Below are 139228 nucleotides of genomic sequence, written 5' to 3'. Positions count from 1 at the left end.
GAGAGAGAGAGAGAGAGAGAGAGAGAGAGAGAGGGGGGGGGGGTAGAGAAGTACAGGCCATCCATGGCCACGTGGAAAGAGGGGAAAAGGGAGGGAGAGAGGGCCTCTTTTATAGTGGGCTGGGCTACCTTGCAGTTGCAGAGTAACTGTGGGGAGGAGCATACCTGGCTTTTGTCAGGTTAACTGTGGGGGGTGGAGAAGCCAGAGAGGGAGGAGGGAGCCAAGCAGCCTCTTTTATAGTGGGCTGGGCTACCTTGCTGTTGCAGAGTAACTGTGGGGAGGAGCATACCTGGCTATTGTCAGGTTAACTGTGGGGGGTGGAGTCTAGCCAGAATGCCTGGAGCTTGGGACATTGTCTACATGAATGATAGTCACAGGATTATGTTGTTGAGGACTCGAGGTGTCAGGCGCCTGTGTCTGGAAACGTGGCTCACTGTTGAGTCTCTTGTAGAGTTTTCTAATGGGTCTCTGGAGTAAGCCTTGCTTGAGCAGAACACAGACTGCCTTTTGTGGTCCCACAATACAGGATAAGTGATGCCTGGGAAGATGGGAGTCTATCATCATACAGGAGGAATGGGGAAGGTTAGAAGGATCAGGATGCTAGCTTTGAGATGTTTAACAAGTACCTATAAATAAGGGTTGGAGGAGTCTGGTAGCTAGTTTAGGCTTTAATATGTTGATAGACACCACAGGTATGTCAATAGAGAGCTGTCTTAGTTTGGGTTTCTATGGCTATGAAGAGACACCAGGACCACAGCAATCCTTATAAAGGAAAACATTTCATTGGAGCTGGCTTACAGTTTCTGATGTTGAGCCGGGCATGGTGGCACACGCCTTTAATCCCAGCACTTGGGAGGCAGAGGCAGGCGAATTTCTGAGTTTGAGGTCAGCCTGGTCTACAAAATGATTTCCAGGACAGCCAGGGCTACACAGAGAAACCCTGCCTTGAAAAACCAAAAAAAAAAAAAAAGAAAGAAAGAAAGTTTTTGATGTTGGGCCGGAGTGATGGCTTAGTGGTTGGGAGCACTGACTGCTTTTCTGGAAGACCCGGGTTCAATACTCAGCACGCACATATCATCTCACAGCTGTCTGTAACTCCAAGGTCTGACTCCCTCATACAGACTTACATGTGGGCAAAACACCAATGCACATTAAAAAGGAGTAACTTTCAGGGGTTTAGTCCATTATCATTGTGAAGAAGCATGGGGCACACAGGCAGACATGGTGCTGGAAGATCTACATCTTGACTATAACCCATAGTGGGCATGCCTCCACAGTGACACACTTCCTCCATAAGGCCACACCTACTCCAACAAGACCACACCCCCTAATAGTGCCACTCTCTTGGCCAAGCATTCAAATACATAAGTCTATGGGGGTGGGGGGTGTTATACCTGTTCAAACCACCACAAGGAGCCATATGTCCCTTCTGCCAGCAAGGGAAAAAGATGCCTGTTGCTGAAGAGATTCCCAAGGGATGCTGGCTTTTATCTAACTGCCAGAAATCCTTCCGTCTTCCAGCTTGAGCTGAGTCTATAAATTCAGTTTTGGATCAAGTCAATGTCAGTGGACATGACATAATTGTTTGTTTTTTAAGTCGGGGTCTTCTATCTCAGCTTTGCAAGCAAAGATGACCTTGAAGGTCTCATCTTCCTGCCTCTGCCTCCCAACTGCTAGAATTACAGGCGTGTGCCACCATGCCTGTCTTGTGTGGTGCTGAGAATGGATGGAATCCTGAACTGTCTGTGTGCTAGGCCAGCACTCTACCACGTGAACTGCTTTTACAGCCCAGCCCCTGGGTGGGACTTTATCCATTCTTCAGGCATGTAGTATCCCTGGAAGCAAAGTGGAATGGGAACCCTCTTTCCTTTGCCCTGGGTGAGCCCCTGCCCTGGGCCTCCTACAGCTCCCTGGAGCCTGGGGGCCAATGAGATAGACTTTAAAGTACAGGCGAGGAACCCGAGGCTCAGCGAGGTGACTGGTCTTGTGGCATGTGTCCTGTACACAGCCCTCCTGGGAAGGGATATTGAAGTGGACAGGGGGACTCCGGGATACCTTAGTCTTTGTCTAAGCAGGGGAGAAGGCAATGGGAAAAGGACCTGACTGGACTGAACTGGAAGCAGCTGAAACCATAGAGTTGGAATTGTATCCTGACCAATCACTCTTGAGAACTGGGAGGATAATATTAAAAAAGAGGGCTAGTCCTGATCAATGGCATACTGCTCAACTTGGAAATCCCTAACCTTAGAGACTGCCCTAGTAGCTCTCCTTTCTCAGCCCTCCCACCTGTCACTGTAGTCTGTGAGACCTGTCTATCTGTCTGTACTTCTTTTTTAAAGAATTATTAGGGGCTGGTGAGATGGCTCAGCAGGTAAGAGCACCCGACTGCTCTTCCGAAGGTCCTGAGTTCAAATCCCAGCAACCACATGGTGGCTTACAACCATCCGTAACAAGATCTGACTCCCTCTTCTGGTGTGTCTGAAGACAGCTACAGTGTACTTACATATAATAAATAAATAAATAAATCTTTTTTTTTTTTAAAAGAATTATTTATTTTATGTATGGGTATGAGAGTGCACTGTCACTGTCTTCAGACACACCTGAAGAGGGCATCAGATTCCGTTGTGAGCCACCATGTGGTTGCTGGGAATTAAACTCAGGACCTCTGGAAGAGCAGTCAGTGCTCTTAATCGCTGAGCCATCTCTCCAGCCGGAGACCTGTCTTTCTGGCAGGGCTCTAGACACATACCATGTTCCCCAAGCCGGTAAGGCTCAGAGCCTCCACCCAAACTGGGGCTTTGTCTTCCTGGGTCCCATGTCATATGCCATCAGAACTCACCCCATCCAAGCCTGAGTTCCTCTGGTGGCCTGAAAACCCCAGCAGACTTGCCCATGGCTCACTAATGGCTCACTAATGAGGCTACCACCACCACCAGTCCCTCTTTGCAAGGATCTCCTGGGACTCCCACTGTACAGCCCCTGCTCAGCTACTCAGGCTCCATATCCCTGGTTCTCCTAGGTGTGTCCCACGAAACCCTGTTTGGTTGTTGAATAGAGTCTTATGCGTTTTTCTTGCACCTTATGAGAGGACCCCTGGTTGGGGCTGCATATCATGTCTGCAGAGGTCTGGGGAGGGAACAGGTGGGGTACCACACATAGGAAGCCTGGGTGGGGATCTTGCCTGAGTGACCACCTCTCTTCTTGTGCCTGTATCCCCATCAGATCGCCTGACTCTCCCTTGGCTCATTCTGTTGGCACTCAGCCCAGAGGTGAGATCTATGGGGTTCAATGTGGGCTGCATCTGACCATCCCCATGACACCATCTTGGCTCCCAGTCAGCCAGGGAAACAGATGGAGGTACATCCATTAAGAGTGTTGCACTTGAGTTGGAAAACAGTGCTGGACCTGGTGCCAAGTTCTGTCTCTGCCAGCCTGTATTTCTGCCCAGTCTCACTGCCTACAGTGAATCATAGAGAGTCCTGATAACAGGGAGCCGGGGTAAGGCTTAGAGCAGCACTATGACCAGTTAACACACTACCTGAAAATAGCTCCCTGCCCTAGGGAAGGAAGCCTAGGGGTACCGGGGAGGTAACAGGGACAGCCCAGGCTCTTCTGACAAGGGCTAGGACTTGGGGGTGCAGCTGCAAGGCCCACCCAGTGGGGGATGGGACCATGCTTTGAGTCTAAAGTCACATGGGTATTGAGTTGTGGCCAACTTGGCTGGGTACATAACTTCTATTCCTGGATCTTCAGCTGGGGGCCAATGATACCAAATATGGCCTGATTCTAGCACCTTCTAGTTGTGGTCAGGCACACCTTACCCCACCTCAGGCCTGGTGGTCGGTCTCCACCCTATGCCATGGTCTTAAATACTCAGGGGTACACTCTGCTGATGGCTGTCCATACATCCATCTACCTGTAGTCCTACTGGGTTCCCAGCACCCAGGGAATATAGGAGGCAGATCTCTGAGCTCCAGGACAGCCAGGGCTACACAGAGAAACCCTGTCTTTCTAAAAAAAAAAAAAATCAAAATGCTTATGACCAAAATAGCCTCATTCCCCAAAGGAGGAGGACAGAGCTGGTGACTTCCCAGGGTCTGTCTCGCTGTGGGCTCAGCCACACATACGACTCTGGTTGGGCTCCCAAGGAGCTCACTGACCTTGGTTCCAGCCTCACTGGCTCCCTGGTGCTCTTGGTCATTTAGCACCCCCCACCCTGCTCAGCCACTGATCTGCTGGCTCCCAGACTTCCTCACGTCTTGCTTCATTCACTGCCTCTCCTACCTGTCCAACAGGTTGACAACACCTATCGAGCTGGATAGGATTCCAGATGCTAAACAAGTACAACAAAATACAAATCCCTGAATGAGCTTCTCATCCCAGCAGGAAGGGAAGTTGGGAGCAAGATCCTGAGTTCGAGGCTAGCCTGAGCCACTGCCTCAAAGACAACAAAAAAACACAAGGCTGAGATATCAGCTGAGTTGGTAGAACGTTTGCCTTGCTCACGTGAAGCATTGTGGAAGGAGGATCAGAAGTTCAGGGTCATCTTTGGGCTATATAGTAAATTGGAAACTAGGAAACTAGTCTGTTCTACATGAGTTGCTCAATAAAACAACATATCTACCCTTGTTGGGTGTCTTAGGGTTTCATTGTGACCATGATGACTTTTTTTTTAAACGAATTAGTGCTCTGTCTGCACGTATACCTGCGTGCCAAAAGAGGGCATCAGACCCCATTATCGATGGTTGAGCCACCATGTGGTTGCTGGGAATTGAATTCTGAACCTTTGGAAGAGCAGCAGGCTTAACCACTGAGCCATGTCTCCAGCCTGAACATGGTATACTCTTATAAAGGAAAGCATTTAACTGGGGTTGGCTTAGAGTTTCAGAGGTTTAGTCCCTTATAGTCATGGTGGGAAGCATGATGGCACACAGACAGACATGATGCTAAAGAAGGAGCTGAGAGTTCTACATCTTGATATGCAGGCAGGCAGGGAGAGAAAGACACTGGGTGTGGCCTGAGCAGCTGACCTCTACCCCATCCCCAAGTGACACAATCCAACAAGTCCACACCTCCTAATATTGCCACTCCCTATGTGGCCAAGGGAGCCATTTTCATTCAAATTACCATATTGGGCTATTTCTAAATAATTTACCTGTACAGTAAGCACAGTGTTTTGGGATAAGTGCTAGGGAGAATAAACCAAAGTGGAAGGCAGGGGGGAGCTCTAGAGTGAAGTATTCGAGGCTTGAGAGCAAGTTAGGAGTGGAGAGTGAGCCACCCAAGCAGAGAGGGTGGCTAGTCCTGAGGCAGCATATTGAGTTCTGAGACACTGGAAAGACAGATGGCTTAGATAGATAAGGAGCCAGGGAGAGGGTGGTATGACAGAAGACACAGGTATAAGGCATATACAGGGCCGGGGGACCAGAGTGTCTTAAGGTCTGTTCAAGGCCATTTGAACTTACTATAATAGCCTAGGCTAGTCTTGATCCTCTTGTCTCATCTTTGTAGTGATGAAAACATAGTTTGGTTGGTTTGGTTTGATTTTTCAAGACACAGTTTCTCTATGTAGTCCTGGCTGTCCTGGAACTTTAAGACCTCTCTTTAAGACCAGGTTAATTTGGAACTCAGATTCACCTGCCTTGCCCTCTTAAGTGCTGAGATTAAAGTCAGATTAAAACATTTTTAAAAGATGTGCCAGCCGGGCAGTGGTGGTGCACGCCTTTAATCCCAGTACTTGGGAGGTAGAGGCAGGAGGATTTCTGAGTTCGAGGCCAGCCTGGTCTACAGAGTGAGTTCCAGGACAGCTAGGGATACACAGAAAAACCCTGTCTCTCGAAAAGCCAACAACAACAAAAAAAGTGTCTATTTATTATTTATGAGCACACTATGACTGTCTTCAGGCACATCAGAAGAGGGCACCAGATCCCATTACAGATGGTTATGAGCCACCATGAGGTTGCTGAGAATTGAACTCAGGACCTCTGAAAGGGCAGCTGGTGCTCTTAACCACTGAGCCATCCCTCCAACCCCCCCAGATTAAAACATTTTTAAGAGTCATTTCATGTATATGTATTTATCTCTCTGTGTGTATGTATGCATGTGATTGTAAACAGGGCCAGAAAGGGAGGGGGTACTGTGTGTCTTAGAGGTGGAGTTGTAGGCATTTGTAAGCCACTAGTTGTGGGATCTGAACTCCGGTCTGACACAGCCACCTTCCTTGGTACCTCCCATTGTCCCTTCCAGCCTATGGTGCCAACAAAGGTGCAGGCTCCTACTGACCAGTGCCTCCACCATCTGACTGTTCTTCCCTTCTCTTCCCGATCGATGCCCAGCCCAAGTGTCACTTCACCCAGTGAGTTCTAGTCAATTGGACTGACCCTGTTTCTAGACAGTGTTCCCACAGGGCTGAGCATAGGCAAATGTGCTCAGTTTGACAACAGGGCGGGCCTCTAAAAGCCAGAGCTGAGTGGCTTGCCCTTCTGGATGGAAGGGAGTGGTTGCTGATGGCCTCTAGCTGTCTTGGACTTTTTTGCCTTCTATCTTTTGCAGGTGGGTGTGACAGGCCTGAGCATGAGAGGACAAGCTATATACTCCGGTTGGCACAGAAGACTAGTTCCTAACCCAGTGTGCATGTCCAGGATGCCTGCAGGCTGCTAGGACCCCTCACCTCCTTGTTATGGACTGCCCAGGCTGGTCAGTAGCTCTTTATCCTGGACGGAGTTCAGTATGTTGGCTCAAACCCCATCCCTGTGAGATGATAATTCCAAGAGTCCTGGAGGGACTCAGTTCTCAGTTCCCAGTAGCATCTACCTGACTGGGTCTAGTCCTGTGACCTCTTTCCACTCAAAATTTCTGGTTTCTAATGTCCAAATAATGCGCAATTGGCCAGGTGGTAGTGGTGCATGCTTTTAATCTCAGCACTTGGGAGGCAGAAGCAGGTGGATCTCTGAGCTCAAGGTTAACCTGATCTCTGGTTTATAGAGCGAGTACCAGAACATCACATCCAGGGCTATACAGAGAAATCCTGTCTCCCAAAACAAAACAAAGCAAAACAAAACACACACACACAAACCAAGCAAACCAAAAAAGCCCACAAAACAGATGCAACTGTCCTCTGGAGTGGCCGAGGGTCTGAGGGGTGTGACTGCAGCCCAGAACATGCAGCAGGTATGGTGTTAAAGTTCAGGTCATAGGGCAGAGTTCATCCAGCAAACCAGACACACCCTTAGCTACTGTCTTCCAGGACCAGCTATTGCTCCAGAGAGCCCACCCTGCCCACTCCTCCCATGCACATCCTGTCACTGTCTGCCTGGGGACAGCTTGATGACTATAGACTGTCTATTTCCTCATCCTTAAGGCAGAGGCGAGGAGAGGCAAGGATTAACCTGGTCAGGTTGCCTGTAAGGGTTTAACAGGTTTGGATGTGTGAAATGCTAAATTTATTGAAAGAGCAAATGTAAGAAGCAGTAGAGCATGGAGGCTGAGGCGGGAGGATCACGAGTGAAAAACCAGCCAGGTCTATATAGTGAACTCCCATCCTCACCAACTTAGAAAGTCCGCCAGGTGTAGTAGCACACGCTGCCAATCCTGTAGGAGACCTGAGTTTGGTCCCTAAGACCTATGTTGGGCAGCTCACATCCACCTGTAACTCTAGCTGCAGGGGCTCCAATGCTCTCTTTTGGTCTCTGCACGCATCTACAGGTGTGCACGATACTCACCCCACCCCACCCCAATAATTAAAAATGAAATAATTTGAGTCTAAAGAGCTGGTCCAGTGGTTACAAGCACTGGCTCTCTTCCAGAAGGCTCGAGTTTGATTTCTGCAACTCACTTGACGCCACTCAAAACCTTCTGTTTCCAGTCCCAGGGGATCCAGTGCCCTCCTTTGGTCTTCAAGGGTGCTCATGCCTGTGGTACACCAATAGACACACAGGAAAAACACCCATACACCTAAAATAAATAGTATATAATAAATAAATCCTTAGTGAAAAAGAAGCGCATGGCCCAAGTATCCTTCCGTCTCTATCCCCCCGGGGTTGGGGTTCTAGGCGTGCACTGCTGTTTCTGTCTTTTCCACGGGTTCCCTGGATCCGAACCCAGGTACTCGTACTAGACATGTTACCCACTGAGACATCTCTGCCACCCTAAGCCCAGGTCTTCATGCCAAATGTGTGTGAGGCATTTAGTGGCCTGTCTTTGAGTAAGCCAAAGCCTGTTCATGGAGCGAAGGGTCAAAGGACAAGCTACCGCCCCAATACCAAGAGGAGGCAGACTAGGTCAGGCAGAGGGTGTTATGTGGCAAAGTCATTGCTTCTGACTGCCCTTTCACATGCTAGACATTGGCTGTACACTCTGAGACACATCGCTTCTGGTCCCTACGTTCACGGGTTTATGATACAAGGGGCAAAAAGGACCTTGCCCAGACCCTGCCTACGGTTCCCATGTCACAGATGAGCAGCCAGCCTGCCAGGGTACAACTCATGCCTCATGTGTCCCAGAGACCCTGGGCTTTGGAATATTATCTTTCCCTGGCGTCAGTAGGAAACGTGTTTCTTGAGGGTCACAGATGCCTACGTCTGGCCTACCTGAATGCTGGTGCTCATGTTTTACAGACAAGTCAATCTTTATGGGCATCTCCTGTTCCCATCTGGAGGAGACCATGTCCAAGCCCCCCGACTGCCTGCTGCGGATGCTCAGGGGCACCCCCAGACAGCGGGTCTTCACCTTCTTCATCATCAGCTTCAAGTTCATGTTCTTGATCTCCATCCTGATCTACTGGCACACTGTGGGTGCACCCAAGGACCAAAGAGAGTATAGCCTGCCAGTAGACTTCTCCTGCCCCCAGCTGGCCTTTCCTAGAGTCTCTGCCCCAGGCAACATCTTCTTCCTAGAGACATCGGACAGGACCAGTCCCAACTTTCTATTTATGTGTTCTGTGGAATCAGCTGCCAGGGCACACCCTGAATCCCAGGTGGTTGTGCTGATGAAAGGGCTGCCTAGGGACACCACAGCTCAGCCCCGGAACCTCGGCATCTCTCTTCTGAGCTGTTTTCCTAATGTCTGGATACGACCTCTGGACTTGCAAGAACTGTTTGAGGACACACCACTGGCAGCCTGGTACTCGGAGGCACGGCACAGATGGGAGCCCTACCAGTTGCCCGTACTGTCTGATGCTTCCAGGATCGCACTCCTCTGGAAGTTTGGTGGGATCTACCTGGACACAGACTTCATCGTCCTCAAGAACCTGCTCAACCTGACCAACACGCTGGGCATCCAATCCCGCTATGTCCTCAACGGTGCCTTCCTAGCCTTCGAGCGCAAGCATGAGTTCTTGGCACTGTGTCTACATGACTTCGTGGCCAACTACAATGGTTGGATTTGGGGTCACCAGGGCCCCCAACTGCTTACCCGAGTCTTCAAGAAGTGGTGTTCCATCCAAAGCCTGGAAAAGAGCCATGCTTGCCGTGGGGTCACTGCCCTGCCCCCCGAGGCCTTCTACCCCATCCCCTGGCAGAACTGGAAGAAATACTTTGAAGACATCAGCCCCGAGGAGCTGACCCAGCTGCTCAATGCCACCTATGCTGTTCATGTGTGGAACAAGAAAAGTCAGGGTACACACCTAGAGGCCACATCCAAGGCTCTGCTGGCCCAGCTACATGCCCGCTATTGCCCTACGACACATAGAGCCATGAAGATGTACTTGTGACAGCCCTTCAGGCTGCAGTCATATCATATCAACATTGTTACCGCCTTTCCAGGGAGACAAGATGAGCAGACAGGGAAAAAGGGGCCTTTGAGATGCTGCTGTTGACTTTAGAGGAGACCAAGCTGGCCTGGGGAACACTTGCCAGTTCTACACCTGCCCCTCTAAGCCAAAGGGAGACCGATGGAGAACACTTTGTCCGGTGTTCTAGGCTGACCAGTGATTACAGAATTACTAACATCTGGGGCCTTAATGGGCTAGATCACAAGAACACTAAAGAGCATTCTAAGGTAGCTGGAAGACAGCTGGTTAGAGGTGGGGTCAGGAGCGGAGCTCTGAAAACCTGTGTAGAAATGCTGAGGGAGAAGGACCTGGCTCTCTCAGCCTCATGAGCCCAAGGGGAGGGGCAGGGCTCCCTGGGAACACCATCTTTCCTCCCCTGGGACAGTGCTCTGAAGATCTATCACAGCCTGTTCCAGTGTTCGGGGATGTGGACTTTTTTTTTTTTTTTCCGAGACAGGGTTTCTCTGTGTAGCCCTGGCTGTCCTGGAACTCACTCTGTAGACCAGGCTGGCCTCGAACTCAGAAGCCCTCCCAGTGCTGGGATTAAAGGCGTATGCCACCACTGCCTGGCTTTTTTTTTTTTTTTAATTTTTTAATTTTTTATTTTTATTTTTATTTTGGTTTGTGGAAATTCTTTAGGTTTTAAAAAAGGAAAAAGAGTTTTAAACTCCCTCCCTGTTGTAGACACTGGGGGCTCTAATAAAAGTGACTCACCAACATGTAATGCCTCATGGTCACATCGTGCACTTGTGAACGTAGACTTCTGCACACACTGTTCCACAGATGGGAACAGGCTGGAGAGTGGCCATTTCATTGGGGTCACAAAATTCACTTGGAGAGGCTGTGCTCAGAACTGGGTGGCTGGCTGACGTGGTGTGGGAGCAGCCTGCGGTCCTACCTCACTTCTCAAGGCTCACAAATAGCCAAAGTGGAGTTTTAGCCTGCTTGGAACCCTCAATAAGCCTAGATTTATTTTAGCCTAAGTGGGGCTTCGTATAAACACCAAGGCGTGCGAATAGGTGCTAGCCACAGCCAAGCCTGGAAGGGAGGGGACCCTGGCCTCACCTTGGAAGTCTGGCCAGGCTACTGGTAACTTCTGGAAGTGTCCTGCTATGCAGTACTAGGAACAACATCTCTGTAGCCAATACTGATTCTTCTCTTGGATGGCTGGGCAGCCCCATGGGGTGGGAAGCCAGGAGGCTGCTGGCAGCTCTGGACTTCTCTCCAGCCTCTGTGTTCTGCCTGCGCTCAGGCAGATGAGTTGTCTGGTTCCAAAGGCATTCAAGAGCAGATGAGAGGTTTTTGGTAAAGACAACGAATTGTAAGCCAATTATTTCCCTAGTCAATCATTTGAAAAGGTCTCAACTGTAGAGGCTGGGGAGACAGCGCATCCATTAAGAGTGCCTTTGGCACTTTCCCAGAAGACCCAAGATTGGCTGCCTAAGTTTGGTCAGACATTCTGTAGGGCAGCTCACAACTGTGCTGTAACTCCAGCTCCAAGAGATCTGACGTCTTCTGGATTCCACTAGCTCCTGAACACACATGTGCACATACACACATATACACACACACGAATCTCTATAGTCCAGGCTGTCTGGTGTGAAGTTTACCATTAAGTCTCCTGTTTCGTTCTCCCAAGAGGGGACTATAGGCATGAGCCACTTTGCCCAGTGTCACCTATCTGTAATTTCTTTCTGTTTTAGAGTGACAGGCATTACTCTTAACAACACAAGCACTCTTTGTGATTGTACATGTATATGGAAAAAGTGAGATGATCCCTTAGGGATGGGGGATGTTCAGCCTCATGATGGTGGTAGATAGAGTGACACCCTGAACGTGCTTGCACATGGGAGGGAAATACATCACTCCCTCGCCATAATCTCTTCCTTAGCTCCCTGTTTGCAAAACAAAACACTTAGGCCCTGCATTCAAGGCCTTCCATAACTTGGCCCCGCCCCCTGACTCCATCCACACTAAAGTCATATATTCTTGGCTCCTGTCTTGGGGTTTCTATTCCTGCACAAAACAACATGACCAAGAAGCAAGTTGGAGAGGAAAGGGTTTATTCAGCTTACACTTCCACATTGTTGTTCACCACCAAAGAAAGGACAGGAATTCAAGCAGGTCAGGAAGCAGGAGCTGATGCAGAGGCCATGGAGGGATGTTACTTACTGGCTTGCTTCCCCTGGCTTGCTCAGCTTGCTTTCTTCTAGAACCCAAGACGACCAGCCCAGGGATGGCACCACCCACAAGGGGCCCTCTCCGCTTGATCACTAAACGAGAAAATGCCTTACAGCTGGATCTCATGGAGGCATTTCCTGTGATAACTCCAGCTGTGTCAAGTTGACACACAAAACCAGCCAGTACAGCCTCTTAGAACTCTTTCTCATAGTAGCATCTTGACACCACACTCCTGCCATGTTGCCTGCAGAACCTCTCCCAACCATCATTACCACCTACGATGCAGACAGCCTCTTAGGAAGCCTTCTGGGACTGAGCCTCCTCCAGCTCCTCAGCACCTGGGGGTAATCCCAGCTTAGCCGACTCTCAGCCGGTCTCAGTAAAGGGCCTAGAAAGTGAGACTGGGCTAAGTGCATCTCTGGGTTCTTCCCAGGATCAGACTCAGAATGCCATGTAGCTGGGTGAGGGTCTCAAAATCTTATCCCCAGCAGAGCTGAGAGCTCAGAAGGGCTGGTCTTAGTCTACTGCTTGCTCCTTTGGGTGCATCGGTCTGAGACTTGGCCACATGGCCCCTCCGCACAGTGGATAGAGCAGTTGCAGAGTCCTCTCTGAGGTCCTGTGGGCAGGCCTTCCTGACGGATGCAGGAGGCAGCCCTGGTCCCAGACCTTCCTCAAGTCATGCCTAGCTGGGCCATATCTAGAAGCAGAGATCCAAATTAGCAAGTGAACAGAGAGGTTCTTCATCTTCTTCCACCCTTCATCCAAACAGCCTGTGTCTTGCCCAGCCACTCCACTCTGGACCTTATTCCAGCTGCCATAAACTGCCAACCAAAATACAGCACAGCAGAAATAGCAGTGTACCCTGGAGAACTGGCAGAAAGGCAGACGGGGCCTGGGTGACAGGAGTGAAGGGCTGACTCATTCCTAGATGAGAGAGACGCTTTGAGGCCCGGTGAGGGGAATCTCGGCATCCACCATCACTGGCCGCTTTCATGCACTTCCTGGGCTGGGATGTCTTGGTTAGTGTCCAGCTTAAAAGCCCTCTGCCAGCTGCCAGCCTCTGAGTTGGGGCCAGTTTTGACTTGTTCCTGTTTTTTTTTCGAAAAACAGGAGCTGAGCTATGCTGGTTCCCAGCATGGATGCCACTAGCAAAGGAGCCACACTGTGTGCACCCAAATCCTTCATTTTAACATCCCATCTCCCACATCAGGGAGTGGAGGTTCGGGCTAGACCCTATGTGATTTTAGAGATAAGTGCAGGCTTGTGGGGCTGTGTGGGCTGGGAGCTGGCCATTCGTATAAACTTCAATGCACCCACAGACCCACAGACTAGACCCTCAGCTCCTGCCTCACACACAACTCCCTGCGGGACCCCTCACCCTACTCTCTGCTAGGGCCTGATTCTAGATACCCTGCCAGCATTTTCCCCTGCCCTGGCCCAACCCTCCAGAGTGCGGTTACCCTGGCAACCTCCAGCTGCTGCTTTCTGGGGGAGAGGTCAGAGCTGCTACACAGCTGGATTCTGAGAATGGGAAAGGGAGGGGTTGCCTGGGTGGAACCAGTCCCGGGGACAGGACGTGAAATCAGATCCTCAGCCCTGTGGTTTCTCACTGGCTAGTTGGCTTATAGATATTTTTGTTCATGGCTGAGGGAGACAGAACCCATAAGGGGCCCAAGGCAAGCTATGGATCTGTCACCTAGTGAAGATTCCAGGCTGGCCAGCCAGGCACTGGCCAGCAGGAAAGTCTTTCCCAGCAGCTCAGGGCTAGCTAGGGAACTAATTTCCCCTGACTGCTATATCAACATTAAGCCTCTTGTTTAAATATTAAATCGGACCGCCCTCCCTCTGACTGCCTAAACAGAGGCCAAGGGTTGATGAGCACCGAGGGCCCCGTTCCTGGAAGTCTGCTTTCTTGCTGGACATCTTACAAATCTCTGCTTAGGCCCAGTTGGGCGCTAGGCATGCTGGGAATTTTGTGAGGGTGGAGGTCTGGAGTGGGCAACAATGATTCAAGTGTGATCTCTCCGGGAGCAGGGTGGCAGAGGGAGCGAGCAGGAGCTACTTAGGGTCTCTTGCTGTGATAAACACCATGACCAAAAGTGACCTGGGGAGGACAGGGTCTATTTCATCTTTCAGTTTGTAGTCCATCATCCAGAGAAGTCAGGGCAAGAATTCAAACAAGGCAGGAACCACCTGGAGGCAAGAACTGATGCAGAGGCCATGGAAAGTGTGATGCTTACTGGCTTGCTCCTCATGGCTAGCTCGACATGCTCTCTTATGGAACCAGTGACCGCCTGCCCAGGGATGGCCCCACCCCTAACAGGCTGAGCCCTTTAATAGCATTAATTAAGAAAATACACCCAGGCTGGCTCACAGGCCAATCTGGTAGAGGCATTTTCTCAATTGAAGGGTTTTTTTCTTCCAAAATGATGTTCCTTTTGTGTTCAGTTATCATAAAGCCAGCCAGCATAAAGCACTTCAGTAGAGCCTGGGCAGGAGAAAGCCATTTGGTGGTGACAGTGAAGTAAAGACCAGAAGCCGTTCCTGATGTCCTTGTGTGTGTGTGTGTGTGTGTGTGTGTGTGTGTTGTTTTTTGAGACAGGGTTTCTCTGTATAGCTCTGACTGTGCTGGAACTCTGTAGACCAGGCTGGCCTCGAACTCAGAAATCCGCCTGCCTCTGCCTCCCGAGTGCTGGGATTAAAGGCATGCGCCACCACGCCCGGCCTGATGTCCTTAATTCACCAACAAAACACAAACTCCATCAGCTTCCAACACCCAAAGAGAAGTAAGCGAGACCCCAGAGGCATCCAGCTGCCACTGCACCAGATGAGAATCTAATGTACATCCGTGACAGATTGGGGACAGTATTCAGGAAGCTGCAGTAACAAAAAGCCCAGTGGTTTGAGAAAGACCATGTCTGCCTCACACAGTCCAGAGCCAGCTATGTCTCAGCCCTCCCTGGGCTGTGGTTTGTAGAGGACTCAGCTATGACCACTTTCCAGTCAACCAAAAAGGTGACACTAGAGTCCAAGGCAGATATCTAAAAGAAAAAAAAAAAGATTTATTTATTTATCTATTTGTTTATTATGTATGCAACATTCTGCCTGCATGTATGCCTGCAGGCCAGAAAAGGGTATCAGGTCCCATTACAGATGGTTGTGAGCCACCATGTGGTTGGTGGGAATTGAACTCAGGACCTCTGAAGAACAGACAGTGCTCTTAACCTCTGAGCACTTCATTTCTCCAGCCTCAAGGCAGATGCCTTTAAGGACATAATCCAGTTGCATGACCCAAATTTGCTCACATCCTGTCTGGGTGATTTAACATGACCACGTCCTATACAGGGACTGAAGAAAAAGGAACCGAGAACCTCAGGCTGAATGACCTAAGGCTGATTCCCTCGCATGTTGACTGCCTCTACCATCAGACTGTGAGCTCTGCTCTCAAGTCTGATATATCTGTGATCTCTCATGCCTGAGCCCTGACTTGGGAAGACCCATGACTGCTTGCTAAATGAGTAGAAGAGGCCCCGTTAACTGAATAAATAAAACAGAGTCCCTGGTATCATTCACTGTTGAATGCCCTTAAAGGTCTATTACTGGAAAATGGTGGAACCTCAGGGCTTCGGCCTGATGGGAGAATTTTAGGTCAGGGGAGGCATGCCCTCAAAGGGGATTGTGGGACCCAGCCCCTTCCTGTTTTGCTCACTGGGATGAAATAAACAGTGTGCTCTCTCCCTTGCCATTCAGCACCCCACCAGAGGTCTAACACCTACCTAGCAATGGATTGTAATATCTACCGTTCTGAGGCAAAACAAACCTTTCTCTTTCTCAAGCTGACTAGCCAGCCTGGGGCTTCTCTTACTGTCGCAGAAGACAAGCAGCATGCCTAGTGAGGAACCTGGCCAATTATTTTATCACAAAGAATTTAATGCACAAAGCACAGAGGTAGGCCCAGTAAAAGCTCAGCGCTTGTGAGGGAGAGGCAGAAGGATCTCAAGTTCGTGGCCAGCTTCAGCTGTGTATTAAGTTTGAGGCTAGCCTGTGCTACATGAGATCCTGTCTCAAAAAAAAAAATCAGAAAAGGAAGAGAGAATTTAATATGGGACTTAGTAAAAAGAAGTAAGACAAGCCATTAGAAAGGGGCAGAGCTGAAGAAAAAGAAGTGGTCTCTCCCAAGAAGCAACTGCCACACCTGGAGAAGAGGGAGAGCCCTTGGGCCAGTGTTTAGAACAGCTGCAAAGTGGGAACAATGATAAAACATTATTTGGGGTAAACCTGGGAAGTTAGCAACTGGTAGCAAAGGCCTGCCTTCAGGGCCAGAAGGATGACCTGGTTCCTGTGGTAAGGAGGAGCAGGGTGAGACGGTCTCTTCGGTCTCTTCCGGCAGGGCTGGGCCACATTCTTCCACCCTGGCTGTTATCCTCTTTAGGCTCAAGCTGGGACTGCAAACAGCAGGACTCGCTCCAGTGTCCCCGGTTTTCAGGCTAGCAGCTTCAGGCTACGGTGACACCATCAGCTTCCCAGGCATCCGGAACTGGAAAGGGCATTTCTGTGGCCCTGGCAGGGTGTCTCCCTGTAGGGGACACAGAGGCCTCTGTGCTTACAGGCACAGAGAAGTGTTCCTTCAAGGAAGGGAATGCAAAACTTATTTTCTGTCCAGAAAGCTGGATCAAATGTGCTTTCTAGCCAGGTGACCTTTACACAGTCCCTGTGGCCGGAGCATACCAGACCCCTCTCTGGGCCCTTCTTGTAAACTTGTTTTTCTCAGCCTATCTGAAGGACCCATCTTTGTGGTAGGTATCACGTGTACTATTCAAAGAGTTCTGATGGATTTACTTTGTTCCTCAAAGAGATCTAGATATGCTCTGTTGTTTGAGTTAATCATCACAAGGGTAGTCTGTCACCAAGTTGTGCTGTGTTTAGATATGCCTAAACTAAACAGCTCAGAGCCTGCTCCAAAAGTTTGAACTCACTGGCTACTGAGTTGTGGGATTCTGAACTGCCTCCCATGACGCCTTCCTCTGTTATCCATTAAAGTCACAGAGATCCTCAAATTTCCCTACTCCCCTACCATTGCAGGATATTTGATCACACTGTGAACCCGAGATTTTGTTATTTACTGGGGAAAAAAAAACAAAAACTGTTTCTAGCTGTGGTGTGGTTCATCCTTAGTGTACACCTTTAATCCCTCTGGCTGGAATACAGACATGCCCTTAGTACACACCTGTAGAAGGAAGCAGCCATGTTTGAAAGTGATGTCTAATTGAGTGGCAGACAAAGTGATGAATCAGAGAAAGATTTGACATAATCGGATATGCCCAACTCTCAAGAGAAGAGGCAGGAAAGGGAAGCTACTTGAGGGGCAGCACGTAGGAAAGGAGAGAGGCAGTTTTATCAAGAGTTTTAGTGAGGCAGATTGAAGAGAGAACAAATTAGACACAGGTGAAGACAGAATGGGCCAGAGAACCAGAAAGAACCAGAAAATTAGAATAGATTGCCAGAGTAAGTGTAAGGCTAAGCAGAGCATTTCAGTCAGAGGCTGAGAGAGAAGCCAGATTGAGTCAGTCATCATGGAGAAGAGTTTTGAGCCAGAACAGCTGAGTTGAATCAGCCAGCCAGAGTTCAGAAAGAACTAGAAAGGGTGAGCTTATTCAGCACTAAGTCTCAGAGGCTGGAAACATTCTAGGCCTGGATAAGATTGTACAGAGGCTAGAAGTTTCCAGGACTAGGCCCAGGTTGCCAGACTGAGGCAGTAAGCCTCAGAGACAGTTACTACAGGAGAATGGAAGTTACATATATACCCTACAGGCTGTGTGACACTGGCTCAGCCAACTTTACTGTACCTGTGAGCCAGAATCAGCGTGCTTATGTCCTGCCCACCAGCTGGGGTCATAACTTCTACCTTATCATCAGTCTGCCATTCTTGGGTCATATCTGGCTGGTGTCACAGAGACAACAGCCTACTAACCACCTACTCTAGCTTAGAACACTACCTCTAGGTTTTGGGTGACAGCAGCATATTTGTACACACTGTGTTGTGTTGCTGAGCCAATGTAGGGACAAAGTTGGGTGTGTCATCTTGACTCCAGAGGGCCGTCCCCAAGTTCCATCACTATAGAGAGAATGTCTTGTGTACTGTATAGATACATCACCTGTCAATTGAAAAGCCTATGGCCTGTAGCTTAGGCTGGAAATTGGAGGTGAGACATCTGGGAGACAGAGAGAATTCTGGGATAGAGCCAGGCAAATGATTTGCCTGGGAAGATGTGATGAGACAGATGCTTGGTACCTGAGCATAGGTAAGCAGCCACATATGGGTTATAATAAATGGGATGTCTTAAGTTATAGCTAGTGAGAGAAGCGTTTAGCTGTATATATATTTATAAATATATTTTGAGTCTGAGTCTTATTTCTGGAAGCATGCGGATGGGTGGAAGAACTGGCCATAACTTCCACACATTGCCCTTCACCCCAGGGCAAAACCAGGTGGGTGGAGCTAAAAAGCAAAGATACAGTTGAGCGCATGGTACTTACCTAGCCTGCACGAAGTCCTGGGTTTGATATGACCTAATCCATTACACATATACCCAACGTGTTGGTGAATGCCTGTAATCCCAGGATTTGAGGAATGAAAGCAAATAAGACAGGCTGTAGCTTGGTTGGTAGAGCACCTGCCTAGCATGTACATAGAGTTCAGTTCCCGACACCGCACAAACTGAGCCTGCTGACCCACATCTACAGAACCTGTAATTCCCAGCACTTAAGAGGTGGAGGCAGGGAAGGGAGATCAGGAGTCTGAGCTCATCCTTGGCTATACAACGCGTTTGAGGCCAACGTAGGCTGCATGAGTCCCTGTATCAATACAGAATCCAGAATCTTTTATGTGTATGAATATTTTGCCTGCGTGTATATATGTATCTGTGTATATGTGTGTGTGTATGTGTGTGTGTGTGTACCTGTGTACTACATGTGTTTCTGGTGCCCTCTAAGACCAAAAGAAGCATATTCCCCAAGAACTGAAGTTACAGGCACCACAGGGTGCTGAGAATCAAACCTGGGACCTCTGCAAGAGGAACTAGTAGCTCTTAACCACTAACCCATCCCTCTAGCCCCAGCATGGTTCATAGTTTAATCCCAGCACTTGGGAAGCAGAGGCAGGTGGATCTCTGAGATCAAGGCCAGCCTGGTCCACATAGCAAGTTCCAGGCTAGCCAGGGCTATGCAGAGACCCTTTCCTTTCTCAATAGCAACACAATGGTATGCAGTGATGTCACAGGGGCTGTGGGCCTCAGTGACTGAACCTGAGGTTCACCTGCAGATGTGTGGTGTCAACATTGTGTGTATCAACCTAGACCTCCATTCTGGAACTCCCTCAACCTCTCTCAGTCAAAAGAAACCCTGGACTACTAACTGTCTATTTAAAGAGACAAACCAGCCCTTGTGGTGTCATTGTCTGGGGATGATAGCAGGATAGTTAGGTAGGCTACATCCGTTTTTCTATTTTTCTATTTAAAATAATTTTTATATCACATTTATTTATTTTATTTATTTATTTCTCTGAGTGTGTGCATGTTTGTGTGTGTGTCATGGTATGAATGAATGACTTTAGGGAGTCACTGTTCTCTTCCACCTCAGGATACTAGGCTACGTGGATTGACAGAGTGAGTGTGTGTGTGTGTGTGTGTGAGAGAGATTGTATATATGTGACTGTGTGTAAGATCCTATGTGTATGTGACTATGTATGAGTGAGTGTGTGGGAGTATGTGTAGCATTGTATGAGTGTATGTGAATGTTTGAGTGTGTGTGTGTGAACGTGTGTGTGCGTGTCTGTGAGTACATGTGTGTGAGGGTGTGAATGTGTGTGAGTGCATGTGTTTATGTGTGTGTGAGTGCATGCGTGTATATTTGTGTGAGTTTTGTGTGTTAGTGAGTGTGTATTTGAGTGTGCGTGTGATTGTGTATGTGAGACTGTATGTGTATGTGACTGCGTATGAGTGAATGTGTGGGAGTATGTGTGGCATTGTGTGAGTGTGTATGAATATTTGAGTGTGTGTATATGTGTGTATGTATATGTGTGTCTGAGTGCATGTGTGTGTGAGGGGTGTGAATGTGTGAGAGTACGCGTGTTTATGTGTGTGTGAGTGTTGTGTGTGAGTATGTATATGAATATATATGTGTGTGTGTGGTGTGTATATATGTGTAGAGGTGGACACTACCTGTTTTCTTATGTCCCTAAATCATGCTCCACTTTCTTTTTTTCTCCCCTTTATTTTCACTTTATCTGTATGGGTGTTTTGCTAGCATGTATGTGTCACATGTATGCAGTGCCTTCAGAGGCTGGAAAAACATGTCAGATCCCCTGGACTAGAGTTGCAGGTGGTTACGAGCCTCCATGTGTGTACTCGAGACTGAACCAGGGTCTGCTGCGAGAGCAGTCAGGGCTATCTCTCCAGTCCCCTGAACCTGGAGCTCACTAATTAGCTAGGTTGGCTGGTCAGTGAGCCCCTGAGACCCGCCTGTGTGTATTTCCTCAGCACAGGGATGACAGAAGTGGTCCACTCCCAGCAGCCTTTGCCCCAATGGGTTCTTATAAATCTTTCTTTTCTTTTTAAAAGATTTTTTTATTTATGTATGTGAGTACACTGTAGCTGTACGGATGGTTGTGAGCCTTCATGTGGTTGTCTTTTTTAGGACCTCTGTTCTCTCTGGTCAACCCCGCTCATTCCGGCCCAAAGATTTATTAGTATACGTACATACACTATAGCTGACTTAAGACGCACCAGAAGAGGGTGTCAGATCTCCATGTGGTTGCTGGGATTTGAACTTAGGACCTCTGAAGAGCAGACAGTGCTCTTTACCCACTGAGCCATCCTGCCAGCCTGGGTTCTGAGTATCCAACTCAGATCTTCATTCTTGTATTCCACACGCTTCACTCCTGAGCCTTCTCCCTAGGTCTTTTCCTGGCTTTCTGCTTCTCCTCAGGTGGTCCAGTCTGACTAGGCACTGACGCCTATAGCATTGCTCATCCCAGAGAGGGCTACAACTGAGGCTGTGCTCCTGGAACCAACCAGCAGCATCCTGTCTTTTCGACAGTAAACCTCTGTGTCTCACAGGCCCAGCACTGGCCTGCTTCCTTTCTGCTGTGCTAGAGGCTCCGACCATCCCCTCCCCCATTTCTGTCTTGCTATACCCCAACCCTTTCCTTTATTAGCCTTCCCATTCTGTCCCCTACCCCCCAGGGAAATCCCCAGCTGTCCACCAGACTTCAGAGAAACCACATGAGCCTAAATATTTCTTCGCTGGGAAGTGCTATATCCTAGGCATGCTGGGAAATCAGGCTTAAAGGGAAAACTCAGAGTCAATTAAAAAAATGACTCATGTTTTGGTAAAAGGGGGTAAAAGGAATAATATTTCATAAGCTTTCTCCTGGATACTGTACAACAGCTATAAACTCTCTGGCCTCTCAGAGAGACTGCAAGAAACCCTGTCTCCAAGCAGAGGCTCATTTTTTCCATTTGGACTCTTTTTATTTTTTCCATTTCAGTTTTAAATGTAGTCTAACCCACAGATCCATCATGAAAGGTCAGGACTGGGGTTAAGGGAAAGCATATCTGAGGGAATGAGAGAAGATGGGTGAGCATACAGCCCAGCCCTGCTGCCCCCGGCAACCACAGGACTGGCAGGGACCAGAGATAGCCTGGGCTGGCTGCTGGACTCCCAGCCAGGCAGCATCTTCCGGAACATGAGAGTTTCAGGCATGAAACAGACAGATAGAGTTAATAGCAACTCAGACAACAAAGGCTTGGCTTTTCTGAGATGAGAGGCTAGAACATGGAGAGTGGGGGTTCAATTAGTGATGTCCCCTAAGTCATCTGAACTTTCCAGGCTTCTGAAATCTCTCTCTGCCTCTGGATGTCCAGCTTTTGTTTCATGATTCCCCAGTGGCTGTTCCAGCTACTGTCATTGCATCCACATTTACCCTGCAGAGCTCACCTGGAGATCGCCACTTCCTTGCCACTCCTGTGTTTTACTTCTTCTTCTTCTTCTTCTTCTTCTTCTTCTTCTTCTTCTTCTTCTTCTTCTTCTTCTTCTTCTTCTTCTTCTTCTTTTTGTTTTTTTTTGTTTTTTTTTGTTTGTTTGTTTGTTTGTTTGTTTTGTTTTTTTTCGAGACAGGGTTTCTCTGTATAGTCCTGGCTGTCCTGGAACTCACTTTGTAGACCAGGCTGGCCTCCAACTCAGAAATCCGCCTGCCTCTGCCTCCGGAGTTCTGGGATTAAAAGCGTGCGCCACCACACCCAGCTGTGTTTTACTTCTTATTTGTTTTTATGTTATAAGTACAAGTGCTTCCCTGCATGTGTGTGTGTGTACCATATGCTTGCCTGGTGCCCATGGATACCAGAAGGGGGAATCAGATCTCCTGCACCTTGAGTTACAGGTGATTATGAGTCACTATGTAGGTACTGGGAACTAAACCCCATTCTCTAGAAGAAAAGCAAGTACTCTTAACCACTAAGCCATCTCTCCAGCCCTGAATGAATAAATGAGTGAATGAGTGAGTTTGAGGCAAGGTATCACTATGTAGCCTGGAGCTCAGATTTAGACCAGGCTGGCCTCAAACTCAGAGAGATCTGCCTGCCTCTGTCACCTGAGTGCTCGGATTAAAGGTGTCTGCCACCAGGACTGGCCACATTTCTGCCATTATTGACTAGGCTATACTCGCCGTAGCTGCAAGAGGAGCTGGGAAAAATAGTTGTTAGTTAAGAAAACAAGTACTAAGTTAACTGTCTAGTGCAAGGCTGTAGAGATGGCTTGGTGGTTTAAAGCACTTGTTGCTCTTGCAGAAGACCTAGGTTCAGTTCCCAGGACCCACATGGTGGCTCACAACCATTTATAACTCTAGTTTCATGGGATCATGGGGAGCCTTCTTCTGACCTCTACAAGTACCAGGCACTCATGTGATGCACATACATACATGTAGACAAAATACTCATACACATAAAAATAAATACGAAAAATTATTAAAAAATTAAATAGATTTAAGCATCTATTGTTCTATAAGAGAGAAGTCAGCCATGCCTGTCACAAGAACTTTCTGTCAGTTGCAGGCCAGGGGCTGTGACAATGGCTCAGTGGGTGCTGCACAAGTTTGAGGAACCAAGTTTGGGTCCCTAGCACTAGAAGCTAGGCATGGCAGCTTGCACCAGAAACCCTGTGCTGAAGAGGCAGAGACAGGAGTGTCCTTGGGACTTGCTGGCCAAATCCAGGAACTCTGGCTTCAGCCTTGTCTAAAACACACGATAGGTTGGTAATTGAGAATACCCAGTGTCCACCTCAGGCCTCTACCTGTGCACACAGATACGTGAACACACACACCCTTCAAAGGAAGGGAGGAAATAAATGCAGTCCATTGTGTGGCGTGACTTCCCAGAATGCACTGATAAAACATAAAGACAGCGAGGAGATAGACAAATGATGGAGCCAGGAGGCCTGAGGACCATCTAAGCCCTCCTTCTGTGTGTGCAGCTTAACAAGATATTGTCAGACTTAAGCCTTCAATGGAGCTGGGCAGCGGTAGTGCATGCCTTTAATCCCAGCACTCAGGAGGTAGAGACAGGCAGATTTCTGAATTCGAGGCCAGCCTGGTCTACAAAATACTTCCAGGACAGCCAGGGCTACCCAGAGAAACCCTGTCTCAAAAAAAAAAAAAAAAACCAAAAGAACAAACACAAAAACAAAAATCCTTCAGTGGGAAGCCTCAATTCTAAAAATAGCATGTTATAACCAACAGTCATGACGTTAGTCATGAGGTAGTGAGCCATCTCAACAAGTGAGATATGAGCAGACCAAGCAGACACATGTGGATTTTGGCAGCTGAGTCTCATGCCAGCCACAGCACCCTCTGGGGTTACAGTTCCCTCAGGCTGTGCAGGGCATGGGGGCTACACACCTTTCTAATTCTAGTACTCAGGGGGCAGAGGCAGGCAGATCTCTATGAGTACAAGGCCAGCCTGGTCAATGAATTTAAATTCCAGCAGCACTTGGGAGAGCAGATCCACACCTGGCTTGGGCAGCACAGTGAGCTGGCCCTGGTGGCCCTGGGCTCAGAGAGCTGCCCTAAGGGTGTAGGAGCAGGAAATCTGGCTCATCTCCTTGCTGGCTTCGGTCTTAGGTGAGCTAGCTGGGGCATGTCAGGAGAGCTGGCCCTGGTGGTGTGGATGCTGGAGAGCTGTTGGGCAAACCAACTCAGCTCCCAACCAGATCCGGAGCCAGGGCTCTGAGCTGTCCCGTTCCAGCATCCCTCCTATCTGCGAACCGCTGGGGCTTGTGAAGGGGCTGATCCTGGTCCTGCAGAACCAAAGCTGCAGGATCCCCACGACACAGGTGAGGATCCAGTACTGATAGTGGAGCAGATCGCTTCCCAGCCTTTTGATTAAGATCAAGGGTGGATAGTGGAGCAGAACCCAGAGGCCTCGGACCAGACCGATGACTCAATTGCAATAAACATTTGCAAGTGAACCTGTTTGGTATACCGTGTGACACACCACAGCCTCCTCAGTGAGATGTTTTTTTTAAAGATGTATTTATTTTATACATATGAGTACACCACCACTGCTCTCTTCAGGCACACCAGAAGAGGGTACCAGACTCCATTACAGATGGTTGTGAGCCACCATGTGGTTGTTGGGAATTGAACTCAGGACCTCTGGAAGAGCAGTTGGTATTCTTAACCACTGAGCCATCTCTCCAGCCTGAGATGTTTATTTTTATTGGGGGGGGGGCACGGAGAGAGGTTGCAAGAGTGGAGGGCTGATATAAAGGGGTGGGAGAAGAGTGTGACTGGGGTATATGATATGAGCCTTTAATCCCAGCACATGGGAGGCAGAGGCAGGTGGATTTCTAAGTTCAAGGTCAGCTTGGTCTACAGAATGAGTTCCAGGACAACCAGGGTTATACAGAGAAACCCTGTCTCGAAACCTCCCCAACCCCCACCCCACCCCAAATATCAGAACAAACAAAAAAATTCATCTATCTTTGAACTGCCTATAAGAAGAAGCAAAGGAGTCTTATAAGCCAAGAAAGGAATCACTCAGACACTTGGATTTGAGGTAAAATTAAGGAGGTTAGAGTTGGCCATGGTGGCACTCAGCTTCAGTCTCTGCTCAGGCAGGAAGATTGCAAGTTTAAGGTCAGCAGGAAGGGAAGTGGGCAGGGATAAAAAGGAACAGCCAGGCATGGTGGTGTACTCCTGAAATCGCAGCACTTGCGAGATGAAGGCCGACGAGAGGTTTAAGTAGACACCCAGCGTGGATGTAGAAACTGTATCGTTTCACTGTTTGCTCTGTTTAGCAAAGAGGCTGACTTCTATCACAGTGACAGTAACCTCCTCTCCCACCTCCCTTCCCCAGGGGCAGATGCCCATCTCCACGAAGAGACAGTCATGCATGCGTGCTTGCGTGTGTCCGTGGTTCATTCTGTTGTGCCATGGTCTTGCCCATTTGGCCAGTTTCCTCTTTCTTTGTGTTTTCCTCCCATTCTGACAAGTTCTTTATCTGCAAACGGAACTACTTCCCATGAAAAGCTTGACTACCCAGAGCAACTGACCCGAGCAGGAGCTGCGCACCCTGGAGCTGGGTACGCTTACAGTTGGCTTTGTAGTAGTTTTGTTTTTGTGGCTCAGGGTGGCCTCAAGCTTATTGTATAGTCAAAGATGTCTGGTTTCCTTATTCCCCTGCCTCTCCCACATCCCCAAGTGCTAGGATTCCAGGCACGCACCAACTATACCTATTTTATGGAGGAATAAGGTTCAAACCCAGAGCTTCATGCATGCTAGGCAAACATTCTACAAACTGGCCCACATGCCTGGATCTACTGTTGGCCTTTGTAACCAAAGATTCCTCGTTTATGGGTTCAGCCAAACCCATATCAAAAACATACAAGGCAGGGCTGTTGAGATCGTAATAAAGATTTCAACTCTGACCTCTCTGATGATAACATAAGACTTGTGCGTTCTCAGCTGCATCAGGGACCCAAAATCCCAACCTGGAACTACCACCAAGAAGTCCTAGGTCTCAACTGGGTATGGTGACATAGACCTGTAATCCTGTAATCTTAGCACCCAGAAAGTGAAGGCAGGAGAACCCTAAATTCAAAGTCATTCTCAGATACATATCAAGGCTGAGACCAGCCCAGAATACACAAGACCCTTTCTCAGAAGGGGCCGACAAGAGGGGTCCCAGGACTCATGGAGGGGATGAAACTACACAGCATCATTTTGCATGTTGCAAATGTCTACAACTTGCAATGGTTTCAACGAGCAGAGCAGGCATGGACATCATAGACTTGTGTCTACCTGGGTATGTCAGAGAAGTTGGGCTGGATTCTTCCCCTAAGGAGGTGGGATTTCGCTGTGTAGCCCTGGCTGTCCTCGAACTCAGGTATCTGTCTCTACCTCCCCAGTGCTGGGATTAAAGGGGTGCGGCACCACTTCCGGCTGCAACTTTAGTGTTCTAAGACTAATTTACAGAGAATTGCATGTGGGGTCTGTTAGTCCATACTGGAGACAGATGAGAACCTGGGGTGTTCTAGGCCTAGTCAGAAATCAGGTTGCCAGCGGAGCTATCCAATGCCACTCCCAGCTGCGGCAGTCTATGAAGACCTGGCTTTCACCACAAACCTCAGAGCACCCAGGGAGAGCATGGGAGAGACAGGGTCACGGCTTTGTGCCAAAATTCCCCCCTCACCCCCGAGCTAGATAGACTTACACCCTCTGGGCAGTGCTTTCAGACATCCCGGGGACGTCTTGTTTGTAGAAGCGACATAGGAGATCAGAAATAGAGGCTGTTCTAGTAAAATGGACTGGGCAGCGCCACCTGTTGCCAGTCTAAGCGTATAACTGAAAAGAGAAGGAACTGTGGAGATCGTCTAGGATTTAATTGAACCAGGCTGATGATCTCCATGGCTCCTTTTTACTTCTGGTTCGTAATACTTATTTTCAGTTTGTGATGACCCGAAACACAGCTATCTGGACGCCCACTGCTGCCGCTATTCATGGGGTGTAAAGCGCCGGCGCGTCCCACCCCCCAAAGTAGGGAGTCTCACCCTTAGCCCTCCTAAATTCCCCCTACCTGGGAACCACAGCTAAACTGTAGCTCTGGGTTCCATCACCCTTTGAACACGCCAGGGACTATTTCCTACAGAGAAGGATGCTCAGAGGTAATATTGTCCAGTCGCTGCTGTTTTGGACTGAGATTCTACAGGAAGCTTCAACAAACCAAACCAAAGCGCAAACCTCTCAAGATAAATGCCTCTTAATCCAAGGTTCGTAGCACCCAAACGGAGGGTCCAGTTCCTTGGGGCTCCGAGGCTGCGGGGGATGTGATAGGACGTCCCCACCCCCACCCTGTTTTAACTCCGCTAGGAAAACCACCTTGAAAATAGCAATTTGCTTTTGCTCCTCCTTCTGCTTCCTTTGGCTCTTTCCTGCCTGTAGAGTCCACCTCCTCTGCCCAGCCAGTCTCTTCGTATGTTCTGTTTTACAGAACGAGATGCTGCCCAACTCGTGGATATCACAGTCTTCAAAGCATCCTAGCAGGCAGCACACAGCTGCCAAAGCTACACAGCAAAGACGGAATGGTGGAAAGTAAAGAAGGGAATAGAAGGCAGGGAAGTAGTAAGGGAGGGAGGGGAGGAAAGACAGGGAGAACAGCCGCAGACTGTAATCTGAGATATCTGTGACACAGGCACCCCTCCTCCCACCATTCTGGATGTGATAACCCATTGCAGAAGTGGTCCTGATGTTGCACCTCATTACTAGGGTTGTAGTAGTCTACAGTGTCCAGACAGCTTTCTTGAGCTCAGCACAAAATGAAGGACTCCTGGGCTGGAGAGATGATGGCTCAGGGGTTAAAAGCACTGACTGCTCTTCCCAGCAACCACATGGTGGCTCATAACCATCTGTAATGGGGATCTGATGCCCTCTTCTGGTGTGTCTGAAGACAGTGACAGTGTACTCGCATACATGAAATAAATAAATCTTAAAACAAAACAAAACAAGGACTCCCTTTTCTTTGCTGGACTTCTTCTCTGCCTGATCTGGAGAGCCCAATCTACACTCTACCTGGGGAATGTAACTGTAATTACGGGGAAATTACAGGTTCAACTCCCTGGAACCCCTCTCCATGAAAATGAGAAACCTTAAGCCTCAGCCAGTGAAACTTCACCCTAAGAAGAAGCCCTTCCCACTCTTTAAGGTTCATATCGCCCTGGTTTACCCCAAATAAAGTATAGGAGTACAAGCTCACCCATTGGTTTGTGCACAAGCTAAAACTGTTTCAAGAGCTGTTTCATTGAAGACTGTAAGAGAAGGCCTACACACACACACACACACACACACACACACAAAACACACATACACACACACACTCCCAGCTGGACCAGGATCCTGCAGAGCCCACCTGGTGTACAGTGACATCTGGACATCCTGAAAAAGAGAAAACAGAGGAGATGAACCACAGCTGGACCCCAACATATATACCACACCCTCTGGCGTATCTGTCTGGAAAGTAAAGGAACTCATTAAAACCTACCAATTCCTGAGCTGGAAAACCATAAATCCCTGGGCTTGCCTTTAAAGCCCCACTCTGGAAATTTCCACCCTGGAAAACTCTACCCCCGAGAAACCCTGTATACATCTGTCTCTTGCTCAGCTCTTTGGGGCTTTTCATGTAAGCAGAGGCAGCCACCCTCTGGGTCTTTTCTGATAAATCTCTGTATAAGGTTCCTTGTATGGTGTGACCATATGATATTCCTTGGCTCTGGAATGCCAGGATACATTCCCCCATCAGAGCTTCAGTCTTTCCACTGGGGAAGCCTTTCCCCTCAGAGCTGTAACACACTGTCCTCCTTACACAGGCCCAGACCCTCTTCCCCAACACAGAAGAAAATAAATAAATGTCATTTTTAAAAAGTTTGCTTGGGGGAAGAGGAGGGGCTAGTGAGATGGCTCAGTAGTTAAGAGTACTGACTGCTCTTCTGGAGGTCCTAAGTTCAAATTCCAGCAACCACATGGTGGCTCACAACCACCCATCATGAGATCTGACACCCTCTTCTGGTGTGTCTGAAGACAGCTACAGTGTACTTAGATATAATAAATAAATAGACCTTTTTAAAAAAAAGTTTGCTGGAGGTTGGTGACTCATGCCTTTTAAAAATCCCAGCACTGGGAAGGCAGAGGCAGATGGGTCTCTGAGTTCTAGGCCAGCCTGGTCTACTGTGTAAGTTCTAGGCCAGCCTGGTCTACAAAGTAAATTCCAGGACAGACTACACAGAGAAACCCTGTCTGAAAAAAATAAAATAACTTTCTGTGTCTGTGGGGTGAAACCCACAAAGATGATAACAATTTTTCAGACAGAGCAACTCTTTCATGCATGAAGGAGTGGACATCTGGGCTGGAGTAGGGAATTATCAGGAGGAGGACTCACTTGAGGGCAGGGTTGGAAGCTGGGGGCAGATATGGACTCCCAGGAGCTCCTTATTCAAGCCTTGAGCAACCACTGCAGCCAAGGCTCTAGTCCAGCCCAATGCACAAAGGACAGGCTTCTTGGAAGGATGCTCACTGGGCAGTGGTGGTGCACGCCTTTCATCCCAGCACTTGGGAGGCAGAAGCAGGTGGATTTCTGAGTTTGAGACCAGCTTGGTCTACAGAGTGAGTTCCAGGACAGCCAGGGCTATACAGAGACACCTTGTCTTGAAATAAACCAAAAAAGAAAGAAAGGAAGAAAAGAAAAGAAAGGAAGAAAAGAATCACGGGTGTTTTCTGAAGAGCTCCAGCTTGAGTCCCCAGTGCATCAGCTCAGCATATGCTGAGGTGGCTCATCTAGCTCCTTTCATGAGCAGCCTTCTGGGCTGTTGGGATCTCTTCGTTTTGGAAATATCACTGCTTCCAGGAGTTCTGACTACCTGTGTAAGTGTGTTTCAAGAGGTGGGGCCAGAGCAGTGCCCTTAGCATCTAGGTGGTAAATCTGGCTGCCCTGGATACACAGAATGGCCAGCAATGGAGTGGGGGTGGGGATAGGTGAGTGTACTGGTTTGTGTGTCAACTGGACACAAGCTGGAGTCATCAGCAAAAGGAGCCTTGGTTGAATAAATGCCTCCATGAGATCCAGCTGTGAGGCATTTTCTCAATTAGTGATCAATGCAGGAGGGCCCAGCCCATAGTGGGCGGGGCCATCCCTAAGCTAGTAGTAATCCTATAAGAGTTCTATAAGAAAGCAGGCTGATCAAACCACAGGAAGCAAGCCAGTAAGCAGCACCCTCCATGGCCTCTGCATCAGCTCCTGTCACCAGGATCCTGCCCTGTGTGAGTTCCTATTCTGACTTCCTTCAATAACGAACAGCAATATGGAAGCGTACGCCAAACCCTTTCCTCCCTAACTTGCTTTTTGGTCTCAGTGTTTCAGCGCAGCAATAGAAATCCACTGACTGCCGGTTGTGGTGGCGCACACCTTTAATCCCAGCACACAGGAGGCAGAGGCAGGCAGATTTCTGAGTTCGAGGCCAGCCTGGTCTACAAAGTGAGTTCCAGGACAGCCAGGGCTATACAGAGAAACCCTGTCTCAAAAAAACCAACCAACCAACCAACAACAACAACAAAGAAATCCACTGACTAAGACAGTGGACACCAGAAGCAACCCCAATAATTTTGGGACCAATCTCATTCTATTCTATCCTGTTACTAAATTTTTTTTGTTTTGTTTTTTGTTTTGTTTGTTTGTTTGCTTTTTCGAGACAGGGTTTCTCTGTGTAGCCCTGACTGTCCTGGAACTCACTCTGTAGACCAGGCTGGCCTCGAACTCAAAAATCCACCTGCCTCTGCCTCCCAAGTGCTGGGATTAAAGGCGTGCGCCACCACTGCCCAGTTGTTCTTAATTTTTTGAGACAAGGTCTTATGTAGCCCAGGTTGGCTTCAATACACACTAAAAGTAGCTAAGAATCACCTTAAACTTCATTTAATTTTTTTTTTCTAATTTTAAGTTTGGAGAAATAGCTGGGTGGTGAAGAGCACCTTCCTGCTCTTGCAGAAGACGTTCCCAACACCCACATGATGGCTCACAACCATTCATAACTCCAATTAGAGGGGATCCGAGCCCTCTTCTAACCTCTGGTGGGCACCATGCATGCATGTGGTGCACATACCTACATGCAGGCAAAACACTCAAACAGTAAAAATAAAACAAATCTAAAATAAAGAATGCACTTAAAAGTTCTTGTTGCGAGGTGGGGGGTGGAGGGTCCAACGTGTCGAAGTGCCCATGTGGAGGTCAGAGGATAATTCTCTCCACTGAGTCGATTGGAGAGATGGAACTCTGGTTCTCAGGCTTGGTGGTCCTTTTTTTGTTTTTTGTTTTGGTTTTTGTCGAGACAGGGTTTCTCTGTGTATCCCTGGCTGTCCTGGAACTCACTTTTTAGACCAGGCTGGTTTCAAACTCAGAAATCCACCTGCCTCTGCCTCCCAAGTGCTGGGATTAAAGGCCTGCGCCACCACCGCCTGGCAGGCTTGGTGGTCTTTATCTGCTCTCTCAGTTCACAGGCCAGAGTTTGAATTTCTGACCCTCTGTCCTCCCCTCCCCAGTGCTGGGATTACAGGTGTGCACCTCCACATTATAGGCGATGCTTCAGGATCAAACCTAGGAGCTGGTGGCCTGTTGCACAGCACGACTGAGCTACATCACTGGCCCCTTGGATCTCACCTTTCAATATAATAAAACTGAGAGTTGCATGAGCTAGCTGGGGCGCCAGAGCACTGGAGGGGCACTGGGATAGGGTGGCAGCGGTTGCTCTTGCCCATCTATTGTATTACAATTGGTTGGCCAAATTGTAACCTATTTTTCAATTCTCCACATGGGGGCACTGTTGTCTTCAGGCTGTTCTTAGCGAGGCTGCCTTAATGAAGCTGAGATAATGAAGAGGTGGTGGCGGTGTCACATACCTTTAATTCCGCCCCGCTCCTCCTCCCCACCCCCCCACCCCCCTGCACTCAGAAGGCAGAGGCAAGCAGATCTCTGATTTCAAGGCCAACTTGGTCTAGAGAGTGAATTTCAGGCCTGCTAGGGCTACACAGAGAAATCCTGTCGCAGGGGTGGGGGAGGGGGAGGGGGAGGGGAAGCTTTGTAGAGAAATCTCTGACCCAGCCAATCCAAATGCCTTCCTTCAGGAATCCACAACCCCTCCAGCTTCCCAGAGCAAAATTTACACATAATCCACTGGGCTTCGGGAGATAGTTCACCAAGGCAGGAGCCATGCAGACTGCAGGTACCTCCAGAGGTTAGTGTCAGCCCCACCCTCACCCATGACCAGCCTTGTCAGCCTTGTGTTATCCAGGATTGGCCTGAGAGCAGAAGTGTAGCCATGCTTGGGTTAGTAGAGAGCCCTCACACCTCTGTGACCCAGAGCGTGGCTGAGCAGTCTGCACTTCAAATTTATTGCCCTCCAGAGACAGCCCGACTCTCGGTCCAGACCCTCTCACTTCTTCCACCTCCTAAATATCTCCTTGTGTTTTGGCTGCAGTCTGCAGTTGGCTTGTGACCCCACAGGACTGCTCACTCTCCTCTGTCTGGAACTCTAGGACACTCCTGCACCTTCCCGACCCATGACAGCCAGGGCAAGCCCCAGGACAGAAGGAACCGTGGTAGGAAGGGGGTGTGGGTGTTTCTAGATAGGACAGGATCAGCGGCAGGAGGGGAACGGGTCCTGATGGGGCCAGAGCCAGAGGTTGCCACAGAACTGGCTTTCCTCTAACCAGACTGCAAGAATTCAGCAAGGTGCCAGTTTACGGGATCGATGAATTTGAGCACATTGAAGAGAAGGTGGAACCCCCAAGGCTGCAGCTGGGCTATCAGGGTTCACAGAGCAAGCATTTTCCCACTCAGTCTAGGTGGGACTGTCCTTGGGGGCTTTGGTTCTATTTGGATATGGTGTTATGTGGACTCCCCCAGAGAGTCACAGGTCCCCAGGAGGCCTCTGTAATCTGAAGAGGATGAGAAGGAGAAAGCCTTTGGCCACAGTAATCCAAAGGCAACAGCTATTTAGGATCTTTTCTTTTCTCTCTTTCTTTTTTTTTTTTTTTTTAAGATTCATTTTATTTTGGTCTAGGCACTCAGGAGCTAGAAGCAAGTAGGTCTCTGAACTTGAGACCACCCTGGTCTACAGAGCAAGTTCCAGGTCAGCCAAGACTGCATAGTTGTCGCGTCCGCTCTCGACCAGCAAGAACGACGCGACCACCAGTCCTTCTAACAGCAGTTTATTCAGTCCTGATTCTTCTTGTTTATATCTCCCCCGAACCCTGGGCCTCTCACTCCTTTTATACTCTCTCTCATCCACGCACCGCAGGCCACGCCCCCTCGCCAGTCACGAGGCTTCAGCTAATCAGGGCAGCAGGGGCAAATCTCCACCAAATTGGATTCACCTGTATCCTGGTACACCTGCGCAGTACTCAAGATGTTTGTGTCTTATATGAGGAAGTCAGGTGCAAGTCATATGACTTAGCTGCAGTCCCTGGCGCCTTTGGGACTGCCGCCACACCTAGTGAGATCTATTTAATCTCTATTTAATCCTGGCTGGACTTGAACTCTGAGTTCTGTCTCCTTGAGAGACTACCCTGTCTCAAAGAGAAAGAAAAAAATGTGTTTTGATTTTATAAGCATTTGCCCATATGTACGTCTATCCACCACATGCATGCCTGGTGCCTTTAGAGGCAGGTAGAGGTTTGTACCTCCCCTGGAAGAGGAGTTACAGGCTATCTTCCCTGACTATCTTCAGTGGTGATCTGGGATATGAAAGTATACACCAAATAAGAGAAAGAGAGAGAAAGCATGTGAACAGAGAGAGAAGAGATTAAAGAAGCAGCGAGGAGGGAGGAAAGGAGAGAGAGAGAGAGAGAGAGAGAGAGGGAGAGGTAGAGGGAGGGAAGGGAGGAAGGGGGAGAAGGGGAGGAGGGAAGAGCCCTTCTGAAGGAGGAAGCCTGGCCCCTGGGCTGGAAAGTTCAGGGCAGAGTGTGAGGTATGCCAGCCAGGCCCTGTAACAGGTAGGGACTGAGGGATGCTGGGAGAACCTGGAAGCCAGGTCCACTTTGATATGTTAAATATGCACCAAAGCCCTTTGTCCTGGATCTGAATCCCAACCCCACCAACCTGGATTTTGGGATAAGGTCTCACTAAAATTGCCTGGGCTGGCCTTGAACTTGAGACCCTCCTACCCTCAGCCTCCTTTGTAGCTTGGATTGTGGCCCTATGCCAACCAGGTCTGAGCATGTCTTAGCTTGCTTTAACTTGTGGAAATGAACAAATGCTCTTCATGACTGTTGGGGAGGACCCCAGGGTCTCAAGAATGACTAGGCCCCTCTGTTGCCTCATCATGTGGTGGGAAAAGACTAACGGCAGCTGCACTAAGGAAGGCGTAACAAAGTGAAAGAAGCTCAAATGTGCAATTTCTTTCTGTAAAAATGGCATGCCACACTGTGCCAGTGACTTTTAATAATTATCCCTAACTCAAGGGGAAGCTGGGCTGTTCCTCACTGAGGTTCAATGTTACAGTCTATGTCCAATTGGCTAATTTAGAAATCCAGACAAGAGAGAGAACAGAAAAGGGCAATTTTAGCAATGTCAGCTGTTTAACCATTTCAGGAATTCCAAGAAGCTGATTTCGCCTGGTTGGACAAGCTTATCTAACAAAGGACTGGCTGGGGTTGGGGTGGGGGTGGGAGGGCTCTCCTGTTTAACCGCTGCAAAGGGTGACTTGCTGCCTTTTTCTGGGAGCCCCGGAATGGACCTGGCCTGAGTCCTTCATCCTGGCCAGTATTTAATTAAAGCTTGCTTCAAACTGGCTTAAAAATTGTAGAACTGGTCTTTGTAGAACTCAGGCTTATTAGTAGCACCTGTAGCTTTCCGCCTTGGCTCCCCAAATAGGAGCTCAAATTCATGCTTTAAGAAGACCCCAAACACAGAAACTTTTGAGTTGTGACTCTTAACCAATCATTTCGATCATTTGATCTTCAAAATTTTGTTTTGAGATTTATTTTATTTGCTGTTGAAAGAACTCAGTGGGGAAACCCCCACTCAGCTCCCGATTCGGCGTGCACCCAAGAATCGCGAATAGAACACAACACCTTGATGTAACAACAAGAGGTTTTTTAATGGCGGAGCTCCGGGTCGAAACGTATCTCACACAACAGGAGACAGTGGATTCGACCACGAGGCTTGGAAGCTAGGGGGTTTTATAGAAAAGGAGTGGGGCTGGGGGAGGAATTGGCGCGGTTTCACATGATTGGTCCATTTAAACATCAGCAGCCTGTAACATTTAACTTAGGTCAGAGGGGTGGGAGCTAGGGAGGCGATGGGCTTGCCCGGGCATGTCCTGGTCTGTTCTGCTATGTTCTCAGCCCCAGGTTTCAAAGCTCAGAAACAACTCTTTGGGCTATTTAACATACATTACATGAATTACAGTTTTATTTCCTTTCATTCCCCTCTTCTTCTGTTTAGACTAATTCTAATCATAGAATTTTAGAGGTCGGTGTCCCTTAACTCTTCATCTACCTGAACTATAGGTTGATATTGCCTTTGAAGAACCATGAGTTTTACTGTATCAATTTTACTCTGGATGAAAGCCATTCCTCTATTTATTATACAAGGGCCGAAAACTAAAGCTAAGCATATCATAAGGATTGGTCCGGCTACAGCGGAAATTAAAGAAGTTATCCAAGATGGTCGTGATTCAAACCACGACTCAAACCACCCCCGTTGAGCATCCCGTTCCCGTTTCCTTCGCTCTAATCTTTCTCTCAGTTTCTGCATAGAGTCTCTAACTATTCCTGTATGATCTGCATAGAAGCAGCACTCTTCTTTAAGGGCAGCACACAGTCCTCCTTCCTTTAGGAACAACAAATCAAGACCTCTCCTGTTCTGTAAAACTACCTCAGACAGGGAGGTCAAAGATTTTTCTAAAGCGTCTATGGACTTCTCTATTGCCGCTAGGTCTTCATTGACAGCATCCCTCAAAGACTGAATTCCCTGTCTTCCTTCTATCAAAGCTGACACTCCCGTCCCCACTCCTACTGCCATACCTATTCCCATGAATGCAGCCAGGGTTAAAGTAATTGGTTCTCTTTTTGACCGCCGGCCCGCATAGCTTTCTTCTAAACTGGATGCAGGGTGATAATATACACGGGGTAACAGCTGGATCATGACACAAAAATCATGAGATGAATTAAAAACCTTAGTTGATACACAGGGAGTAAGTCCTGTATTGCAAGCCCACCATCCAACCGGGGAAGGTACAAGATAGTAATCAGCTTCCGTTCTGGACACGGACTGAATTTGTCCGCATAGGTGTTTGTGAGTGGAAGGTGGGGTACCTATACAGAGACCTGGATTCCTCGCGGATACTTCAGTCAGGGTCAGTTTTTGTCCTGTACCCCAAGAGCAGGAAGTATGGCTGCTGGTTCTGTTGAAATCTCCATTGAAGGCGATTCCTTCATAATAAGGCGGACCCGAGGACAGGCATAGCCAGCAGTCCTCAGTAGCGCTTGGATCAGTTCTGTTAAGGGCATAAAAGGCTCCTCTCACTAGGTTAAACATCCTCTGTCTTGAAGGAATCTCGGGGGTAATAGTTAGAGGTACCTGAGGAGTGGGAGGTTGGGTGATAGCGGCCATATTAAGGGGGTCCGCAATCACTGGAGTAGGCTGAGTAATTGTATGGGTGAGGGGTGTGAACTTGGTTGGGGGGCCTAAAGGATTGTAGGGGGTCTCTATTTTTAATCTGATAGTGAACAATAATCCCTCATCATATCTTTCCTTGTAAATCCTAAGACCCCAGGTATACCCTTTTGTCCATCCCAGAGCTCTCTTCCCTGGTTCAGTGAAGGTGACACGGAGCGGATGGCACCAGTCAGTACACTCGTCTAGGTCAAATCCTCCAGGTACATAAGACGCTAGGGAATAGTTGGCTGTTACTCTAATATAGTCCCAGCTCGAGGAGGGCTTCCAGCGGGCTGTACCTGAAGTCTCGCAACCCCAGCTCTTACAAAAGAAGTCAGCCTTACCTCCACACGTTGGATTGAGGGACTGACTTCGGTGGGGCCCGGGGCAGACATAGAAGGGATGGGTTCGAAGCATACTTCTATCCCTTTGGTTAGAGCAACCACCCCATGGGTCTCTCGAATGTTTTTCTACGTACGGAGGGGGTGTTAAAGGTGCCCTCTGAATGTCAGAGTACCCCTCCAAGTCCCATCCAGGAGGGGCTCCTATAGCCAACTTACAGATGTCAGGGAAAAGATCAGGCCACCAAGTCCACAGAGGGTGTACCTCAGCGATTGTCCATACAGCCCTACCCCCCTCATTGAGTACCTCCCACGTTTGTCGAACAGGACTGTGGGGGTTGAAGTCTTTTGGGATCGCTCCTACGAAGCAGGCGCAACTTAAAAGGATTAGTAGTCTTCTCCAAAGTCCACTCATCATGGCTGACTCCAGGGGGTGCTCTCTTAACGTGGGATGCGTGGACCCAAGTGGGGATTCCTTCCACTTTGACCGCGGTGGGCATTGTCAGTAGCACCAAGTAGGGTCCCTTCCACCTCGGTTCTAGGTTTCCCGCTCGGTGTCTCCTCACCAGGACTGCGTCTCCTACTTCAAACTGATGCGGCACCTGTGTGTCACCAGCAACATAGGTTTCTTTTAGCTGTTCCCAGACCTCTTTTCTTACTATTTCGAGAGCTTTTAATCGAGCCAAAAGACTAGAAGAAGGAGAGAAAGACACATCCGGGCGATTCTTATCCCCTACGGTCATAAAAATGGGTGGGGGCGCCCCATACATTAATTCAAATGGAGTTAGGCCAAGGGGTCCAGGTGTATTCCGAACCCTGAACAAGGCATAAGGGAGAACGGCTGTCCAATCGCTTCCGCCGGATTCTAAGGCTATTTTAGTCAGAGTCTCCTTTAGCGTTCTGTTCATCCTTTCTACCTGTCCTGAACTCTGGGGTCTGTATGCACAATGTAATTTCCAATTTGTCCCCAGTTGTCTGGCCAATCCCTGACTTACCTGGGAGACGAAGGCAGGTCCGTTGTCTGACCCCATTACCTTAGGTATCCCAAAGCGGGGAAGGATTTCTTCAAGTATCTTCTTGACCACTACATTAGCCGTTTCTTTCTTGGTGGGGAACGCTTCGACCCATCCTGAAAAGGTGTCTATAAAAACTAGGAGATATTTATTTCCATACCTAGCCGGTTTCACCTCAGTGAAGTCAGTTTCCCAGTAGGCTCCAGGTCTGTCTCCTCGCAGTCGTTTTCCTTCCTGGAGCCTGCTAGACCCAGCGTTGGTAAGTGCACAAGCACGGCAGTTTTTTACTATCTCTTCCACAATTCCTTTTAATCCAGGAATGTAATAGGGGGACTTACTAACCAATTTTAGTAATTTTTTAGTTCCTAAATGAGTCAGATGGTGTATGTTAGCTAAGTAATCTCGCCCCTCTTCTTCTGTGAGGGTTCTTTTATTTATTTCCTCAGCAGCGGGCTGTTGGGTTCTCACCACCAGAGTCATTGGCCCTTGGGCTGCTTTTTTAGCTTCTTGGTCTGCCATTTGATTTCCCTTTTCAACGGGCCCAGTTCCCTTCTGGTGTCCTGGGCAATGGATAATTGCCACCCTACGGGGCAAATGAACAGCTTCTAATAAGCTGAGAATTTCTTCTTTATTTTTGATATCTTTGCCGGCAGACGTCAGCAGTCCACGGTGTCGGTATATTGCTCCGTGTACATGAGCCGTGGCAAAAGCGTACCGGCTGTCGGTATAGACATTAAGAGCCCTTCCTTCTGCCAGCCTTAAGGCTTGAATTAATGCGATTAGTTCCGCTTTTTGAGCTGATGTACCCTCCGGCAGACTGCTGGCCCATATGACAGCCTTTCCATCCACTACTGCCGCCCCAGCCTTCCGCTTACCTTCTACCACAAAGCTGCTTCCGTCCGTGAACCAAGTCATCGCCCCTGGCCAAGGTTGGTCTGTGAGGTCTGGCCGGATTCCAGTCTCTTCTGCCAGTATTTCTTCACACTTATGTGCAGGGGCCTCGTCAGCCTCAGGTAGTAAGGAGGCGGGGTTGAGAATGGCTGGGGGTGCAAAACTTACTCGCTCTGTCAGCAATAGGCTCTGGTAGTGCGTCATTCGGGCGTTGGTCATCCAGCGGTCCGGTGGTTGCCTGATGATGCTCTCAAGAGAGTGTGGGGCCACTATAGTAACATTCTGGCCCATAGTCAGTTTGTCAGCATCTTTTACTAGCACAGCCGTGGCTGCTATCGCTCGCAGGCAGGAGGGCCATCCACTGGCCACAGCGTCCAGTTTCTTTGATAAGTAGGCTACCGGGCGCTTCCATGGTCCCAAAACCTGGGTAAGGACTCCCCTTGCCACTCCATTTCTTTCATCAATGTATAGGGTGAAAGGTTTGTTTAAATCTGGCAGGGCCAATGCCGGAGCCTGCAGCAGTGCCTTTTTGAGAGTTTCAAAGGCTAGCTGATGTTCTCTGGTCCAGGTGAATTCCCCTTTCTCTTTGGTTAGTGGATATAAGGGAGCTGCCAGTGTGGCAAATCCGGGAATCCAGAGTCTGCAAAACCCGGCGGTCCCCAGGAACTCTCTTACCTGGCGAGCAGTGGTTGGGGCCGGGATCTGCATAACAGCTTGTTTTCTGGCTTCTGTGAGCCACCGTTGTCCATCTCTCAAGACATATCCTAGGTAGGTCACTTCTATCTGGCATAACTGAGCCTTTTTAGCAGAGGCCCGATACCCCAGCTTACCTAACTCGCCCAGGAGGTTTTGGGTCCCAATTTCACAGTCCTCGCGTGTTTCTGCAGCTAGGAGCAGATCATCTACATATTGCAGAAGAGTCACCTGTGGGTTATTGGCTCGGAAAAGAGCAAGATCTCGGTGTAGGGCTTCATCGAACAAAGTGGGCGAGTTCTTGAATCCCTGAGGCAGCCTCGTCCATGTGAGCTGTCCGGCTTGTCCACTCTCGGAGTCTCGCCATTCGAAAGCCAACAAGGGCTGGCTGTTGGGGTGTAACCTCAAACAGAAAAAAGCATCTTTGAGATCCAGGACTGTGTACCATGTCCGACCAGGTGGCAAGGTGCTGAGGAGGTTATAAGGATTTGGCACCGTGGGATGTATGTCCTGAACTCTCTTGTTGACTTCTCTAAGGTCCTGTACTGGACGGAAGTCCCTGGTCCCTGGTTTTTTTACTGGAAGTAGAGGAGTGTTCCAAGGGGATTTGCATGGGACCAAAATCCCTTGTTGGAGCAGTTTGTTAATTTGGGGGCGTATACCCTCTTGAGCTTCTCTGCTCATGGGATATTGTCGGACCCCTATAGGGGTGGCCCCGGACTTAAGTTCAATCACCACGGGGGGACCAGTTTTGCCATCCCCACTCCTCCCGTCTCTGCCCACGCCTGGGGGTATCGATTCAACCAGTCCTGTAATCCCTCAGGGGGCTTTACTTTATTTTGGTAAAGTCGATATTCCTCCCCTAGTTGTAAAGACAGCTCTAGAGTCTGGGGCGCTTTTATTCCCCAGAAAACCTCCGGTCGATGAGAGGTGAAAGTTATTTGTGCTTTTAACTTGGTTAGTAAGTCTCTCCCCAATAAAGGCATAGGACACTCTGGAATGACTAGAAACGAATGAGTTACTCGATTTCGCCCTATGTCTACTACTCGGGATGTGGTCCATGGATACGATTTTTGTCCCGTGGCCCCGATCACCAAGGTTTTTTCATTTTTCTTTACTTTTCCTAGAGGTGTTTTGAGTACTGAAAATTCGGCTCCCGTGTCAACTAGAAAGTCCACAGGGGTCCCCTCCACTTCTAAAGTTACCCTAGGCTCGGGGAGGGGGGCCGAGCCCCGTTCCCCCTAGTCTTCATCTTCTCCAAGAGAAAGCACCTTTACCTCTTGTTTTTTTTTCGGACAGTCGCTCTTCCAGTGGCCCATTTCCTTGCAATACGCGCATTGGTTCCTCTCCAGGCGCTGCCCGCCTTCTCTGGGTCTCCTTGGTCCCTGCTGCCTTTTGTCTCCCAGGTTCCCTGACTGTCTACCTCTTCTTCCATTATCTCTTTCTCCTACTGCGGCCAGGATCCTAGTCAAAACCTTTTCTTGCCTCCTGTCTCTCCTATCCTCCTCTTCTCTTTTCTCTCTTTTCTCTCTCTCTAACTTTTCATCTTCTGTTTCTCTCCTATGATACACTTTCTCTGCCTCTCTAACTACATCCCTTATGGTGTAATCCTGCAAGCCCTCAATTCGCTGTAACTTCTTCCTAATGTCAGGAGCTGACTGGCCAATGAAGGCCATAATTACTGAGGCCCTTTGACCCTCAGACGTGGGGTCGAATGGGGTATATCTCCTATAAGCCTCCATGAGCCTTTCAAGGAAGACTGAGGGGGGCTCAGTCGCTCCCTGCATAACCTCTCTTACCTTGGCCAGATTCGTGGGCTGCCGGGCAGCACCTCTGAGACCCGCCACTAGGACCCGGCGATAATTGGACAGTCGTTCCCTACCTGATGCCGTATTATAATCCCATCGGGGCCGGGTTAGCGGAAATCCTTCATCTATCTCAGCTGGAGTTTGGACAGGGCGCCCAGCCTCGTCTCGGACATTTTTCCGAGCCTCGAGGAGAATCCTCTCTCTCTCCTCGGTTGTGAATAGAGTCTGCAGAAGCTGCTGGCAGTCATCCCAGGTCGGCTGGTGTGAATACATTAATGATTCAACCAACCCAGTGAGTCCTGCAGGGTTTTCTGAAAAAAGGGGGGTGATGAGCTTTCCAGTTGTAAAGGTCAGAAGAGGAAAAAGGCCAATACTGTAGGGGCTGTAGACTATTTGGATCGGCAGGGGGAGCCCCAATAGCCCTGAGGGGGAGCGCCACAGTTGAATCCGCAGGCCCCTCAGGGGTGACTCCTCGCCGGCTCCTTGTTCCTGTGGAGGGACCCCCTCCTCCGGCCGGGGCCTGAGGCAGGGGTCCCGAGGGAGCTGAAGGTTGGTGCTGGGGAGCATAAGGTGGGGGTTGAGGGGTATCGGGCCACTCAGGGGGTTCTTCAATCTCTGAATAGATCTTGGGGGGTTTCGTCACTGGTGTGCTGCGATCATCATCTCTCCCGAGCGGTGGTTTCGGTTTCTCTTTCTCACCATTTTCTTGGATGGCTAGAATCTTGGTGCCAGGGCGGAGAGGCGGGAGGAATGGGCGAACCCACGGGGGTGGGTAGCGTGCCAAGTCCTCCCATACCATGATGTACGGTTGTTGGTCTGGATGCGACCCTGGTCCTTCCTGAAAAACAATGGCCTTCACAGCCCTTATGGTGGGTAAGTAAAAAGTTCCTTCTGCTGGCCAACCTACTCCAAAAACAGGCCATTCTGAGGAACAGAAAGTCATCCATGGCTTTTTCTTCACTTTTACTGACAAATTTTGTCCTCTAGCCCTAACGTCCGTCCAATGGTCCTTAGTCAAAGATAAAGGAGTAGACACGGTCTGTCCCATAGTGAAGAATAAGAGTAAACACAACACAATGACAGAGACGGAAAACACTAAGACATCCAAGCACACTCGTCTGCGTCTGGACGTACACAACCAGCCAAACGCTACCTCTGATGGAGTGGGATTCCGCTCCACTCCTCTGGCAGGAAGAGCACTCACTCTTCTTCACTCTGCCAGACAACAGCCAGGTCCTCCTGACTGTTCCGTACCCCGGGCACTCCAGGGTCTCCCTCGGAATGTCTTCCAAGGGTGCAGCCTGTGGGGAAATAGACCGTCGTCTTCCCACAGCCACTAGGGTCCTTACGGTCCGCAGTGGCAGCTGCCAGAATACAGAATACCAGAACTGGTAACACAGGTGGGGCTCAAACCCACAATCTCAGAACTGAAAAACTAAGACACAAATTCAGCAGTGCCACACTTAGACACTTAGACAACAGACAACATAACAAGACTCACACAAACAAACGCACCTCCAAGGGGTCCTTCAGGGTTCCTGGGTGTCACGCAGATCTCGGTGGGACCTCCAAATGAAAGAACTCAGTGGGGAAACCCCCACTCAGCTCCCGATTCGGCGTGCACCCAAGAATCGCGAATAGAACACAACACCTTGATGTAACAACAAGAGGTTTTTTAATGGCGGAGCTCCGGGTCGAAACGTATCTCACACAACAGGAGACAGTGGATTCGACCACGAGGCTTGGAAGCTAGGGGGTTTTATAGAAAAGGAGTGGGGCTGGGGGAGGAATTGGCGCGGTTTCACATGATTGGTCCATTTAAACATCAGCAGCCTGTAACATTTAACTTAGGTCAGAGGGGTGGGAGCTAGGGAGGCGATGGGCTTGCCCGGGCATGTCCTGGTCTGTTCTGCTATGTTCTCAGCCCCAGGTTTCAAAGCTCAGAAACAACTCTTTGGGCTATTTAACATACATTACATGAATTACAGTTTTATTTCCTTTCACTGTGTGTTGTTAACCTCAGTCAATTTTACCGATGAAGACTTGGGAGCCAGATTCTGGGGTGAAAGCCTGCTAGCTCAGAGAGGCAGAGAAAGCACCCAGCTGACCTTTCTCCTCAGCTGACCAAATCATCCACAATGTCCATTAAGTGCCAGAGGGCATTTATATTTCACTCCCCCAAACTCCCAGATGTGCTTGACTGGATGTAGGCGGGACATAACGAAGGTAGAAAAATACCTCAGGTTACAGGCTTGCCCCTGATTGGACCTGATGGGAAGTATGGTGGCCTTATGTTTTCCCTGTTTAACCTCTACAAGCTGCGACTTGTTGCCATTTCCCTATGTTCACTCTTTGTCAACTGGTTGCTTGCTCTGCCTCTTGACATATGGTGGACTTTAATTTTGTTTACAATGAACAGAAGGCTCTTGAATTGAAGGTGTGAGCCGCACCACAACTAGAAACCAGTTCTCCCAGATCTCATCACCGCAGAGTGTGATCAAATATCGTGCAGCACTCTTTTTTTCTGTTTGTTTGTTTTGTTTTGTTTTGTTTTGTTTTTTGAGACAGGGTTTCTCTGTGTAGCTCTTGCTGTCCTGGAACTCACTTTGTAGACCAGGCTGGCCTGGAACTCAGAAATTTGCCTGCCTCTGCCTCCTGAGTGCTAGGATTAAAGGCGTGTGCCACCATGCCCAGCTCACCTGCAGCACTCTTAAGGGTATGTACTAGGGCTATGCCACACAACTAGAGACGGGATTTTCTGGTATACAGTCTTGGGGTTCACAGTGTGACTAAATGTTCTGCAACTTATGTGTGTGAACATTTTGCCTGCAAAGATGGTTGTAAGACAGTACGTAGTTGCTAGAAACTGAACCCAGACCCTCTTCAAGAACTACGGTTTTGTTTTGTTTTTTTTCAAGACAGGGTTTCTCTGTATAGCCCTGGCTGACCTGGAACTCACTTTGTAGACCAGGCTGGCCTCGAACTCAGAAATCCGCCTACCTCTGCCTCCTGAGTGCTGGGATTAAAAGCATGCACCATCACACCTGGCTAGAACTACGGTTTTAACTGCTCAATCATCTCTCCAGTTCCAACTTGTGAGTGTCTTTCCTTGTTATTGTTTTGAGGCATGGTCTAACCATGAAGCTCTGCTTATCCTGGAATTCACTATATAAGCCAGGCTGGCCACAGAGAACAGCCTGCCTCTGCCTTCCCAGTGCCGAGATTAAAGGTTGTGCACCACCACACCTGGCCTTGTAAGTTTGTTTGTTTATGTATTTGTGTATTTATGTATTATTTATGTATTTACTTACTTACATGTATGAGCTCGTGCCTGTGGAGGCCAGCTGAAGAAGAAGAAGCCAGATACCTGTCTCGGAAGTTTGGAACAGAACTCAGGCCTTCTAGAACTGCAGCAAGTGATCTTAACCACACAGCTCTCTCTCTGCTGCCCAACTTGCCTACGGGAAGGTTTTCCTACAGGACTCAGATCCCTCCATTCAGTTACAAGTTTTCCTTATGTTCTATTTCCCAGCTTGGAGAATGCTTGATGTTTCAGTTGCATGAGAGGATTTGGCAAGCACCAACTGGCTTGGGAACAAAAGCCCTTGCTACTGTGAGGCAGAGGAGAGGAGGGATGGTCTGGAGAAGGACGGGGGTCCAGGTTCCCTCTGGGCACAGAGCAAGGCACCAGACCCAGAACAGACATGCCCAGCTTCTGTCTCCTGCAGGGGTGCTGGCAATACCCGCAGGGCTGGAAATGGTGTGGTACCTTCCTACCTTCTCCAAAGCTTAAGTAAAACCAGGAGTCCCTGGTGGCCCCACTATTGGCACTTGCATGGCAGCGTGCTCTCTGCCCCCCTTTCTTTACTCCAGGGCACTTCTATCCCCAGATTGCTGTAGAACATGATGACCCTCTGAGCAAAGCAGCCACCATGTTTATCAGACCAACTGTGCTTGTTTGTGAGCATCCATGGTCATAGGGCTTGTTGGCTGTTGGCATTCTCTTATAAAGGAGTGGTGGGGGAGGGTTACTGGACCTTCACCTGTGACTCAGCCACCCCCACCTCCCAGCCATCTGTATACAGTTGTACCCTGAATGCACATGGTTTCAGAGTCTTGGAAGTTGGGAGGTTATAAAGTATATTATATAATATATATGATATATATTGCATATATTATATTACATATACATATACATTATATTATATATACATATATATTTTATACACACATATATGTAGTATATATGTATATGATGTATATTTATATGTATATGGTGGTGGTTTGAATATGCTTGGCCCATGGGAAGTGACTCTATTAGGGGGTGTGGCCTTATTGGAAGAAGTGTGTCAATGTGTAGGTAGACAATAAGGTCTCCTCCTATGCTCAGGGTCTGCCCAGTATACAAAGAAAGCCTCCTCCTGGCTACCTGCAGAAGAGAGTCTCTTCCTGGCAGCCTTTGGATCAAGATGTAGAACTCTCTGTTCCTCCAGCGGCAGACTAACCCCTTTTTTGGGGTCTCCTATCTGCGCGGAACAGGCTTCTGGTTGCAGGTGGGCTGACAAACAGATGCGACACAAGAGAGTGTGTTGAATCTGAGTGTATTGTCACAAAGTGAATACCAGTCTTTTTTTTTTTTTTTTTTTTTTTTTGGTTTGGTTTTTTCGAGACAGGGTTTCTCTGTATAGCCCTGGCTGTCCTGAAACTCACTTTGTAGACCAGGCTGGCCTCGAACTCAGAAATCCGCCTGCCTCTGCCTCCCAAGTGCTGGGATTAAAGGCGTGCGCCACCACCGCCCGGCGAATACCAGTCTTATATAATACAGAAAACAAAGGGGGAGGATGCCATAGCAGGCAATGTATACTGAAGTTACCTGACACAAAACCAAAGAATGACTTCAAAGGAACTTACAGGAAACAGGTAATATTTACAGTAAAGATAGAACAGCCCTGCCTAGGGTCAGCTAGTGACAGGTAAGGATTTCACACCCTAGTCACAATTTGTGCTACTCCTTTGAGCCTTGTGAAAGCTAGCACCAGGGGGTTCTGCTCTAGCAGACCTTCTCATGAATAATGCAATACCACTATCCCCCTATTTCCTAGGCCTTGGTAAATTCTTGCATATGAAGGTAACTTGGCTGTTCTTTTAAGTATCTGTAGGGAATCTCCATTTGTCAGAAGGATTCACCAACTTGCTTTTATTATGCAATGTAGTATGCTATACCTGACTGTAATGAAGATTCTAAGTATACTTTGCTAAGCTTGCCCTGAGATTTCTAACTCTTATCCAGTAAAATACTGTAAGAAAGCATACAAGACCCTTCACGATATTGCAGGGACAAATCTGGGGCATTCTAGCTATGGGAATGCCAAGGTTCCAGGAGGCTGAGTTTCCTTGAAACTCTTTGCCTCAGGACTGCTTCCAGGTTTCCAAACCTGTAATGAAAGTCACTACTGGAATGGATGTAGCACTGAACCTCTGAAACTGTAAGCCAGACCCAATTAAATGCTTTCTTTTATAAGAGTTGCCTTGGTCATGGTGTCCCTTCACAGCAATGGAAACCCTAAGACACACATACTATCACACACACACACACAATCATACACACATGTGATTTTGTGTGTGTGTTAATTGAAGCAGAACTCTGCTGTTCTATGGAGCTATCGGGAAGCTTTCATCTATGCTTTGAGGTCACCCAAAATCTATAAGTGAACCTCATGAGCTTGTTTCCTCAGGGTGAACCCTGGTGGCCTTGAACTTAGTTTATCAGTGGGAAATTCTGAGGAGAGAGTAGGTGGGGTGAGGATGATAAAGAGAAATGGGCTGAGTAAGGGGAGGAGCCATGAGGGAGGGTCCAATCGTCCATGCTGAGGTAGGACTTGCTCAGCACTGGTCCTGAGGGTATAGGTATCTCTAGGGGCCAAAGTCAGGAGGTCTAGACCTCTTGGATTTTGGAGTACCAAGCTGATCTTGAATTGTCTTGAACTAATCTGAAATTTCTTTGAGGCTTTCTGATAAATGCCTGAATTGGGAATCGAATCCAGTCTCTTCATTAGAGTTCCTATTGCTATGATGAAACTCCATGACCACAAGCAAATTGAGAAAGAAGGGTTTACTTGGCTCACACATCCATATCACTGCTCATCATAGAAGTCAGGACAGGAACTCAAGCAGAGCAGGAACCCGGAGACAGGAACCGAAGCAGAGGTCCGGGAGAGTTCTGCTTGCTCATCTACCTTACAACACTCAATGGTTTTTCTCACCAAAAAGTCCCAACGTTTTTCCATAATCATCCCCAAAACATACCATTAGATTGACCTGGTAATTTCCCATGATCCTGGTACCAGTTAGAGTCACTGTTGATGCAATAAAACATTATGATGAAAGCAACTTTATTTAGTCTATGCTTCCACTTTATTTTCATCATGGAAGGAAGATAGGGCAGAAACTCAAACAGGGCAGTGAAGTGGAAATGGCTGGTTTCTCTGAAGAGTCACCTGTATCCAGTGATATTTTTCTGGAAGCTGTCTTATGAGAGGATGTTTTGCTGTAATTTTAGTTTTTTCAAACTGTATTTTTTTTTTTTTTTTTGATTTTTTGAGACAGGGTTTCTCTGTGTAGTCCTGGCTGTCCTGGAACTCACTCTGTAGACCAAGCTGGCCTCGAACTCAGAAATTCACCTGCCTCTGCCTCCCAAGTGCTGGGATTAAAGGCGTGTGCCACCACGCCCGGCTCAAACCGTATTTTTTTTTTTTTAAAGATTTATTTATTTATTATATGTAAGTACATTGTAGCTGTCTTCAGACACTCCAGAAGAGGGAGTCAGATCTCATTACGGATGGTTGTGAGCCACCATGTGGTTGCTGGGATTTGAACTCTGGACCTTCGGAAGAGCAGTCGGGTGCTCTTACCCACTGAGCCATCTCACCAGCCCTCAAACCGTATTTTTAATGATGGGTTCTTTAATGCTTTAACTTCCCTTAGAGCTTACCAGAGGTAGTGAAAAAGAAAGAAGATGGGGAAGTGGACCTGTCTAGAAAGGTTCTTTGGGGGAACTCCCATCTGTGTTGTCTGGAAATCAGCAGTTCAGGTCATAGGTTAGCAGCTTGATCCACTAGCAAACACTTCATGGATACAGCAGGAGTCCAGTTTGGTAGACTTGGGTTAGCAACAGTGATGACAGGACCTAGCAGAGACAGCCAGGCCTCAGCCTTGGCTTGAGTCAGCTGGAGGGACACAGAGGGACCCCCAGGAGAAGTTCTCAGCTCTGCCTCTCTCAGAAAAGGAAGATCAGCCAAGATTGGAAACCCACAAGCGTTGCACAGCTAGCTGAACCAGCAAGCCAAGCTCCCTTCTCTGTCACTCCATGGAGTCCTATTTATACCCTCCAAACATCACGAATCCTCCACATGTTTTGACTCAGCACGTGCATCCAATGAGCCCAACTTCGGAGTCCTGACGAATACAGCTCAATGTAAGGCCAATACATGCATGATGTTAGCAAAGAATCTTTCATCATGTGTCCTTTCACGTGTTTGCTTTAGCAGAACATCCTCTCTCCTGTGTCTGCTTCAGTGAAATGTTCCTTCATGAAGTCTGCCTTAGTCTTTCACCTGTGTTCCGGAAAACACTCCCTCACGGGTTTCCCCCAGGAAACACCATCCAACACAACTGACTTTCATTTTGCTGAAGCAGACACATGAGAGGATGTTTTGCTGAGAGCAAGCATGTGGTGTTTTTCTGGAAGCTCTCTTGTGAAAGGACATGTGAAATTTCGCTGGAATGGATGCTTGAGAGGGTGTGTGACATTTAGAAAGAAAATAAATATAACCCTGCAGACAGTGAGAGGATACTCTTGCATTGGTTCACCTCGCAACGCTTTGCTGGTCTTTGTTGATCTTCTTGTCTTGACTTCAGAGAGAGAAAGGCACCAAAGAACTTCTGGTGGTATTCCAGCTGTGTCTCGCTGCTTCTGCAGATTGGTGCTAATTTGGAGGAACCTTGTGTGACTCTAGCCACTATAACTGATCCCTGTTTGATGTTTGCTTTTGGACTGGACTGCCAGTACTGATTTGTATTTGGTATTTTGCTAGTTGACTGGACTCCTGACAATGTAGACTGGAATCGCCCCAAAGAACTATTTCTCAACAGACCTACAAACCCCCATTTCCACCACCTCTGGTGGTGGTCTAGAAAGGAAATTGAAGCTTTTAAGAACCCTAATTGAAGTAGGTTTTGAAAAACCTAAGCCTACAGGGCAGCAACCTGGAGGAGGAATGTTGTGGAGCAGCTACCAGAGAAGGCTGCTCAGACATGAGATTAAGCCAGAGAAAGTCTTTATTAGCCAACAGGTGACAATACTGGGTGTTTGGTACATCCTCAGGGTGAGCTTTTAAACACAAAAAATATGTTCTGGGTTGACATAGTTCAGTTAACAAGAACAGTTACCCAGAAGCTGAACTACAGAAGCGGAAAAAATCAAGGTTAGTTCATTTAGAAACTTTTCCAGAACTATGGACATTGATGGATTAAGCCTTTGTTTTAGCTTTGGCCAGTGATGCTTTCTATGTGCTGGGTTTTACAGCCTGAATGGTATTTCCATCGTGCAGTCAGTTGTACTAAAGTCTGGGGGGAGGGCCTACTAAGATCTGGAGGTCTGTTGTAGGAGCTGATGCCGAGGCCATGGAAGGATGCTGCTTTCTGCCTTGCTCCTTATGGCCTGCTCAGTCTTCTCTCTCTCTCTCTCTCTCTCTCTCTCTCTCTCTCTCTCTCTTAAGGATTTATTTATTTTATGTATATGAGTACACTGTCGCTGTCTTCAGACACACCAGAAAAGGGCATCAGATCTCATTACAGACAGTTGTGAGCCACCACGTGGTTGCTAGGAATTGAACTCAGGACCTCTAGAAGAGCAGTCAGTGCTCTTAACCGCAGAACCATCTCTCCAGCCCTCAGTCTGCTTTCTTATAGAACTCAGGACCATTTGCTCAGTGTTGGCATCACCCACAATGTGGTATGCTTTCCCTTGTCAATCACTAATTTTAAAAAAATGCCCTACAGGTTTGCTACAGCCTCATCGTATGCCTCATTTTCCCTCCTCTCGAGTGACCCTAGCTTGTGCCAAGTTGACACAAAACTTGCTTAGTTGCTGACCATGTAACCTGAAGTTGGAACCTAAAAGACATTTACAATGGCAGCTTATGTGAAATGCTATAGCTCATTGTCTAAGCTGCCAAGATCTGTGGTAAGGTTTGTCTTTGGGCATCGGCCAGAATGGGATGTGTGCTACTGATGCACTTTCTCCTTATTCCCCCAGGTGTTAGAAGTAAATTCTCACTTAACCTGATGCTTCCCAATTACCAGTGACACATATTTAGTCGTTAGATACACAGACCCAGCACAGCCCTTTGCTGTAGAAGAGGCGTGGAATGAGGTTAAGGCTGGCTAACTGATGTAGTTCCCATTTCTAGGGTGTCTTGAGGTTTGTTGCGTATATCATAGATGGGCGGTTTTCAGTGGAGTTGGGTTTAAATTGGGAGGGGCAGTGTGATGGTTTGTATATGCTTGGCCCATGGGAAGTGGCAGAAACCCCTAGGTTGGGTTACTAGCCCTGTGCAAGCCACGCAGGGTGATGTATACTTGGACTACAGCACTTGGAAGATGGAGGTGGGGGGCTCAGAAATTCAAGGTCATCCTCTGATGCTTAGCAAGTTCAAGGCCTGCCTGGGAAGACCCTGCTGTAGGCTAGCTGGGTGGCTCAGCAGTGAAGTCAGATGAAGTGTTTGCTTTGCTAGCTGCAATTACAAGTTTGATCCCTGGAGCTGACACAGAGGTGAAAGGACCGGTCCAGCTTCACAGTTCCCCTCTGATCTTCATGTGCAAAATAATAGTAAATATTTTTAAAACTCTTTAAAATTAATGAATTTTTTATGCCAGGTATAATGGTGCACACCTTTGATCCCAGTAGTTGAAAAGCAGGCAGATCTCTATGAAAGCCAGCCTGGTCTACAGAGTGAGTTCCAGGACAGCCAAAGCTATATTATTAAGAAAAAAATCACACATATATACATACATTTTTTTTTAATTCAAAGAAGAGATCCTATCTCAAAACAATAAAAAGTCCAAACAATGCCTGGTTCATGTTCTTAGGTGTGGCTGCACCCACTAGCTTCTTCCACAGCACACCAAACTGGACCCTATGGAGTCAAGAACTCACTACCATCATTCCCATTTTACAGATGGGAAAACTGAATCACAGAGAGGTCAGTTGCTCCAGGACACACAGTTAGCAAAAGGTACCTTTCCAAGTTAGTCCTGTCCTGTTGTGTCTGGCCAGTAACCTGCTGTGAGTCTGTCTTAGACTCTCACTGGGCTGTGAGGAGTGTATCAGGCACTTAGTAACATGGGAGAAATGGTGAGGGGGAGGCCGGGAAGGTGGTGCTGAGGTTAAGAGCACTGACTGCTCTTCCCACAGGATTTGGGTTTGATTCCCAGCACCTACATGTTGGCTCACAAGTTTCTATAGAACTCTAGTTTCAGGGAATCCATTGGCCTCTTCTGGTCTCTGGTAGACATCAGGCATGTCCATGATGCACAGACCTGCATTCAGGCAGAGCATTTGTACATGTTTGATTAAATTAAGTTTTAAAAAAGAGTGAGAGATCCGGGCGGTGGTGGCACACGCCTTTAATCCCAGCACTTGGGAGGCAGAGGCAGGTGGATTTCTAAGTTCGAGGCCAGCCTGGTCTACAAAGTAAGTTCCAGGACAGTCAGGGCTACACAGAGAAACCCTGTCTCGAAAAAAAAAAAACAAAACAAAACAAAAAACAAAACCAAAAAATGAGTGAGAGAATGGAGGGCAAAAAAGAGTGGGGAATGCAATACTGATTAAGAAATGGGGTGTTGGGAGCTAAAGAGATGGCTCAGCAGTTAAGAACACTGCTCTTCCAGAGGTCATGAGTTCAATTCCCAGCAACTACATGGTGGCTCACAACCAACTGTAATGGGATCTGATGCCCTCTTCTGATGTGTCTGAAGACAGCTACAGTGTAATCATGTACATAAAATAAATAAATATTTTTTAAAAGGAAGAAATGGGGTGTCATCGTAGCACCTGACCTCTCCTTGACTCAGTTTTCCTGCCTGTAAATGGGAATGATTATGTGAGTTTGTGACTTCATAGGCTCTAGTTTGGTGTGCTGTGGAAGAAGCTAGTATGTGTTGCTACAACTAAAACTATGAGATAGGAAGTATGGTGGCGCACACCTTTAATCCCAGCACTTGGGAGGCAGAGGCAGGCAGATTTCTGAGTTCGAGGCCAGCCTGGTCTACAAAGTGAGTTCCAGGACAGCCAGAGCTACACAGAGAAACCCTATCTCGAAAAACCAAAAAAAAAAAAAAAAAAAAAAAAAAAAAAAAAAAAAAAAAAAGAAAGAAAGAAAGAAAGAAAGAAAGAAAAACCAAGAAGGAAAAGGAAAACGAGGAGGAGGAGGAGGGGCAGAGGAAGGGAGGGAGGGAATGAATGAATGAATGAATGAATGGGGTGTCAGTTGGTGGTGCTTCTGTGAAGCTGTGTAAACTGAGCAGGCTCCTAGACCCTCCCCACCCCCCAAGTCCTCTCACCCTAACCCTATAAGGCAGAGATGGCTCCACTCTAGGCTTTCCCATGACCTCCTAGAGTTGGTGTGAGAGCTGCAGGAGGCTTTATGTGTGTGCTGGACACGTTGTTTGGTTGGTTGGTTGGTTGGTTGGTTGGTTGTTTTTTTTCAAGACAGTGTTTCTCTGTGTATCCCTGGCTGTCCTGGAACTCACTTTGTAGACCAGGCTGGCCTCGAACTCAGAAATCCACTCAGAAATGCCTCCCAAGTGCTGGGATTAAAGGCATGCGCCACCACTGTCCGGCTGGACATGGATTTTACACGAAGAAACAGCCCCTGTTTTCTAAATGGCAGCCTCCAGTGTCAGGCCGATCGCAGTGGGGTTCAGTTCTGTGTGAGGAGTTTCGACGTGAGGAGTGGGTAGCTCTGGCAATGGCTCACTCATCCTCTACAGTTTCTGTGGGGACTCACATCTTCATAAACATGTATGCAAATTAGAGAGGAGAATGCTTAAAATTAAGCAATTCCCAGCCATCCTTTGTCTGGGTCCTAGTCATGGGGTTTAACTGGAAAGTCCCTTTCAGGCAATGTGTCCCCTTACCCTGCTGCTGAGCCCTGTACAGTCATTAAACTCAGGACTGTGTCCACTCCTAGTGTCCTCTTCTCTAGCTGCCCAAAGGCCTCCTATGTGGGTGAGGGGTCTCCCAGACCGGCAAGCCTTTCCTGGGTGAAGGCGGTGCCGAGCGCTAAGAGCCCTTCCGAGGGTGCGCAAGGGGTCTGCTCCCGGCTCAGCTGTTCAGAAGTTTGCCAGTGCAAGCAGAGAAAAAAGGGCGGGAGAAAATCAGGGCAAGCACAGACCGCAGACTGAAGATCAGCATCTGAGATCATGGCTGTGCACCTGAGCCAAAGCCGCCACAGTCAGCTGTACAGGGCAGCTCTTTCCGGGTCTCTATTCGCAGAAAATCAAAGCTACCCCCCCCCCCCCCCCCGCCGTCTGTGTCTCTCTTTCTTCCCTCCGTCCCTTCCGCCCTCTCCCTCTCTCTCTTTCTCAGGCTCCTGAGCCCCTGCCCATCTCTCCATGACTCAAAGTCATGCGGCAAGCTAATGGAGAACCCTTTCCCAGCTCCAGAACCCAGAAGCAATTCGCATTCACAGGAATCTTTTTCCAGCCTTTTACCCTCCCGCGAGGCCATGGGTATGCAGAGCCTTCTGCGGACATTCCAGGCCCACAGGCCCACAGGCCCACAGGCCCTTGGTTCCAGGGAGAGTTTCTCGATTTCCTACTTAACTCCACACCCATTAGTTAGTTATGACTGGGTAAAGAATGATCACTTGACCTAAACTGAGCCAGTTAAGGATGCCAACTTCTTGGCACCATTGATGGGGCTCAAGGTGGGCACGTGACAAAACAAACCAATCAGAGTTTTTCCTGCAGATTTTTTTTTTCCTTATCTGCTTCTCTGGACCAAAATATGGTAGGAGCCAGGAAGATGCCCATGTTGGTGGGAGAGCTGGGGCTTCCTACTCAGAGAGCGAGAGGTGAAAGGAATCCTGGCCCTCTCCCACGGATTCTCGTTCCAGTTGATGAGCCATCCCAGGACCTTCCTACACAGCTAGTTTGAATTAGGGTTCTGTCTACCAGAGCCACACCCTGTTAAGAATGTGGCTAGGAGCCCAGCATGGTTGAGCACGCCTTTAGTCCCAGCACTTGGGAAGCAGAGGCAGATCTCTGAGAGTTGCAGGATAGCCTGACTCTATAGGAAGACCCTGTCTCAGAAAGAGGGGAGGAGGGAGGGAGGGAAAGACAGAGACGGAGAAAGGCACAGAAACTGGGGTTTTAGGGTCCTGGGAGCTGTAACAAACTAGTCTTAGTCATATGTCCCCAATTAAAGTGGCAAAGAATAGTGGAAAGCAGAGAAAGGCGACTATTTCCCTGCGGTCACTCTGAGAGGAGGAACTGACAAAGAGGTCCAGTTGCTACAGTAGCTCCAGAACCTCCTGTTTCCCTGGCAACACCAGAAATGTAAACATCAGCTTGGCCAACCCTGGACATTTACATTGCCTTGTAGTCTGAGGCTTTGTGTGGGGCTTACACAACGGTGGAAGGATCTGCACTTTGTTCTAAGTTCCATCTCTATCTCTGGTGGAGACCTGGCCTTCTAAGCCACCCAAGCGGAGCTGATAGGGCTAACAATTCCCCTCAAGGAGATAATGCACTCCCCCACCCCACCCTACCCCCTTCTCTTAGGCAGCTGCTTCCAGCCATGGGTGGGATTTCTGCCTGTTTCTTTCCCACTTTCTGAGTTACCAGAAAGTCAGAAACTTTCCTTTTTTTCTTCTTTTTATTTACTTCTCTTTCTTCTGGATACTGGCCGGAGTGTGTTTTCTTTCCAAGGTGCTCTGGACTCTTCTGCCCTTTCTCTGAAGCCTCCTTTCTCTTTTGCTTTGAGACTGCTTGTCAATCTCCATCAAAATCGGCATGGGTGTTGTCCATTTCCCTTCCAGTACCTGCTGAGGCTTACATGCCTGCCTTGTTTTTCTCTTAACCTCTAATAAAATCGTCCTTGAGCTTCCTGTTGCTAAATTGTTTTATCAATGAGACTAAGAGCCCCCCCCCCAAAAAAAGAAGGACTTTGGTTTTTCCCAGCAGTACACCTTCCATGCCCACCGCACCATCACTTAACCCATCTTCTTGTCCTCATGTGAGATTTGGCCCGAACAAGCAGGTAGAGGTGTGGCCCTGTCCATCAGACTCTCCTGGGAGGTGGTCGGACTATCAGAACTGCAGAATTTCTTCCTGGGAGACAAGTTCCTCCCCTGGCTGGTACCAGGCCTCAGGCTTTCCCTCCCCTACCAGGAGAATTCTGGGGGAAATTCCAATTCCTTGTAACCCTGTCTCAAAAAACAAGACAACAACAACAACGAGAGAGAGAGAGAGACAGAGAGAGACAGAGAGAGACAGAGAGAGACAGAGAGAGACAGAGACAGAGAGACTGAGTCCAATGTCTTCTGAGCATTTTTTTTTTTAACTTTTCAAGACAGGGCTTCTCTATGGAGCTGTCCTGGAACTTGCTCTGTAGACCAGGCTGGCCTCAAACTCAGAGATCTGCCTGCATCTGCCTCCCAAGTGCTGGAATTAAAGGCGTGCGCCACCACTACCTTGCTATACCTTTGGTGACCTTTGGCATCTTCCCCTAAGAGTAAGAGTGCTTTCTGGGAGCATAAGAACTTTTCAAATATAAAATTTCAAGGTGCAAACATCCCAGATTGTTTTTTGTTTTGTTATTTTTTGTTTTTGTTTTGTTTTGTTTTTCAAGACAGGGTTTCTCTGTCCTGGAACTCACTCTGTAGACCAGGCTGGCCTCGAACTCAGAAATCTGCCTGCCTCTGCCTCCCAAGTGCTGGGATTAAAGTCCTATGCCACTACTGCCTGACTGTTTTTGTTTTGCTTTAAGATTTATTTATGTATATAAGTACACTGTAGCTGTCTTCAGACACACCAGAAGAGGGCATTGGATCCCATTACAGATGGTTATAAGCCACCATGTTGTTGCTGGGAATTGAACTCAGGACCTCTGGAATAGCAGTCAGTGCTCTTACCCACTGAGCCATCTCTCCAGCTCCAAATGATCTCTCCTTATGGCCAGGAATGCTCTTCCCCAGCTATCTGCAAGACTTGATCCCACACCTCCATCGGGCCTGTGTTTCAGTACACACCTTAGAAAGCCCTCCTGCTTACCCTAGCCCCTAGCCCCACTCTTCCTTCCCTCTTCCATCTGACCTCAGTCGCCATGCCTTCCTTCTCCTTCCTTCATCTTCTTGTCTTCTTTCTTGTTTTTTTCCCCCATTAATTTATTTATTATTCACTAAGCCTCCTTCTCTTCCTGGTCCCGCCCTCACATGGCCCCTCCCCATTCCTCCTTCCCCTTCAACCCAGACTGGGTGTCATATAGTTCAGGGCTGGGCTCCAACTTGCTTCCCTTTGAGAGACCAAACTACTCCGTCTTGGGACCAGCCTCCATCTTAAGAGAAACTTGACCTATAGCTGAACCCAAGCTACACCTTAGTACTGGGAAGGACCCCATGGCTTGTCCTTGTCCCATACCCCTAGCTACTTCCTAACAATTCGGTCCGAGATCAGTCTGATTGTTTGCGATGTACTTGCAGACCATTTGTGATTGCTCAGGGTTTTGCTTCAGAGCACCCACCCGTCGGCTTACAGTAGTCATGCAGCTAGATGCTTGCCAGGCTGAAGCCCCCTTACCTGCTTGCCTTTTCCTATAAAGCCTTGTCCCACTGAGAGCTTGGGGGAGGGTAAACCTCCCGTTCTGCTGCAGCAGACATGGCAGTGTCGTCTAAGCTCAAGCTTAAATAAAGACCCTCGTTCGATTGCATCTTTGGTGGTCTTTTGGGGTTAATGAACGATTCTTGGCACAAAACTTCCCCGACCTCTTGCCAAAGATGATGTTGTATGTCTGTGTCCCCCATGTTTTCGGTGCCCTCAGAGGTCAGAAGAAGGTGTCTGACCTCTGGAACTGGAGTTAAAGATGGCTGTGAACTTCCATGTGGTTGCTGGGAATTGAACCTGGGACCTCTGGAAGAGCAGCCATTACTTTTTGTTTTTGTTTTTGTTTTTGTTTTTGTTTTTTTGTTTTTTGGGTTTGTTTGTTTGTTTGTTTTTTGAGACAGGGTTTCTCTATGTAGCCCTGGCTGTCCTGGAACTCACTTTGTAGACCAGGCTGGCCTCGAACTCAGAAATCTGCCTGTTTCTGCCTCCTGAGTGCTGGGATTAAAGGCGTGCGCCCCCATGCCTGGCTGAGCAGTCATTACTTAACCACTGAGCCATCTCTCCAGCCCCTCATACTTGCTTTTTTTTGAACTGATATTCTCTCTCTTTTTTTAATTTTTAAAATTTATTTATAGAAGAGAGCATCAGTTCCCATTACAGATGGTTATGAGCCACTATGTGGTTGCTGGGATTTGAACTCAGGACCTCTGAAAGAGCAGTCAATGTTCTTAACCACTGAGCCATTTCTCCAGCCACCTTGAACTGATATTCTTGCCTCTACCTCCCAAGTGCATGTATGAGCAGACCCAGCTAAAGATAACCCCTCATTTACTGCTAAAGAAACTGAGGCTGGGAGAGAGGAATGATTTATTCTAGGTCAAGATTTTGGTCATAGTCAACAACCAAGATATGGACATTTCTGGCATTATGGGTGGAGTGACAGAGTATCCCTCACATCACTTCAACTACTCTGGCCACCCTGACATTCCAGAGGGAAAGACAGACACCTCATTCCAAAGGCAAGAGGTGGGGGGGGGGGGGAGCCAGTCCCCGAAGGAAGTAGATCACAGGTAAGGACTCTAGCTTCACTCTTGTCTGGCTGTATGGCCTTAGGCAAAATTCTATATCTCTGAAGCTTGGCCTTGTTTCTGTAAGATGAGAGAGAAAGCTCTGGGTAAGGGGTTTAGTTGCTCTCTGGGGGACTGGGCCAGGTTCTTCTTGCCCCCTAGGTAATGAATCCTCCTGGCTGGGAGGTATTCTGTAGACTTCAGCAACATCCCGAGAGGATTACCATACCATGCATGGGCGCCAATGCTTGTTTCAACAGGACCAGCCCTGCTTGCTTAGAGACTGCTCAAGGATGGCTCTAGATTGTGCGCTCATCATCCCAGCACCACCTCCCTAGTAAGGGTTCCTTATAGCTCAGCACCCTAACCCACCACAGCCTCTCCAGGGCTACCCTCACCTTCCCTCTTTGGGCCCACCCGATCTTTTTTTTTTTAAATGTATTTATTCATTTTATACAAGTATACTGTCACAGTCTTCAGACATACCAGAAGAGGGTGTTAGATCCTATTACAGATGGTTGTGAGCCACCATGTGGTTGCTAGGATTTGAACTCAGGACCTCTGGAAGAGCAGTCAGTGCTCTTAACCTCTGAGCCATCTCTCCAGCCCCACCCGATCTTTTCATTCCACAGCTAGACTCAAGTGTTTCTCGGGCTTTCTGTAGCCTCTCTTACAGTCCCTGTGATCCTGACTGTCTCTCACACCAGGCTATCATCCAGCACCTTGCTCAATTCTGTGCCTCTGGGCCTAGTCTTCCTAGCTGGTGATCCCCAAACCTAAGTGTTCAGATGTTCTCTTATTCTCTGACCAAGGGTCTGAGCCCTTGTGTCTAGCTAGTCACTGAAGGTGCTTTCTCGTTGGTCCCTGGCCCCTTTACCCCTTACTTAGCTTTCCCTGGAGTCACAAGAATTCTTATGCTTTCTTGTGGAATGGATTTGGGAGGGTGTGTGTGTGTGTGTGTGTGTGTGTGTGTGTGTGCCTGAGAGAGATAGGGTCTTATGTATTTCAGGCTGGTCTTGGACTTATTATGTAGCCAAAGATGATCTTGAACTCCTGATTCTCCATTATCTACATCCTGGGTGCCAAGTTCTAAGGTGTGCACCCTATGCCTGGTTCACAGAGTGCTTCATTGTATGGTCTGTCAGTGACCCTCCAAGTTCAAGTCCCCCCTGCCCGAGGCTAGTAGCTACTCTTAGAATGCCTTGGGGTTCAAGGCCCCACTAACTTCCAGCACTAACTCTTGCCTGTCTCATTGTCCTGGCAACCCTTGCCCCATGTCCTACATCCAACAGTACCCATATATTTAACTCAGCACATTTGAGTAGAAAGATATTCATTGCTTGCCTGAAATTTCTATTTAATTTAATTTTACCTGGTACCAGGCAAACAACTGAGACATCTGAAGGCCCAGGGGTTCAGGCATGGAGTGCACACTTTAGAACTCAGCACCCAGGAGGTATGAAACAATATGTGAGACATACTTATACATACTTATACTAAAATGTGAGGCAAGGCTGGGCGGTGGTGGTGCATACCTTTAATCCCAGAGTTTGGGAGGCAGAGGCAGGTGAATCTCTGAGTTCAAGGCCAGCCTGGTCTACAAAATGAGTTGTAGGACAGCCAGGACCACACAGACAAATTGTTTTCAAAAAACCAAAAACAAATCAAAACAAACAAACAAACAAAAAAAGGGGGAAACTGTGAGGTTAGAGTTTAATCATCTGTTCTCTACTTATTTACACTTAATCTGATAACGTAACTCCTGAACCTCTAAGCAGTACCTGGGATACGGCCAGGGTTCAGGTAACTCCAGCTCAGGCCCTCAGATCTGCCCTTGAAGTTACCTGGGAGCCTTTATCCAAACCCTCAGCAATCCCAGGAAGGACTAGAGCCAGAGGCCCCAGGAAAGTGGTGTTTCACTGTGGATTCCGTTCCTCACCTTGGCTAGTCAGGTGACTCAGCAGGGAAAGCCACTCCCCTGCAAGTCTGATGCCCTGAGTTTGCTCCCTGGGTCCCACAAGATGGAAGCAGCTGACAGGTTCTCATGGCTTGTCTTCTGACCTCCACATGTCCGGTGACTCGTGGGCACCCACCCCCATGTAAACAAACAAACAAACAAACAAACAAACACAAAATATCAATTCTTTGTTCTCTCTGGACCATGACTCATTCCTATATCAAAAACTGAAGGACCTTCAGCCTTTTCTGTGGATCAAGGGTCTGGGTCGGGCTGAGGTTTCTCTGCCAATGCCTGAAGGAAAGGGAGTGATAAGGAAATTCTGGTCTTAGGTCATAGCAGGGCCTTGAGGGATTAGGTCATATGTCTTTTTCCTTCTACTTATGCGGTTCCTAAACCACTTCAGTGACCATCATTCCAGGCCAGGATCACTGAGGACTGTGAAACCCAGCATGGAGTCAATGGGGATTGGGATACTCATGGGATTCAAAGCAAGGGACTGCCTTTCCCTGGGAAGATCTGCCCAAGATCTGCCCAGTGCCGGGTGCCATGAGGGATGGAGCAAGCTGACATCGAATACCTACTGATTTTATCTGTCACCAGATGAAAGGAGACCTGCCTGTTAAGTGCCTGGAAGAAGAGTGGGCAGGAACACCTGGCTCTGGATGCAGAAGCAAGTTTGCCATCCGTGCACTCAGGAGGCTGAGCCTGGGGTAGTGCTGAGGTGAGCATTCAGAGCCAGCTTGGGCTATAAGTGAGTTCCAGGCCAGCTGGGAGTTATCCAGTGAGACCCTAAAAAGGGTGGGGAAGGAAGGAAAAGGGGAGGGTAGGGGAAGGAGAGAAGAGAAGAGAAGAGAAGAGAAGAGAAGAGAAGAGAAGAGAAGAGAAGAGAAGAGAAAAAAAGAAAAGGGTGGGGGCTGGAGATGGCTCAGTGGTTAAGAGTACTGACTGCTCTTCCTAGGGTCCTGAGTTCAAATTCCAGCACCCACATGGTGGCTCACAACCATCTGTAATGAGATCTGACTCCCTCTTCTGGAGTGTCAGAAGACAGCTACAGTTACTACATATAATAAATAAATAAATCTTAAAAAAAAAAAGAAAGAAAAAACAAAAAGGGCTGGAGAGATGGCTTAGTGGTTAAGAGCACTGACTGCTCTTCCGAAGGTCCTGAGTTCAATTCCCAGCACCCACACGGTAGCTCACAACCATCTGTAATGGGATCTGATGCCCTCTTCTGGTGTGTCTGAAGATAGTTACAGTGTACTTAAGTACATAAAATAAATATATAATTCTTTTTTAAAAAGGAATTAAAATTTGTAACAATCAAAACACACCAAAGAACAAGAATGCTGGTAGTCATCAGGGGATGAAAGTCTGGGAGAGAGAGGAGAGCGATGTGTGTAGAAAGAAAAACAACAGCTTTACTGCTAACTGCTCCCAATGTCACCCACTCCCTTTTCTTGATGCCCTGGTAAGGCCTAGTGTCAGCCCTTGGAGGAGCCTGGGAAGAAATCTATCTCCTTCACTCCAAAGAAAATGGACCATAGGCTCCCTCAGCTTGCTTTGTCTGCCATCCTCGAAGCCACATCCCTATCTGAGCTAAAGTCTGGATCAGCCAGGGTGGGGAGGAGGCCAGGATTGTCAGGGGTTGGGGGGAGAGAGTGACAGGAAGAGAGACAGTGTCCCCCTGGGAAGCAAGGACTTGTGGGTAGCACTCAACCACTCTATAGATCAGAGATCTGGGAAGAGAGTTTGTGGAGAGTTGAGACCCAGTTCAGTAATCAAACAGAACAAGGCAGGCATAGTGAGAGAAGCTTGTGAGCCAGAACTCAGGAGGCAGAGGCAGGAGGATCACTGGGAGGTGGAAGCTAGCTTGGCCTACATAGTGAGAGAGACACAGTCTTCAAACAGACACCAAAATCAGACAACTTTGGATACACATTTTGCTGGAGTTCAGTTCTCACCAGGGCTGGAGGCAGCTAAGCACCGGGTGCTCTGGCTCCAAGGGCTGGAGAGTGGGAACAGCAGAGTCTCAGGTGGCTTGCGTTTTTTTAGATTTATTTTATTTATGGCTGTGTAAGAGCATATTTGTACAAGGTATTCATGGAGGGCAGGCAAGGGTGTTGGTTCCCCTAGACCAGCGGTTCTCACACTTCCTAATGATGCAATCTTTAATACAGTTCTACATGTAATGGTGTCTCCCAACCGTAAAGTTGTTTTGTGTAATTCTGCTACTGTTATGAATCATAATGTAAATAACCTGTGTTTTCCGATGGTCTTTTTGTCCTAGGGCTGGAGCTGACATGGTTGGAAGTGCTGGGATCTAAACTCTAGTCCTCTGAGAGTAGCAAGTGCTCTTAACCTCTGAGTCATCTCTCCAACCTGTGACTCTTCCTCTGGACAGTTCAGTAGTCATAGCAACTCTCCTGACCCCATGACTCTTCCCTAAGATGACAAGATCTGTCTGGATTTTGGAATGAGCTTCAACTGTTTTCCACTTTGATATCAGTTCTGCTTTTCCAGGTCGTGAGTCAGCATGGCCTGGAGGTCATATATGACCAGTCAGGGGGCCATGCTAGTGTGACGCCTGCTGTGACAGCCAGTCTTCTTTCTGTGGAAGTGTCCGTCAAAATCTCAAGAGTGAAGTCTCCTCTCTGGCTTTACGTTTGACATCTTGCCGGTCGCTTGAAGTATGAGTGCAGACAGGATCTGAAGTAGCAGGGAGGTGCCTCAGTGAGGCCTTTGACCCCTGACCGATGCTATCTTTAGGAAGAGAAGCAACTGTGAGGAGGTTCAGCCAGAGAGAAAGGAGATGGCCAGTCAGTAAGGACCCTAAGGAAGGCAACAGGGAAGGCTGGGAAGATGGCTCTGATGGTAACAGGAGCTGTGCTCTCTGCGCAAGCGTGAAGACCACAGTTCAGACCTCTGGTACACATTGCATAGGTTCCTTACTTCTAGACACAAGAGGAGCCCCCATATCCACCCTCACCCCTTTTGAAACAAAGGTCTTACTCTGTAGAACAGACTGGCTTGTGTCTGTGATCCTCCTGTCTCAGCCTCCCAAGTGCTGAGATTAAAAGCAGAATAATACTTAACTGATATTAGATCCAGCCTCATATCCCAGGGTAGTAGGTGCCCTTCCACAGCCTAGCTCCTGATTTTTTTTTTTTTTCACTTGTTTGTTTCTTTGAGACGGAGACTCATGTAGCATAGGCTGACCTCAAGTCAATCTGTAGCCAGGGTCAGATAACCTTGAACCCTTGCCTCCACTATCCAAATTCTGGAATCACAGATGTGCTGACCATTGCTCCTTATTTATTTATTTGAGACAGGGTCTCTGTGGTGGTTTGAATAAGAAATGGCCCTCATAGGCACGTGTATTTGAACGTTTAGTCCCCAATTTGTGATGGTTTGTGGGGAGGTACGGAGGTGTGTGGTCTTGCTGGATGAAGAAATGTGCCTGGGGTGGCTTTGAGAGCCTATAGCCTGGCCCCACTTCCAGCTCTCTCTCAGGTTCCCACTTAAGGTACAGTGTTATCTCTCAGCATCCTTCTCCCCGAGCCAGGTTTTCCTGCTGCTTGTGGCCGGCCATGCCTTCCAGCTATAATGGGCTCTTATCCTCCTGGAACTGTGAGACACAATAAACTCCATCTTCCCTAAAGTTGCCTTCGGTCATGGTGTTTTACCACAGCAACAGAAAAGTAACTAGCAGTCTCACCGTGTAGCCTGGAACACTCACAGATCCACCTGCCTCTTCCGGTATTGAACGCTTGGGTCATCAAGTGTTCCGGTATTGAAGAGTTTGGTTAATAGTTCTCAATTTTTAGGCAGCAAGTCTCTTCCTCACTCTGCCGCTCTCAGAGCAGTCTTCCATTCCCTATCTGGCCAGGACCAGGTTGAAGAAAACTCCGGAATGCCAGGGACATACGAGTGTTTATAGAGTATGTGATAGGCTCTGTTCTGAGGTCCGGGTACACAGAGAACTGACTGCAGACTCCTGGCTTGGGGAAGCCCCACCATCTAGTGGAATGGGTACGTGGGCGCAGAGCATCGTGAATAAACAGGCAGGATAACTGAAGCGCTACAAAGACCGTTCTGCACTAGTGGCGTCCCTTGGAGGGAGCACAGGGCCAGAGCTGGCCTAGCTAAAGAGGTGACACCTGAACTTTAATCCGGAACTGGCCTCAGTACGTTTGGAGATTTGTTCAGGAAGGAACGACTGGTTCGCAGGCTTGAAAATGGGGCAGGGCAGGGCTGTAGCCTGAACTCTGTAGCCAGCGGTGTTGGCAACACGCCCCGTGAGCGGGTAGAGCCCTGGCCAGCACAATCAGCTCCGGCAGGCTCCCAGGACCGAAGGCTCAGGATTTGAGAGCCCATCACGGGGGCGACATCTTGTTCTCTTCACCAGGACAAAACAGGCCCAGAAGCCACAAGCTACCTCCCGAAGCCACACAGAGGCGCCACAGTAGCCAGTCTCTCGCCGAGCCTCTTCCGTGCAGCGCCGTCAGCCACTCAGCGCGCACTCCCGTCTTCACAAGCGGAAGTGGGCGGGGACACTGGGAGTCTCCGCCCCCTATCCGCCCACCTCCGCGCTCCTGACTGGCTCCGCAGGGCGTCCCCGCCTCCGAGGTGTTGAGACCGAGGCGGGTTGTTGGGGGAGCGGCCGGCTGAGTAGCGGGTGTAGAACCGTGCGTGAGGCCACCGTCTCTTCTTCGCCACCATGGGGGCCCAGCTGAGCACGGTAGGCGGCATGGGTCTGGGGTCCCCAGGCTTGCACCGTGGGGATACCGTACGATCCGGGGCGCCCAGCACCGGTTCACGAGCCCCGCGCCCCACCCGGCCCCTTGCAGACCGTGACTCACGCCCTGGCTAGTGGCCGCGCCACTCTGGCCCGGCCTCAGGCCAAGGGGGAGCCCCGAGCGCGGGGTGGACATTGAGGACCCTGTTGGGTGTGCGCGAATGAGAATAGGGAATGAGTGACGTGCGCGCCCGCCTGAGTGGGCGTGACTTGTGAGTGTGAGAAAGTTGAAGTGCCTGCGCCCGTGGGGGATGTGAAAGGTGCGAGGGTTTTTGTAAATGGGAACGTGAAGTGTGAACCGTAGGTGCACTGGTGTGTGCGTGGAGGAACCGACAGCGGCGTGTGTGAGAAATGAGAGTGTGGGTGTGAAGACATGCAGGCCTGAATAGTGGACACGAGTGAGCTGGCAGGAAGAGTACTTTGGGGTGCGTGTGTGTATGGGAGAAATGTGTAGGGTGTCCCTACAGGGGTTGGGTGCATCTTCTTGCCATAAACAAGGCAGTAGTTGGCCAGGATCTTTCCAGCTGTCACCTAGAAAAGCCCTGGCCATTCTTGTTACTCACAGAGCTGCACTGTCACTAAAGAAGTGTCACTTAGACTTGGCCATCAGCCCAGGGCACTGAGGATGCTGGGACCGTCTAACGTCTATAAATCTGCTCTCTCACTGTTACTGGATCGACCAAGGCCCCTTCCACAATCCTAGAGCTCACTCTCCTCATTTCCTTTTTTTTCTTTTTTTTTTTCTTTTTTGAGACAGGGTTTCTCAATGTAGCCCTGGAATGCACTGTAGACCAGGCTGCCCTCAAACTCACAGAGATCCACTTGCCTCTGCCTCTCCAGTGCCAGATTAAAGGTGTGGGCCACCACCGTCCAGCTCCTCCCTGATTTCTTAAGAGCATCCATGTGAACTGTGACCAGTCTCAGTTACACAAACATACCCTTGAGGTGTCCAGCTCTTTGGGTATGACAAGAATAGGCCAGCGCCTGTCTTGGAGGGTGCCCTCTCTCCTCTCTGCAAGATTCAGGGCTCCTAGTGAAGACAGCCTTCTTGCCATGGCATTTGCTCTTGCGAGAGTGACCAGTCCAGTATGGACCATCTAAGGAGCATTCTGGCCCAAGGCAAAAAAAAACAAAACAAACCCCAGAGTGACAACACCCCATAATGACATTCTGACCAGTTTTCCCAGAGACTGCCCATGATCCCTTATCTTCCCCCTGATTCCCAGGTTCTCCTTACCTTTTGGACCATGTTGGTGGTACCCCAGCACCTGGCTTTTCCATCAATTCATGTTAAGTCAACAGTAGTTCCTTCCAGGCAGTAGAGCTCTGTTTAATTATCAGAAGGCCCCACCATGGCCTCATCTGTCCAAGGGTTGCTTGGTATTGTCTTTGACTTAAGGGGCTGACACCTCAGTGCCCACGGTATACATTAGGCCTGGAGGCCTGTGTGGCTGCTGGGTATTGGGTGTACCAGATGTCTTATCTGGGCTATGCAGGCCCTGTGGGAGGCCTCCTGCATATATTGGGGGCCCCAACCCAGAGGATGGCACTGGAGTCTGCTGTCTACCAGGAGAACATTGCAGGCTTGGCCCGCCGCTCTGGACTGCCTCTCTGCCTGTTTGTGAGTTCCAGAAAGCCCTTGACAGACCCGTTCCCTTTGTGGAGTACATATAAGGCCTTTCCAATAGCTTCTGGTATCTCTGGGCCTGGTTGGTGGCTTAGATTCCACAGAGGGTGGCTCAGTTATCCACCTGTTTCTCCTCCTGAGTTCCCTTCCCCCATTGTCTGGAGTCCAGCCCAGAGCTCCCCGTTTCAGGACTTCCTCCATATCCTCCCACTTCCTCCCACTTAGGACAAGATTGGGAGGGCTGTGGTCACTTGATCCTGGCAGGACAGCAGGAGAGTGGGTGGTGGGCAGGTAAGCGAGCCTATGACTGGCGCTTGTCTAAGCCCCAGGTCAGGGAGCTGGTACCTGGAGGGAGGCGATGACTGAGCTCTCTACCAACCTTCCCTATCCAGCCTGGGCAGAGTGGATTCCAGGGTTTTAGAGGGGAAAGGACAGAGTGAGAAGTCCAGGCAGGGTTTCCCATGGGTAAGGAACAGGCTATGCATCCCTTAGCTGCAGTGAGTGAGCTCAGGGCTCCCTCCTGGGACCCTGGGACCCAGTTTCTCTACCTCTTTTTGCTGTCAGAGCAAGGATAAGAAGGGGGCAGGTTCCTTGGTACAGTGGGATGTGGCCTGCAGGGTCAGAATATGGGGAGCAGCTGCTCTCAAGGACTTAAAACTGGTTGGGGTAAGGGTGCGTGTGTGTGTGTGTGTGTGTGTGTGTGTGTGTATTTACACAGCTGAGGAGGAGCTGGGGCAGGGATGCAGGGACTTGGCCTCGGCCATCTGCCTCCTGTTTACTTGACCCTGTTGCTGGGACTAGGGAGGTGCTATGGAAGGATGGGGGGGCACCCGGTTTACCCCATGCCAGTGAGGACAGAATACATCTAGTCCCCTGGTGAGTAAGTCTAGTTGGGCCTCTAACTTTTGGAGACCCAAGCTTTGCCCTGCTGATCCTGGCCTTGGTGCAGCTCCCCTGAGACTGGGTCTGTCCCCCCTCTAGTTTGAGCTCCTTGGATGTAGGGTTTAGGCCTGGGCTACACACACACACACCTACTTTGGACACAGGAGCTCCTGCTAAGGTTGTTGACTGACTGAATGACAGCTAGGATGGCTTGTCACAGCTGTCATTCCTTTCTAGATAGGAATTTTTATTTAGAAAAGGTTCACCTCTCCCCTCACGGTGTCCAGACATGTCCCTGGGCTCAGGCTTGTCCCCAAAGCCTCTGTTTTCTTACCTGCATTGGGAGTGACAACAGCACCTCCCAGATGCAGCCTGAGGGTTGAGGTTAGGCCACGAGCCAGTTCTTGGCTCATTAAGCCTGTCCTTTGCCAGGGACAGGTGGCATGACACCCTCTGCAGCCTGTGCTGTGCCTCAGGAAAATAGGATGGGCTGAACCCTTCCCTCAGTGGGGAGCAGTCTTGACTTTTGTCCTGTTTTTGGAAACTTGCACACATCGTAAGAAGTCAGAGGGTCGTGAGGGGTCAGAAGAGAGAGATGTTGTTGTCCTTGTGGCAAGTCCACAAATATTTACAGAGTACCTTCTGCACCAAGTGCTGGCATAGTGGTGACTGGGCAACCCTAAGCTACCCAGAGATGCCGGGCAGTGGGCAGTGGTGGCGCACGCTTTTGATCCCAGTCCTTGGGAGGCAGAGGCAGGCGGATTTCTGAGTTCAAGGCCAGCCTGGTCTACAGAGTGAGTTCCAGGACAGCCAGGGCTACACAGAGAAACCCTGTCTTGACACCCCCCCCAAAGTTACCCAGAGACAGGAGAGGGGGCCCTACTCTGAGTCTAGGGCTGGTATGGGGACCCTAGTTGATGTTCAAGCTGCAGGCTCAGGGGACTCCAGCTAGTGAGCCTGACAGTGTACTCAAACAGTCCTGCTGGGAGCCATAAACCAGGGTTCACCGAGCATGGGCCCAGTTGGTTGGAGTCATTGATGCCCATTCCTAGGTCTCCCAACAGTGGTGGTTTCTGGATGTGGTTTTGCTCCTTGCCATGGAATTTTCTGTAGCAGAAAAATCGCCAGAATGACCCTCAGGCCCAGAAAGCTTACAGAGAGGCCCAGGCTGTGAAAAGTCGCCAAGGACCTGGTTAGCTAGGCATGGCTCTGCAGGGAAGAGTTAACATTTGGGTTGGGTTCTGAAGGATTCATAGACATCTGCTGGCTAGATGCGTCTCGAGGCAGGGCATGGGGGGCAGAAAGAAAAGCATGCAAAGGCCAAAGCAGGGTAAGTTGTTGTGGAGGGAGCAGGGAGAGGAGTCTGTGTTGGAGCCACACATCGGGTGCGTTGAAGGCTGGTGGGTGGGTTCCTTGTGCGTGTTGGAGGTGGTGGAACAGCTCATTGGTTTGGGATGCTGGACTCGGGAATATGCCTTCCAAGGGGGAATAGTATCTGGCTACAGACTCTGATGGGGACACAGTGGGACTTGTCCCCAGAAGTGGCTCAGAAACAGCAAGATGGGACTGAGGAGTCCTGAATTCAAATCGCAGTCACATTCGTGTTTGGTTTTGTCACCTTGGCCAGCCACTTGTTTACCCTGAGATGGCACGTGAGAATCTGGTGGCATGAATGTGGTCCTGGGACTGTGGTATGACTTGGGGCAGGGCAATTACCTCAAGCCTGTTTCCCCTCTGTGGCTTGGGGTAAACGATACACTCTCAGTCAAAAGCTGAAATGGGGTGGTCCCAGGGACGCAAGGCCCTGTCCTTGGAGTGGTACCAGCTCAGGGATTATGACTGGTGTTTGCCCTGTGCATGGCCTTTGGAAGCCCCATCACTTCTGGCTCCAGAGCCCTAGGGAACCCTTTCTGAGTTCTGGGCCGGGCCTCCAACTTGGGTGTCCTTGAGCTTATACTCCCTGGCGTCAGCTTGGTCTGTCCGTGAGCCTCAGAACAGTGCTAACAAGGTGCTGGGTACAGTGGTGTGCATTGAATGGGCATGGTCCCGATGGAAGTATTATGGACCCAGGAACTGACTCTTTTTAAACTCACAGGTAACATACCAGGGGCCTATGTGGTGAGGCCTTGGCTGGGAGAGAGGCAGTTTGTTCTGGGCCCAACAAAGGGCCCTTGGCTGCTGGGGCTGCTTGAACCTGCAGGGCCGGTTTGGGGGTGAGGAGTGTGTGTGGATGATTGATGGTCCCCTCCACTTCTCCGGTTGCACACCCCTCTGGGGACCGTAGGGGGGAGGCTCCCAGCTTAGCCTACTGCTCCCTGGGAAGAGTTCCTCATGATGAGCCTCACATTCCTTTTTGCAGATGGGACAAGAGGCTCAGACAGAGTACCCTCGGAAGCTACTGGAAAGTTGGGAGTCCTGGCAGGGCTTTGAGAGAGGGGGACAGTGGGGCCGAGCAGTCGGCTCAGTGAGTGAGAGCACATCTTCACTCTTGTCTCCTGACAGAAGTAACCAGAAAGGAAAGATGGTTTCTTGTGATGTCAGTCTGTCATGGCAGAGGAAGGAGGAGCCTGTTGCTGAGGCTGTTCATATCCCTGCTAACCAGGGAGCAGAGAAGGGCAGGAGCCAGATCCAGTGACTCACTTCTTTCAGCTCAGTGCAGCTTCCCAAAGCAGTTGCCCAGGGCTACTCAGCCAGTGAGGAGCAGTGCCCAGCCAGTGCTGAAGGCCGCCCGGCACCCAGAGAGAGACTCAGGCTCATTATGGGAAGTGACTCAACTTATCCAACCTCACTGGCTTGTTGCCATGGCTCTGGGTAGAAACAGGGAGGAAAAAGTATGGAAGCCCTAAGAACTGGTGCATACATGCTGGGGCCCTGTGCCCAGGGCAGTGGCCCAGAGGAAGCCGGTGCATTAGACTCTTGGAGCTCTGTGGTCAGTGAAGGGCTCTTAGGTAGATTCTGAGCAGGGCTGAGAACTAGAACTTGGGCCTGGGATTTGACTCCATAGAGTCCTTGCTTGGCGTGTATGGCACACATGCCTGGCGTGTATGGCACACATGCCTGTAATGTCCACACTTAGGAGCAGGAGGATCAGAAGTTTAAGGTTTTTCAAAACTTTCCTCATGGTGCTAGGCACACAGGACTGAATGGCGTGACAAGTGTCGTGAATCTGGTTTTGGTAGTTTCTCCTGGTGGGCTGCTCAGTGGAGTTCTCTGGTCAAGGCTGGAGGGGAAAGGTCACAGGAGGAAAGGCCCAGGGATGCTGGTGAAGTGGTACTCATAAGGAAGGGGCAGGACCACCCCGAGCTGACCTTGGGCTCCGCTCTGGCTCTGTCGTTGCAGTTGAGCCACGTGGTGCTCTCGCCCGTCTGGTTCATCTACAGTCTCTTCATGAAGCTGTTTCAGCGCTCCACACCGGCCATCACCCTCGAGAACCCCGACATCAAGTACCCTCTGAGGCTCATCGACAAGGAGGTGAGTGCCCTGCTCCACCCCTAACTTCCCCATGGCTCCCAGATACCTCTGTTGCCACTCCATGTCCCTCCTCCCCCCATGTTGCAACCTACCCATGTTCAGATGGAGAGAGCAAGGCCATAGAGAAGTGACAGGGATTCATTCAGACCCTGCTCTCTGTGGTGGGAACTCTCCCTGGGGAGATAGAAACAGATATGGCTCCTTCAGGCACAATGACAGCCAAAGTACCATTTCACCAAAAGCCACACTGGGGACCCAGTGGTTTTATTGAGCTTACTTAGAAAGCATGGATGACTATGGGTGACCCCAAAGCTGCCATGCCACCCAAAAGCCTCACCCTGACATGGAGGATGGACTTCCCCACATGGCATAGGTTGGCGTGCCCCCTGAGTTAGCCCTCTCTTGTCTGTACACTGTAGTACCTTCAGAGACACCACCCACCCACCCACCCACCCCCCCACCCCCCCCCACCCCCCCGTCAGGTCAATTAGGGCAGAATCACATAGCTGTCTGGGAGGCACAGGAGGGAGTGGCTAGAACCTCAGGTGACCCTCCCCAGACCATCCTTCTATGAGAGAAAGCAACTACAGGCCCAGTCTGGGGGTAGGGCGTGTCTCTCAAGTTGTCGAAGCTGCTTGATGAAAATGATATGGTATACCAAAGGGTAACGTAATATCTATGACAATCTCCCACAGTGCTCTCTGTTCCATGGGATATCAGAATGGGAGAGGCCCTTTGGGACTTTGGAGTACATACCCCCTACTTAGCCTAGGGAGCAGAGTAAGAGGTTGAGCACCCTGCCACTTGGAGATAAGAGTTTATCCCTTCCCCTGCCCACTGTGGTAGACACAGCCATGCCTTTGTTAGCCTGGATGTCTGCCTCTGCTTGCCTCTGTGAAGTATGTCTGCCCCAGGCCAGTTCTGGCCAGGACCAGGTCTTCCCTCCGGCTCAGCTGCCCTCCCTCCCTTTCCTCGGGGCCCTCCCTGCTCTATTCCTGGCTTCCCCTTGTTGCTTCCAGAGGGGTGTGGCAGGAAGAGGGAGGCAGGGAGCAGAGAGTCAGAGCTCAGAGGAGTGGAGGAGCCTTGGCTTCAGGCCCCAGGTCTCCATCCACTCTGCATGTGTAGCCATGGGATTATCCTTCTCATAGGGAGCTGATGAGACTCATGTGTGTGTCTGTGATGTTCTCAGAGCCGTAGAGGAGACAGAAGTGGGAAATTCAAAATAAAACAATAAGCCCTCTCCTAATGAGACCCCTGTAGCTTCTCAGTAAACCTTACACATATGTAGACATGTATGTAATGAGACCCCTGTAGCTTCTCAGTAAACCTTACACATATGTAGACATGTATGTAATGAGACCCCTGTAGCTTCTCAGTAAACCTTACACATATGTAGACATGTATGTAATGAGACCCCTGTAGCTTCTCAGTAAACCTTACACATATGTAGACATGTATGTAATGAGACCCCTGTAGCTTCTCAGTAAACCTTACACATATGTAGACATGTATGTAATGAGACCCCTGTAGCTTCTCAGTAAACCTTACACATATGTAGACATGTATGTAATGAGACCCCTGTAGCTTCTCAGTAAACCTTACACATATGTAGACATGTATGTAATGAGACCCCTGTAGCTTCTCAGTAAACCTTACACATATGTAGACATGTAAAGTGTGGTTTTTTTTTCTTACCAAAATGGAGTTCTCGTGTTTTTGTTTTTTGAGTTTTTTTGGTCTCTTCTCTTCTCTTCTCTTCTCTTCTCTTCTCTTCTCTTCTCTTCTCTTCTCTCTTCTCTTCTCTTCTCTTCTCTTCTCTTCTCTTCTCTTCTCTTCTCTTCTCTTCTCTTCTCTTCCTCCCCTCCCCTCCCCTCCCTTCCCCTCCCCTCCCCTCCTCTTCTCTTTCTCCCTGGCCGTTGTGGAACTCACTCTTGCAGACCAGGCTGCCCTTGAACTCAGAGATTCTCAGTGCTGGGATTAGGGGCTCGAGCCACCAGCATGTTTTTAAATCTTATTGTTTGTCAGGTTTCTGGCTTGTGTTACGGAGGATGGGACCTAGGGCCTTGAGCAAGAAGCTCAGGGCTACGCCCCTCATCCTCATCACCTGGTTTTGTTTTTAATTTTTCTATTTTCTCCCTTCTCTATACTGCCACTTCATTCTTAAAGTGGCGTGACTTGTGTGTCACTGTAAAGGTTCTGCTTGTGTGGTGGAGACTCCCCCCCACCCCCACCCGTGGCTGGCCCAGCCCTGCAGCATGTTGTTTTGGAAACTTGAAGCCAGCTTCCGGTTTACTTATACAATGCAGATGGATTTTCATGAACCCAAAGCGCCCTTGTTTTGGTTGGTTGGTTTTTTGTTTTGTTTTTGTGATTGTCTTTTTTTTTTTTTTTTTTTTTCTTTCAAGACAAGGTTTCTCTGTGTAGCCCTGGCTGTCCTGGAACTCACTTTGTAGACTAGACTGGCCTCGAACTCAGAGATCCACCTGCCTCTGCCTCCCGAGTGCTGGGATTAAAGGCATGCGCCACCATGCCCAGCTGTCCAGTGTCTTTTAAAAGGACCTGAGGCCACACACTGGAGTACCCTCCTGTCCCCATTGAATGAGCACTTGGCATTTCTGGAGTTGAGTTCCCACCCCCCACCCCCAGCCACCCTGCCTGGTGCTGCCCCTCCCAGTCAGCAGTGGGACCTGCTTTGTGGCCTGCCAAGCTGCTTTGCAAGAGGTTGTCTTAGTAGTTAGTTATCACTACTTCCTCCAATCCCCCTCCCGGACCCCCCCCCCAAGGGTGGTGTCTGTCCTTGGCTCTTTGGCCCAATCAATAGAGCTGGACTCTGTTCCTAGTAGGATGAGGCTATATTTGGCCCAGTCCAAAGGTTCTGGGAGGCAGGGTGGCCACAGTTTGCCCCATGTGGTACCCAGTTGGGCTTCTGCAAATGTTTCCTCTGCTCAAATGTGCAGGGATGGGGGTTTCCACTACCAGACGGCCTCCTTGTGCTAACTTCCTCCTGAGGGGCAAGGCCTCAGACTGGCTAAGGTGGGAAGCATGCCTTGCGTCCTTGGCTGTCAGTGCTGCGTCCGTCAGTGGACCCCGGCTCCTGTGCGTATGGCCCTCCAGCTGTTGTCTCTTCCCACAGCTGGGTGTCAGGGTTAGGGCCCAGCGTCAGCTCTGACGCGCTCAATAGAAGACTTCTCTACCCTCCTTTGGCAGCCTCAGGACTGTTTCTCAGGCTCTTAAGCGGCCCCTGGCCATCCTTGAAGGGGAGTAGCCACCACAGTCCAGCTTTGGCTTTACCCTGGTGCCCAGCCTAAGGAGGGTGGTTACCTGGCTTTGGGCTCTTGACTGTGGCCAACCCCAGGACCTCCCAGGCAGTGGAAGTTGCTATGGTCCCTGGCCCTACACAGCCACAGCCACTCACTTCTTGTGGGTTTTTAGCTGCAGTGACTTCTAGAATTTTCTCCTGCCAGGCTTGCCACTTGTGGCTCTGCCTCTGCTCTCTGCTCCTTTTCTAGCCCTATCATGAGTCACTTCTGTCACCCTAGACTCCAGTTCCAGCAGAGGGTCAATATGGATTTTCTGTGTTATCTGATATTCTTTTGGGACCTTGGGTTCACTTTGACCACCCTGCTATGTGGCCCTCTCTGGGCCAACAAGAGCAGAGGCCCACTGAACGTGCACCTGACCTCTCTCCCCCGCCCCATTTGTGTGCTGGTGTCATCAATGTCACTATGAGGTGGGGGGTTCTGTGGTCCAGCAGCTCTGCTTCTCTGCAGGTCATCAGTCCTGACACTCGGCGCTTCCGATTTGCCCTCCCTTCACCCCAGCACATCCTGGGCCTTCCTATTGGTAAGTCTGCCCAGCCCCTCTCCTCTCTAGAGTCAAGAGTGGGAAGAGGGGGGCAGTACCTGGCCTTGCAGCATGGGCCTGTGTCCTGGACAGTGGCACTGGCATAGGTGTAGATACCCATGCCAAGGTGCACTGGGAGTCCCTCATGATATAGAAGGGAACAGTGGGAGCCAAGGCTAGACCAGAGTTTGAAGGTGAGCCAGGTGTAGACCCTGGGAAGATAAGCTCCCAGGGGGATAGTGTCTGACCTCAAGTGACCATTTCCTGTCTTACAGGCCAACACATCTACCTCTCGACTAGGATCGATGGCAACTTGGTCATTCGGCCCTACACCCCTGTGTCGAGCGATGATGACAAGGGCTTTGTGGACTTGGTGGTCAAGGTGGGGTCTCCGTGGTGTGGCTGCAGGGGGTGGGGTTGGGGTGGGTTGTGAGAACCTGCTTCCTACTCGGGTGACAGAGAAAGGGAGACCTGGAGCCGAGTGGCTGTGGACCAGGTGATGAGGGAGGGGAGAAGTCTTCTAGGAGGGCTTGAGAACTGAGGGTCAGATGTGCAGAGCAGGGCCTTGTGGGGGTGGGGGTGGGGATGGGGCGGAGACATCTACAGGGCCACACAGGGCCTTGTATGCCCCAGTCGGCCTGGGACAAAGGAAAGGGTCAGGGACCGAGCATCTGTTCTGGTTGGAATTACTGCTCAGAGACAGAAGAGTACAAAGAGGTGGGGAGTCTGGGGGGTGGGATGCCACAGATGATAGGGTTTCTGAGCAGAGTCTCCATTATCTCCTGCTGGCCCTGGATAAAGAGATGAAGACCTGCACTGGAACCTGTGCCGGCCTTCTGCCCACTTCTCCCCTCCCCCATCCCTCAGACTCCTGCTTGTCTCTGAGGTCTAGGCCCTTAGGGAAATGGCCCAGCCCTGACTCGGGACACTGCTGCTCCTCTGTCCCCATGTTCTTAGGCCATGTCCCTGTAGGCCTCCCCTCTCCCAAGACAGTGATCCCACAGGGGGGGCCCCGGAAGGAAGACGGAAGTTTGTGTGACTGCTGCAGCCTGCACCAGGAGGGCAGGGCTGAGCTGAGCCCCCTGTGCAGGCAGATGTGGATGCAGAATCTCGGAGGCACTGCCACGACCCTCGGGCTAGTAGCCCTGTGTGGCAGGTGGAAGCCTTACTTTTTTGAGGTGTGGGATGGAAGGCTTAAGTTTGGGTGAATGGGATCTTAGGGGAGGTGCTGGCTTCCTGTGAGGCTGGGTGGGGACTGAGACGCACCCGCCTGGCTTGCAGGTTTACTTCAAGGACACCCATCCCAAGTTTCCAGCTGGAGGGAAAATGTCTCAGTACCTGGAAAACATGAAGATTGGAGACACCATTGAATTCCGGGGTCCCAATGGGCTACTGGTCTACCAGGGCAAAGGTAACTGGAGCAGGTACCCCTGGGGACTGGGCAGGGCTCTGGGAACTGGAAAGCTGGGGTGCTGTGTCCAGGGTGGGGGCTAGGGGCGACAGTGGTGTTCTCCCCTACATTGGTTGTTGGCTGTTTAGAGGATAAGTGGCCAGTGCATGGGCTGTCCCTGGCTGTGCTTGGGGACCAGGGTCATCTGCAGATCACCTTGCTTTGCTTACTCAGTGTCCCCAAACATACCAGCCAACGCCTGCGTGGGAACCCCCCAGTCTGCCCACCTGGGCTACCTCTTTTCCGTAAGAGGACTCAATCGAGCAGGCTTCTCTTTTCACTCCAGCCTGCTAGGGCTGTGCTGGGCTTTCCCTGCCCAGGACCCCACAGGGCTCAGCTGCTCCTTCCTCCATTTCCCAGGGAAGTTTGCCATCCGTGCAGACAAGAAGTCCAACCCCGTTGTCAGGACGGTGAAGTCTGTAGGCATGATTGCAGGAGGGACAGGTAAGGGTTGGAACCCTGACGGAGCCGTGGTGGGTGTGTGTGGGAGCGGGAGGGGGCCTATGGTAGGAGGGAGGTCTGAGGCCAGGCCTGGGTATCCCACACATCTCTGGCAGGCACTCACTCAGGGTATGTGGGTCTTCTTCTACAGGCATCACCCCAATGCTGCAGGTGATCCGAGCCGTCCTGAAGGACCCAAACGACCACACCGTGTGCTATCTGCTCTTTGCCAACCAGGTCAGTGGACAGTCCCCAGAATGTGCAGGCTTGGGGCTTGGCCAGGCCCTGGGCAAGAATCTGAATGGCTCCGCAGAGATGCCAAGGATGTGTGGAATGAGAGGCAGTGCAGACATCCTGGCAGCATCGGGTGTGGGTGGCTGCTGCAGAGGGAGCACGGGGCCTCACCCTGGTCCACTCCTCCCTCCACACTTGGTGCTCCACACTTGGGGCAGCCTTTCACCTCCCGCAGATTGGGGACTTTGGTACACTGGCTGGGGCAGAGGCGGAAGTGAGGTACCCAGTACTCAAGCCCTCACAGTGCTCTGAACATGGCTGAAGCCTGGCTTTTGTGAGCTGCTGTGAGGCCTGGGATGGGTGGCTTGGCCCTTCACCTCTGCACTTCTCACAGGGAGAACAGGCTGGGGAAGCAAGGCTGTCTCGAGCCTTCCCCGGTCCCGTGTGTTAGGTTGGAATATGCAGTGATGTGATGCCTGTGGTGTCTGAGGAGACCAAGCCGAGTCCCACGTGTCCTGCAGTATAGAGGCCAAACCCTGGTACTCTGTGCTTCTCAGATATGATTCAGGTCTTTTCCCCAGGGTCTGTCTGGCAGAGAGACAGAGACAGAGACAGAGACAGAAAGAGAGAGAGAAGCTTTGTGTAAAAAAATAAGATTTATTTATTTTATGTATGTGAGTACAATGTAGCTGTCTTCAGACACACCAGAAGAGGGCATCAGATCCCATTACAGATGGTTGTCAACCACCATGTAATTGCTGGGAATTGAACTCAGGACCTCTGGAAGAGCAGTCAGTGCTCTTAACCGCTGAGCCAACTCTCTAGCCCTGAGGGAGGAGCTTAAGCTGGCAGTAAACTTACTATAGTGGAGGCTGGTCCTGAACTCAAGATTGTCCTGCCTCAGCCTCTGAATGCTGGGCTCACAGGCCTGTGTCACCATGCCGGCTCACAGGTCTGTTTATAGGAGCCTGCTGGCCGGTGGCTTTAAGGAGCTCTGTAGACATGGTGGCTGGAGAGAGCTACTGTGTCACTAGGATTCCAGTGACCATCAGCATCTGCCTCTAAGCTGCTGAGTATAACCCACAGGGGGGTGATGACTCAACCTGGGGTCTGTCCCTGGTGAGGTCCCCAAGGGCAGTCCCTGAGTCACCTGTCTTGACTGGGTGGCCTGTCTCCTGCAGTCCGAGAAAGATATCCTGTTGCGGCCTGAGCTGGAGGAACTGAGGAACGAACATTCTGCTCGCTTCAAGCTCTGGTACACAGTGGACAAAGCCCCTGATGGTGAGCACGGGAAACCCCTGGTGGAGCAGGAGGCAGCCCATGCAGTTCTCGTGGCCTGCTCATGGCTGTGGAGGAATCAAACCTCAGAGGGGAAGTGCCCACAGCCCACAGCTAGGGAGCAGCAGAGCCAGGGTGGGGACCCCAGACCTTGCTTCCTGGTCTCCCACACTGCCCCAGGCTGGCAGAGAAGTCCTCTTATCTCCTTGGGCCTGGCTCACTTTGGGGCAGGCCTTGGAGCAGTGCTGAGGGTTGGATGGCTGCTTCTGTGTAGTTGGTAACCTATAACAGCCTTTGTATGTGTGTTTTCTGGTCACTCCAGGGGAGGGGCTGGGCTGTTGAATAGCTGCTGGTTGCCCTGACTCTGCCATGCACTTGCATAAGCTGTGGGCTGAGTTCACAGTGCTGTGGAGGAGCTGTGCTGGAAGGAGGGAGTGAGACCCCGTGAGAGTGTTCTTCCTTCTCCTGCTTCGTGTAAAAATCAGGGGATAGAGAGATCACCCGAGTGTTGGGGCTCAGTCGATGGAAGGAAGGCTCGCTCTGCCTGAGGGCGCCCCGGTCTGACCTACAGCACAGCCACGTGGGACATGGTGGCGTATACTCAAAGTCTCAGCAGTCAGGGAAAGTGGGAGCAGGAGGATCAGACGTTAAGGTCATTCATTCTCAACCACATAGCAAGTTCAAGGCCAGCCTGGGCTGCATGAGACCCTGTCCTCTTAAAGCAACAAAACCCAACACTGTAAAGAAAACAGCCCCCATCCCTTCCCTGCATACTCTGAGACTGTTTCTAGTCACCCCAGGTAGAGAAGGCAAAGATAGACTGTTTCTATTAGCCCCAGGCAGAGAGGGCAATGTATTTATCTTGGGTAAAGAGCAGAAAGATCAACTCTTTGTATCTACCTTTGGTAGAGAGGCAATGATTCCACCCAAGTCCACCTTGGTGCCTAAGGAGTTTAGTGGGGTTTCGGAGGAGCGTGCCTGATGAGGGTCTCTTACTGGGACCTGGTGACTCAAAAGTAGCCGCATCGGCAAGAAGCCACCCCAGCATGGGCCCACTCGTGACCGTGCACCTTGCAGGCAACTCCACTGAAGAGTCTACTCTCCCCACACACTTCACTGCTCTGTAACCCCAGGGAGGCCCTGGCAAGTCCCAGATTTCTAGAGCTTTTTGAGCCCTGGCCTCCCTTCTCCCCCTGGCAAGAAGGAGTTTCAGTGGGAAGGAGCAGCTATTCAACATGGCCAAGCCATGTGTGTGTGAGTCAGTGGAGCACTGGGTGTGGTGTCTGAAGGGCTGCTTTTCATCTAGGAAAGAAAGGAGTGGGAGGTGGGCTTGCCAGGGAGCAGCTATCTGGAGAATGACTGCCCTCCTGCAGGGTCAGGGCCAGTGCTGCCCCTTTGTGGTGGTCTGTGGAAATGCAGACTGGGCTGTCCCAGGGCTGGTTTCCCAGGGCTAGGACAAAGGCTGGGTAGTCGCCTGGCCGGTCCCTTTATCCAGTACCACCGTGGCCCACGCAGAAGCAGCAACAGGCCCTTAAGATCCAGACACAAGGCCCACACATACGGCGAATGCTAGGTCTCCCAGGGTCACCTTTGGGACCTGAATAACGAAACACCATACAAAAAGGCCCTGTGAGCCTGGCCTGTGTACCGTGCACTGTCAGAATGCTTATGCCTAGGCCGTGCCTACACCACGCCTTGCTCCAGAGCATTCCTAGGAAGCTTGCAGTGACTAATGAGCTGAGTCAGAGGGGTGCAAATGCAATTTAGGAATGGAAGAAAAACAAGGGCTGGCCTGAAGTGGAGTCAGGCTCACACAAACCATGGCTGTGATGCCTGTCAGATACACGTGGGCCTTGTGTGTCACTCTGACATTCCTGGCAGCCAGGGTACAAAGGGAAATATGTCCCGTTACTTAGCTCATGGTATTTATGAGCTGGAGGACATTATGGATCACGCACAGTGGATTCTTCAGTCTTGGTGTTTCTTGGGACTGTATTAGTTCCTCCTGTACCTGGGAACCCGCAGAGGACACATCAGATAGGCAGCACCTTTTCAAGAAATTGTTAAAGTTATTACTGTGTGTGTGTGTGTTAGGGACTGCATTCCACAGCACATGTGTAGGGGGTAGAAGACAAGTTTATGCAGTCGAATTTGGGTCAGTAGACTTGGCTTATGACAGCAAGCGCCTTTACCCACTGAGCTGTCTCCTTGGCCTTGTGCCTTTTTTTTTTTTTAAAAGATTTATTTATATGAGTATACTGTAGCTGTCTTCAGATACACCAGAGGAGTGTATCAGATCCCATTCCAGATGGTTGTGAGCCACCATGTAGTTGCTGGGAATTGAACTCAGGACCTCTGGAGGAGCAGTCAGTGCTGTTAACCACTGAGCCATCTCTATAGCCCCCACCCCCCTTGTGCCCTTTTTTACCTTGAGCTTCTGAGTTGTTTCTGTTGGTGTTTAGGGCTTCAAGGATGCTCTGGGTTTCAAAGGGCAGACACAAGGCAGAGATGACCCTGAGTGAGGAGGACTGGAAGGATTGGGGGCCTGTGCCAGGCCTGGTGGAGCCCTGGGCCTAGGGAGCAGCCTCAGTGGCAGGTGTCAGTGGCCCAGTGGCCCTCTGCTCTGCTCCTGCCTCTTCCTGTTTACCTCTGAACCCAAGCTAGAGGAGGGGCCCACTGGGCACAGCTCAGGGGCTGGCCTGGAACCAGGTGCTCTCAGCTGGACTGGGAGGTGGCAGGATTGTTTCTCTGAGTAGCCAGAACCAGTCAGCCAGTCCTTAAAGTCAACACTGGACCAGAGCCCTCCCTAGCCTCTGTGGGCTGCCTTTTCCACGACACAGTGCCTCTTATGAGGAACAGGAAATGCTGTGCCCCCAGGCCCAAGCGGGAGAGAGGGGGTGGCTGGACCTGGACGGGGCAGCTGTTGCCTCGGCCCACGCCTAGAGTTTGAGTCTGTCACAGGGATCAGATCCTGGACTGTCCTTGCATGCGGCTACTTCCAGAGGAGGGACCTACAGCTGTCCTTGAACTCACTTCCCCTGTCTCTCCCAAGTGCTGGGATTACACTCATGAGCCTGTAATCTTGCCTGGCTTGCTCATTACTTACCAAGTAACAGTTTCACTACTGAGTGACAGTTTCACACCAGGGACCAGGATGCAGCTGTGGCTGTGAGCAAGACCTATTGGCTGACTGTGTGGTGGCAGAAGAATCAGGCAGTGAGCTGTAGCTGGGGCTCAAGGTGTAGCAAATGTCACTCGACCAGCCTGGGCTGGGTACCTCCTTAGGGAGACCAGCTGGTATGAGCTTGAACAGTTCTGGGTCCGCTGAACCTTGGTTTCTATACAGTGAAATCTGAATGCCACACTGTGGGCCGGGGGACACTTGTTCAGCATTCATGGGCTGAGTTCCATTCCTAGCACTGCAACACCGAATAATCCTATGGTAGTTGGGGTGGGGGGGGCTATGGGGCAGGTTTTCAAACTGTAAGGTGGGTGAGGGGAGCCACGAAGGCCTTGTGTTCCAGTTGTAGGCTGTCAGGAGGTAGTGGGTTTAGCAGGATAGGTTTACTGAAAGGGACGTAGAGCATCTGGGAGAGGGCAGGACAGATAGGAGGACTGTAGGTCAGGTGGGCAGGAGGGTCAGGTGGTCAGGGGGCAGGTGGGCACAGGGTCAGGTGGGCAGGAGGGTCAGGTGGGCAGGGGTCAGGTGGGCAGGGGACAGGTGGGCACAGGGGCAGGTGGGCAGGGGTCAGGTGGGCAGGAAGGTCAGGTGGGCAGGGGGCAGGTGGTCAGGGGGCAGGTGGGCAGGGGGCAGGTGGGCACAGGGGCAGGTGGGCACAGGGGCAGGTGGGCAGGAGGGGCAGGTGGGCAGGAGGGGCAGGTAGGCACAGGGGCAGGTGGGCACAGGGGCAGGTGGGCAGGGGGCAGGTGGGCACGGGGGCAGGTGGGCAGGGGGTCAGGGGCAGGAGGGTCAGGTGGGCAGGGGTCAGGTGGGTAGGGGGTCAGGTGGGCAGGGGTCAGGTGGGCAGGAGGGTCAGGTGGGTCAGGTGGGCAGGGGTCAGGTGGGCACCAGGTCTCACTTTGACTCATCTGGTCTTGTTCTACAGCCTGGGACTATAGCCAGGGCTTCGTGAATGAGGAGATGATCAGGGACCACCTTCCAACTCCTGGGGAGGAGCCGCTGATACTGATGTGTGGACCCCCACCAATGATCCAGTTTGCCTGTTTGCCAAACCTGGAGCGTGTGGGCCATCCCAAGGAGCGATGCTTCACCTTCTGATGGCTGGACGCTGGCCAAGCCTGTGCCTGCTGCTCACGCACTCACCACAACCACCTGTCCACCCCTTCCTTCCCCACCACTGTCGCTCACCCTGACATATGCCCACATCCATGCTGGGGCCTGGGTTCAGCCTGGCCTGCCCAGCCCTGGTCATCCAGCTGTACTGGCCCCTGGGGGGCCCCTTTGGGAGCAGGCCTGTGTATCAGGTGACTTCTGTTGACCACTCTCTGAATAGGCTTCTGTCTGGTACTAACTGGCCATTACCAGAGATGTCCTGTGACTACCCCCTTACACATAGACACACACACACACACACACACACACACAGAGACAGGAGAGAGAGAGAGAGAGAGAGAGAGAGAGGAGAGAGAGGAGAGAGAGAGAGGAGAGAGAGACAGGAGAGAGAGAGAGGAGAGAGAAGAGGAAGAGAGAGAGAGAGAGAGGGAGAGAGAGGAGAGAGAGAGGAGAGAGAGAGAGAAGAGGAAGAGAGAGGGAGGGAGAGCGTGAGCGTGAGCTGTCAGTACCATGTCTACCCATTGCCATGAACTGTGGTCTATAGAAAGGAAGTGAAAGGTAAATAGTCACCTACGGTCCTAGGAACCATGCCTGCCACCTAACCACCTACCTGCCTTAGGCCATAGCCTGGCCTGTGCCCCTAAACACTACATTAGACAGTGACACCCAAAGGTTTTCTTAGGAGGGTGTCTGGCAGAGACAGGCCAGCCCCCACTTGCTGGCCAGGGGTCCCTTGGGGCAGCACGTGGACCCTTCCAAAACTATACACACTGCCCCCGACTCCATGCAGTCTTGAGTGCCCTAAGTTGTCAGCCCAACAGAGTTTGGTAGACCTTGGGGGTCCCTGGCTTATCTCTCCACCCCAAACCTCCTTCCTGTCTGGTCCCCAGCCTGGGGGGGTTCTGAGCAGTGCCTCTTGTCTTGGAGACAGACCTGGTGCCTGGCGCTGCCTTCAGCAGGCAGCAGGCAGCCTCCTGCACACTGGCTTTTTTAGTCATTTATGGGCAAAAAGAGTTAAAGTAAAACTTTGCAAATCCCGACCCTGCCAGCGTTTCTCTGGGGATCACGGTGTGTGTGTGCGTGCGTGCGTGCGTGTGTGTGTATGGTGTGGGATGGGCATGTATTTTGTTTCAGATATGCATTTGCATTGCCCGTTCAGAGTTTGGGCAGTGGAGAAAGTAGACAGGGAGCCCAGCCTCGTCCTGTCTGTCACCGTCCTGATGAGTCGGGACAGCCCTGTGGAAGGTGGAACACGGGAGGCTGGTTCGTGCTTTTCCCAGGTCACTTGCCAGTGCTTCCCTGGGATGCCTCTGCTGTCGCCCTCCCTTCCCTCACCCTCAGCTCTGGATTTTGCTGGGAAAGATGCTAAACTGATTACATTTGTAAGATGGTCACTTGAAGACGGATCAGGTGGAAGTGCGGGCTGTCCTTAAGACGGCTGCAGGAAAGCCACCCGTCTGAGGGTTTCTACTGCTTCTACAAACACCATGACTGAAAAAAGCAAGTTGGGGAGAAAAGGGTTTGTTTAGCTTACACTTTCCATAACAATGTTCACTGTTCATTATTGAAGGAAGTCAGGTCAGGAACTCAAACGGCAGAATCCTGGAGGCAGGAGCTGATGCACAGGCCATGAGTGGGTGCTGCTTGCTGGCTTCCATGGCTTGCTCAGTCAGTCTGCCTTCTTATAGAACCCAGGATCACCAGCCCAGCGATGGCACCACCCACAATGGCCTGGGCCCTACGCAATTGGTCACTAATTGAGAAAATGCCTTACAGCTGGATCTCACAGCATTGGCGTTTCCTCAGCTGAGGCTCCTTCCTCTCTGATGACTTGAAAGACTCTGAAAGGAGCCCCTCGCTCAGGCCTCAGGACAATAGCGGACACCCAAGAACTCACGATAGACCGAACTTGTTGCAAACCACATGAGGCTTTATTCGGGGAAAGCCAGAGCTCTGGGGATGACTCATATCCCACGCAGGGGTAGAGGAGTCGACCTCGAAGGAAAAGAGGTCCCAGTTTTTATAGGCCCTCAGGGGGGAAAGGAGAAGGGGGAGAGTAGGGGATTTCCAGATCTAAACAATGTCTATTCTCAAGAAATGGGTATGGGAGGGGTACAAGGAAAGAGTTTGGTGCAGGTGCAGCAACTCAGGATTGGCTGGGCTGTGGTTGCTAGGGAGATTTTCTGACTCTTTCTCAGCAACCAATATCACAAACACCTGGCAATGGGCTTCATCAGTGGGCACACACATGAGTCAAGGAACGGTCAAAACATTGGCAGACACACAGGTTCAAGGAGTGGCCAGAGCATTGTGCGCCTCTATTTTTCTAAATCAGTGAAGCTAGTTCTGCTAACAGTGACATCTATCTTGCCAATTTCAGGGCTTCTGTGACCTTTCTGTGTCAGGATCTTTCAATGACTCTTAGCTTGTGTTGAGGTGACACAGAACCAGCCAGCATGCCACCTCTGCCGAGATGGTTGGGCTGTGACGACCTGGTCCTGCTGGAGCAGATGTTCAGGTGGTGAATGTGAGCTGAGAGCTCTATGGTTGGAAGAAGCTGCTTCTAAAAACTGGGGAAAGCTGGGGGGGGGGGGGCTGACTAGGAAGTGTCTGCTGCACAAACATGGATAGCCTGATCAGGGAACCCCATTGTCATGGAGGTCAGTGGAACTGCCCCCCCCCAAAAAGCCTCACCCTAGTCCCAACTCCAAAAAGAGTCACCGAATTTATGGATAGTCTCTACATAGTAAGGGGATTTGTTATGACGACTTACAGTCTGTAGTCCAACTCCCCAACAGTGGTCAGCTGTGAAGTCCAAGGATCTAGTAGTTGCTCAGTCACACAAGGCTAGTAGATTCCAAAAGATGTGCTGGCAAATGCAAGCCGGCAAAGAGTGAATCTTTCTTCTTCCAATGTCCTTATGTAGGCCTCCATCAGAAGGTGTGACCCAGATTAACGGTGTGTACCACCATGCCTGAATCTGGGACTTGTTTTGTCCCAGGCTGACCTTGAACTCAGAGATCTCTTTGCCTTAGTCTCCTGGGATTCATAGCCACTATGCCTCAAGATCTCCATGCCAAGATCCAAGTCAGAAACTTGTATCTCCCAGCCTCAAGATCTGGATCACAGGTGAGCCCTCCAATTCTGGATTGTAGTTCATTCCAGATAGAGTCAAGTTGACAACCAGGACCAGCCATTACAGATAATTTCCTTATAGTCCCATGTACTGAAGGAAAACATTTTAACAACTTCACTGTTAGAGGAGTTAGGACCTTATAGGCAAGACCCCTCTGGCCTGTTCCTATATTCTGCATAGCTCAACTTGGCCCCAGCAGTGAGGTTAAACCTTTACCCACCCTGGGATTCTCTTCCTCGTGTGCACGTAGAGGTACGAGTGTGTTGTATGCTGGTGTTCTCTACTTAAAGAGATCAAGTCTAGACCCACTCGCAGTTCTACCACCAGGACCAGGATGCTTCTCCAGTATCGGATGCTGAACCTTAGGGTTTTCCTGGATCCTGCCAAGCCTTCCATTGAACCCTGATGCTCTGTTTTGTTTTGTTTTTTAATGGCTGACCCGGTAGTGGACCTGTAGTTCAGGCCCTGGCAGCAGGGATGGGGTTCCAGTTGTAGAGTCTATGTCCTGAGAATGGGGGCAGTCCAGGTTGATCAAAGTCCCCACTTTGCCAAAGCCTCAGTCATAGGGCATTTCAAACTAGTAGCCTGGGATTCCTGAGCCAAGCTCGTGAATATTCTTGTGGGAAACTGATTCTTGTCTCTTAGGAAGGCCTTCCTTTCATAACATGTACATTTTTTTTAAATGTTCCATATGGCAGATAGTTTTTTTTTTTTTTTTAGATTTATTTTATTAATATATGTAAGTACACTGTAGCTGTCTTCAGACACTCCAGAAGAGGGAGTCAGATCTTGTTGCGGATGGTTGTGAGCCACCATGTGGTTGCTGGGATTTGAACTCTGGACCTGCGGAAGAGCAGTCGGGTGCTCTTACCCACTGAGCCATCTCACCAGCCCCAACATGTACATTTTCAAGGGAACATGAGAAACTGACCCAAGAGCATCATGTTTTTATTTTTGAAAAAATTATCTATTTTTATGTTTATGAGTGTTTTGCCTGTATACACATATATGTATGTATGTATGTATGTATGTATGTATGTATGTATATGTATGCAATAGCCTGGGAGGTCAAGAAGGCATTGAATCTCCTGGCACTGGAGTTACATGTGAACTTCCATGTGAGTGCTGAGAACCAAACCCAGGTAGATCCTTTGCAATATCAGCAAGTGCTCTTAGCCGCTCAGCGGACCAGCTTCTAGAAATTCTGTCTCAACAATGAGAAACTATCCCATAGGTCAAACACTAACATGTCAGTTAAGAGACCACCTTCATTTGCCTCATTTACACAGTCAGGAGGCAAACGGAAAGGTGACTAGTCTAGGCATCAGAAACTGAGCACGACCTTACAACGTAGACGACCTTACAACATGGGCAGTTATGTCCAGGCATGATCAATTGAAATTGAGGTACATAGCAGTAGGAGAACAACAGTCCCATCTTGTCTGAAAAACAGTAAGAGAGAGGCTGGAGAGGTGGGGCGCGCTCACGCTCACACACCAGGTAGGGCAAAGGCAGGCATCAACATACGACTTGCAACCACTAGCACCTGAGAGCAACCATTCAGAGGAGCTGCTAAGCTTTCTATTCTTGTAGAATTAGGGGGTCGGGCAGATCGCGTCACCCAGGCATCCCGCAAAGTAGGCGGGTCGCCTCAGATTGCAACCTATACCCGCTCAAAAATTCTTCTCACATAAGCAGTGAGGACTCGGGCGTCACCCCGAATCGTTATTTTCCTTACTCATAAGTTTAAGGCATGAGGAACGTGTCTACGTTCCTCAGGGGTAAGAAATTATATTCTCATTACAAGTATGGTGAGTGTCCGATCGGCTGTATGACTAAAAGACTTGTCCTCTTGATAATGCTTTTTAATGGTTTATGATCGATATAATTCTAATTCCTCATTAGCAAAAGGAGGAGGGGGGAGAGAGAGCCCATAAGGCTCCGGACTCCTCCATGCAAATTAGAAGCGAGCACCGCAAAGGCTCACGGGGAGAGAGGCTCCACCCCTTCCGTCTCGAGCTTTTCGTTTGAGCTGTCGCGAGAGTTGGCCGTCCGGGTTGCCGGAAGCCGCTCTTGACTCCGGCCGCGGGGCGGGCTCGCCGCAGTCGGCTTCTCCTCCGTTCTCCGCTAGCTGCGCGCCGCAAGATGGCCGATCTCTCGCTGGACGAGCTCATCCGGAAGCGCGGGACGGCGGCCAAGGGACGGTGAGCGGCCCTTTCCCTTTTCCTCGAGGCTCGTAGGGGCCTCGCTGCTTCTTGGGGTTCGGGGGCGGAGGAGGGAGCGGCTCCGGGGGGCGACGCCGCTTGCGCCCGCCCCCTGCGTCCGCCGCGCTCCTTATTGGCCCGGCCGCGCGGGCCCAGCTGCTGGTCGGTCCACTGGCTGCTGGGCCCGGGAGGCCCGGGAGGCCCGATCGCAGGCGAGCCGAGGGCTGGGCGGGCCAGGGCCTTGCTCCCCGGAGGATCGGGTCCGGGGGGACCACGGTGGCGCCGTCTCCGCTCGGCCTTTAGGTCCTGGGAGTTAAGAGGGCGGAAGTTGAGCGGAGGAGCCGCCAGCCCAGAGCTGTTTATGGCCAGTTCTGCTGGTTCTCCTATGCCACGGTGCTTAGCCCGACCCGTTTTAAGCAAAGAGCTCTTTCATAGGCGAGACGCCTTGTTCCTTTCACTGTGATATCTGTAATGGTTGTCTGATCGTTTTGTTTTCTCTTGAGGCCGGCTTTCACATAGCCGGAGCGAGCCTCGAACTCGCTGCGTCTCCGAGGCTGGCCTTAAAACGCCAAGAGTCTCCCTCCTCCTCCCGTTTCTCAAGGGCTGAGATGACAGGCCAGTTTGTTTCCGTTTTGAGAGCCGGCGTCCTCCATGTTATCCAGGAACTCCTGATCTCAAATCCATCCTCCTGCCTCAGTCTCTTGAGTAGCTGGTGCTCCAGGCGCTCCGCTGTTGCTTAACTATTTTATTCCGCATTTCACAAACGGGAAAGCTGGAGCCAGAGAGAAAGACTTTCCCAAGGCCACCGAGTGCCCCAACTGAGTTGGCCTCAGGCAAAGACAGACAAAACAGTTCCAAGAGGGTGGCATTGGCATTCATGGATGTATGCCCTGATGTCTTAAGTGAGACAGTCAGACTCAACATACTCTTAAACATCGATAGCCATTTCTAGCTTTTATAAATGTGCAGGTGAAAAAGTGGTTAAGTCGGCCCGTGGTCAGCAGGCATATAGATACACTGCTGTAGGTGTCAGGAACTGTTTTCCTGGGGCTGGAGAGATGGCTCAGCAGTTAAGACACCAACTGCTCTTCCAGAGGTCCTGAGTTCAATTCCCAGCAGCATGGTGGCTCACAACCATCTGTAATGAGATCTGATGTACTCTCTTCTGCTATGTTTGAAGACAGTAACAGTGTACTCACATACATAAAATAAATAAACCTTTTTATTTTTTTAAGGAACTGTTTTCCCAGACACTGATCTGCTCAGCTATGCCAATCCTTCCCTACGCCTGTGTCTAGTAAACACTGTTGCCTCCTACACTGAAAGGAGACAAGCTCCCTCCAATCTCAGTGCCACCCAGCTCACCAGCTCTTATTGTCACATGTCTTCTGGGTCGTAAGAGAGATTGACACCCACAATGATTAAGCCATTTAAAAGTTTTGAGCGGGGCAGTGGTGGTGCACGCCTTTAATCCCAGCACTTGGGAGGCAGAGACAGGCGGATTTCTGAGTTCGAGGCCAGCCTGGTCTACAGAGTGAGTTCTAGGATAGCCAGGACTACACAGAGAAACCCTGTCTCAAAAAAACAAACAAACAAAACCAAAAAAAGTTTTGAGACCTTTTATTGATGGCTAGGCCATGAGTCAGTCACTTAGTGACCATGCTTGGGGATACATTGTTTTTAAAGACAAAACCAATTACATGGGTGCTGGGGAGGAGGTCACACTAGTGAGGAGTTTGGGGTGGCCTGTAATATGTGTTTTCTTGCAGAGGTCAGCAGTGTGTTTCAGACACTCCATGACATTTTATTTGCACTTCTTCATGGTTATTTTAGTTTCATGTTAAACTTGCACAGACATCAGTTATATTGGTTCATGTCTGCAACAAGGGAGGACCATGGACATTCCCAAAAGCAATTCCAAGGCGGATGTGGCTGGTGATGGTGGAAGGCTGAGAACTGTTTAGGCTGTGACCCCCTCCATGAATTCTTTTCTTTTCTTTTTTTTAGATTTATTTATACTTTATGTGAGTGCACTGTTGCTGTCTTCAGACACACCAGAAGAGGGTGTTGGATTCCATTACAGATGGTTGTGAGCCACCATGTGGGTGCTGGGAATTGAACTCAGGTCCTCCCGAAAAGGAGTCAGTCCTCTTAACCACTGAGCCATCTCTCCAGCCGCATGAATTATTTTCTTTGCTACTTCATAACTAGTTTTCATACTATTACAGGTCGTAACGAGTCAGTTTTCCTGGTCTTAGGTGATCCCTGTGAAAGTGTGGTTCAATTCCAAAGCAGTCTCTTTCTACCGATGGGTTGAGAATTGCTAGTCTAGGTGGACACAAAATATGGGACTCATTCATTTTATTAACCCCACTCTGCTGTTTTCTCAATTCTCACAGATCTTCCCTCAGGTAAATGGGGTGGAGTTGGCTCTGGGTTGTCCAGCATAGCTGAACCTGCTCAGGCCTACAGGTTGCTAACTGTTACTAGGCTCTGCCGTTAGATGGTCCCCTCAGTTCCTGATGCCTGCCGTCTATAAAACCTATTTGGTGTGTCTTGGGATGTGCAGTCTTATGTGAAGCAGTGGGGACAGCTTCAGGGAGAACAGATTGTGAACCTGCCACACACTGTTGGAGTTTGTCAAAAGACCCTCATTCACAAAGTCCACAGAGACCACCATCGCTGCAAACCGCATGAGGATTTTTATTGATCCAACATGTTGGGGACTCTAGCACGCAGGCCAGAGGAGAGACCGAGAACAAAGAAAGAACACACTTTTTATACCTTTGTAAGGGACAGATTTGAGCAACAGGGTAACTGGCTTATTCTAATTGGTGTAGCAAGTAACCCTTTCAGGCATTGGTTGGTTTGCATAGCGACTACCTCTGGCCTGGTGACTCACTTTGCTTGCCTCGTGGTGGGTTATTATGAGTTGGTCAGCAAAGCAATAGTACATTTTGAACTTATGGATCAGCTATTAACGTCACAGCTATTAACATCACAGGGAATCCTAGCAAGGTCAGGGGGGGTCTGTGGTCTTTCTCAGAATTCAGTGTGGGGTGTGGTAGGGTGATTTCTAATCTTGTTATGGTTATTTCTCTGAGAACAGCTAATATTATTTTGGCAACTGTAGACTTAATCATTTTGAGTGCTAAAACTATGTTTTTACATTTGTTTAGTCAGCCAGCTTCCTTATTTGTCTCTGTACTTGGCCTGCTAGTATAGTTTGGAAAGCCCTTTTTGAAGGGGGAAGGTACTGGGTGGTCTTGAATTCATTTTGGATATTACAACACACACTCACACACACACACGTTCTCCTGCCACATAGTGTTCTTGCAATGGTGTTCTTAGCATTTTGTTCAGAGAACTGCTTGTGCAGGAGAGGCCCTGCTTGTTAGCTGTGACGTTGCTATGACAGTACTTGAGCTCATGGTTTGAGGTAACTGAGTGGAGAAGTGAAAGGAGAGCATACAGCCTTACAAAGGAGGTGCCCTACTTCCTACTTGTAGGCCTCGCCCCTAATAGCCCGTTTAGCTGTGAACTCATCAGTGGAGCAGCCAGTCGGTGGGGTTAATCCTTCATGATTCAGTCACCTCTTAACAGCACCATCAGGCCAGGCATGGTGGCACCCGCCATTAGTCTCAGCACTTGGAGACAGAAGTAGTTGGATCTCTCTGAGTTCAAGACCTGCTTGGTCTACATAGAAAGTTCCAGGACAGCTAGAGCTACACAGACAACCCAGCCCCCACCCCCAATCCCTCAATGCCAACCTAAACTAGAACCATCTAGAAACCAACCCTTCGTTCTAGATCATACCCATAACTCCCCCCACCCCCCAAGACAGGGTTTCTCTGTGTAGCCCTGGCTGTCCTGGAACTCACTCTGTAGACCAGGCTGGCCTCAAGCTCAGAAATCTGCCTGCCTCTGCCTCCCGAGTGCTGGGATTAAAGGCGTGCACTACCACTGCCTGGCACCTTAAAAGTGTGCCATGTTAGAACTGAGGGTGGTAGGTAGAGCAGGCCTGTGACCTCAGCCCTGGGGAGGCTGAGGTAGGAGGCCTGTTGGCCACCAGGAGCTGCATAGACCCTGCCTCAGAAAACAAAGGATGTACCTTGTAGTAAGTGTTGAGAGAAAATGGGGGGGGGGTGTCGTGGAGCTTTCCTTACAGGGGGAGAAGTGGGGACTGCGTGGGGAACGGCTAGGTAAGGAGGCTCTGTAGTCAGACGGCCTTGGTTTAGCTCTGCCTCACCTTCCACGCGTACAGAACACCGCCTGTCTAGTTCTTGGGATCACTGCTGGTCTAGTTAGAGTGTGCTAGCGTTGATCAGCTATATTTTGAGGAGTCTTTGGAGCCGAAGTGGGTGGAGGAAAGTGAATTTAGGTTCAGACCATCTAACCCTGGCCCCAGTGTTACTCCTTGTTGATTTGGGCTGAAGGAAATGTGGCTGCAAACACAAAAAGCAAGGGGAAGAAAAGTCTTCAGTAAAGGAATGCGTCCTACTGTCTTGTCTGTATTACTAATTTGTATTAAACTGTTTTGTTTTCTCTGTATAAATATTATCTCAGTGCTGGTCAGCGGTTAAGAGACTGGCACCTACCTGCCAGTGGTGGCGCACACCTTTAATCCCAACACTCGGAAAACAGAGGCAGGGGGATTTCTGAATTCGAGGCCAGCCTGGTCTACAGAGTGAGTTCCAGGACAGCCAGGGCTACACAGAGAAACCCTGTCTAGGGGAAAAAAAAGAAAGAAAGAAGAGAGCACTGGCTGCGGCTCTCCAGTGGGCCTGGGTTGGCTTCCCAGTGCTCACATGGCAGTGTGCGACTGTCAGTCCAGTCCCTGGGATCTGATATCCTCTCTTGGCTTCCCTGGGCGCTTGGTACCCAGACATAACAGTCAGGCAAGCCCATAAAGTAAAAGATAAGTCTTCAAAAACAACAACCCCCGCCCCCAAGTGACCTCAGGGCCAGTAGGATAGATCAGCAGGTTAAAGAGTCTTTCACCAAGCCTGACAACCTGAGTTCTATCCTAAACTTGTGAAAGTTGTCCTCTGAGCTCTGTGTTTGTGTGGTGGTATGTACGTGGCCACACACATACATTATCTCACATGCTCCCTATGGTGTATTTAAATATAACTCAGGGCTACCCTGATGAGCCTCCTTTGTGTCCCACATCTGTCTTCCACAGAACCAGAAAGGCAAGGCATTCTTTTTTTTTTTTTTTTTTTTTTTTTTTTTTTTTTTGGTTTTTTGAGGCAGGGTTTCTCTGTACAGCCCTGGCTGTCCTGGAACTCACTTTGTAGACCAGGCTAGCCTCGAACTCAAAAATCCGCCTGCCTCTGCCTCCCAATGCTGGGATTAAAGGTGTGCGCCACCACTCCCGGCAGGCAGGGCATTCCTATTCCTTACACACCCTCAGTGTATGCCAGGCTCTACTTGGAGAACAGGAGTGGGAAGGGTCCATTAGACATCAGCCTTTCATTTGGTCTACAGTGTCCCTTCCCAGGAGCTTAAGGAGTAGCTGGGGGCGCTTGAAAGCTGTTGCAGAGTTGCACTGCTAATCTTGACCTAGGTGGTGCAGTAAGAGTCCTGCTCAGGGCAAGAGAGAGATGGCTCAGCCATTACCACTGTCTGCTCTCTCAGAGGTCCTGAGTTCAATTCCCAGCAACCACTTAACCCTCTATAATGAGATCAGAGGCCTCTTCTGGCCTGCAAACATACTTATAGGCAGAACACTGTATACATAAAAAAAGAAAAAAGGAGTCCTGCTCAAAGGTACCCTTCCTTACCTTCCCACAGACACAAAACCCAAAAAACAAAAACAGAATGTATTTAGGAAATTCAGTAGTTCCTAAAATGGGATGTGAGGCTGCAGGCTTAGAGATGGGATGAGACTAAGACCACCCCCTACCCCCCCACACACACCCCCATCCCCGACCCCGGCATAGGGAAGGACTTTGCTAGTCTTCAGCAGTTCTGGGGCAGGTAACATAATTGACTGTTTGAGGAGGCCTGCCCCTAGCTGGAGTGTTTATTTGAAGAATTCCGATGACTAATGCCTGTCCTGTCTTGTAACCCGTGCTGCTGCCTGCTGGGATGAATAGCTGTCTTTTCATGTAGAAAGAGGAGATGTGATTATAGAAAGCTGGAACACAGAAACTCCCAGAGCTGTGAAAGGATTTGAAAGAATGCCTGTAACCAGGGAATGAACGCATCAAATTGCAAAGTAGCTACTCCCAGCAGGAGCAGCGCCCACATCCCTGCCAGATCCTCTCCTCCACAAATGCACCCCTAGGTACAGTAGACCAGTAGCATGCATGAAGGTGGCCACTGGGGTTATGTGACATGGCCGTGCTGAGCTGTTTTCATTACTGTCCTGTATTTCTCAGTATGTCCCTGTCACCAAGCAAGGCATTACTATAGATTCAAATGTCAGTCCAGGTTGTCTTGGTGACTAGTGTGTGACCAGCTGAGCACTTTCCCAGTGTTCTTCATGTGCAGTCTCATCGTAATCAGCAGGAGAGTGTGCCCTGTCCCCGAGTAAGACGAGAACCCGAAGATGTTGCTCCCCCTAGGGACAGTAGCCATCTCACTTTGAAAGTGTTACTGATGCTATTTGTTGGTGTCTTAAATAGACAGAAGGACATTCAGATCGTTCTTCACCAGTAGTCCCTAGGATTAGGGTAATCTCCCTGAATATTACACTAACCCTATTTATAAGCTTGTGATGGAGGGTTGGGTGGCTTGTTTGGTTCTAAAGATTTGCCTACTCAGTGTAGTACCCCACACCTTTAGTCCCAGCACTAGGAGGCAGGGGCGGATTGATCTCTGTGAGTTCGAGGCCAGCCTGATCTACAGAGTGAGTTCCAGGACAGCCAGGGCTACACCAAGAGGCTATCTAAAAAATTTTACTTTGTTTTTGGTTATCAGAAGGGGAGATGAGAGCCTCTGGGACTGGGGTTCTAGATACTTGTGAGCTGCCACAAGTGGGTGCTAGGAACTTAACCCTTGGTGCTCTCCGGAGAGCAGCAGATGCTCTTGGCCAGTCTCTCTAGCCCCTCCCTCTTTCTTGGCAGAAATGTTTCATTGCTTAAGTGATTAATGAAGCAGATAACATAACTTTTTAAATTTTGTTTATTTTATGTATATGAGTACATTGTAGCTGTACTGGTGGTTGCAAGCCCTGGGCTACAGTTGGCTTTTCCACACACTGCTTGTCTAGAATACCCTTTGACCACTGCTTTTCCCAGTCTGCGGGATCAGATCTAAGCTTCCACTTGTTTGTGACGACCCCACAGGCTGTGCCTGTGTCTTCCTTTCCAGTAGGACTGTGTTGCTTGTTTGATGGCTGCAGGCCATTCTTCAGCTTGAAGCACCTGGAGGCTTATCCTTTCCTGCTTTGGGTAATCTGTGACTTAGGAGAGGTCACTGTCCCTCAGCTTATTAGTACGACTTGAATAGCAACTCTGTCTGAGTCCATAGCCAGTTTTTATTTTTATCTTTAATGGACATCACCAACAGATGTAAGAGACTATGAGAAAGCCTGTAAGGGCTCCTTCAGTGTGGTGTTAGGTTCTCTTAAGTAACCCCACTATTGCCTGTGGCTTCCAAGCTATGGGCCCCTAAGTCAGGGGTAGCCCAATTGAACGAGGTATATGTTGTCTGCTTCATAGCTGTTTTATTCTCCCTAATCATGGGTGCTGTCCTCCTCCGTACCTCAGGCCTCATTCCTTTTGACTGGCTTCTCCAGTGGCTCCATTTCCTTGAATCCTTTTTTCCCACTACTGTGCTGGGGATTCAGCCAGGGTACATTGCACGCTAGACAAGCCTCTACCACTGAACTGTGTTCTCAGCCTCATCTCCTTGAGTCTTTGGGTAAGAAAATAAAGCCACACCAGACAAGTACCACCTTCCAATTTAAAGTTACTCTGCTTGATTCTGTAAGGAACTCCAATTCTTCTGTCAGCCCATCCAGTTCTTGTATGAACTAAGGAAGTGGACCTCTTCCCCCTACCACCAGGTGGTTTGTGGGGTTTTGTGAGATTCCCCCATCAAATTTATAATCCTCCCACCTTGCCCCCACACCCCTTGTTGGGTACTGGGATTACTGGGGTGCGGTCTTTAGCAGAGGAGAAGGTGGGCAGTTCTCTCCAGCGACTTGAGGAGGAGTCAGGTAAGAGGAGGGTCCTTGTGACTGGTGACTTGCCCAGTGTGAGGCGCTTCCTGGGAGGCTCAGGCAGTGGATTGGAAACAGTAGGGCAACCTTGTTTGTGCAGCATAGCTCTTCTGGGTTTGGTGTGCAAGTTAAAAATGCAGCCCAGGTGTCCCCAGAGCTTGGAGCTGGGGGGGAACTGACAGCTCCGTATCCAAGATGAACCACAAGAGTTTCTGAGGCTTAACCAGCTCCCAGTGCTACTTGTGAAGTTCTAGGTCTGGAAAGGAGATGAATCTCTTTCTCCTCTTCCAGCTCAGGGTTGGGAGAGAAAACAAGGAAGTTAGCGGGTGTAACAGGCACACAGGACAGTTGTCTTGGGGAATCAAGGAGGGTTTCTGAGAAAGGAGATGACATTGAGAAAGTACCTTAAACGTGGTTGTCCTGACTGCAATGGAAAGAGGCCTGGCCTGCTGGTTGAGTAGGCAGGTAAGCCAGGCAAGAGAAACTGCAGACTCCTGTGTGTTACTCAGCAGGGCTGGGGGTGGCCTCTCCAGCCACTGGAGGCCACAGGAATGGGGCATGATCAGTGGAGTTTCACTCAGTCATCCCTCCCTCCCCCCCCCTCCTCCTCCTCTTCCTTCTCTCTCTCTCTCTCTCTCTCTCTCTCTCTCTCTCTCTCTCTCTCTCTCTCTCTCTCTGTGGTTTTGTTTTTTGTTGTTGTTGTTTGTTTGTTTTTTGGACATGGAGTTTCTCTGTGTAGCTCTGGCTTTCATTGTATAGACCAGGCTGGCTTCAAATTGCTTGCCTCTGCCTCCCAAGTGCAGGGATTAAAGACATTCACCACCCCCACCCAGCTCATTTCTAATTTTTTTTTTTTTTTTTTTTTTTTTTTTTTTTTTTTGGTTTTTCAAGACAGGGTTTCTCTGTGTAGCCCTGGCTGTCCTAGAACTCACTTTGTAGACCAGGCTGGCCTCGAACTCAGAAATCCACCTGCCTCTGCCTCCCGAGTGCTGGGATTAAAGGCGTGCGCCACCACGCCCGGCTCATTTTTGGTTTTATTTTTTTACTTATGTGTATGCATGTGTGTATATGCCTCTGCATGTGGTGCCTGAAGAGACTAGAAAGTGACATCATAGCTTATGTGGCTGGAGTTGCAGGGAGTTGGTTGTGGGCCACCTTGTGTGGGTGCTGGGAACCAAACTTGGGGCAGGAAAAATAGCAATGGTGTCTCTTTACAGCAAAGACTTCTCTCAAGTCTTCCTTTTTAATTTTAGGAGATTCTGAAATTGTACATTTGGCCGGGCAGTGGTGGCGCATGCCTTTGATCCTAGCACTTGGGAGGTAGAGGCAGGTGGATTTCTGAGTTCGAGGCCAGCCTGGTCTACAGAGTGAGTTCCAGAACAGCCAGGGCTACACAAAGAAACCCTGTCTCGAAAAACCAAAAATAAGGGAAAAAAAAAAAGTGAAATTATACATTTTTTGGTTACTGAACAGCTTTTTTAAAAAAAAAAGATTAACTTGTTTTATGTATATGAGTATTTTGTATGAATGTATGTAGTGTATGTATGTATGTGTAACATATGTGTGTCAGAATAGGGCATTGGATCTCCTGAAATTGAAGTTACAGATGGTTTTAGACCACTGTATTAGTCACGTTTTCATTTGCTGTGAAGAGACACCATGACTAAGGCAATTCTTATAAAGGACAACATTTAATTGGGGCTGACTTACAGGTTCAGAGATTCAGCCCATTATCATTAAGGCGGGCATGGAACTGAAGGAGCTGAGAGTTCTACATCTTGATCAGAATGCAGCTAGAAGTCTGTCTTATAGGCAGTTAGGAGGAGTGTCTCAAACCCCACCTCCAAAGGGATACATTTCCTCCAACAGGCCCCACCGTCTAATAGTGCCAGTCCTGGGAGCTGGACTTCTGTTCACTGCTTATGTTCAGTCTCAACCACTGAGCTGAATTCTGCTTTTGATATCTATCTACCTATCTATCTATCTATCTATCTATCAAGCTGTGTCTTGCAGTCTCACTCAGACCAGCTTTGACTCAGTCTTCTTGCCTCAATCTCCCAAATGCTCTGATTGCAATCCATCCTGCTGCGGATCCATCCTTTATCTTTATTCTGTTAGACATTTGAGTGCTGAGACCTACAGGTCGGCTTCCTTAGTCCTGCTAAGAGGTACCTGCCTGCATAGAGGCACCATTTGTTTTAAGGGGCAGCTTTACCAGGTCTGCCTGCCTTCCACACAGAAAGCAGGTATATAAAATGTTGACTAAAAGAATGCCAAGAGAGCAAACAGTTTGAACTGGTAATGGGTTCTCCATGGTTTTGTTTATGATGCCAAGCTAAAAGCCTGGGGCGAGAAAGAAATATTTATGTTTCTGTGTATTTGGGTGCCAGCAGGGTTGTGGAAATTCCGGGACAAGCTTTTTGGTCAGTGTCTCCAACTCTCCTCCATGGGCTGCTCTTAAGCCCCTGATCCATTTCCTGTTTGATTATGTGTTTGCAGGCTCAGTGTCAGGCCAGGAATTGGAGGTGTCCGGTCTCGAGTTGGAATCCAGCATAGTCTTGTTAACCAGCCAGCTCGCACAGCCACCTTCCAGCAGAGATTTGACGCCCGACAGAAGATTGGGCTCTCAGATGCTCGGCTCAAGCTGGGTGTCAAAGATGCCCGGGAAAAGCTTTTGCAGAAAGACGCCCGGTTTCGGATCAAAGGGAAAGTACAGGATGCCAGGGAGATGCTGAACTCACGAAAGCAGCAGGGCACTGTGCCCCAGAAGCCCCGCCAGGTGGCTGATGCCCGGGAGAAGATCAGCTTGAAGAGGAGATCCCCTGCTGCGTTCACAAGCCCGCCCATTGGGACTGTAACCCCAGCTCTGAAGCTCACCAAAACTATCCAGGTAGGTTGTGGCTCCCCTCCAGCGTCTCCAGAAACCTGGGGAGAAGGCTAGAAGTATGCAGGGAAATTTGGGGAATGGCAAAATGCAGTTTGTTCCAGATGTTGGTCCAGCACATTCCGACTTCAGAAAGGCATTTCGGACAGTCTGTGGAGCACGGGGTGTTGTCTTTCAAAGAAGAGGTCCAAAAGAATGAACTGACTTTGCAAAGTGAGACCAAAGTAGAGAAAAATGTAGTGTTACTACTTCAGTTTTATAAAAGAGAGTAAGAAATGGGAAGTAATGCATTTGACATTACTCAGTCAGCCAGTCAGTCGCAGGACCAGGGTCGGAGCCCAGGAGATCTGACTGCTTGTGCAGTGCCCTGGCCACCCCAGACAACCACCACTCAGGAGGAAAGGAAACTGCAAAGCTAACTGTGTAAGTTTTGTTCACTGAGCCAAGTTCATTGAGCTCTTCAGGTCCGTTACTGCATGACCTTTGCTGATAGCTGTTTACACCAAAGTATTTTAAATTCGTTGACCTACGTAGCGTGCACATGAACCCTCTGGGATGGATTGTGACTACTGGATGTTCCTAGGTTCCACAGCAAAAGGCCATGGTGCCACTTCATGCCCATCCTGCTGGAATGAGGATCAATGTTGTCAATAACCACCAGGCTAAACAGGTAGAATGAGTGTGTCTGGTACCCACGTGGGGGTCTGTATGCATGCATTTTGCTTGACGAGATCTGTTAGGGTAGATCGGCTGAGGACTGGCCTGAGGCTCCTATTTCAAAGTACCAGAAGGTTTTCACCTTGGAATTTGTGAGCTTTAAGAAGAAATTTGTGCCGGGCTTGGTGGCACATGCCTTTAATCCCAGCACTCAGGAGGCAGAGGCAGGCAGATTTCTGAGTTCCAGGACAGCCAGGGCTATACAGAGAAACCCTGTCTCGGGAAAAAAAAAGAAGAAGAAGAAGAAGAAATTTGTGCTAGCTGTGATGACGCACACACTTAATCCTAGAGCTTGGGGAGCAGAGGCAGGTGATGCTCTATGAGTCTGAGACCAGCCTGATCTACATAGTGAGATGCTACTGCAGAAAAAGAAGCAGAGGCCCTTTAGAAGACATGATGATGGTTCATACGTGTAAGCTCAGTACTTGGAAGTTGGCTCAGAGCTCATTCATTTGAGACCTACCTAGGCCATATAGTGATTTCAGGACCGCCTGGGCTACAGAAAGAGACCTTGTTTTAAAAAAAGAAACTTCTTAATCCAGGCATGGTGTATGTATAATCAGGGAGGCAGAGCCAGGAGGGTCACAATGTCTACAACAGCCTCAGCTACATACATAGGGAGACCTTGTCTCCAAAAAGAAACTTTTTTAAAAAAAGATTTATTTATTTTATATATGTGAGTACACTGTCACAGATCCCATTACAGATGGTTGTGAGCCACCATGTGCTTGCTGGGACTTGAACTCAGAACCTCTGGAAGAGCAGTCAGTGCTTTTAACCGCTGAGCCATCTCTCATGTAGTCAGGCTGGTTTCTAGTTCATTATGAACATCATTCGATATTCCTGCCTCCACCTTCCTGGTACGTTGTGTTGCCGATGAAACCAGAGCTTTGTGTTTTACCGTCTAAGCAGCTACTCCAGCCTCTGAGAGGAAACTTGTTGTTGAGAGAGGAGAGGCATAAAGGGCAGTAGAAGACAGGAAAATCAAATAGTGATTTATAAACACTGCATGTGTCTAATGGGGAAAACACCCTCATGTGCCTGTCCACCAAGCAGGCACTACTGAAACTCTGCTGGAGCTTCCTGTGCTGGGAATGTGCTGGGCCTTCCGGTCCTGGACGAGTACTGGACCACTGACCCACTCCTCCAGTCTTCCTGGTTTTTCCTTTGTTGCTGCTACTCTTTGTTTAATACCTTGGTAGGATTGAGAGTATATTCTCACCCAATTTTTTAATGTTCCTTTTTTTTTTCTTAAGAATTTGTTTCAAATTTATAGTAACATGTTTAGCAACTGGCTAATCTTCTGAGTTGACATTTTTCCTTCCAGAAATACTATACTGTGAACATCTTTGGGATAAAACTCTTTTGTAGGGTTTAGGTTTACTCCAACAGACCAGACTGTGGGATGACTTTCTAAGCCAATTGATACAGTCTTGTACTTCACAGCGACATTGTACTCAGTGATAGACTGTCTACAGAGGCATATACCAGACTAGCTATGCAAAGCTCTATTATCTTATCATCTAGGTTTGTGTACGTAGTATAAGTATACTTTGTTATCTATTCACAATGACTTCCTTCCTCAGACTATGTCTCTGACTGAATATAAAATGTTGTAGAGTTTCTGGATATACATTTGCTACTTATAAAAAGGTATTTCTGGCCATATGCTTGGGAGGCTGGGGACAGGAGGATTTAGTTTCAGGCCAGCTGGGCTACATGGATGTTTTACCAAAAAGGAATTTCTGAGCTCCTGTACATAGAAGTAGTTTTTAGCAGGTGTTATTGGTCTGTGGTAGGAGTCCCCGTGAAGCCTTTGGTCACACGTCTCTCGACCCCTGTACTCGTGTGTCGCACTCCTTCCTACGTCCTTGTTCATTTAGCAGCCATTGCTCTGCTCTTGGTTGAGATGTGTGTTGAGGGCCTGCATGCTGTCTTAGCATTTATCCAGCTGATGGATTTGTTTATTTCCGGGTGCTAGGGATCACTGAGCAATATTCCCTAGCCCAGCTACTGTTTGTTTCCTCTCAGAACTTGTATGACCTGGATGAAGATGATGACATTGTGGTGCCTGTCCCTCCCAAGCAGATGAAGTTTGCAGCCACGGGCAGCCTTGTTCACCACATGGTATGCCGATTTTTTTCTTTCTCTTGCTGCATCAGATTAAGTGGACGGATGGGTGAGGTTGTGGACAGGCCTCTCATTAATTTGGGCTATAAGCTTTTTAGAGCTGTAACTAGCCAGCTCCTTGATTTAACATTGCTAATACTGGGGTGTCAAGGTCCTATGCAGTGACAATGAAGAGCTGCAGTCCCAGGGGCTGGTTTGAATCACTTGAAGGAAATTGTGTCTTAGTCCATTTTCTGCTACTGTAACAGTACAGCAGCTAGGTAAACTGTAAGCAGTGTAAGTTTACCAGGAAGTCAAGAAAGTTGGCTGCATCAGTTAAGGGTCTTGTCAGACATCATGCAGAGAAGTGAGAAAGCTGAGTCTGGGAGCCTGAGGAAGCTCCTGCTGCAGACTCAGCTCTGGCCAGGATCCCAACGGTAATGCAATCTCCTGGGTACTGAATAAGGCCTGACAGTGCTCGTGACGTTGAATGATGCCAGCTCATTTACTTACAGTAAGGAGACGATTTGGGTCTCCCTGTCTATGCTGGCTTAGTCCATTGCTTATTCCAGGTGGGAAAACAGTGCTTAAAGTAATTCATTTACGATCGCTGCTGCTTCTCAATGGCATGGGTTTCTTCTTACGATAAGGAGGCAGCACATAGAGGGTAGATGAACCTGTTCAACATTACCCAGCTTGTACATGGAGTTGTACCCAAGTAGTACATGGAGTTGTTGAGCTAGATCAGCATGGCTCCCAGGACATTGTCCTGGCTCTTGAGACACAGGAAGTGGCTTGAGAGAGTGGAGTTTGCCATGGGGAAGATGCTTCAGCCAGAGTAGCAGAAGTATGGTGAAGTGACCCTGCTGCGTTCTCTCTACTTCTCTGGCTATGGCATCCCTCCTTTCTTCCTGTTCAGTTGACAGCAAACCTAAGTCAGCAAAACCACTGCTGCTTTAGTTCCCGCGTCTTTCTAGACAAGTCAGTATGAGGAGTTTGTTTCCAAGGGACCAGACCCTCAGCTCTGGAGGGGCTGATTCTGAGGTCTGTGTGTGCTAGGCTTCTTACAGGAAGCTGGAGCTACAGAGGCTCACTGTTCATGACCTTGCCAGGTCAGAGACCAAAAGCTAGGAGTTCTGTGTCTTCCTAAGAGTTCCTCGGGTCTGGAGAGATGGCTCAAAGGTTAAGACCACTGACTGCTCTTCGAAAGGACCTGGGTTCAGTTCTCAGCAACCGTATGACAGCTCACATCCATTTGTGACCCCAGTTCCAGGAGATCTGACAGATATAGCTACAAACAAAACACCAATGCACAGAAAAGAAAAATTAATCATTAAAAAAGAAAATACAAAGAGTTTTGTGTTCAGTCATCTGCCAGCTGATAGCCCTTCCATGGCGTTAGACACTTGTGGAGCAGTGAGCTTGACCTCAGGCTTTTGGCCTTTGACCAGCTGTAAATGAGCCTGTGGCTGTTGAGTCTCAGGTCACATCCATGATGACAAGTCAAGCAGGAACAGTTTATTTGCCGCAGGCTGATCAATTAGAGAAGTGGCCAGACCCTCAGCAGGTAGCACACAGGCCTTTTAAGCCATAAAACTGAAGCAGGAAAAAAGGGCAGTAGGGACAACTTGACCTTTATGATGATTGGTTGTATCTATGTCAGCAAGTAACTAATTGGTCCTGGCTAACTCCAGGTTTATCTGGGAAGGGTGGGTGGGTGGGGTCCGGGACAAGTTATTTACTAAAACTAAGTAAGGCAGGGGGCGAATGGAGGAGGGAAGGGTGGAGTTACCTTGGTCCTTTCTTGGCTGTCTGTATGAAATTCTCTTGCTCTCCCTAGTAGTGGCATTGCTGGCTAGTGTACTGGCCGCCTTACCCTAAGTGCTTGGACTGAGGCTTTGGGGGTCTAGCATTTGCTTGTTTTTAGCTCGTCACACAGTGGCCTGTATCACTGGTCTCTCAGACTCTTCTTCCTGTTTGTGCAGACTGGACTGAGCAGTTCCAAGCTGTCCATGTCCAAGGCCCTCCCTCTCACAAAAGTGGTCCAGAATGATGCCTACACCGCTCCTGTTCTCCCCTCCTCTGTTCGAACCAAAGCCTTGACCAGCATGTCCCGGACGCTGGTGAACAAGGAGGAGCCTCCCAAAGAGCTGCCGCCTGCTGAGGTAAGGGGAAAGCTACAGCTACGTGTTGGCCTGTGTTGGGTGTCAGTGTACCCTAGAGGGTCTTCAGAACACTCTATGACGTGGATGTTACCTCCCCTTTCTGCAATGAATAAACCAGCGAGCTTGCTGATCTTCGGTGAGCTTGCTGGGCAGTGAGGACCCTGGTAGAGAGAGCACACTACATGGCATGAGGGTCCCAGGAGAGAGTACTGAGAACCAGGAGGAGATGGTGTCTTGGGTCTCTCAGGAATTTAAGCCTACACCATTTGTTCTGACTGGGTCTAGAAGCAAGGAAAGCATTCTGTGCGGAAGCTTGGGGTGAAGGGTCTGGATCCCCTAAGAAAGGAGCAGGAGTCTCCTGGCCTGCACTGTCCAGGGTGTGATGGATGCACTCCGAATGGGTTTCTGCTGTGCCTTCCTGGCCAGTTGTCTGGGGTGAGTTTTGTGGGGTGCGTGCTACTTTCTGACTCTGTTCGTGCTTGTCGCTGGCAGCCTGTGCTTAGCCCCTTGGAAGGCACCAAGATGACCGTGAATAATCTGCACCCCCGAGTCACAGAGGAGGACATAGTTGTAAGTACCGTCATGGGCACCTGACCTTTTAGTCACAGGCTGCTTCTGTGGGATAAGTTCCTAGGACCATGGCAGGTCATGATTTGCTGGAACTCAAAGGATGCTCATGTTCAGGGTAGGGCTTTTGGTTTGGTTTGGTTTTGGTTTGGTTTTTCCAGACACTGTTTCTCTGTGTAACTGGCTACCCTGGACTCACTTTGTAGATCTGGCTGGCCCTGAACTCACAGACCTCCGCCTGCCTCACTACTCCCAGCTCAGGTTTAAGTTCTGATTTGCTACTCTCATCCATTTTCACGTGGTATACTCTCTGTGGCCTCTGCCTCCCCTGTCACAAAGATGTGGTGACTACATATGAAGACCACATGTACAGAGCACTCCTTCAAAGATGAGTTCAGTTGAAGCCGGGTGTGTAGTTCACACTTGTACTTAATGCCATACTTCATCCCAAAGGCTGTGGCAGGAAGCCAGCTAGGAGGGGACACAGCCTGAGAGCAGAAGGCAACACCCATTGGCCACCTGTCTCTTATTTGCTAGGATTCTCCTGATTTTAGTGCTCAGTCTCATGCCATGTCCTGGGAACCCCTTCATCAGGCAACCTTGACTGTCAGTCATCCAGAGTAGGACACCAGCATCCATAGTTGCAAGTCTCCCTCTCCATGATGCACTAGCCACTGCCTTTCCCCGTCATTCTGTGGGTCTATCTCAGAGGTCTCTGAAAACCTTTTGATAAGCCTGGACCCAGTTCTAGCACAGAGCTCTGACAGTCCATAAGTATTATCACTGTGGAACTGCACAGGGAGAACTTGGGGCAGGGCACTTTGTGGGCGGTCCCTTGTACTGCAGGTGAAGAAGACCTGCAGCCAAGGACCCACCCTGAAACCCTGGGTGTGCCGCTGCAGTGCAGTCTTTGGAGAGTGAGCGGCAAGTGGTCTGCATGTCCCTCCCAACCTCACGTGTCCTTTGCAGGAGCTTTTCTGTGTGTGTGGCGCTCTCAAGCGGGCTCGACTGGTCCATCCTGGGGTAGCAGAAGTTGTCTTCGTGAAGAAGGATGACGCCATCACTGCTTATAAGAAGTACAATAACCGATGTCTGGATGGTAGGTTAGGGGAGGCTACCATCACGCTCCCCTCTGTTTTAAAGCAGTGAGCTTTTGGGGTAAACTATCCTCAACATTGGTACAAAGACGTCTTGGGGAACTCACCCTACTAGGGCTTCTGGATACCAGGAAGAGGCAGTGCTGTGCACTCTCTGAGTAGTGTGTCTCAGTGGATGAGTCTCTTAAAGGGTCTGGTTGGGAAAGCCGATTGCCATAGCTCTCCCTTCACATGTGGGCGGGCTTGCGGTCTCAGAGGCCGGGAGTCTTGGCTTCTGGGGAAGATCTACCAGTGAATACACAGCTTCTTATTTAATCTCAAGCTCCACAGTTGGGAGCCCTGGGCCATGCTCCTTTTTCGCTTGCTCATTATGAGTGTGCTGTGGGCCTGCTGAGGACCAGGGCTCTGTACTAGAAGCAAGGAAGGAGAGAAAAGCAAAGATGGTTTACATTCCCCTGTTGGCTGGTGGTGTTGACCATGTTTTGTGTGCTTACCTGCTGAATGCGTCTGCTAGAGAAATGTCTATTCTTTGCTCGGTCTACCCGTTGGATTCTTTTTTGTTTGTCTCTGAGTTTTGAGGCATGGTTTTTCTGTGTAGCCCTGGCGCGCACTCACTCACTCTCTCTCTCTCTCTCTCTCTCTCTCTCTCTCTCTTTCTATATATATATATATAGGCTGGCCTCAAATTCAGGTCTCTGTCGTCCAGTTTCTGGGATTAAAGGCATGGGGCACTTTAATCCCAGATTAAAGGGGGGTGGGCAGCGCATAGGTTAAGTGCAAGGATAAGGACCCAGGATGAGACCCCTCTACCGTGTGGGAGGCCACATGCTGCCGTGGTGCCGTAACTGTTGGTGCGGTAGCAAATGGATTCCCCTTTGTGGGCCTCCCGTCCTTTTTTTTTTTTTTTTTTTTTTTGATGGGAGTGGGTGTATTTGCACACAACAGGGTCTCCCTCTAGCTTAGCCTGGCGTCAAAATCAAAGCAGTACTCCAGCCTCTCTCTCCCAAGGGCTGAGATTACAAGCATGCACCAATAGAGCAACTTAATTTTGTGGTGCTTTTTTTTTTTCCTGGTGCTAGGGATCAAACCAAGGGCCTCACATATGGGAGACAAATACCCTCCCACTGAGCTACAGCTCTGACTCTGGACCTTTAACTAGCAGTGTTGACTGACTAAATTCTTAATTCATGTGACCATTTCTGTATCACCATAGCTAATCGTGGTGCTCATACCAGAGTACCTAAGACAGTCTAGCCTGGGCTGCGTAGTTTCAAGACAGCCTAGGCTATAAAATCAGAACTTGTCTTAAACTCAGTAAGGTTATTAGTTGATCTGATTTTAGTGTTGTGTTTCAGGGCAGTAGGTACACCAGAGAGAGATAGGTGTGGCTGGTTGGTGGGGCAGCCAGAACACACACTTCTGATGCTTCTTCCTGACTGTGTCACATGACAGATGTCATAACCCTGAGGCAGCTCCAGGAAGAGCAGATTCACCAAAGCATGACAGAGACTTTCCTGCGCAAAGGAGCACCGCTAACCTCTTTCACTTGGAGCGCTGGGAGCCTTCTGTCTGGAGAGAAAGGGACTAGAGCCTGAAGGCACTTCGTTGATGCAGAGTGCAACATTGCCCTGAAACAACTCTAAAATTAGATCAACTAATAAATAACCCCACATATATTAGTGTGCTTTCTGTTGCTCTGATGAAATACTTGAGGCTGTATTCTTTTTACAGAAATGAAACTTAGATGGGGTTTTCAGAGGCAGCAGTAGCATTGGTTTGGCTTAGATGAGGACTTCCTAACAAAGCTTGTTGTTCTCATCACACACGTGCCATACTTGGTGATCATGTTTACAAAGGATGAAACGTTGGAGTGGGGAGAGACTCTTCAGTCACCTTCCCAGGGTGTAATAGGTGAAGACTTGGTGTGATCTAAGGTGTAAATCAGACCTCACAGCTCTGTAGGATACACACTCAGAAAACAGCCACTTAGCTGAACCCCCACACCTGCTAGATAGTTTCTTCTGTATGTCCTGCACTAGCTATCCCAGGCTGGTTGTAAACTTGGAATCCTTCTGCCAGAGTTTCAGTATTTACATTTCTGAGCTGTGTCATCATGCCTGGCTTCAGTGGTAGAATTTGACCCTTGGTCATGGAGTTGGTGGTCCTTCTCCTCTGATGAGGAACAGGTCTCTTGATGGAGCCTTTTCATTTTTGATTTTCAGGGCAACCTATGAAGTGCAACCTTCACATGAATGGAAATGTCATCACCTCAGACCAACCCATCCTGCTGTAAGTGCTGGGGGCGCAGGCTAGGACAGAGTCTCTGCTCTAAGTGCTGGGGGCGCAGACTAGGACAGAGTCTCTGCTCTAAGTGCTGGGGGCGCAGGCTGGGACAGTACCTGCTGGTTTATTCTGCACTCACCTCTTATGCTCAGTGGTCAATCAGGATGCTTGAATTAGAACCAAGGGGTTTTCCTCAAACTGTCTCCGGGGTTTGATTACAGTGTCATATTGATTAATATGACAGTGTCCAGCACCTCTGAAGGAAGTGGAGAGCAAGCTCTCACATGTGCTTTGTATGACTGCCGTCTCCATGGTAAACAAGTAACAGCACTTCCTTGGAGTTGACTGTGTTGAGTGATGTTGGACGACACCTGGCATGTGTCCCTGGCTCACTATTGAGACTTTTGAGCCTGAGGTGTATAGAATATTGAGGCTGACAGAATAGAATTTTTCTTGAAAAAGTAAATACACCCAAGGAGAAGCTGAGTCACACCAAGGTGGGTGGAATTGTGCCAGGCAGGCCTAGAATAGAATAGACTCGGGCATACAAAGACAGGGTTAGATTCTAGGTAATAGATGGATGTTGACTGGACAAATCTGTAAAACTGTCCCAGAAATAAGTTGTGCTTTACAAATGTTTTGGAAAGGGACTGCAGAGATAGTTGAGTATTAAGAGTCCATACTGCTATTACAAGAGGACCCAGGGATGGCTCCCAGCACCCATGTTGGGCAGCTCAAAACCATCTATGAGCATCTGTACAAACATGCACAGATACATACATATACATAATTTAAAATTTTAAAAATAAAAATGCTGAAGTTTTTTTATGGCCCAATCATTGGGCTAACCAAAATTAATGTGATTGACTTAGGTTAGACTTGAAGGATTTGTGTAATATGTGACCTTGTTTGACCACCCAGAAGAACATGCAGCGTTTCCAGATGTGAAACTTGAGCACTCAGCAGGCTGTAGCTAGGTTTTGTTTTGTTTTAACAGTAAATAAGGGAAATTCCAGTTTCCAATCAGATGGGAGTCAGATAGAGGGATGTGGAGAGCTCATCCATGCCTAGCTCTCAAAGATGCTCAGGGGACCTCACCACCTAGGGAAAAACTGACAGGGATTCATGTTCTCTGCTCTAACAGGCGGTTGAGTGACAGCCCCTCAGTGAAAAAGGAAAGCGAGCTGCCACGGAGGGGCAACCCTGCCTCTTCCAACCCTCCTGCCGAAGTGGACCCTGACACCGTTCTCAGAGCGCTCTTCAAGTCCTCGGGGGCCTCTGTGACCACACAACCCACAGAATTCAAAATCAAACTTTGAGGAGGGGAGCGAGGCAGCCAGAAACAGGGCAGAGGAGGGTGGCTCTGTTTCCCAAGGCAAAGTTGAGACCAATGGGCTGTCGGACTGAAGCCCCCTGAACAAGGGATGAGGTACCAGGGAGAGCTTCCTCGCTGGACGGGACCCACCTTTCTGTGTTGTTTACACCTTGCCCTTCTGTGCGTTCCATTTCTGTAGTATGTTTCCTCTTTCCTCCATTCATCATCAAGGTAGGCTGTGTTTGTCGGTGTGCCTCCCCTGCCCTCGGCCCCTAGCTGATTTCTCCCCTAGATATGGTGCACTGTTTCCCTGGGTGGCCTTCTTGTGGCCCCATGGGCCACAGGGTGCAGGAACGTATTGGAAAGACTGCTTTTTTTTTTTTTTTAATTTTTTTAAAATTTTTTTTATGTTTTGTTTTCAAGAGTTTTCTTGTTCTGTTGAAGTTTTCACACAAAACGGAATGAATGGGACCTCCTGCCATTCAGTGAGCACTAGGACAGCTGGGACCTCCTGCCATTCAGTGAGCACTAGGACAGCTGGGACCTCCTGCCATTCAGTGAGCACTAGGACAGCTGGGACCTCCTGCCATTCAGTGAGCACTAGGACAGCTGGGGGCTGCGTCAGGCTACTGGCTTCCTGTGTTCTCACCACTGTCCCTCTAGCCCTGACTGCAAGTATGCAGTGCTGGATGACGGGCAGTGTGCAAGGCATCCCAGCATTCATGGTCCCTTGTTAGTGTTGTGCCAAAGGCCTTGGGTCAGTTCTCTCAGCTTCCATATGGAAGTGAGGAAGGGACCTGTGCCTATTAGCCCTCTTGATTCTCACCTGATAGGGCAACATCAAAGCTTGGTGTGGGTGTGGGTGCCAGCTCCAAGTTGGCTGAGCCTTTTTCCAGGTTCTACCCGGGCGCCTCTGTGTGTTCTACAGCACAGAGGACTTCGGGGAGATTGATTGGATCAGAGCCATTGGCTGGCTCTGGCTCTGCTTTTCTGCCTTCAGTTATCTACAGAACAGCAGGTTTGCCTGAAGTGCAGCCTTCACCAGGGCATTGTCTCTGCTGGTGTCAGTGACCCACATTGATGAGTGGTCTGAGCAGCTGGTGGGTTACTTTACCCAGTGTGTTCCTGCATTGTTTAGTGTGGAACTGTGGGCAGGTGCCGAGTGTCAGATAGCATCGGTCCAGAGCTCGTCAGAGGCCCCTGACAGTGGAAACAGAAGATGCTAAGCTGTCATAGGTGGAGCAGGATCCTAAGGACGCACAATATCAGTTGTGCGTGCTGTAAAGGGACAAACCGAGGAAGTAGAGGAAGCTGCGGCACTGTGACCCATTCAAGGCTAGCACAGTTAAGAGAACTTCAGCTAATTCTTATTTTCCTGAGTTAGATCCCAGCCCATGCCCAGCTGGAAGGGTCTCTTTTGGGTCAAAATCAGTCCTTCAGCTCTAAGGTTGCCCAGCAAAGGAATCTAGGAATGACAACTGCAGTGTCCACTCCTAAACACCTCCTTCTCTTACACCCTTCGAAATGGGTACAAACTTAATTCTTCTCAGAAACTGGAAGACATTCCTCTGTGTTTGCCCCTTCCTGACCCAAGAGACACCCTATACATGAGGGCCCAGCTCTTTACCTCTGGGGACAGCTGGCATGCCTTTGGCTTTGTGTAGAGTAGGGTGGTGAGACCCTTCCTGGCTCCCCTGCTTTGTGAGTTAGGCGTGCTGGGGCACCCTCCTGGCCAGGTGGTACTTTGGGGACTTGGGTGTTTGCATCATAATGTCATCTTGGGAAACAGAAAAGAAGGTGGGCCAACCCTCATGTCCCCCACTCCCTTGCATTATTTCTTTGTGTCTTGTTCAGGAGAAAAGAGGGCCTTGTTACTTTCCACTTCTCAATAAATGTTTGTTATTCCTAACTTTGAGCTATAATGTCTTTTTTCATGGATTTTATTATATTTATTGGATGTCTGTACATTTCATGACCCATGTGTGGTGGTCAGGGGCCAACCTGAGGGAGTCTATTCTCTCCTTCTGCCACATGGGTTCTGTGATTGAAACTCAGTTTTATCAGGCTTAAGGGTAAACACCTTTACCTATTGAGCTAGCTTGTTGGCTCTGGGCTGTTCCCACACACACATTTCTGTGTGTGTGTGTGTGCATGTGCATACATGCGCAAGTGCACAAGTGTATGGGCATACTTGATGCTTGAAGAGAACTAGATGGTGCCTGGAGAACTGGAGTTACAGTTGTAAGCTGCCTTGTAGGTACTGGGAACAAACCCTGGTCCTTTGGAAGAACAGCCAGTGGTCTTACCCCTGAATCATCTCTCCAGCCTCAAAGTAAATTCTTTTTTTTTTTTAAATATTTTTTTTAAGATTTATTATATGTAAATACACTGTGGCTGTCTTCAGACACACCAGAAGAGGGCGTCACATCTTGTTATGGGTGGTTGTGAGCCACCATATGGTTTGCTGGGATTTGAACTCATGACCTTCAGAAGAGCAGTCGGTCGGTGCTTTTACCCGTTGAGCCATCTCACCAGCCCGTAAATTCTTAAGATCAGAGATTATATATACTTCCAAAGTACACTCAAGAGTGCACATTCCCAGCCGGGCGTGGTGGCGCACGCCTTTAATCCCAGCACTCGGGAGGCAGAGGCAGGCGGATTTCTGAGTTTGAGGCCAGCCTGGTCTACAAAGTGAGTTCCAGGACAGCCAGGGCTACACAGAGAAACCCTGTCTCGAAAAATGAAAAAAAAAAAAAAAAAAAAAGAGTGTACATTCCCATGGACCAAAACCCTGCAGTACAAACACTAAACCCAGTGGCTCCATGTGCAGTGAAGGAGACTTCGGATTCCAAGAGTTTAGATAGCCCTGCCCCTCCAGATTTGCTTTCTGCAACAACTCCCTAGCTGGTTCCACTTCTCACATGCAGCTTTCTATTAGATATCCATGCCTCTGACGTCTCTATCATCTTGGAGTCTCTAATGCAGCCCAGGCTTCACCATAAAGGTTACGCTGTGGAATGAGCCTTGCCTCCTTCCAGCTTTGTCACATACACCAGTACCACGAGAATGCCAGGTCTGGCCAGCTTGACGGGGTTCTGGTCCCTCCCAGCACAGTAGCAGCAGCTTCTGTGTGGAAGGTAAACTTCTAGGCAGTTGTCTGGGAGCAGGAAATCCCTTTCTTTGCTAGCTGGGAGTGCTCTTGCGGGTGCAGAGTTGAAGGTGTCTCTTTCCACCTCACAATGACAGCCTCTGAGCACATGGCTGGGCTGCAGCGGAAGGTTTCTCAGGCTGTCCCTTTCCAAGTACTATTCTATCCCTGTCAGCAAGTAGCTACTTTCCTGATGCCACAGATCACCTGTACACTGTAAAGTATTCCTGGGAGTTTAAGTTCTCCAGAGTGAGACAACAGCTCCCTTGTTCCTGCAAACCAGGCCTCACACCTACTTATATGTCAACTTGACACTAGCAAGTCACCTGAAAGGAGGGAACCGCAACTGAAAAAATGTCTCTGAGTTCCAGCTGTAGGGAGCCAGCATCTTCTTAATAAGTGATTAGTTGGGGGAAGGCCCTGCTCATTGTGGGTGGGGCCCTCCCTGGGCTGGTGGTCCTGGGGTCTCTAAGAAATCCAATGGAGCAAACTACGAGAAGCAAGTCAGTACGTTTCATCAGCCCCTGCCTCAGGGTTCCTGACCTGCTGGAGTTACTGCTCTCGCTGCTTCTAATGAACTGTTTCATGAAACTGGAAATAAAGCCTTCCTCCCCACATTACTTCTTAGTCGTGTGTCATCACAGCAACGGTAACCCTAATGAACACACAAGTATCCTCCTGCTTCAGCCAGGATTAAAGCCATGCCCAGATGGATAAAGTTTATTTGGGCTCACTTCAGTTTGTAAAAATTTAAAAAATCTGCCAAGCATGGGTGATGTGTGGCAGTGTCCACCTTTAATCCCAGCACTGGAGGAGACAGAGGCAGACAGATCTCATGTGAAACTGAACCCAGCCTAGTCTACATAGCTAGCCTCAGGTCAGCCCAGGCTACATGGTGAAATCCTGTCTCAGCACACACACAGTATTTTCTTGAGGGAGAGAGCTCATGCCATGAGGCATAAGCCATGGAGTGGGTGTGGAGGTCAAAGGATAACTTGCTGAAAACAATTCTCATCTTCCATGGATGTAATTCAAGATGTCAGGCTTGCCAGCAAGTACTCTTTGTTTACAGTTTCAACCCCAGGCCTCTCAGCCCCTTGCTCTCTCAACTAAAGAGACTGACTGTTCATGGCATCTCACTGCACAAAATCCCAGTTGCACCACGATTTATACGGAATGCTATTTATTTTTTAAAAATTTATAGTCGGGGGCTGGTGAGATGGCTCAGCGGGTAAGAGCACTGACTGCTCTTCCAGAGGTCCTGAGTTCAAATCCCAGCAACCACATGGTGGCTCACAACCATCCGTAATGAGATCTGTCACCCTCTTCTGGTATGTCTGAAGACAGCTACAGTGTACTTATGTAAAATAATAAATAAATCTTTAAAAAAAAAATCTCAAATAAGCCAGGCAGTGGTGGCACACGCCTTTAATCCCAGCACTCGGGAGGCAGAGGCAGGCAGATTTCTGAGTTCGAGGCCAGCCTGGTCTACAGAGAAAGTTCCAGGACAGCCATGGCTATACAAAGAAACCCTGTCTCAAAGAAAAAAAAAAATTATAGTCGGGCAGTGGTGGCACACGCCTTTAATCCCAGCACTTGGGAGGTAGAGGCAGGCGGATTTCTGAGTTCGAGGCCAGCCTGGTCTAGAGTGAGGACAGTCAGAACTACACAGAGAAACCCTGTCTCGAAAAACAAACAAAAATTATGTGTTGAGTGTGCCTGTGCACCACGTGTCCTGGAACTGGGTTCCAGATAATTTTTGAGTGATCGGAAACGAACCCCTATCCTCTGGAAGAGCAGCCAGTGCTCTTTCCATTTATTGCTCCAGCCTCCCTCTACTTCCCAATAGGACAGGGAAGGCTAAATCTTAGGGCCGGGCAAGATCCCGGGAGGCGGGCCTAGGGCTGAGAGGGCGGGGCCCCGCGTGACGCCGTCGTCGTGGAAACGCAGCGGCGCCGGAACACGGAACTCCCAGCCGTCTCTGCGCTCCCAGTTGGCCAAGATGGTGTCTCGCAGGAAGAAACGGAAGGCTGGCGGCCACGAGGAGAGCATACCGAGCCCACCGGGGTATTCAGGTGAGCAGCTGAGGGCCAGGGACCCACCATTTTGCGGGAAGGTGGCTTGCAGGTGGCAGAGGCCCTGGCAACTCGTCAGGTATCGGGGTGCAGGACCCCGCCGCCCCGACTCTGGGTGCTGATTCCGCGGCTGTTCCTCCGAAAGGCCTTGGGCTCGGGCGCGGTTCCTCCAGGCGGCGCCAGGCGTCCTAGGCCCAGCGTTGCAGCTTCGTCGTCCTCAGAAGCTAGTTATCCGCTGTTCTGCTCGTGTCTCGTTCTTTAACAAGCGCTTCCGCAGCTGTCGCCCTCCCAGCCCCGAGATTCGCATCCCACTGGTGTAGACTTAACTGGGAAGGTGGGGCTAAGTCGGCAGGAGGGGTGGGGGGGGGGGAGTTAGCCCTAAACGAAGAATGGGTGGAGGGAAGAGAGTTGGTGTGCCAAGCAGAGCAGCCCATGCTATGGGGGGGGGGGGGGGGGGCTGATGATGTCAGACAGCGGATGCTCCGAGAACGCAACACTGTGCCCGCCCCCTCAGCCTCCTGCGGTGATTATCCGAATACATTTCCCTCCAGCTTCCCGTGGATGGGTGGATGAACAGGCGGGCCGATGGAGCTAGAAAGAGACATAGTGAATTGGAACTTGGGTGGCATAGACACAGACCTCCTTTCAGGGTACCCCAAACTCTCCTGCGCTCGTTTCCCCTGTTAGCTGTTCCAGTCAAGTTCTCGGCAAAGCAGCAGGCTCCTCATTACCTCTACATGAGACAGCACCGAGTTCGCCAAGGCACCCAGTCCACATGGCCTCCCGATCGAACCCTTTTTATCCTTAATGTGCCCCCGTACTGCACACAGGTAAGAGTCTGGTAGACCAGTGGGTTGTGAATGGGGGCTTGCCACGGGCCCTACAGAATCCTGGTGGTCAGATGGAAATTCCTACAAAACCCTCAGTGGAGGATGTTGAAAGACTGGGAGTTTCAGAATAAAAATATGTTTTGTTTTTTTTTTTTTCTCCCTGCCGCCGTCTAGGCAGGGTCCCCCTCTCCCTGGGCTGTTCAGAACTTCCTGAGGCTCAGGCTGGCCTCGAACTTGCTGTACTTCCCCACCCTCCCCGTCTCAACTCATTACAGTTATGAGTGGTCACACCTGGTTTGGAAATTATCCTTCCAACCATTATTTTATTTGTTTGTCTGTTAGTTTTTCATTTTTAAAAGACAAGTCTAACAGTAATCACTGCAGTTCTTTCTAGACATACTTATTAATTTTTTACAGAAAGCATGACATTTGTAGTTCTGTTTCAGACGGGGTCTCTTGCAGCATGAGCTGGCTTCCTACTCACTGTGTAGGTGAGGCTGGCCTTGCACTCATGATCCTCTGCCTTTACCTCTGGAATTCTGGGATTGCATGCCTGTGCCACCACACGGCTTTAATCCCAGCACTCAGAAGCAGAGGCAAGTTTGGATCTCTGAGTTTGAGGCCAGCCTGGTGGTCTACAGAGCGAGTTCCAGGACAGTGAGGGCTAACCAGAGAAACCAGAAAAAGCTCAAAAAAATTTTTTTTAAAGGTTTATTTACTTGTTGTATTGGAGATAGAGCCCAGGGCATTTCCAAAAGAGGCCAGCTCTCTACATCTCAGACTTACATATTATGTAAATGACAGGAGACATGATTTGCTAAGTTTGAGATGATTCGCCCCACTCCACCCCCTTTTTTTCTTTATTTCTTGGTCTCCTAATGTAGTAGCCCTGGCTATCCTGGAAGTCATTGTGTAGTCAAGGCTGGCTTCGAACTCCTAGATATCTACCCCACATACATGGACACAACACATCCCATGAGTTCTGGGATTTCAGCTATGAATCACGGTGCCTGATGGGATTTTTTATTATTATTATTATTATTATTATTATTATTATTATTATGGTGTAGTTCAGTGGCAGAGTGCTGGCCTAATATTATGAAGCCCTGGGTTCAGTCCCCAGGACCACATAAATCAGATTTTGAGGACAGGAAGATCAGAAGTTCAAGACTGGGGCTGGAGAGATGGCTCTGCAGTTAAGGGCACTGGCTATTCTCCCAGAGATCCTAAGTTCAATTCTCAGCAACCACATGGTGGCTCACAACCATGTGTAATAGGATCTGATGCCCTTTTCTGGCATGTAGGTGTACATGCAGATAGAGCACTACTATACATAAAATACGTAAATCTTTTTTTAAAAATTGATGGTATGTCACTTGTTGCCAAAAAAGAAGATGAAGAAAAGTAGTGGTGGTGTTGGTGGTGGTGGTGGTCCAGGGCCCATTTTGGGTACAGACTGAATTCAGTGCCAGCCTGGGCAGCAGGTTGGAGGGAAGGGCTGAGCCGTCTACTTGGTACCTATCAAGGGCTGAGCACGTCTGTGTAATGAGCAGACCTGAGAAACCCCCTCCTACTCTTAGTGATACTGCAGTGATTAACGGCTGTGTGGGTGGTGAGGCCAAATTACTTGTCACATGAGAGTTCTTACCTTGGGGACACCTGCCTCCATGCTGTCGTGGGACCTGGTCACTGTTAGGGCACCTGGGCGCCCTGGGCATCGTAGGTTTGGACTCTGAGTCCTTTGGTTGTTACGGGTGCCGGGATGCTCTAAGGAGCTTATGTGTTCATACCTTGCCTCCCTCTGACCCTGGTAGGAGAGCCTGTCTCGGTGCCTCTCCTGTTGCGGCACCATCAAGACAGTGGAGCTGCAGGAGAAGCCCGACCTTGCCGAGAGCCCCACGGAGCCAAAGTCACAGTTTTTCCATCCCAAGCCGGTGCCGGTAGGCTGCCCAGTAACACCAGGTTCCACTGGAGTCAGGGGAAGGGGCTGGGGCCTGGGTGGGCTCAGCAGTAGGCTTTCAGAGAGACCATTCCCTATAGCAGTCTCTGTAATGTGTGATTTAGGAGGTTGTAAGAGTGATGGCTTCTGATTCTCTCAGACGTGCCACATTCTTTGTCTTCCTCTTTCCCTCTCTGCCCTGCTGTCTCCCAGAGCCCACTTCCCACTTCAGCGGGGTCCTCCTTGGGACAAGTGTCCTGGCTCTAGGAGCCTTCTTCCTGTTCCCCTCTCTCCCCAGGTGCTCCACCTGTACGTGACATACAAGGGAGTCTGACCCTGAGTTTGTGCCTTGTCTGTTTATGACCTGCCCTAGCTTGGGGTGAGCCTGCTTTCCACTGAGTCCTCAAGAGTGCCGCCTCTGGGGAAGAGCTAGGACAGGTGTCCCAGGAACAGTTGACTAGCTAGGAGCATGGCTGTCCCTCCCTCTCACTCTGGGATGATAGGTGACCGCCTACATCCCCTGGTCCCAGGCAGGTGTGGGGACCTTGTGTCACAAGTGGGAAGGCTCTATACAGTCTCTCTCCCTCCAGGGCTTTCAGGTAGCTTATGTGGTGTTCCAGAAGCCAAGTGGAGTGTCGGCCGCCTTGAACCTGAAGGGCCCATTGCTGGTTTCTACAGAGAGCCACCTTGTGAAGAGCGGAATTCACAGTCAGTACTGCTGGCTCTGTCCAGTGCTTCTTCCCCAGGCCTTGGGTTGGTCCAGACACTTTCTGGGGGCAGCATCTATGAATGCCACAAGCTGTGCCCCCCTCTTCCTAAAGGCCTGGGCTGGCAGGGGCTATTTCTGAGACACATCAGAATAGCCTGAGCCATCAGCACCAGGCAAGGAGGCATTAGCCCAGCGTGCTGCTGCCACTAGGATCTGCCTAGCACATGAACCTGGGCCCTAAATCCCAGGACATTAGGGGTCTCTGCAAGGGGATCCCAGCTTGCTGGCCGTATCTGAGTGGAGCTTGAATGCCCCCTCTTAGCAGTCACTTCCTAGAAAATGTTCTACCATCGCTGTAGCTTGGGTTTTGAATGAGTGTGTGCTGAGCGTCTGGCCGGCAGAGAAGGACGGGGCAGGCAGACATCATCAGGTCGATGCTCACGGCGCCCAGCAGAGGTGAGAGCAGGCCAAGATAACAGCATCAAGTGAGGGCTGAGGCTGCTAGACAGAACGCTGGGGAGGTTAATAAGACAGCCTGTAGGAGCGACTGGCTGATCCCTCCATCCATGAGCTGCACCTGACTTTCATACCACGGCATAAAAAGCAGTGCCATCTGCTGGAAGCTGTTAGTCTGCTTGCTGTTTTCCCCGCTCCCTGGCACAGAGCCAGGGAGCCAGGCTGGTTTGGCACAGGAGGGTTTTGAGGAGACAGGGGTGGGGCTCTCACTTTTTTTTTTTTTTTTTTTTATTTTAAAGAGTTTATTTTGTGTGAGTGTTTGGCCTTCCATGCTTGTATGAGCACCATGTGTCTGGTGTCCAGGGAAGTCAGAAAGGGAGCTCCCCTGAACGGAAGCTGTAGGTGATTGTGAGCCACCATGCTGAAGCCTGGAACTAAAACCTAGGTCCTTTGCAACTGCAACAAGGGCCATGTCAGCTGAGCAACAGGCTTAAACAGCACACGATGCTCTCCCAGCATAGCCTTCATTATGCCCTGTCCCCCTCTCCCTCAGAGTGGATCAGCGACTATGAAGACTCCGTGCTGGACCCTGAGGCCCTGAGAATGGAAGTAGACGCATTCATGGAGGCCTATGACAAGAAGATAGCTGAGGTGGGGCTTCAGCAGGACTCCCGGGTGTCCCTTGTGCTCTGTATCGTAGTGTGTTGCCTGTGAGGGAACAGTGGTGCCGCCACCATGAGGAGCGCAGGCTCCCAGTTTTGCTTGCTGAAACCTGAGCTACCTGGCTGGGTGGTGTGGACTCTATAATGGTCTATAGGTGAAGAAAGCATCCTTGATATGACTGCTTTCCAGCTCTAGCTGTGGGGGCCGTTCTGGCCAGCAGACACTGTGTGCCCAAAGGAGGCGGCAGTGGGCCTCTAGCCAGTCAGGGACATCCTCCTGCTGCAGAGCCCTGCCCATCAACAGCGTCTTCCATGCAGGAGGAGGCTAAGGCCAAGGAAGAGGAGGGAGTACCTGACGAGGAGGGCTGGGTGAAGGTCACCCGCCGGGGCCGCAGGCCTGTGCTCCCTCGGACGGAAGCGGCCAGCCTGCGTGTTCTCGAGAAGGAGAAACGGAAGCGTGCCCGCAAGGAGCTGCTCAACTTCTATGCCTGGCAGCACCGAGAGACCAAGATGGAGCGTAAGACGCACTTGAGGGCACCCCCACATCCGGGGGCAGGGAGCAGGGTGTCCCCAGCCACATCCTCCATGAATTCAGGGTCAGAGTCCCTGTCCTCGTGCTCCCCAGAGTGCTGAGGGACCCGAGGCTGCTTGCACACCGGTGCCACAAGGGAGGACAGTCTCCGTGCTGCCGACAGCATCCTGCTCTCAGGACATTCTCCCTGTTGGTCTGATGCTCTAAGCGTGGGCTGCACTCAGCAGCTGCCTGCAGACCCAGCCTTGGTCCGCTGTCCTCCCTCCTTAGAGCTCTAGATGCCACCTCTTGAGTCACTTGGTTAGTCCACCGAATTCTAGAGCCCCCTACTCAAAGGCCACGGCTAGGGAAAGGTGCCCCTGGGCCTGCTTCTCTTGGCGTCTCATCGCCCACCTCAGCCTAGCCCTCTGGGGTGGCTGTAATGTCCAGTTCTGTTTCCGTGCAAGATCCTGACTTTGACCCGGGGTGCAGCAGGACTAGGGGACGTCGAGGGGGGCCCTTTAGTGGGACAGCTGGCATCTCCTACATACGTGTGACCCACTGTGTGTTCCCTCACCCCCAGACCTGGCACAGCTGCGAAAGAAGTTTGAGGAGGACAAGCAGAGGATCGAACTGATGCGGGCCCAGCGTAAATTCCGACCCTACTGAGCTGTTCTGACAAGCAGATACCAGGCCAGGAAGTAGCTGTTCCCACACTTCCATCTCTGCACCGACGCAAGGCTGCCTTGGAGGAGGATTTGGCCTTCACAGAGCTGCCTCTGCCCTCTCCTGCCTAGAAAGACACTCCCAGGATACCTGGCTCACCATCTGGCAAGCGTGCCCTCCATGCAGCCCCTCCTGACAACAGCCACTTGGAACTCAGTGAAGATGGGAGATTTTATTTCCACCACTGGTGGCAAGGCCACAGAAGCCTCAGAGCCCAGAGGGTCGGCTCCAGCCCTGCTTCCTTAGCATCACCAAAGCTCACCAAACACCCCAGGCCCTTTGTCAGAGTCACAGATAAGGCCAGAATCTTCTTTTCCCTGCCCCTACCTCTGCTGAAGGAGTCTCTGCTGCCTCTCTTGGTCTGCAAGACTCCCGCCCACTCCACCTGTTTTGTGGGACGAGAGTGCTCGAGATCCAGTGGAAGCTAGAAAGTGCACAGGATCCCAGAGCTACAGCCTGGCAGAAGTCATCCTCTGTAGGCCCTGTAGGAAGGGACCGACGACTCCGGCCACCACCTGGGGCTTGTTCATGTGGATGTAGTGATTGCCTGGGACTTCCACAAACTGGAACCGCTAGAGAAAGGGGGTGGGTGGTGAGATAGCGCCCACTCAGGAGACTCCTGTGGTCAGAGGCAACCTTGTCTATTCACAGTAGCCTGGGGACTTGGAGGCTGTCACGGAAATGTAGGTATCTGAGCTGTGTATATATTACACCGGGGCAGCTACAGTCAGGGTCACTGCTGGTTCTGTTCGAGATAAAGCCCACAAAGGCAGGCAGGGTACTGCAGGAGCTTGCCAAATAGAGAGCCCCACTCCCGCTTTGTGAGAGCATCAGGCCCTGTGTAGGGATCCCCAGCAGTAACACTTGTCAGTTTACTGGTCCTGGGAGCAACGGAGGCAAGTGCAGGGCTGCTTCTGGGAGATGCACCTCAGAATTAGGCCTGGCCAGGGGTTAGGGGAGGGTAATAAAATTCTTCCACCAAATGCTGTCTCTCCTGAGCTCTTGACTAGATATTCCAGATGTCTGGAGACCGGCCATAGAGGGAAGAGGCTTGCCTGCTCTTTGGATCTGGAGTGGTGCCAACCCAGGAAATCCAAAGGAATTTAAGTGGGGCTAAGAGCTGACATGTACCCAACCCGTCAACCTCCCGGGCTGCACACCTTACCTCCTTTAGGGTGGATCTTAGTGTGTCCACCATGAAGTGCATAGGCGCCTTGTCTGCATCATTCGCCCGCCTCACATCGTAGTACCCCTGCAGCGCTCTGGGCAGCGAGAAGTTGGGGTGCCCCTAGGTCTGCATCTTGATAGCCCCTCTGCCCTGCCTGGCTTCAGGCCCTGAAGAGGCCAAGCCTAGGTTGCCCCCCAGGTTTCCTTCAGCTGTATCCTTTTGAGCCTAGGTTTGCCCTGAGGTTCAGTCATCTGGTACCAGCTTGCTCTCAGAGCCGGTAGCACAGGCTGAATGGCTGCTGTGAGTGGCTCACAGCAGTGTGGAGAGGGAGAGCCATTGTCCGCTGGGCTGGGATCTGACCCGAGTCTCAAGGCCAGGCTTTTCTTTTCAACACAACCCATTGAAGTGGAACAGATATAGGCAACCACCCCCTTCCCTGAGGCCAGCTATAGCCTAGGCTCAGATTTGCCCCAGCGCGGCCATGCTCTCCCTAGTCCTGAGTTAGGTGTGAGCCACCGTGCCCAGCCACTCCCATGGTTTTGAGTTGAGGTTTGCCTTGATGTATGAAGGTGTTAACCCTACACACACTCCGAATTTAAGTTAAAAAAGCTATCAGCTAAGCACCCTAGCACAACCACTGCAGACCAGCAGCCTTGGCTCAGACTTCCCGCCAGCGGCCGCCACGCATCATGGAAAGGACTAGTTACACCAACTGGGTTGCTAGTCCAGGAAAAGTTCCTAGTTCAGAATTCTTGGATGTGTAGACAATCCTGCTGTGACCCCACTGATCATCGGAGTTAATCTGTCCAGTCTGGCTAGTGGTGTAGCCCCTTTTTCATCGCTCCTGAAGCTGCGCACCAAGAGGGCCATCTTTCCTAACCAAGCGGGCCTTATTCACGAGCTCCCAAGACTGCCTGTGCAGTTCCTATAAAGCACACTCTGCTCTCAGCTCGAGGACATGGAGTCGGTCATCACAGACAGGCTCCCCCCGAGACCAGCTGAGCCACGGTGCCATCCTTTCCCTGTCCCCTGCCCCAAGGCTACCAGACCACCTCTCGCTTTGTCTTATCCCTCCCAGCACCTGCTGACAAAGATGTTTCCTGAGAAAGGCCGATTGAGCAGCGGAATGTCCCACTGGGAGAACTGGACACCTCGTGCCGGGCTCCTTCCTAGAGGTCCCTGGTCTCTGGGTCTGTCAGGGGCCCTGGAGTCTAGACTCACTTGATCATTAGCACGCTGGCCTGCAGGCTCTTCGCAGAGTGCACGAACATCTCCTTGCTTACGAAGTCAAAGCTGTTCTCTGGCTGCAGAGACAAAACCAGGGTGAAGGGTGAACCCTTGCCACGAAGCCCCACGTGCTCCTGCAGGCAGGGTAATTAGGGCAGCTGGGTCCCAGTGAGGCCGGCTGGGTCACCCAGCCCAGGAGGCCAATGTCCACCAAGTCATTACTCATCAAAGCTTCCTGGCTTCTATTCATCAAAGTCCTACCCTGCTCCCCACCCTCGCCCCCTCCCCAGCCATTCTTCCTTCTTGTTGGGATCATAACTGAATCCACTCACAGAACCCTTTATAGCTGGGTGTGGGTGTTGGAGGCAGAGAAGCAATGGAGGTTACTTTGGGACCCTCAGGGCTGAGGAGCCCCCTGCAGACCCTCCCCAGAGCACAGTCCAGCTGCAGCTCTGGGCTCTGCCAAGCAGGGCTCGCTCATACCCTCCTTGAGACTGCTTCCACGTGAAACTCTGTTTTGGACCACAGCCTGTGTCTCCACCTAGCCCTGCCTGCTCCGTTCTTGCTGTTTAATATGCCTGCTGTAGTGCCCCGTACACCTACTGATGGGTACTGTAGGTCACACGCACTGCAGGGTGTGATATGCATGCTAGAATCAGGAGACTTCATAGGAGAAATTACGGAGTTAATAAAGTATAAGATGTAGTACGGTGGGCTGAGGATGTAGGTCAGTGGTAGATAGCACTGGGTCCTAGTGAGTATCTGATACCCAGTCTCATCTAAAACATTCACTCCTGGGCTAGAGAGATGGCTCAGTCAGTAGAGTGCTTTGTCTCAAAACCTGAGTCTGATCCTTAGACTTCAGGATAAAAACAAACAAAACAAAACATACAACTGGGCATCTGTGCGACATTTGTAATCTCAGCTGTTGTCAAGAGGCAAGATTAGGTAGATCTTTGGAGTTTGCTGGCCAGCTGGCTTAGCCCATTTGGAAATGTTCCAAAAAAAAAAAAAAAAAGATAATAAATGTATTTGAGGATTGTAGCTGAGAACACTGCTGAAGGTCATCCTCTGACCTCCACTGACACAAGTACTTCATACCTGTGCACACAGACACACGACAAAGTCACTCCTCGTCCTGCTCCTCAGACTAAAACCATGGGTACATTCTCAAAATTAGAGAGTCCCGCATCACCTACGAGGCCCCACATCTCAGCTGTGACAAGGCCCTGGGGGCTGCCTCCCAGAGAGCGTAGGCGCAGACTACACAGCGGCTTCACTGGTGTGGGGGATGGAGTGGGGTGCAGCAGGGGTGGAGAGGCTCTGAGCCACGGCCACAGCCAACAGGGAACAGGAGGTGGCAGTGTCGAGCACGCTGGCGCTTGGGCCTTGTCCTCCAGCCTCCCCCCCCCCCCCCGCTTTTCCTCAGGAACTGGGGTTATCTGGCTCAAGGGTACAATCAGGCCTCAAACTTCATTTGAAGTTGGTCCCAAGGCAGGGATTAAGGGCCATTACCTCCACTCATGCCTGCAGACGTGAAGCTCTTTGGAGTTTCTGTGGCAGCTTGTTCCTCCATGAAAGCCACTGTGGGCTGGCCATACTGGGGACCTTGTCCCCTTTTGTCAGCTGCCTCTCTCCCTCAACATCTCTTAGCTTCTTCCAGTTTCATTTCCTGGCCTACTGTTTTTGTTTTTTTGTTTTTTTGTTTTTTTTAAGTAATAAAATAAAAACAGAAAGCAAAGTCAAATTGAGCTGCTGCTCTGAGACCTTTTGCATAGGGGTTGGGACAGGAAAGTAAATTTGAGGTTACCGGAGAGTCACGGCATGAGGACTCAGTATTACTGAGGGTGACAAAGGTTGGGGTCTAACTGTTGGTGACAGTTATACAAAACAATATATTTACTATGGACCAGCAGTCTACTTACAAGCAGCTTAAATGGGGATTGTACCTTTTTTATGTATGTGAGTACACTGTCTCTTTCTACAGACACACCAGAAGGCAGATGGCTGTGAGCCACCATGTGGTTGCTGGGAATTGAACTCAGGACCTCTGGAAGAGGTCTTTGAGCCATCTCTCCAGCCCCGGGGATTGTATCTTGTGCCTAGCCTATGTTATGCATATATAATTTCAAAACTTCTTTTTAGAAGAGACCACAGACCAAAGGAAGGAGAAAGACAGTGACGCTTACCCAAGAGATCCTCCGGTCCCTGTTCAGCACCAGACCTGGAGAAAAGCACAAAGCACAGTGGGCTCCGTGTCACGGGAAGGTGTCACTCATCTGGCTGCCCAGAGAAGTCCCAGCCTTCACACAGGACTCATCTGGGCTGGTGAGAGCCACCCTGATGTCAGGCAGCCCTGGACTCCCCCATCCCTGGCATTCTTCCAGAGAAGAGCTTGGCCAAGGGTGTCTGCCCACATCTTCCAGACGCTGAGGGGCAGCATAGGATGATAGAGACAATAAAGCTCTCTCTCTCCTTCCTTCCTTCCTTCCTTCCTTCCTTCCTTCCTTCCTTCCTTCCATCCATCCTTCCCTCGCTCCCTCCCTCCGTCCCTCCCTCCTTCTCTTTTTGCTTTTATTAGATAGGATCTCACTGTGTGGCCCTTGATGGCCTGGAACTCACTATGTAGACCAGGCTAGCCTCAATTCTCAAAGATTTGTTGCCTCTGAGTGCTGGGATTAAAGATGCACACCACCACTCTGGGCTCCACTTCTCTGAGAAAGAAACTGCTTGGACCTTTAACACTAAGAAATAGTGAGTAATGAGAACCGTGGCCTTCCTTGTCAGAGGAGTAGAAAGGCCTAAATGTCATCATTTTACGGTGGGCTGACAAGGTCCCTGCCATGGATGATGGACAATTCCTCTCATCCAGGAAGGCTTTGCCACACCCCTCCTGGGCCACATCGGTGATTCCTGGAGAAATGTGTACAGGGGTCTTGGGGGTGGGGCTGAGCAGCCTCCACTGCCCTGAAGAAACACAGAAGCCTTGGGAATTTCCAAGTGCTGGCAGGGGGTGGGAAGTCAACTCTGGGACCGGCTCCTGGAGGGGAACAGGGAGGGCTGCAGGTGTCAGTGTACGAGAAAGCCTGTCGGCTACCTTGGGCACAGCCACCAAAGCAAAGGGGAAGTCAGATCTGAGCACCTTCTGCAAGTGGGCTGAGTGCCCAACATGACAAACAGCTAAATGCAAATGTCAATCTTCCCTGATTAGCATCAAAGAACAAATGATTCAAATGCCAGAAGCCGTCAGACAGACACGTGTCCAGTGGGAATACCACAATTCTACATTCAAGAAGAAAGAAACCAGTCCAAGAGAAGTCAAGACAGAAGTGACAAACACAGGACAGGAGTTTACAATTCTGTGTCCCCAACATGGGTACATTGTTAAAATTGAGATAAAGCCAAAGACTGGGTAGAGACCAAGGACTGGGTAGAGACGGGGCAGTCAGTTCTCTTAACCACTGAACCATCTCTCCAGCCCCACACCTTCTTTAATTTAATGTTCATTTTTTGGTTCTGGTGCTAAGTCACATGGGGCTTCTTTGTTTTTTGTTTTTGTTTGTTTGTTAGACAGGGCTGGCTTCAAACTCACGAAAACCGGTCTGCCTCTACTTTCTGAGTGCAGGGCTTAAACGTGTGCGCCACCACGCCCAGAGCCTTCAACTAAATCTCCTTTCCTTTTCTGCAGTGCTAGAGTGGAACCCAGGACCTCCTGCATGATAGGTAAGCACTCTACCACGGAGCTACACACCAAACCTTACATGCTTATTCTCTATAAGTTACCTAGTTTTTATGTGTTTTGTTTTGTTTTGAGACAAGGTTTCTCTGGGCATCTCTGGCTGTCCTGGAGCAAGCTGGTCTCAAATCCAGAGATCCATCTGCCTCTGCCTCCTGAGTGCTGGGATTAAAGGTGTGTGCCCCCCCACCACCACCACCAGCAGCCCCCCCCCCCATTTTTTTAAGGATTTATATATTTATTTTTGAGACAGGTTTCACTATGTAACCTTTCCCGGCCTGAATTCGTTATGTAGACAAGGCCTCAACCTCACAGAGATCCGCCTGCTTCTGCCACTGTGAGGATTAAAGGTGTGCACCACCATGCCTGGACTCAGGTAGTTTTAATAGTGACAATGAGGAGAAGACTAAGACAGGTGACAAAGTTTAAAAGGGCATGGGAGAGATGGTTCGGTGGTTAAGAGCACTGGCTGTTCTAAAGGACCCAGGTTCAGTTCCTAGCACCCACATGGCAGCTCACAGTCATCTGTAACTCCAGTTCCAAAGGCTCCAATGCAGTCCGCAGACCTTTGATGTTTGACGCACATACATGGAAAGCAAAAGAAATTCAAGTACTTAAAAAAAAAAGAAAAGAAAAGAAAAGAAAGAGGTATGGTGGTGCACGCCTTTAATCCCAGCACTCGGGAGGCAGAGGCAGGAGGATTTCTGAGTTTGAGGCCAGCCTGGTCTACAGAGTGAGTTCCAGTACAGCCAGGGCTACACATAGAAACCCTGTCTCGAAAAGATAAAAAAAAAAAAAAAAAGAAAGAAAGAAAGAAAGAAAAAAAGAAAGAAATAAATGCTATTTTCTGTAATTATTAGGTTTTCGCTTCTCATTAGAGATTATGGAACTGGTAGATGGCAATTGCCACGTCTAATTGTTGACAGAGTTCTAGGCACCCAGAACTGTGGCTCTTGACGCCCAGAGGACCATGTGGAGGAGAGATTGGCTACTGCTCTCTCAGATCACCTCAGCCTAAGGACTCTGAGGCCAAGGCCTCTGTGCCACCCTGTGCCATCAACCCAATCTCGCTACTAGATAGATGAAGGGTCCTCTCTGCTCTTGGAGGGTGGGGCCTGTTCTAGCTTGTGATTTCCTCCAGGTCTGGGGTCTCTGCTCAGAGAATGGTAAAATACTTCACCGGCCCTGTGGTATTCCTGAGAAGGTTCAAGCAGCATGTGTTTTCTAGAAAGCAAAGTCACTTTTGGTGAAGATCTCAAGGGAGTGTCAGATGTCCAGCTGTTGGTCATAGCCAGGAATCAGTACAAGTCATTTCAGTCCCCAATCCAGTTCTTGAGTCCAACTCCAGCTTGCCTCCTGTAGCCTTTCCCCACAGGTTCCAGACTACAAACTGTACTGGCTGGCTGTGTATGTCAACTTGACACAAGCTAGAGTTATCACAGAGAAAGGAGCTTCAGTTGTGGAAGTGCCTCCATGAGATCCAGCTGTAAGGCATTTTCTCAATTAGTGATCAAGTGGGGAGGGCCCCTTGTGGGTGGTGCCATCTCTGGGCTGGTAGTCCTGGGTTCTATAAGAAAGCAAGCTGAGCAAGCCAGGGGAAGCAAGCCAGTAAGGAACATCCCTCCATGACCTCTGCATCAGCTCCTGCTTCCTGACCTGCTTGAGTTCCAGTCCTGACTTTCTTTGGTGATGAACTGCAATGTGTGTAAGTGTAAGCTGAATAAACCCTTTCCTCGCCAACTTGCTTCTTGGTCATGGTGTTTGTTGCAGGAATAGAAACCCTGACTAAGACACAGACTATTCTATAATTTAAGCTTCTATGCTTTACTCTTCCCTCCTATACCTCAGTGCCAGAGCTCTGCCCACTGCCCCCTCGCTGTCACCCCTCCCCTGTCCTGTGAACCCCACATCCCTGTGCACCTCCCTAGGCAAGGACACCTTTGTTCTGGGGACAGACGAAAGTGACTGCAAGTGGACATTACTTCTGACCTCTCACTGTCCAGGAGCTGGGCACTCCTCCCTTTATGAAACTGGAGAACCTGGGCATGAGATGAAGATGCCCCTCAAGGACACAGCAAGCCATGGCCAGGTGGTCTCCTCTCCCTATCAGTGGGGGATTCCTTCTCAAGATAGACTTGGGAGGTTCCCCGAGGTCAGGTCAGAGGCTGTTGCGAGATATTTGATCACACTGTACACTTCCAGACTATGTTATTTACTGAAACAAAACAAAACAAAAACAAACAAACAAAAACAAAACTGTTTGTAGTTGTGGTGTGACTCAGCCCTTAGTACACACCTTTAATCCCCTTTGGCCCCTCCTCGTTCTCTTTTTTTTTTTTTTTTTTTTTTTTTTGAGACAGGGTTTCTCTGTGCAGCCCTGGCTGTCCTAGAACTCACTCTGTAGACCAGGCTGGCCTCCACCTCCTTGCTCTCTTAAGCTTTTACTTTCCTTTCTCTCTCTCTAAGCCTTCACCTTTCTTACTTTCTAGCTCTTTTCTCTCTTTCCCTTTCTCCCTCTTTCCACATGGCCATGGCCGGTCTCTCTCTCTTTTACTTTCTCTCTTTCCCCTGCCTTTCTACTAAAACCATAGACTGTCTCTGACCATAAAGGCCCGCCGTGCTTGAATGATGGGATAGGCTTTCTCCTAATGAGCCATGTCTAATCTCCCGACAGAAAGCCTTCCTATGCTGCAGTCATGGACCAGACTAAGGACTCTTGCCTGTGTGGGAATCGCTCTCCCTATGCCCTCTTCCCGTATCCCCAGGACCCCTATTCTATTCTCAGCTCCTCTGCTGTGTCCATCCTGGGATGCCAGAGACTGAGAACCTGGGATGCCAGAGACTGAGAACCTGGTGGGGGAGGGGCTGCCCCTTTTCCAACCCCTGCCGTGTGGGGGTCAGTGGCTTCACACAGCCAGATGCCCACCTGGGGCCGTGTGGAAAGCATCCTCCCAAGTCAGGAGTCAGCCTGCCCAGAGCACAGGAACTCTGGCTGGACGTGGGCTCCCCTGCCCCTCTTCCCCTACACCCAGAGCCCCACAAAGGAGCCAGCAGGTTAGAACAGATCATAGTAGTTAGAGGCCAAGCAGAGCAACTCAGGAGTGGCTGAGAGAGAAGCCAGATTGAGTCAGTCTCCATGGAGAGGGGCTTTGAGCCAGAACAGCGGAGTTGACCAGAGTTCAGAAAGAGCTAGAAAGAATGGACTTATCCAGCAGTAAGTCTTAGAGGCGGAAAACATTCTAGGCCTAGATGAGATTGCAAGGAGGCCAGAAGCTTCCAGGACTAGGCCTGGGCTAGCAGACAGAGGTGGTAAGCCTCTGAGATGCCGATTCCATCAGGTGAATGAATAGTACAAGGGGCTCCTAAGCTAATGCTGCTATAGAGGAGTGCTCCCGCCACGGTGCTCCCCAGCACAGCAATGCCCAACTGTCTCCTTAGCAACTATTCAGAACCTGTGCTCAAATTCCAGGTAACTCTGGGCCCACCTGGGTTCCCTGGGCTAGCCAGGAACATGCCTCTACTGGATTAGCCCATTTCTGTACAGGGAACCCCTGGTTTGGTCATCTTGTTCGGCCACAGAAGTCTGGGCCCTCAGCTTTCTGAGTTTTTAGGGAGGAGAGACAGAGGCTCAAGACTAACAAAAAACCCCAACAGATGAGAATGGCAGCCTGCACACAAACTCCGGGTCTGCTCCCTGTGACCCTCCCTGTGTTATTGGTTACTCCTTTTCAGCAACTCGAATTCTAGTCAGACAGGACAAGAGTTCCCATGTGACAGCCTGTCTCTGCCAGAGCCTGTTGGTTCTGGTCCCTAGCACTCCTCAGTGTCCCTTCCCTCTCTGGCCAGCAGGACTTCACAACTTGCCCCCAACTCCACAGGCACTGGGAGGGGTGGCTTTCGGGTCTTCAGAAATTAAGTCACATTTACAACCTCAACTGAACCTATGAGCCGATGGGAGTGGCAATTACCAGTAACGACCGTATTTATCTGTTTCCTCACAATACAGGTAAGTCCCATGTTCGGCTAGCTGGCACCCCACCCTGGATTTTATGCCAGGTTTACAGCACTTCCTGTCTCACAGACGCTCTTACCTCACCTAAGAGTGGCTCCCATAAACTCCCCCTGGAGCAAGGTCCAGGTTCTCCCCAGAACTCTCCTGTTTTCTCTTAGCTTCTCTGTAACATTGTTGCTATAGTCAATCTGGAATGTCAACTTCACAGGATTTAGAATCACCATGGAAACAAATCTCTGCACATGTCTCCAAGGGAGTTTCTAGATTAGATTGAGGTAAGGAGGCCCTCCATCACCCTGAGCAACACCATCCCCCAGGACTGAAGACAGTAAGCGAGTGGAGGGCCAGCATCCATCTCTCCCTGCTTCCTCACTGTGCGCACAATGTGACCAGCCGCTGCCCATTCCTGCCGCCATACCGCCATACCCTCCCCATCCTGATGGACTATCTCCTATGACTGTCAGCTAAAAACCCTTCCTCCTTGGGGCTGTCAGATCCCCTGCTGCATCGACAGACAAATGTCCAATTGTTTACCATCTTTTTCCTGCTAAAAATTCACTTTTACCAGCTCGGCCTGAGCTAGTGTGGCTCACCAGCACACTCACCGTCTTGATTGCACCTCTGACCCTGAGTCAAGGTTTTTTGACAAAGACACAGGACAGGTCATCCAGTTGATGCTCATGCCAGGGGCTCCTGGAGCCACAGCTTCTCCACATGTTCTGAAAACCTCCTCTCCATAGGCCGGCCCAGCAGGCACGGCCATGACAGTCATCAACTTTCAGAAATACCTAGCCGTCCTTCCCATAGAATGTCTTTCTCCACTGCTTATGTGACCTTTCAGCGATTACTTGGCCACTTGCAGGCTCAGTCTCCCCTGCTCTCACAGGGCCTCGTGTGAGGCAATGGAAGAGTCTGTGAGACACTGGACACGCCAAGCATCAGCCTGGCATAGGCCCCATGCCATCCCCTGGTAATAACAGACAGTGAGTCCTTACCTGCGTCCACCTTCGTGGTTCCTCTCTGTAGGATGAGTTCCCCACAGTCTTTATCCAAGTGGCTGTTGTTATTCAGGAACCTGGAGGGAGACAGAAATACACTAAAGGAGCCAGACCTTAATCAAGCTGGGAGTCAGACAGAAAGGGGCGCAGGCAGCTGGAGTTGGTAGTGTGCTTTAAATTTTAGCACTTAAGAGAAGCTGAGGCAGGAGGACCTGGAACTCAATGCCAGTCATGACTACGTAGTGGGTTCAAGGCCAGCCTGAATTATAGCTAACTCTCTCTAAAACAAATGAGCAACAAAAAGGGGAAGGGATGTGGCTCAGTGGGAAAGTGCTTGCCTAGCACGCTGCACCCATGAGGGCTTAGGTTCAATCTTCAGAAAGGACAGCAGGAAGGAGGAAGAAGAGACAGGAGGTGACCCATGAAGGATGGAGAACAGCCTGCCTGTTAGCTTTGTGTCCATATCTACTTATGTAGACGTAATGTTATTGTGCTCTGTATAAAAGCATTTGCTTGTCAATAAAAGGCTGATGGACCTAGGGAACACTACCACCAACAAAAAAGCCCTGTCCTGCCAGGCGTGGTGGTGCACATCTTTAATCCCAGCACTAGGGAGGCAGAGACAGGCAGATTTCTGAGTTCAAAGCCAGCCTGGTCTACAAAGTGAGTTCCAGGACAGCCAGGGCTATACAGAGAAACCCTGTCTCGAAAAACAAAACAAACCAAAAAAAACAAGCAAAAAAGCCCTGTCCTACCTACTGTGTGTACCACCAGATGCAGTATGCACAAATATGACCAGGGCAGTCCCATGCTTGCAGATTTTAGAGGCCATCAAGGACACAGGTAGTGCAGCCGCTCTGGGGTAGAAGCCACCACACAGCTCTAGCAGGAGAATGGGAGAGAACTGTGGGCAAATTGTTAAGGAGCCCAAGGTTGGTAGACAGAGGGAAGGGGTGTACAAATAAAACCTGAACTGAGGGGGGCAAGGAAGAGCCTCCCCTCCCCACCTCCGAGCACAAGTAAGGAGGGTTGGTAACAAGAGGCTCCTGAGACATGTCCAGGAGGCCTGGTGCTGGCTGCCACCCCAGAGGGAAGCAACCTGGGGTGGGGGTAGGGGGGTGACCTTGTGAGGAGGAGGGGAAGGGGAGGAGGAAGGGGGAAGGAAAAAGAGGAGGCATCTTCTCCCCAACTTGGAGGACACAGCCGTTCCAGTCCCCCTCCTCATCTGCCCCCCCTCCCCGCTTTTCCCTTGCCCCCAGCACTCACCCCTGCAACATCTCCTCTGGGCTGACAGCTCTCAGGGACTTTTTCTGGGAGGCCTCCACCTGAAGTGTGTGCTCTATGTTTCTCCGCCTGTAGGTCAGTATGTTCTCCATTTCCTACGGATTCAGCCACAGCTGGTGAGTAGCGAAGCCCCAGATGAGGGGTCTCAGCCCCTCCCGGTCCTGCCCGCCATCTCGCCATCCTAGGTGCCCTTCAGAGGGATCAGCTCCTTAGCCTGGGACAGCTAGAGGAGCTAGATGGCATTTTGGTAGGGGGGCATCTCTCTTAACTGCCAAGAGACATGACTCTAGGATAGCAATCAATGATGTCATTGCTAATGGCAGGGATAGAACCAGGTCGTCGAGGAGGTAGATCTGAGATTCCATCTGCCACACCCCGTGTTCCCAATGGAAGAAGACCAACAGGTTCAGGTTTTTGGAGCTTACTGCCACCCAGCCCCACCCAGGAGGAAGCTCCAAGGGTCTATCTATCCTTGTGTCATCAGTGGGACATTACAAAGACCAAAGGGTGAAGTCTGTCATAGTCTGTGCACTGGATTCCACATTGACCCATGAGTTACTGGTTCATGCAGTGGAAAATTACCGAGTGCAGGGATAGGAGACATGAGGATAGAAAGGCAAAAAACGCACAGAGCCAGGTATGATGGCTCATGCCTGTAATTCCTACCCTTAGGAGGAGGCTGGGGCAGGAGGATTGCCAGGAGTTCATGGTCAGCTTTGATTACAGAATGAATTCTTGTCTCAAGAAGAGGAGGAGGAGAAAGAAGAAAAAAAAAAGAAAAGAAAGAAAGAGTTCTTGTCCTCAGGGCATGTGTGGCCATTTTATAAATGGAAGGATTTAAATTGACACAGCACATTCCACACATTAACGAACTAACTTCCTTGGGGTCACACAGTAGGAAAAGGACAGAGCAACGGCTCAGACTCAGGGACAGCACTGGTGTGCTGTGTGACTGATGGTAGTGGTTGCCAGAGGTGGTGGTAGTTTTCTATCAGCCCCACTCAGGGTTGGTGTTCCATGTGCTCAGTATAAAATGATGCTTAAGTGTCAGTGCAGGGACCTGGCTGTGGCCCAGAACTTCCTCCAGCCACATCTGCTCCTCTCCTCCACCTTCTGCTGTTTCACAGTCTACATGGGATCCACCAGCTTTCTGCAGAATCCAGGCCACACACAGAGCTTCCCACCAGCTCCCACACCCTTGGTCCCTCACATTCTTAGGGTCACAAGCTTCAGGATGCTGCTCTCTCTGGGGAGGTCCCTGCCTAACTTATCTACCCTTCTGTCCCAGTCTCCTTAATGCCTCCTTAATGTCCACCACAGGAGACACAGAGCTGAAGGCATCCCCTAAAGTCTGGGGTCAGTCCCCTATGACAGCCTCCCAGGAGGCTCTCCTACATTAGAGTCCAGGAAAAATGGCGTTGAGTCCAGCAAGATCAGTTTGTCCACCATCTCAGGGAACATGCAGGCGAACTAGAGAGGGACAACAGAGAGAGGGACAAGTGAGTGGGTGGGGAAGGCACAGATTTCACCAGAACAGGAGACTTCTGTCCCTCCAGCGTGGTCCTCTCAGACCTGCCTGTAGACCCCAGTAACCCTGGTCTTAGGAGTCCTGGGGATGACAGTCAGGACAGCAGAAACTCTCCAAGGGACCTTCACTAGGACACAGTGTGTGTGGAAAGTGACTCTCGCTAAGGAGGTGTGGGACTCTTCCTATCTTACCTTCTGCTTGTCCCCACAAGGTCCCCAGCCAGTAACTCACCGTGCCACCCACACAGCCACCTGCCAGACAAAAGAGCAGTGGTGACATTCTGTGTGGCCCCCCTCCCCAGATCCCAGTACCCTCCTCCCAAGCTCTTTCCTGGGGGGGGGGGGGTGTCCCATCCCTAGTTCCTTTCCCACCATGGAGTTGAGACTCGGTCTCTAGAACTGTACGGTAAGCATTAGATGACTCTCTCACCCCTCTCCTCAGAGGGGCAGGGAAAGGCACCAGGTACCACAGTGTCAAGTTCTCTCTTTCCTACAGCTCTCCCCCCGAACTCAGGTTCCGCCTTAGGCTGACTCACCAAAACTGTGGCCCAGGAGGGTGAACTGATTCCACTTAAAGGCTGAAAACACAAAGGCAGAAAGGAGGTTTGCACAGCCCAGCCTTACTCTGTCCTTTATCCCTGTGCCCTGGGGCTTGGGACTCCCTCCAAAGACCTGCAGCAGCCCCACCCTGACCCCCACACGACCCCTGCAGGAGACCCACTAGGACCCACTAGCTTCACTGTGGGATGCTCCTAGCGGAAGAGCAGGCTCTTTTCAGGGGCCAGGAAACCGGAAGCAGAAACCCCAGGTATCCGTTCCCAGGCCAGTCCTGCCTCCCAGATACTGCATCCTACTCCTAGGATGAGAGATACTATGGGGGCTCTGGCTCACCTGTTGCCACCCTTCGGACCTCACTCACAAAATTTTGCTGGTAGTACGGGAGGCCTGGGTTGTAATGGGACGAGAGCCCGTGGCCTCCGAAATCCATAGCCATGTAACAGAAGTCTGCAGCAGGGAAGAGGAAGAGAGGGGCTCGGCATGGCTGCCGTCACCCCTCCACGGCCCTTCAGCCCACGGCCCTACCTTGGGGAAGAAGAGGAATGAGCCTGTCAAAGGAGTTGGCGTTGTCCAGCCAGCCGTGTAAGCAGAGAACTGGAGGGTTCTTCTGGGAGCCCCAGACTTTGAGAGCAATGTGGCCCCAGGGCACAGCCAACTTCAACTCTGAGTGCAAACCTGCAAGGCAGATCTGGTCTGTCAACCCCTGCATCCAGGAATCCGGCACTTCCTAAGCCCCTATGAGTGCACCAAGAGGCACAGGCGCCTGAGCTACTGGCCTATGTCTAAGCTTTAGACAGACTGATTGCCAGATAACAGGGAAAGACAGCTTGGGTCCCCTGGATGAGAAAGATCTGAATAGGTTTTTCAGGATATAGCTCATTGGTTTTTAGGGCAGAACTGGAAGGAGTAGGTTGGGGGCTGCCGGCTTGAACCCTGACACTTGTGGGCTGTATGACCTTGGCTTGCCTAAAACCTCTCCATCTTCAGTTTCCCTTTCTGTTAAACAGGAGCAAATAGAGAATAATGCCTCATAACTATATGGGACCCATTCCAAGAGCCCCTGTAGATACCTGAAACTTCAAGCAGTAACAGACCCCATACACTGAATGCTACCTATAACAATAATTATACATGCCTGTTATCCCAGCCCTTAAAAGGTAGACATGGATAGACGATAAAACATTGTCTCATAAAACTTCAAATCAACAAAATAAAACAAATATACTACAATTTGTGCAGCACTGACTCTAAAATATTATTATGAGAACCAAGTGTATTAATCACACCTATAAGCCTAGCCTAGTCCTGAGGAGGTAGAGGCAGGAGGATTTCGGCCACTTAAGGATAGGCTGGTCTAGGGAGTTCCAAGCCAGCTAAAGCTACATACAGTAAAATGGCTGAGGGTTTTAAGACACTACTCAGAGTACCATGCTGCTCAAAACTGGTCTGTGCCCTCACATTTTGGACCTTAGGAAACTGAACCCTTGGAAATCGAAACTGGGAGATCACCGTGGCCAGCTTTTCCTATACCTTCGGAGCCGATGCCAGACACTTTATACTCTATCTATCTATCTATCTATCTATCTATACACCGTGAGTTGGAGAGTTGGGCCACTGCTGTTCTCAGTGCACAGATCACGAAACTGAGGCACAGGAAAGGGAGAAGGGGAGGAAGGAGAGGGGGAGAGAGTCAGCTTGACTCCAGGGCTCCATCTGGGCCTCTTCAAGTCAGATGTGCTCCAGAGCTGACCTTCTGCTGCTGTTGGACCCAAAGAGCAACCCCAAATAGCAGCCTAGGACTCAGCGGCCATCAGGAGCCCCGAGTCTGGCTCTGCTAGATCCCAGTGCTGCCCACTGAGCCTGGGAGAGGGCGATGAGCGTCCACTCCACCAGCTCAAGTAAGCGAGTGGGAGCACTCGTCGGCCTCCCCCTTCCCACTCCAATCTAAGGGGCCCTGAGGGACATTTTCACCCATTGCTCTGGTCGGTGAGGCTGTCACTCCTCGCTGAGGAGGTCACAGGAACTGGAAGGACTCAGAAGCTCACGCCCCGCCTCTTGCGTCCCGCTCAGGACTTTCCCTCCAGGTCCTTCCCGTCCCCACCGGCTTCCGTCTCCTTAGCCCCAGTTTTAGCGCCAGCCCCGCCCCTTCAAGCGACACCGCCCACCGAGGCCCCGCCTTCCTGCGGCCGGCCCGGGACTTTCAGGAGGATCTCAGGGCTGCTCAACTCCTGGCACATTGCTGTGCTGCTACGGTGGGATGGTGTCAGAGCTAGCAGAGAAGTAAGTCTCTGGAGGACAAGCTTTGACAGGCTCAATACCTGGGCATCCCCGCATGATTACCACGAGCTAGACAAGGCCCCGGTGGCCCCACAGTGAGGAAAGCTCCCTCGAGGATCCTCTCTGATTCCCACAGAAATGAGACGACTGTTTCACAGTGTTTCATGCCTCCCCACCGTGTCCCCACGGTGGCTGCGGTCCCTCAGCAGTGCCTGGCGCTATCCAGCTTTGATAATTGATTGCACGGCCTGAATGAATAAATGAATGTATAAAGCGAGGGCTCTGGCAGAAACCATCCCCAGGCAAGGAAGGACTGAAAACAGTTTCAGTCCCGAGAAGAACTCAGAGTCAGACTGTGGGCACGGGGTGCATTCAGGAGGCTGGGAAAGGCCTGTGGGTTTTTGGAGGCCAGCCTGGAATACACTGCAGGACTCTCCAATGACCAAAACTCATCCTAAAGCTAACCCTAGCAATCCAATCACAAACATTCCTAAAATGGACACATACAAGCACTACCTTTTAAATTAAAAGCAGAAATCTTGAGCTTTTAAATTTACCAGGTGGGCTCTCTGGAACAGCGGGAGATATTCCCTATCATTGTTGTAGCTGGCGAACCACAGACCTGGGCACTGAGCGGAATCAGTGTGGTGAGTTCCCCAAAGGGGTGACAGGGCAAACCCTGAGCATCACAGGCTGTAGTAAGGGGAGGGAGGGGAGGCTGGGCAGAGCCACTGTGGAGAGAAATTTGAGGCTGAAAAATAGGCCAACGTAGATGAGGGGCTGGAAAATGGGGCCGCCTGGTTGTGACAGGACTTTTCTGAGTGGTTTCACTCAGAGGTTAGGAGCTGGGAACACACCACGCTTTTCTGTTCTATTCTTTGGTTTTTGGAGACAGGGTTCGAACTCACTCCATAGCTGAGGGTGACCTTGAATTGAGCCGCCTCCCTCCCTCTCCAGAACACTGGGGTTGCACGCCTGGTTTATGCACTGCTGGGGGTCAAACACGTGGATGCATGCATGCCAGGCAAACATTCTACCAACTGAGCTACATCCCCAGCCCTTTGAGAACACTTCTGTTGGGTCCAATCAGTGGCATCTATCGGTGGAGAACACACTTTGATTCTCGATAGATAAGGGTCTTCACTGAGTTCTGTCGGAGTACAGTCACTCAGAGCCACTGGGAACAAGACACCTACCAGGAAGCCTGGGACCTTTCCCAATCTTTCCCAGTGACACATTGTTACCAATACTTGCACTTGGCATCTCGCATTCCTTTGACCTCAAAATTCCCTTGCTTCAACCAGCCCCTCCAGCAGCCATGACCTCAGCCGGCTCCTGTCTGTCCTGCTGGTCCATGGCTACAGTCACTGTCCCTCCATTCAGTCTCATCCTCATGTTCACATCCATCTGTGTCCCATCATTTCCATCTACCTCTTCCCTTTCCGTCCCTGTGACTCCATTCTGCCCTGCTTATCCTGCGACCACAAGCTGCCACCAGCCCCTTCCCCACCTCTTATTTTACTCGTGTGAAAATCTGGGTGCCTCTCACTGCGGGCTGGGGTGGGGGTTGATCTCCTGCCGGTCTATTAGATGGTGTTGGGGGGGGGCCTTTCCCTCTCCTGTGCTATCCGTTCTCTACACCTGACTCTTGCTGTCTATATCTCTGAGCCTTTTCCCCCCCTTCCACCCTGGACAATTCCTTCCTTCTACCCTGGACAATTCTACCCTCTTTTCAAGACTTGGTTTCAAAGTCAGCTTCCCTAGAAACCCTCTCAGCCCTCACGGGTGGAAGCACCTCCTTGTTTCTGTTCACACCATTGCTACCTGCCTCTCACCCCCACGTGGCTCTAGCCGTCTCTCTCTCTCTGAATGCATGTTGGCTTCTTAAAAAGTAGGATATGGTCCTTGTAAAAAACAGTTTCCCCGCTAACATCTACCTGAGGGCCTTGTGCACAGGAGAGACTCAATCGATGACTGCCTATTGGATTGGCTGAGAATCGCTGCCCCAGGCTCACTCTCTAGGGGCTCACACAAGCTATAGCAACAAGAGGGCAGGGAGG

At 50.0% G+C, this 139228-nt stretch overlaps 5 protein-coding genes and 1 non-coding gene across 15 annotated transcripts in view; 4 read left to right on the top strand and 2 right to left on the bottom strand.

Moving 5' to 3' along the window:
* A4galt (alpha 1,4-galactosyltransferase) overlaps positions 1-10488 on the top strand; it is a 25008-nt gene extending 14520 nt beyond the window's left edge. For 2 of the 3 annotated variants that reach the window (NM_001004150.4, NM_001170954.2), the window contains exons 2-3: positions 6553-6696; positions 8616-10488. In NM_001004150.4, coding sequence (NP_001004150.2) covers positions 8663-9709 — 1047 coding nt within the window. In that variant the 5' untranslated portion in view covers positions 6553-6696; positions 8616-8662 and the 3' untranslated portion in view covers positions 9710-10488. The remainder of the gene's footprint in view (positions 1-6552; positions 6697-8615) is intronic. The other variant, NM_001370647.1, reaches the window with a different exon arrangement.
* A 50281-nt stretch (positions 10489-60769) lies between these two features.
* On the top strand, positions 60770-83715 carry Cyb5r3 (cytochrome b5 reductase 3). 4 transcript variants are annotated; one of them, XM_030248273.1, is made up of 10 exons: positions 60770-61081; positions 62648-65098; positions 71004-71135; positions 74906-74978; positions 75254-75360; positions 76260-76389; positions 76789-76872; positions 77021-77106; positions 78285-78384; positions 82488-83715. In XM_030248273.1, exons 2-10 carry the CDS (start codon positions 65078-65080, stop codon positions 82658-82660), a joined length of 906 nt encoding a protein of 301 aa, XP_030104133.1. In that variant the 5' UTR covers positions 60770-61081; positions 62648-65077; the 3' UTR covers positions 82661-83715. The 4 variants fall into 4 exon arrangements, with proteins under 4 accessions (XP_030104133.1, NP_084063.1, XP_006520345.2 ...); NM_029787.3 differs by lacking the exon at positions 60770-61081 and having other exon boundaries at positions 65027-65098; XM_006520282.2 differs by lacking the exons at positions 60770-61081; positions 62648-65098 and adding an exon at positions 66686-66776.
* A 3700-nt stretch (positions 83716-87415) lies between these two features.
* Positions 87416-87565, bottom strand: Rnu12 (RNA U12, small nuclear). Its single transcript, NR_004432.2, has one exon. It is a non-coding gene; the product is annotated as an RNA U12, small nuclear (small nuclear RNA).
* A 266-nt stretch (positions 87566-87831) lies between these two features.
* Positions 87832-111242, top strand: Poldip3 (polymerase (DNA-directed), delta interacting protein 3). 2 transcript variants are annotated; one of them, NM_178627.4, is made up of 9 exons: positions 87832-88015; positions 98688-99078; positions 99656-99742; positions 101821-101916; positions 103884-104063; positions 104556-104633; positions 105600-105729; positions 107950-108016; positions 109155-111242. In NM_178627.4, the coding sequence occupies exons 1-9, from the start codon at positions 87957-87959 to the stop codon at positions 109327-109329; spliced, it is 1263 nt and encodes a 420-aa protein (NP_848742.1). In that variant the 5' UTR covers positions 87832-87956; the 3' UTR covers positions 109330-111242. The 2 variants fall into 2 exon arrangements, with proteins under 2 accessions (NP_848742.1, NP_001334011.1); NM_001347082.1 differs by lacking the exon at positions 99656-99742.
* A 3166-nt stretch (positions 111243-114408) lies between these two features.
* Positions 114409-121364, top strand: Rrp7a (ribosomal RNA processing 7 homolog A (S. cerevisiae)). Of its 2 annotated transcripts, NM_029101.4 has the most exons (7): positions 114409-114548; positions 115236-115378; positions 117193-117318; positions 117908-118025; positions 119036-119133; positions 119463-119661; positions 120239-121364. In NM_029101.4, exons 1-7 carry the CDS (start codon positions 114476-114478, stop codon positions 120322-120324), a joined length of 843 nt encoding a protein of 280 aa, NP_083377.3. In that variant the 5' UTR covers positions 114409-114475; the 3' UTR covers positions 120325-121364. The 2 variants fall into 2 exon arrangements, with proteins under 2 accessions (NP_083377.3, NP_001344990.1); NM_001358061.1 differs by lacking the exons at positions 119036-119133; positions 119463-119661; positions 120239-121364 and having other exon boundaries at positions 117908-118721.
* Serhl (serine hydrolase-like) lies at positions 120534-137018 on the bottom strand. 3 transcript variants are annotated; one of them, NM_023475.3, is made up of 12 exons: positions 136863-137005; positions 135417-135566; positions 135225-135338; positions 134870-134911; positions 134566-134585; positions 134202-134276; positions 132789-132901; positions 131520-131599; positions 124966-125000; positions 122771-122853; positions 121547-121643; positions 120539-120953 (listed from the first exon to the last, which is right to left on the bottom strand). In NM_023475.3, the coding sequence occupies exons 1-12, from the start codon at positions 136864-136866 to the stop codon at positions 120831-120833; spliced, it is 936 nt and encodes a 311-aa protein (NP_075964.1). In that variant the 5' UTR covers positions 136867-137005; the 3' UTR covers positions 120539-120830. The 3 variants fall into 3 exon arrangements, 2 of the variants coding, with proteins under 2 accessions (XP_030104585.1, NP_075964.1); XR_384036.3 differs by lacking the exons at positions 120539-120953; positions 121547-121643; positions 122771-122853; positions 124966-125000 and adding an exon at positions 132278-132404 and having other exon boundaries at positions 131521-131599; positions 136863-137018; XM_030248725.1 differs by lacking the exons at positions 134202-134276; positions 134566-134585; positions 134870-134911; ... (1 more) ...; positions 135417-135566; positions 136863-137005 and adding an exon at positions 132278-132404 and having other exon boundaries at positions 120534-120953; positions 132789-132873.
* Between the last annotated feature and the right edge of the window lie 2210 nt (positions 137019-139228).

This window comes from Mus musculus, chromosome 15 (genome assembly GCF_000001635.26).
Source record: "Mus musculus strain C57BL/6J chromosome 15, GRCm38.p6 C57BL/6J".
Lineage (NCBI taxonomy): Eukaryota > Metazoa > Chordata > Mammalia > Rodentia > Muridae > Mus > Mus musculus.
This window is presented reverse-complemented; position numbering and strand designations above follow the sequence as displayed.

Coding starts and splice junctions, on each gene's coding strand:
- Cyb5r3 (XM_006520282.2), top strand. CDS start 66,699: ATGGCACTGGAGTCTGCTGTCTACCAGGAGAACATTGCAGGCTTGGCC. Junction 71,136..74,905: donor TGAGGCTCATCGACAAGGAG/GTGAGTGCCCTG, acceptor GCTTCTCTGCAG/GTCATCAGTCCTGACACTCG. Junction 76,873..77,020: donor CATGATTGCAGGAGGGACAG/GTAAGGGTTGGA, acceptor CTTCTTCTACAG/GCATCACCCCAATGCTGCAG.
- Poldip3 (NM_178627.4), top strand. CDS start 87,957: ATGGCCGATCTCTCGCTGGACGAGCTCATCCGGAAGCGCGGGACGGCG. Junction 101,917..103,883: donor GCAGCCTTGTTCACCACATG/GTATGCCGATTT, acceptor CTGTTTGTGCAG/ACTGGACTGAGCAGTTCCAA. Junction 105,730..107,949: donor CAATAACCGATGTCTGGATG/GTAGGTTAGGGG, acceptor TTTGATTTTCAG/GGCAACCTATGAAGTGCAAC.
- Rrp7a (NM_029101.4), top strand. CDS start 114,476: ATGGTGTCTCGCAGGAAGAAACGGAAGGCTGGCGGCCACGAGGAGAGC. Junction 117,319..117,907: donor TCCATCCCAAGCCGGTGCCG/GTAGGCTGCCCA, acceptor CTCTCCCTCCAG/GGCTTTCAGGTAGCTTATGT. Junction 119,662..120,238: donor CCGAGAGACCAAGATGGAGC/GTAAGACGCACT, acceptor CCTCACCCCCAG/ACCTGGCACAGCTGCGAAAG.
- Serhl (NM_023475.3), bottom strand. Junction 135,339..135,416: donor CATTCCTCTTCTTCCCCAAG/GTAGGGCCGTGG, acceptor TCCCTGCTGCAG/ACTTCTGTTACATGGCTATG. Junction 131,600..132,788: donor CCAGAGGAGATGTTGCAGGG/GTGAGTGCTGGG, acceptor GTCTCCCTCCAG/GTTCCTGAATAACAACAGCC.